This window comes from Triticum urartu, chromosome 5A (genome assembly GCF_056163025.1).
Source record: "Triticum urartu cultivar PI428250 chromosome 5A, HENAU_Tu73, whole genome shotgun sequence".
Lineage (NCBI taxonomy): Eukaryota > Viridiplantae > Streptophyta > Magnoliopsida > Poales > Poaceae > Triticum > Triticum urartu.
In genome coordinates this window covers 433,486,334-433,628,149 of record NC_141877.1, presented here as the reverse complement: position 1 = coordinate 433,628,149, position 141,816 = coordinate 433,486,334, and the positions used below count along the sequence as shown (strand labels likewise).

General features: G+C 45.1%; 9 protein-coding genes, 3 long non-coding RNA genes and 1 other non-coding gene across 16 annotated transcripts; 4 read left to right on the top strand and 9 right to left on the bottom strand.

Moving 5' to 3' along the window:
- Positions 1–540: 540 nt before the first annotated feature.
- On the top strand, positions 541–5,873 carry LOC125509480 (uncharacterized). Of its 2 annotated transcripts, XR_015604825.1 has the most exons (4): positions 541–802; positions 1,943–2,059; positions 5,324–5,433; positions 5,542–5,873. It is a non-coding gene; the product is annotated as an uncharacterized LOC125509480 (long non-coding RNA). The 2 variants fall into 2 exon arrangements; XR_007284116.2 differs by having other exon boundaries at positions 5,324–5,873.
- Positions 1,943–5,317, bottom strand: LOC147971774 (uncharacterized). The gene is made up of 2 exons (XR_015604826.1): positions 4,849–5,317; positions 1,943–4,740 (listed from the first exon to the last, which is right to left on the bottom strand). It is a non-coding gene; the product is annotated as an uncharacterized LOC147971774 (long non-coding RNA).
- Positions 5,874–21,564: 15,691 nt separating the features above from the next.
- LOC125509479 (putative cadmium/zinc-transporting ATPase HMA1, chloroplastic) lies at positions 21,565–34,370 on the bottom strand. The gene is made up of 13 exons (XM_048674465.2): positions 33,730–34,370; positions 30,406–30,556; positions 30,133–30,317; positions 29,444–29,590; positions 28,161–28,356; positions 27,844–27,956; positions 27,225–27,466; positions 25,263–25,374; positions 24,593–24,757; positions 23,151–23,364; positions 22,491–22,678; positions 22,317–22,403; positions 21,565–21,966 (listed from the first exon to the last, which is right to left on the bottom strand). The coding sequence occupies exons 1-13, from the start codon at positions 34,216–34,218 to the stop codon at positions 21,790–21,792; spliced, it is 2,466 nt and encodes an 821-aa protein (XP_048530422.2). The 5' UTR covers positions 34,219–34,370; the 3' UTR covers positions 21,565–21,789.
- Positions 34,371–37,454: 3,084 nt separating this feature from the next.
- LOC147971773 (uncharacterized) lies at positions 37,455–38,594 on the bottom strand. The gene is made up of 2 exons (XR_015604824.1): positions 38,296–38,594; positions 37,455–38,227 (listed from the first exon to the last, which is right to left on the bottom strand). It is a non-coding gene; the product is annotated as an uncharacterized LOC147971773 (long non-coding RNA).
- LOC125509477 (uncharacterized) lies at positions 38,076–40,076 on the top strand. The gene is made up of 7 exons (XM_048674463.2): positions 38,076–38,218; positions 38,355–38,594; positions 38,670–38,725; positions 38,815–38,893; positions 38,976–39,114; positions 39,197–39,310; positions 39,442–40,076. Exons 2-7 carry the CDS (start codon positions 38,404–38,406, stop codon positions 39,631–39,633), a joined length of 771 nt encoding a protein of 256 aa, XP_048530420.2. The 5' UTR covers positions 38,076–38,218; positions 38,355–38,403; the 3' UTR covers positions 39,634–40,076.
- LOC125507087 (pentatricopeptide repeat-containing protein At2g20540) lies at positions 39,518–42,341 on the bottom strand. 2 transcript variants are annotated; one of them, XM_087526324.1, is made up of 2 exons: positions 40,113–42,341; positions 39,518–39,650 (listed from the first exon to the last, which is right to left on the bottom strand). In XM_087526324.1, exon 1 carries the CDS (start codon positions 41,981–41,983, stop codon positions 40,385–40,387), a length of 1,599 nt encoding a protein of 532 aa, XP_087382450.1. In that variant the 5' UTR covers positions 41,984–42,341; the 3' UTR covers positions 39,518–39,650; positions 40,113–40,384. The 2 variants fall into 2 exon arrangements, with proteins under 2 accessions (XP_087382450.1, XP_048527738.2); XM_048671781.2 differs by having other exon boundaries at positions 39,530–39,667.
- A 4,482-nt stretch (positions 42,342–46,823) lies between these two features.
- LOC125509478 (putative leaf thionin) lies at positions 46,824–47,875 on the top strand. Of its 2 annotated transcripts, none has more exons than XM_048674464.2 (3): positions 46,824–47,132; positions 47,249–47,314; positions 47,429–47,875. In XM_048674464.2, exons 1-3 carry the CDS (start codon positions 46,880–46,882, stop codon positions 47,527–47,529), a joined length of 420 nt encoding a protein of 139 aa, XP_048530421.2. In that variant the 5' UTR covers positions 46,824–46,879; the 3' UTR covers positions 47,530–47,875. The 2 variants fall into 2 exon arrangements, with proteins under 2 accessions (XP_048530421.2, XP_087382451.1); XM_087526325.1 differs by having other exon boundaries at positions 47,246–47,314.
- A 176-nt stretch (positions 47,876–48,051) lies between these two features.
- Positions 48,052–54,322, bottom strand: LOC125509476 (sulfate transporter 1.2). The gene is made up of 14 exons (XM_048674462.2): positions 53,845–54,322; positions 51,322–51,680; positions 51,195–51,243; positions 50,893–51,100; positions 50,642–50,816; positions 50,197–50,262; positions 49,997–50,110; positions 49,788–49,904; positions 49,572–49,698; positions 49,194–49,480; positions 48,902–49,092; positions 48,704–48,789; positions 48,534–48,610; positions 48,052–48,436 (listed from the first exon to the last, which is right to left on the bottom strand). The coding sequence occupies exons 2-14, from the start codon at positions 51,649–51,651 to the stop codon at positions 48,293–48,295; spliced, it is 1,971 nt and encodes a 656-aa protein (XP_048530419.1). The 5' UTR covers positions 51,652–51,680; positions 53,845–54,322; the 3' UTR covers positions 48,052–48,292.
- A 3,727-nt stretch (positions 54,323–58,049) lies between these two features.
- Positions 58,050–60,769, top strand: LOC125509473 (uncharacterized). The gene has a single exon (XM_048674459.2). It carries the CDS (start codon positions 58,193–58,195, stop codon positions 60,053–60,055), a length of 1,863 nt encoding a protein of 620 aa, XP_048530416.2. The 5' UTR covers positions 58,050–58,192; the 3' UTR covers positions 60,056–60,769.
- A 104-nt stretch (positions 60,770–60,873) lies between these two features.
- On the bottom strand, positions 60,874–63,174 carry LSMT-L (Rubisco methyltransferase family protein). Its single transcript, XM_048674461.2, has 6 exons — positions 62,589–63,174; positions 62,454–62,482; positions 62,118–62,329; positions 61,757–61,879; positions 61,255–61,659; positions 60,874–61,162 (listed from the first exon to the last, which is right to left on the bottom strand). The coding sequence occupies exons 1-6, from the start codon at positions 63,095–63,097 to the stop codon at positions 60,950–60,952; spliced, it is 1,491 nt and encodes a 496-aa protein (XP_048530418.1). The 5' UTR covers positions 63,098–63,174; the 3' UTR covers positions 60,874–60,949.
- A 4,178-nt stretch (positions 63,175–67,352) lies between these two features.
- Positions 67,353–69,889, bottom strand: LOC125529720 (FKBP-like peptidyl-prolyl cis-trans isomerase family protein). The gene is made up of 4 exons (XM_048694145.2): positions 69,584–69,889; positions 69,235–69,344; positions 67,829–67,971; positions 67,353–67,601 (listed from the first exon to the last, which is right to left on the bottom strand). The coding sequence occupies exons 1-4, from the start codon at positions 69,732–69,734 to the stop codon at positions 67,559–67,561; spliced, it is 447 nt and encodes a 148-aa protein (XP_048550102.1). The 5' UTR covers positions 69,735–69,889; the 3' UTR covers positions 67,353–67,558.
- A 30,298-nt stretch (positions 69,890–100,187) lies between these two features.
- LOC147971772 (uncharacterized) lies at positions 100,188–117,570 on the bottom strand. The gene is made up of 9 exons (XM_087524110.1): positions 117,310–117,570; positions 116,457–116,604; positions 116,164–116,297; positions 116,055–116,078; positions 114,579–114,749; positions 114,466–114,501; positions 113,967–114,024; positions 101,152–101,297; positions 100,188–101,060 (listed from the first exon to the last, which is right to left on the bottom strand). The coding sequence occupies exons 1-9, from the start codon at positions 117,568–117,570 to the stop codon at positions 100,188–100,190; spliced, it is 1,851 nt and encodes a 616-aa protein (XP_087380236.1).
- A 3,572-nt stretch (positions 117,571–121,142) lies between these two features.
- Positions 121,143–121,216, bottom strand: TRNAI-AAU (transfer RNA isoleucine (anticodon AAU)). The gene has a single exon. It is a non-coding gene; the product is annotated as a tRNA-Ile (tRNA).
- Between the last annotated feature and the right edge of the window lie 20,600 nt (positions 121,217–141,816).

The following is a 141,816-nucleotide window of genomic DNA, read 5'->3' as shown; positions in this document are numbered from 1 at the left end:
ACCTCAGGCGTGGAGGTCATGTCAGAGGCTGCCTCTGCCGGTGTCGCTACAATTACCGATGGAAGGCGCTGCCGGCCATGATCCGTGCCCGATTGACAGGTCCAGGCCGGCCGGTGCGCAGGCGCGACGTGCTCTGGGGAGGGGACGAACACTGAGCGGCATGATGATACTGGAAGTCAATGGCTACTCCATTTCCATCCAATTTAGCTACTTTTCAGTCAGCTGATTTTTTCAGTTTGGCTCAGTCGAATTTCTGGCTGTTGGATTTGTGCTTTGAGATGTGTGCGTTGGTTTTTTCTGTTCTGTTTTGTGTGGTGTGCTGGGCCTAGTTCAAATCGACTGATACTTGTTTCTGGTCATTCGATTCTGCTATTGGGCTCGCTCAGCCTTGCGGGCGCCCGTTTTTTTTTTTCTTTTGTCCGCCCGTTAATAGGCTTCTAGCCTAGCTTAGCGCCCACCGGCCCCGCCCAGCCCGCTTCTAGAATCGCTAGCATCGGCCGCTCCCCTTATTATCTCTTCGTTGTCTGGAATCCTGTCAGTCACTTTCCCCTCGAGCTCTCCCGTTCCTATCTTCTCCTCTTCTCGTGTAGGGTTACTAATCCTGCTAGGGTTCGTCGGAGCTCTGCTGTTTTTTCTCCTCCCTCGGCTATGTTGCTCGTTTCTGCTCTCTGCTCTATTTTCTTGCAATTTGTGTTGTAGGTTTTGAAGGTATTGATGTTTTGAAGCTGTTTGTGTATGCAGGATCAGTAACTGCGGATTTTCTTGGATCAAGGATTTACTTTGGCGAATCTGCTCCTTTTTTGTAATTTCTCATTCTCTTTGAATCCCCTCTGTATCGTTTTAGGCTTTCTTGCTATGATGTTCTTTGTTGTTTGTTTTTGTAGTCATTTTAGATCTAATGTTGCCACTGATTAGGTGACTAGTGCATGGTCCTTGTTGTTTAGTGGTAGGGTTCTTTGTAATGTTTTAGGGTTTCTTGTTTCTGATTTGTTAGGTGTGTGTTTCTGTTACCTTTAGATCTGTTCGTTCAACTGATTAGGTGACCACTGTAGTGTTCTTGTTGTTTAGTAGTAGTTCTACTCTGTGCTTAGTCTTCTTTTTTGTGTATGATGCTTCAGATTTGGTCTTTATTTTGTGTGGTTAGGTGTTTTACTTTTAGATTTGTATTCTTGGTGGTAGTAGTAGTATTTGCTAGCGTTGTTTTGATTGGTTAGGGTAATTTCAGATTATTTTTTTGTGTATTACGTGCTTGTAGTAGTACAATGGTTAGTGTTTTTACTTTTTAGATTCGTCTTTTTGGTGGTAGTAGGAGTAGTATGGTATGGTTCTTCTGGTTGGTTAGTGTTAGTCCAGACTTTTTGTGTATTTGGTGGTAGTAGGAGTAGTATGGTTAGGAATCTTTTGACTGATTATGTTAAGTTTTACTGGTTAGGTTTTTATTTATTTATTAGTGGGTGAGATGAGTTTTGCAACATCTGTCCAAAGATGAAATCTTTTCTGTTTGTATACTTAATGTAATGCTCTCTTTTTAGCTTTTAGCTATTGATGCGGGTGTAATTTGAACCCCTGATACCAAATTATTTGTTTTGGTTTTTTAAGTGGTTAGGTTTGGTAGTCAGTTTGTATGTTTTAGCTTTGGTACTTTGTTATGTTTGAGCAAAGGTCAGGTCTGAACTAATGTTATATTTTTCCAGTGTGTGTATGGGTGTGTTGTATTTGTGCTAGTTGTGATTTTTTTTCGAACTCTTGGAATGTTCTTATTTTTTGCAGTTATCAGCTTTTATTTATGTATGGTTCCCAATTGATATCCGAAGAGTTTATGCAAGTTTAGTTGCTTAGAGATGCAATTTAGATTTAATCTTTTTTAGGGAACTTCTTCATTTTGAGATCTTTCATTGTAAGTTATCCATGTAGAATAACCATATGTTTATTTTTTGTACAGGTATGGTTTGCCCTGTTTGTCGCTGTCCTGGTGCTCCATGCTTTTCGTTTGTGCCAGCTGATTAAGTCCTTGAAGTTTTTGATGTTGTCCTTGATGATTTTTTGCTTTACGAGGATGGTGAGTTGTATTAATCATATCCATTTACATTCTTTGTTTTTTGGTATCCCCTTGTAAGAGGTTGCAAATTCTTTATTTTTAGAATTTTAATGATTTTATATTTGTCAATTCTTTGAGGTACTGTGTAGTTCGTGTAATTCCTTTTGTTGAATTCAATGTTTATACTTGCAGTAAACCTCAAACTAGGATATTCTTTTAGTATACATTTTTATTAATTCTTTCCTCTCTTGTAGTGTGTGCAACTCTAGTATCATGAGGATGCAAGTTTCATTTTGGAAATGTTGAGTTTTATGAATTAGGTTTGTTGTTGTAATTTTAGTTTTGAATTTAGTTAGTTACGTCCATGTTTATAACTACTGTAATCAAGTTCATTTTTGTTCAAATAAATTTATCTACAAGTAAACCCCAGTTTTTTTGCAGTTGTAAAATGTGTGCAAGTTCACTATGATCACTGTGCAATTTTTTGTGTGGATTCAATTCTAGTATAATGTGTGTGCGAGTTCAGTATGATGAAAATGTATAAAGTGTGTGCAAGTCTAGTATTTGTGAGGTGGATAAAAGTTTTATTTGTAAATTTTGAATTTTATGGATTAGTTCTGTTGTTGTACTTATAATTGCCAATTTGAGTTAGCAGCCCTGTTATCCATGTAGGTTAAATGCCTTTTGTATAAATCAATGTATCTACTTCCAGTAAATTTTAATTTACGATATCAACAAGGCTAATATTAGTCTTGCTATTGTAAAATGTGTGCAATTTTACTGTAATAAATGTGCAATGTAATAAATTGTGTGCAAACTTAAGGATTAGTTCTTTTCTTGTAGTTATTTTTGTGTATTTACTGAGGTACTATATAATTCACGTAGGTTAAATTCCTTTTGCTGAAATCAATGTAATTCATGCAGTAAACCTCAAAGTAGGATACCATTTCGTACATATTTAAATTCAGTGTTGGATTCTTCAGTGTTGGATTCTTTCCTAGAGAAGTTTCCATTGTTCATTTTATCATTTTGTTTCAAGTTTTTCATGAATTTTTTGGCGGTTGTAAAGTGTGTGTAATTATATTTTCAAATTTTTTAGTTTCATGGATTAGTTTTGTTGATGTAGTTTTTTTGTGAATGAATTTTGCCACCTCCAAGTAATCCATGGAGGTTAAATCCCTTTTTGTTAAAAACAATGTATATATAGTGCGTGCAAGTTTAGTATCCTGAGGATGCAAGTTTTTTTTTTGAAAATTTTGAGTTTTATGGCCATGTAGTTTAAATCCATTTTTGTTCAAATAAATGTATCTAACAGTAAACCCCATTATATTTTTTGCTGTTGTCAAATGTGTGCAAGTTCAGTATGATGAATTTGCATTTTTTTATGGATACAAGTCTAGTATAAAGTGTGGGCAAGTTTAGTTTAATTCATTATTTATATAGTAGTGTGCAAGTTTAGTATCATGACGATGCAAGTTTTATTTTGAATATTTTCACTTTTGTGGGTTAGGTTTTGTTGCTGTTGTCAAATGTGTGCAAGTTCAGTATGATGAATTTGCAATTTTTTTATGGATACAAGTCTAGTCTAAAGTGTGTGCAAGTTTAGTTTAATTCATTGTTTATATAGTAGTGTGCAAGTTTAGTATGATGATGATGCAAGTTTTATTTTGAATATTTTCACTTTTGTGGGCTAGGTTTTGTTGTTGTAGTTATTTTTATGAATTGAGTTAGCTACATCCATGTATCTAACTCCTGTAATCCGTGCAGCTTAAATCCTTTTTTGTTCATATTAATGTATCTACCAGTAAACCCCAGTATTTTTTTGCTGTTGTCAAATGTCTGCAAGTTCACTACGATGAATGTGCAATTTTTCTATGCATTCAAGTCTATTATAAAGTGTGTGCAAGTTCAGTATAAGATGATTTGTATATATAGTACTGTGCAAGTTTAGTATCATGTCGATACAAGTTTATTTTGAATATTTTTTAGTTTTATATGCTAGTTTTGTTGTTGTCGTTCTATTTGAGTATTGAGTTAGCTACGTCCATGTATCTAATTCCAGTAATCCATGTAGTTTAAATCCATTTGTGTTCAAACTAATGTATCTACCAGTAAACCCCAGTATTTTTTTGTTGTTGTCAGATGTGTGCAAGTTCAGTACAATGGATGTGCAATTTTTTTATGGATTCAACTCTACTATATAGTGTGTGCAAGTTAAGAATGAAGTGAAACTGCTTATATTATTGTCATGTTGTCATTTGTTGCATTAGTTCTGTGTAAGATTGTGTGGTTCCTTGTGGTAGTAGCAACTCATTAACCCTTTGGAATCTTTGCTTTCCTAATTGGACCTCATTTGACTCCTGCAACACATAAATCAAAGTTGTCCTTGCACAATTAATAACTGGGAGCTTTAATTATGTTTGTATGCAAAATTTTACAATCATAAATTTTATTATTTGATGCATCTTTTGTCATACTACACCTCTTGAATTGATTATTTGTGTTTAGCAACATAGTGTTGCTCTTGTCCTCCCGCAATGTTTTGTCCAAGCAATGCAACCTGTTAGAAAACATTATACAGCATGTTAGTTTGCTATGTCATCATAATTTGTAAATGAATACAAACTAACCTCACAATATCCATTGATTGACTTTTTAAGTGACTACATATGTTCGTTGCCTTCATACAAAATTTTCAGCACCTGCAGATTTTGTATGCAAATTGTTTAGAAAGAAAATATTCTTTTAAAACTTATGAGATTCAAAAATAAATCTCTTGCTAATGCTGCATTAAATCTTTTTTCCCTTACCGTGTTGTATTGCCTTTTACCTGCACTCTCATTGTATTCTTGCTGGAGAGCATTATGTGCAATTTTTGGTACCTGAAAATGCAAATATAGTGGTTGACACATTTTTATATGATTTATGGAACTCACTTCGGTCGACATACTTCACATACTTTTTATTTGATATCCACTTTTTGACTGAAGGTGCAAATTTAGTAATTCTGATGAAATTTTGTATCTTTGGACAAACTGTAGTCAAGTATACTCTAGAGAAACAATTGCAATTTTACTTTTCTGAACATCCATGTTGTAGTTTGTGTATTTAGGGTGGTTTTCTGATAGGACTGTAGTTGAACACACTTTTAACTACTATGCGTGAAGAACGTTGACACCATCAAGTTAACTTTCAATGCATTTTCATGATTTCCATCATGATTTGCTTCTGTATTTCACAATTTTCTACTCTGGTTATTTTTAGGCACTCTGGTTATTTTTGCAGGTGGTTTCAGAAGATGCAGCATCTAAAATAAAATTCAGACAAAATATACTGGAGATGGGGCAGCAAATAATGATATACCTTTGCCTGATCAGAAGCAATTTGATCTCCAGGTTTCTTTGTTCTTCGTTTTTTTTGTTCCTGATGACAGATCTGTGATCTGGGTATGAAATTGAGGGTCATCCATTTCTTAGTAGATCTGCGATCTGTGTATGAATCAGAGGAACTAAACTTTGGGAAATCGAAGGAGAAGTATATTGCCAGCAATAATCCTGTGGAGAAGTTACCCAGAAATATCAGAAGACAGGAGGAGATCTGAGCTTTGTTTCTGCTTCCATGGTGGCGGCTGTGTGGATGTCGAGGAAGAAAGCAGAGGGGGCAAGGAGGAAGACCTAGTGAGCTGTACGTTTATTGGATCTTTAGTTTAGCGGGTTTTCAGGCCCTTTTTCTTTCTGGGCTAGACAGATAGCAGAAGAAAGAAACAGAAAGTACTGAACCTTTTTGCATTATTGGGTTGTCGACTGATCCCAGTTTTGGGTCAGTCAGTTTTCTATTGGATTGGTTTGTTTGTACTTTTGCAACAATCGACTGACCCCTTTCTTGTGTCAGTCGATTGACCTCTAGCCAATCCCTTTCCATCCTTCGATTCCCTCTTGTTTTCCTTTTTTTTTTCTCATTTTCTTCTACGGCAGAAATGACGGGTCATGCTACAGCATTCCAACATCCCACAATTTTTACCGGGCCAGCACATTGAGGACAAACGCGTATATATATATATATACCTGTGGAAAAACACGTGAATGTCGTTTTTTTCCTTCAAAATGAGGATAAACCCTCAACCTTTGCATCAATTGATGCACTTAGTCATATATTAGTATTAGGGTCTGTATAGGACACATCTAGATGTGACATAATTATGTCAATTATGTTACATTTAAGCTAATGTTTACTCTGTTTATGGTTTATTTTTTTTGTCCTACTTTTTTTTATTTCTTGTTGCTGCATTATATGTTTGTGGAAGCTTATGACATTCTTAAAAAACATCTAGATGTGAATTAGACAAACTGTTAGTATTAACTATTGATATGCAAACAAATCAGCTTAAAGAAAGAAAGGACAAATCTCGTTGCAGTATCTTCAAATCCTATCACCATACGGACGGAGAATGTATCGGCAAATAAATTGTGCAACCCTCCAAGGCAACACCTTCTAGGACGAATCACCGCAGATGTTGGTTGGTCCATGGTTCAACTAGAAGCCACACCAGAGTCTACTACTTTCTAAGAAAATTTTCGAACCAACACCTTCAATAAAATAATCAGGCAATTCTCTTCTTCTTAATAAATATAGAAACCCTCTTCCCCTCTTGAGGTGTTCTTGAAAAATAAGATAACGACAGGCTGACATTTATGTTGTCAGATAACATCTTCAATTGATCGCTCTTTCGAATCTACTTCCTCCGTTTTAAATTACTTGTCATAGGTATGGATGTATTTAGATGTATTTTAGTTCTAGATACATCTATTTCTGCGATGAGTAATTTGAAACGGAGCGAGTATAAGTTGTTTCTTATTTTTGTGATAACCCATTTGCCACTCTGTTCGTATTTTTTAAGGGCTCGTGACCATCAGACATCCTTAAGTACCAACAAATAGTGACAAATACTGTATTCCTAGCCATATACCGTATAGTCCCGATGCTCGCGCTACAAGCCCAAATAGTCGCCGGTCTCGGGTTTGAACTCCCTTTCTCCCATTTTTATTCTACACTATTTCTTTCTCTGTTTCAATGAGAGGTCGGACCCACACATTACATAGGGAGCTGATGGGCATTTCGTAGGACCCACACATTACGTAGGGAGCTGACATGGACCAACACAAACGGCATCTGTCAGATTTGATGAAAATGTATGAATGTGCTGTTACAAAGTTGCCGTGGCGGATCAGCGCCGCAACATGAAGAAGCGGGCCAAGGATGCTGTCCACGTGTGCCGGAGCACGCGCCTGGCTAAGCTTGAGCCATATGGTTGTTTACACATGGACAAGATGTCCAAGGCCAAGGCAAAACGCCTGGACCTGCAGCAGGGTGCCCAGGACTTTGAGGATGCCGTTCGCGACGCCAAGCTGGACGCTGAGGACCTGGAGCCAGCCTCCCCCTTCGCCCTGGCGGCCTTGGCCCAGGCTTGTGGCTCTTCCATGAAGGAGGCCGAACTCGTCGCCTTTGCGATGTTTGCTGCCCGCAAGTGATCATGCCTGATCGTCTTCCCCGCAAGACTATCGTAGGATCTGTGTGGGGTCTATCTATCTGTATCGTCTTTTAGTATCATGTTGCTTCCTTAGATGAGTAATGCTACCTTATCAGTTTGTTCGTGGAACATTAGAGGTCTGGGTGATGTCGACAAATGTAAGGATGTACTTTCGGAACTTTCCTCTACTAAACCTTGTTAGTTAGGAAACTTGGGAGAGACAATAGAGTTTTTGTGCTGCGTACAGCTTGCAGCGTTTTCTTCCTTCCTCTTATTAACAGCAACAAACTGAAAGAACGAAAAGGGGTCATGCCCGAGCTATTCGGCCGCGCCATCCCACGACCAACTCGCCACGCCCTTGATGCCGCCATGCACGTTTTGGTTCGTGCCATCCCACGAAACGCGCACGGCCGCCTAAGCTACCTATCTGCTACTGAAGATTCGGTCAAGACATGAACAGGCTCATGTACTTGCCGTTTTATTTGCTAAGCCTGAAAAAACTGAAACTAAAACACTACTAGCGACAGGATTACAAAACCAACAATTCTCCCCTTAATCCTGGCGCCCCGAAGAGACCTCCATGACACCGAGCTTCAGTCTCATCTCCAAGAACTTGACACGGCCCAGTGACTTGGTTAAAACATCAGCAAGCTGGCTATCTGTGCTGATGTGCTCGATGTCCACCTTGCCCTCCTCAATGCATTCACGAATGAAGTGAAAACGAAGATCGATATGCTTACTCCGCTCGTGGTGCACTGGGTTCTTGGCCAGCTCGATTGCAGATCTGTTGTCCACAAGCAGTTTAATAGCCGCAGGTGGTTTTCCAAGTAATTCACCTAGCAATCTGCTTAGCCAGACTGCCTGACAGGCAGCGTTGCAGGCTGCGATGTACTCTGCCTCGCATGACGAGAGGGCAACCACAGCTTGCTTCTGTGAAGTCCAAGTGATGATGCTGGAGTCGAGGAAGAAGGCTACGCCCGTGGTGCTCTTCCTGTCGTCGACGTCCCCAGCTAGATCGCTGTCACTGAAACCTACCAGTTTGGGCTCGCCACCGGAGCTCCCCTTGTATCTGCAGCCATACCCAACTGAGCCCCTGATGTAGCGCAGAATCTGCCTTACCGCTGCCCAATGTGCCGCCGTGGGTGCCTGCATATACCTGCTCACCATCCTGACTGCATGAGTGATGTCAGGACGAGTGTTGCACAGGTAGCGCAAACTTCCGACGATGCTCCGATAGCCTGTGGCATCCACCACATCACCAGCTTCTCCCTTACGCAGCTTGAGCCTATTCTCCATTGGCGTGTGGCAGGGATTGCATTCATTCAGTCCTACCGCCTCCAAGATCTTACGGGCGTACACGCTCTGACAGATCGTGATCGCGCCCGCCTCCTGCTTGACCTCGACTCCCAGGTAGTAACTGAGAAGGCCGAGATCGCTCATAGCAAACAGGCTGTGCATCTGCTGCTTGAACGTGGCGATGTCGTTGGCGTTCGTGCCTGTGATGATCAAGTCGTCCACTTAGACGCCGACGAGCAGCGCCGTTTTGCCCGTGCTCCTCCTGAACACAGCATGCTCCAGAGGGCTTCGCTCGAAACCGAGGGATGTCAAGGACGTGTCCAGCTTGGCATACCACGCCCTTGGAGCTTGATGCAGTCCGTACAGGGCCTTGCGCAGCCGGAGCACCTTATGTTCCTCGCCAGAGACGATGTAGCTGGGTGGTTGGTGCACGTAGACCTCCTCCTTGAGATCGCCGTTGAGGAACGCCGATTTGACGTCCATGTGGTGCACTTGCCACCCACGATGAGCGGCGAGTGCGAGCAGCAACCGCACGGTCTCCATGCGCGCCACCGGCGCGAAGACCTCTTCGTAATCCACGCCTTGACGCTGTGCGTATCCCTTTGCCACGAGTCGCGCCTTGTGCTTGATCACCTGTCCAGCAGGGTCCTTTTTCACCTTGAAGACCCACTTTTCAGCCCAATGGCCTTGTGCCCGGCGGGGAGCGCGGCAAGCTCCCACGTTTCGTTGCTGCAGATGGAGGCGAGCTCCGCGTCCATCGCCTCCTTCCAGCTTGGCTCGTTTAGAGCTGCGTCTGGTGATGCAGGCTCCTCTGCGGCCACTAGACACAGCTCGTCGTCGACGAACTCCTCTGCATCGGCCGTCATCACGTAGTCGTTGTAGATGGGGTTCGGCTTGACGATGCCGCCGCGTGCACGTGTGATCATCGGGTGCTGTGGCTGCAGTGGTGGAGCAGCATCCTCCTCGTCCACGCCTACAGGGGTAGGGGAGAAGATCGGTGTAGAGCGTGGCGCCGTCCCTCCTGCATGTTGGAGTGTGCACCCCGCCGCATCTTGGGGCGTCTGCGTCGCTCCAGCAACACTTTCAGGCGCCAGGTGCTGTCCAGCAGGGTTCTCTGCCGCACGCGTCGTGGTGTGGACGAACACCTCGACGTGGAACAACCCCGCCTCCCTTTCTTCTCCGGCCTTGTCCCAGTCCCACCGCGCGCCTTCGTCGAACACAATGTCGCGGGAGACATGCACGCGGTTCCTGACGGGGTCGTAGACGCGGTACGCTGCTGAGCCCGGCTCGTACCCGAGCAGCACCATGGGAATGCTCCGGTCCTCAAGTTTGGCCAGGTTCGGCTTCGTCACCTTGACATGAGCTACACAGCCAAACACACGCAGATGACTCACATCGGGCTTGTACCCATGCCATACCTCAAAAGGAGTCTGCCCATCGACGCTCTTTGTGGGCGACCGATTTAGCAGGTACACCGCCGTGGTCAGCGCTTCTCCCCAGAACCTCGCAGGGACTCCCATCGACTTCATCAGGCTGCGCGCGGTGGAGACGATCATCTGGTTCCGGCGTTCCACAACGCCATTCTGCTGTGGCGAGTACAGCGGCGTCAGTTGACGCCCGATGCCCTCGTCGGCGCAGTACGTGGCGAAAGTGGACACGGTGAACTCTCCGCCGTGGTCCGTCCGGAGCAGGCGTAGTTTTCGCCCGCTCTCCACCTCGGCTCCTGCCTTGAACCTCTTGATCGCATCTGTGGCTTGGTCCTTCGACTGCAGCAGCGTGAGCCACATGTACCGGCTCTTGTCGTCCACCAGCAGCAGGAAGTAACGCTTCCCTGCAGGTGTCGCTGGCGATATGGGGCCGCAGAGGTCACCATGCACAAGATCAAGCAGGCCCTCTGCCCGCCGCTTTGCCTGCAGCGGGAAGGATGCACGGCACTGCTTACCGACCAAGCAGCCGTTGCAGAGTTGCTCGACGTGCTCGATGCAGGGGAGACCGCGCACCATGCCGAGACGCCCAAGCTTCCGCAGTGCATCGAAGTTCAGGTGACCGTACCGTGCGTGCCACCTCCAGGAGTCATCCGTGTGCACTGCTGCCAGGCACGCCGGCTTCGCGATGTCGAGGTCGACGACGTACAGCCGGTTGCGCGCCCGTGGCACCCTTGCAAGGAGACGTTGATGTCTGTCGAACAGCTTCAGGACGCCATGGCCGATGTCGATCCGGCAGTCGTTCTCGTCGAGCTGCCCCAGGCTGACAATGTTGCTGCAGAGACGGGGAATGTAGTACGCGTCGGTGAGCGCGCGGTGATCGTCGTTGTGGGAGGCGAACAAGATTGTCCCCCTCCCCTTGATTTCCACGACGGATCCATCCCCGAATTTCACCGTGCCTCCGATGCTGGTGTCCAGGTCGGCGAAGACGTCGCACCGCCCAGTCATATGGTTGCTGGCGCCCGTGTCCAGGAACCAGGTGTCGTCGTCGTGGTCGGAGGAGGTGAGGAAGACACGTTCTTCTACAAGATCAACGCGCGTCCTCGTCTGCGTGCCGACGCTGGCAGTGGTGGCCATCATGAGCGCTGGCCCGTCGTCGTCGCTGAGGGTGCACACGCGCGCCAGATGCAGCGCGGGCTGTTCTTCCTCTACCACGGCCAGGTGCATGTGCTGCTCCTTCTGCTTGCGTTCGCGACGAGGCTCGGGGCAGTCCCGGGATATGTGTCCTGCATATTTATTGCAGTTGTAACACTTGATCCCGGACATGTCACGTTTGCCGTTGCCGCCGTTGGAGCCGCGCCCGTGGTTGGCTCGGTTCTCCTGCTTGCCGCGGCCGCTTCCCTTGCCGCTGCCGCCGTTGGAGCCGGATCCTTGTCCCTGCTCCTTCTTCTTGGCCCGAGCCGGCCACTGCTCCTCCGTGAACAGCAACTGGGAGCCGGTCCCATCCATGGTCCCGATCGCGCACCTCTCCGCGGCCGACCGCAGCCGGCCGATCAGCTCTTCGACGGACATGCCGTTGAGGTCGAGGAGCGTCTCGATCGAACACGCAATTTGCGAGTACTGCGGCGGCACTTCACGTAGAAACTTCTGAACGATCTTTACCTCATCAATGACGTCCCCAAGCGACCACAGGGTGTTGGCGAGGTTGGTGATGCGCATGCCGAACGCGTTGAGTGTTTCGCCGTCCTTGAACGCGATCTGCTCAAACTCTTTTCGAAGCCGTTGTGCTGTCGCCTCGCGTGCACGACGCACGCCCATCCTCATCATCTTGATCGCCTCCCACGCTTCCGCGGACGTGTCCTTGACGGCTAGGACCGGCACCATCTCTGGTGGCACCAACGAAGGAGTGCCGAGAGCGCCGCCATGTCCTCGCGATCGCCCGGCTCGCCCATGCCGGAGACGGCCTCCCAGAGACCTTGCGCGCGTAGGTTGATCTTCATGACCAACGCCCACTCGATGTAGTTCGTGGACGTGAGCGTGGGGTAGACGATGTTGCCGCCGCCACGGCTCTCCTGGATGACGCGCTCGTGGACGACGATCTCGTTGCCACCCCTGGGCACTAGGTTTCGTCCGCGCTCCTGCGGAGGCGGGGGCGCTTGTGTTGGCGTGCGCGTCGGGGATCTCGACGTGGCTCCCCTCTGCGCCTTGTCGCTGTCCTCTCCAGTCCTCTCGCCGCCAGTCATGGCGGACTCGCCGGATCCTTACAACGAGGCTCTGATGCCACTGTTAGTCAGGAAACTTGGGAGAGACAATAGAGTTTTTGTGCTGCGTACAGCTTGCAGCGTTTTCCCTTCCTCTTATTAACAGCAACAAACTGAAAGAACGAAAAGGGGGTCATGCCCGAGCTATTCGGCCGCGCCATCCCACGACCAACTCGCCACGCCCTTGATGCCGCCATGCACGTTTTGGTTTGTGCCATCCCACGAAACGCGCACGGCCGCCTAAGCTACCTATCTGCTACTAAAGATTCGGTCAAGACATGAACAGGCTCATGTACTTGACGTTTTATTTGCTAAGCCTGAAAAAATTGAAACTAAAACACTACTAGCGACAGGATTACAAAACCAACAAACCTCATCTGTTGCTTCTGCAAGAAACGAAACTTGTTGCCCCGTCTATACTAAAAAATCGATCTTTTCTCCCCGTCACTCGACATGCATGTCACGCTACCAGCCTCAGGCACCTCTGGTGGGCTGCTCACAGCCACTAACTCCTCCTTCCTCACAATTCTATCACAGCGAACTATACTTACTGCTCGACGGTTAAAATCCAATCCTTAGCGAGTCCTTTAACGCTGACCATTACAAACGTGTATGCCTCCATGAACCGCGCCCTTAAGTCAGAATTCCTCTCTGAATTGGTTTCTATCGCACCGCCCGATCACTCCCCTTGGCTAATCGTCGAGGATTTTAACCTCATTCGCTTCCCACATGAGAAAAACAACGGCAACTTTCACTCCAACGAGGCCTCCGCTTTCAATGAGACTTTACACTCATTTGCCCTTCTAGAACTACCCCTCCTGGATCGTTGCTTCACGTGGTCTAACAACAGAGAATCTCCGGTGTTAGAACGCCTGGATCGGGCCTTTTTGAACCTAGCATGGAACAACGCCTTCCCCAACTCCAACCTTACATCGCTCACCCGCAGCACCTCCGAATCTCTCTCTCCACCTCAGTACCCTGCTCCCGCCATTTCAGATTTGAACGTTTCTGGGCCTCATGACTAGCTTGTAGGCAAATTGTGGCCCAAGCCTGCGGCCCGCCCCAGCTTCCTACCCTTTCTGCCTCGGCCCACCTAGCCCACACTCTTCAAACTTGCTGCTCCCGCCTAAAACGTTGGGCCAGAACTATCTCCCCCGCCCATGTCAGGGAAGCTAGATGCAAACGTGTAATCTATCTTATAGACCGAAAAGAGGAACACCGGTTCCTAAGCCCAGCTTCTCTGTAACGTGCTGAAACTTACTCTCCAAAGAGCGACACGTGACCGATCCATACTCCTTCGCCAGCGTGCCAAGATCAAAGGTGCCGTTCTCGGTGACGAAAATAACAAGTTCTTCCATGTCTCGGCTTCCCAACGCTTCCGAAAGAACAAAATTACGGCTCTAATCGACCAGGGAACAGAGTTTCACTCGCATGCGGAAAAAGCCCACATTCTAAAATCTTTTTACCATAAACTGCTTGGCGTCGCAGTGGACACTAGCTGGAACTTCAGCCTTGCAAACCTCTACCCAACCCAAATTCCACAACTACGACACCTAGATTCCAAATTCTCTGAGGATGAGATCAAACAGGCTTTCCTCCAGATGAACTCCAACGCCAGCCCCGGGCCTGATTGCTTCGGTCCCAGTTTCTACAAATCTTTTTGGAACAACATCAAAAAACCCCTCCTCACCTTCTTCAAAGACTTCGAGAACCAAACTGTGGAAACCAAACGGTTCAACCGATCCACTATGGTCCTTCTGCCCAAGGCTACTAACGCCCAATCTGCAGACGCATTTCGCCCTATCGCCCTACAGAACTGCCCTATCAAAGGCATGGCCAAAGTTCTTACCAACTGACTCAAAACTTACATCCCCCTGCTCGTCCATGGGGATCAGACTGGTTTCATGTCAGGACGTTGCATCGCCGAAAACTTCATGTATGCCGCAGACCTCATAAACACATGTCATAAGCGTAAGACTACTGCGATGGAGCTTTCGACTCTGTGTCATGGCACGCCCTTCTCCACATCCTGCAGCATCGGGGTTTCCCCACCCGTTTCTGCTCCTGGATAAACGACCTGCTTACCTCTGGGAAAAATGTTGTCATGCTAAATGGTGTTCAGGGTGATTGGATCAACTGCAAGAATGGACTGCGCCAAGGTGGTCCCGTGTCCCCCTACCTTTTCATAATAGTTGTCGATGTTCTACAGCAGCTTATACTAACCTCAGCCGCCTCTTGCCCAGACCTTTGCCACTCAATCTACCCTGATCTCCCCCCGACCATCTTGCAATACACTGACAACACGCTAATTATCAAGCACGCTTCATCTAACGCCGCCGTTCTTCTACGCTCTCTCCTAGAACAGTTTGCCTAGGCCACGAGACTGCGAATTAACTTTTCAAAAACTACGTTCGTCCCTATGAACCTCGATGATGCGAGCACCCTGGAAATCGCACAAACCTTGGACTGCCCTGTCTCTTGCTTTCCGCAAACATACCTGGGTCTGCCACTCTCCCTCATTAAGCTTACTACCGCGGCCTTTCAACCCATCATTACGAACTGCGTTAATTACCTTCCTGGTTGGTGTGCCAAGCTCCTCTCTCACCCCGGTCGTCTGGTCCTCATCTCTTCTGTGCTCGACTTGCTGGCTACCTACTTCATGTATGTGTTTAAACTGCCCAAAAAGACGATCTAAAAGCTTGATGACATTAGACACGCATTTTTCTGGGCTGCCAATGCGTTCTGTTCGGGTGCCCAATGCCTTATTGCTTGGTCTAACATATGTAAACCAAAAGAGTTTGGTGGTCTAGGCATCAAAGATTTATCTTTACAAAATGACAGCTTGCTTATGAAGCTCTTCGCCTGGCTACTCTTCCATGGGCGTCTGAACACCAAAGCAAACCTGTTCCATAAGCACATTGGAACGGATGCTATGTGTCCAAGGTGTTCGGTCACCTCTGAAGACAACAATTATGCCATCAATATTTATAAACCGGCAAGTTCTACATCTTCAAACCGGCTGAATATCAGATGAGTATTTCAAGACCAATATTCTTTAAGCCGACGCTTTGGAAGCCGACTCAAATGGATTATTCTTCAAAATATTTTTCTACAAGAGATCAATGTCAACAAATTGACTCTGAAGCTGTCCTATTGACCCGGACTTTTCAAAAGAAGTATCTAGATTTTTTGCATTGACGAAGTTGAAACATATCTGCTAAAGAAGATTTGCTATGAGATCATGGACATGTACATATCAACAAGGAAATGACAAGGACTTAACGATGATCAAATGCCGGCTCAGAAGAACCTTCGACCCGGCGTATAATCTATCAAAGTTGGTCTTGATTTGCAGGATCAGTTTAACATGGATAAATCCAAATTAAATTGGAGGTCAATGTCGGGGATATACCCTGCGGTATGACCCGGCCGGAAGTATAACCCGGATGGACTTGGCGGCTTACAGAGACCCGACGAATATTTGGTGACTTACTGATGACCCAACGGCGGGTCAGATGGATGTAACATCCTCGATGCGGCTATATCTCCCACGTGTCGAAGCACGACTTAGAGGCATAACCGCATTGGAAGCAATGTCGCAAGTGAGGTAATCTTCACACAACCCATGTAATAAAATAGGGGAAGAAGTTACATAGTTGGCTTACAATCGCCACTTCACACAATTACATGAATAAAGCATTACATCATCCAAATACAATCAAGGTCCGACTACGGACCCAAAATAAAAGAAGAACCCCAAATGCGACAAAGGTCCCCGATCGACCCCAACTGGGTTCCACTACTGATCAACTAGAGCGGAACAACACAAAGGACAAGGTCTTCAACGAGCTCCTCCTGAGCTTGGTTGCGTCATTTGCACGGACTCATCGGCACCTGCAAGCTGGTTTCTGGAAGTATCTGTGAGCCAAGGGGACTCGGCAATCTCGCACCCTCGCGATCAAGACTATTTAAGCTTATGGGTAAGGTAAAGGTAAGAGGTGGAGCTGCAGCAAGCGACTAGCATATATGGTGGCTAACATACACAAATGAGAGCGAGAAGAGAAGGCAAAGCACGGTCGATAAAAGTATGATCAATAAGTGATCCTATAACAACCTACGTCAAGCGTAACTCCAACAACCGTGTTCACTTCCCGGATCCCGCCGGAAAGAGACCATCACGGTTACACACGCGGTTGATTCATTTTAATTAAGTTAAGGTTCAAGTTATCTACAACCGGACATTAACAAATTCCCATCTGCCCATAACCGCGGGCACGGCTTTTGAAAGTTCAAATCCCTGCAGGGGTGTCCCAACTTAGCCCATCACAAGCTCTCACGGTCAACGAAGGAATAGACCTCCTCCCGAGACATTCCGATCAGACTCGGTATCCCGGTACAACAAGACATTTCGACAGGGTAAAACTAAACCAGCAACACTGCCCGAGTGTGCCGACAAATCCCGATAGGAGCTGCACATATCTCTTTCTCAGGGCACACTCAAATGAGCCAGACGTCAGGTAAGCCAGCCGAGAGTTGCCCCTGGTAGCCTCGGACATCGCTCAGTTGGACCAACACTCAGAGGAGCACTGGCCCGGGGGGGTAAAATAATGATGACCCTTGGGCTGGCCGACCCAAGGGAAAGAAAAAGGCTAGGTGGCGAATGGTAAAACCAATGTTGGGCATTGCTGGAAGAGCTTTACTTAAGGCGAACTGTCAAGGGGTTCCCATTATAGCCCAACCGCGTAAGGGACGCAAAATCCGGGAACATAACACCGATATGACGGAAACTAGGGCGGCAAGAGTGGAACAAAACACCAGGCATAAGGCCGAGCCTTCCATCCTTTACCAAGTATATAGATGCATTAATTAAATAAGATATATAGTGATATCCCAACAAGTAAACATGTTCCAACAAGGAACAAACTTCAATCTTCACTTGCAACTAACAACGCTATAAGAGGGGCTGAGCAAAGCGGTAACATAGCCAATCAACGGTTTGCTAGGACAAGGTGGGTTAGAGGCTTGGTTCAATAATATGGGTGGCATGATAAGCAAGTGGTAGGTATCGCAACATAGGCATAGCAAAAGAGCGAGCAACTAAGCAAGCAAAGATAGAAGTGATTTCGAGGGTATGGTCATCTTGTCTGAAATCCCGCATGGAAGAAGAATGAGTCCATGAAGAAGACAAACGGACATTGATGAACGGTTCCTCACAAACGCGACGTTACCGGAACCAACCCGAAGAAGCAAACACCGGAAAAGAAGCACACAACATAGTAAACAACCAACACATGAACATGGTATAATATGCGGGATGCGGTATGCGATGCATATACAAGATATGACAGGAGATGAAAGAACCTGGCCTCAACTTGGAAATCCAAGTGTGCCACTGGAAAGATGAGATGAAATCGCTTGAAAACGATATAAAGAACGCCGGAATCGGAGTTACGGTTTGGAAATGGCAAGCGATTCAAAAATGACACCGGTCTGCGATTTACAGCAAGTAGCCACCTAAATGCAATGAGATGAACATGCTACAGCACCCAAACATGACAACAAAATACATGGCAGGGATGCACACAAGATGCTTAACAAAAGTCTAGCACTGAGCTACGGCCAACTCATCCATTAACAGGTTCAAACAAGCATGGCAAAAATGCAAATGGCAAACAGATCTCAGACTTAGTGAAATTAACACTTGTCTGGAATTTCAGATCAGGTAGCCCTCTTCGGAGCAACAAAACTACATGCTACAGGACCTGAACATGGCAAAGTAAAGCATGGCATGGAGCTACTCAAAGAGATTAACAAAAGTCCCTTAGTGACCTTGAGCCAAAAGGGATCAGAAAATACAATTGCAAGCATGTGAACATAGCAAAAACATAATCAGCTTCAGACTTAGTGAAAAACTGACACATGCTGAAATATAACTCAAGTAGGCATGTTTACGAGCTCGATGCACTCACTACAGAGCAAGTCATGGCAATACAAGCATACATCCATCAAGAAGGCACAAAATTCAAGCTAGACATGGCAAGAACAATAGCATAGCATGCACGGATAAACTACAACATCACCGGCAAAATCGCAAACAAGTTGACAATCTACCCAGATTCACAAAGTACTAAAAGTAGAGCTCGATTGACTCAAGCTAGGGTGCTCCATAATTGCAAAAAAAGACATGGATAGATAGAGCACTACAAGATTAACAAAACTCCCTTACTGATCATCCTCAAAAGAGGCACGGATCACTAGGAAACAACAAGAACATATGGCATCATGAGATAAACAGCTCAAGGACTTAGTGGAAATGCTAAGTCCCTGAAAACAGAATTAGCAAGTGCACCACTTTGTAAGCTTGCACAAGTCACCACACACATCCTAAAAATACATGGGTTGCACCTCTGGAAAGATGACAAAACCCTTAACAAAACACATGTAGAACTCACGGGCATATCATGCACACAATAATCATGGCAAAAATGACAAAAGTGCTAAACGGAGTAGCAGATCTGACAATTAACTCAAGTAGCCCTCTTCTAACAGCATTTCGGGTATCAAAATGAACTCAAATGAAAATGATGCAATGGAATAAAATGATGTCCTCTCTGAGATGAACATTTTGATATGCTATATGCATGAATCGGAGTTACGGATGCAAAGTTACGGAGCCGCGAACATGAGCACTTGGATCTAGGATTCTTGGGACTGTGAAAATTATACCTCCGGAAAAAGTCAAACCGGGACGAGGTGGAGCGGGACGGAGCGGTACGGAACGGGGACGAGGTGTTTGGATCGGGGACCGGTGGATCTGGTCCCGATCCGGATCCGGCCGGGACGGGCTCCGGCGAGGCGCGGCGGAGCTTCCACGGGGCATGGCGGCGACCGGGGCCGGAGCAGGGCGGCGTGGCGACTCCGGTGACGAGGGGGCGGCGCGCGGTGCGGTCGCCGGCGATGGTCGGCGGCGGGGAGCGGCGAGAAGTGCGGCGGCCGGGGCGAAGGCGCGGGGCGGCGCATCGGCGGGGCGGCGGCGCAGGCGGCCGACGGGAGGCGCGCGAGGCCGGGCGGCGGGGTTGAGAGGCGGCGGCGCAGCGCTCCAGCGTGTGCGGCGCGGTGCTCTGGCGCGGTGAGGCGCGGGCCGGATGGGCGGACAGCGGCGGCGGCACGGGCTCGCGCGGGCCCGATCCGGGCTCCGCGGGCCGCGCGGTGGTGGGAGGCGGCGGTGCCAAGTGGCGCGTTGTGAGAGGAGGAGAGGGGCGGCGGAGCCGACGTGGCGGCTGCCGATTGGCCCGGGTGAGGTGGAGGGCGTGGCTGGACATGTCCGGGCGCGGTGGAAATTTTGTCCGGTGGCGCGAGGAGCGGGACTAGGTTTGATCTGCGCGAGATTTCGGAGGGAGACACATATATATAGGTAGAGGGAGCTAGGAGAGTCCAAATGAGGTGCAGTTTGCGGCCACGCGATCGTGATCGAACGCTCTAGGTGATGGAGCAGAGCATAGGTGGGTTTTGGGCCAAAATGGAGGGGTGTTGGGCTGCAACACACATGAGGCCTTTTCGGTCCCTCGGTGAACCGTTGGAGTATCAAACGAAGTCCAAATGATACGAAACTTGACAGGCGGTCTACCGGTAGTAAACTAAGGCCGCTTGGCAAGTCTCGGTCCAATCCGGAAATGTTTAATCCCCACACACCGACACACGAAAGAAAGCTAGAAATGACCATCGAAGGAGAACGAAGCGCCGGATTGCAAAACGGACAACGGGAAAAATGCTCGGATGTATGAGACGAACATGTATGCAAATGAAATGCACATGATGACATGATATGCAATGCATGACACGCAATCAATGACAAGGCAACAACAGCGAATAACTGCACGACACCTGGCACATCGGTCACGGGGCGTTACAATGGATGACAAGGCCCAAGGCCCAAAAGGGCGGTTCATGTGATGGTGGGCCGGCTTAAGAGGAAGACATAAGGAATATTCTCTTACAAAAGGAAGCAAGACTAGGACTCCACTTGTAATAGAGTAATCCTAATCCTACTAGGACTAGTCATGTAACCCGCCCATTCAACATATATAAGGAGGGGTAGGGCACCCCAAAGAGGACAAGCAACAAGAAACAATCTCTAAGGCTAGACACAAAGGGGAGCCGGCTTATGCGGCGGCTCTCTCATGAGCATAATGAGATCTAGCCACAAACAACATGTAGGGCTATTACCGGATGATGTTTCCCGGGGCCCGAAGCTGTCTAAATCCTTGTCTTGTGTTGCGTCTCTCGATTCCATTCAACCCCTCTCAAACTACTACAAAGATGCGTCGGCCTCACGACTAAGTCCTCACACTAGGACATCTGTCGTGACAATTCCACGACACTATGTGTCCAAGGTGTTCGGTCACCTCTGAAGACACAGCTCATCTCTTCATCTGATGCCCTAAAGCAAACCTGGTATGGCTGCAGCTCGGCCTTACCCCGACTGGCAGATTCCAGGATCTATGGCTTGCTGAGCTCCCCCCATGCCTCGACTTGAGGCCTCCTCTATATGGCCCGAGGTGCTCCTTGCAATTCTGTGGAAGATTTGGGACTCTCGGAATGCCGTTGTATTCAAGAATGAAGATCACACTGCTCTCATTACCATAACCAACATTTGTAATGATTTTGAACTCTAGGCCAACCGGTTCCATGTACCGGTAGATAAGGTGTCAGCCACGTCTTAGCTGACGTAGCTTTCCTCACGGCTTGCCGTAACCCTGTAAAACCTTCTCCTTGGCCTTGGCTGAGCTTTGAGTAATTTCAATTCAGGTGGGGATCCTCCCCCCCCCCCCCCCCCCTATTCCTCAAAAAGAAAGTTGTTGTATCATTTTTCCCTAAAAAAAGGTGTTGTATCATTTTTATGAGGTTTTCAAGAGTATGCATGATATTGTTACTGCACTGCAAGTTTATGTATCATGGGTGTAATTAACTCTTTATATTAGTTCAAGGCCTAAATTGAGACACGTAACAATAATTCAATGACCAAGCACAGTATTAACTCCAGGAGTAAATACCCCTAAAAACACCAGGAGTAAAATATTTACGAAGGATCGAACAAGCCTGATCAGATGTTTAGTTACAGGATGATCAGCATTGTTTATTTACTTACATGGTGGTGAGCTGAGTACAACCTACAAATATTAGGTCCATAACCCCTCCACCTAAATTCCAACGGTTCATGTAGATATTTGTCACTATACAAATCTACAACGGGGCAGTATTAGCTGCATAATTTGAGCAGTTGTTCAACTTTGCCGAGATATACTTCCTCAGGCCATCAACAAGTTGTCGGATCTCATCTGCCAGAGACCATGTAGGGGCATTGAGGGCTTGTATCGAGTTCAAGCAGACAAGAAGGGTTCCTCCTTCATGAACAAGCACCTGCATTTTTATTTTATTTTTTTGCTCAGGCACAGATCACATATCCGGTGGTAGCATTGGGTTATTTCAAATGGAACTACCAAAGTTTCCAACAACGACACAAATTAAACCTACGGCCCAGTCTAGCTTTACTGATTTTCTTCACAGCATAACAACATTATCGATGATCGTCCAAATTTATTTTTTTGTAGCGTTTGACTGTCTATAAATTTCTTCAACTTTTAGCTCTACAATTTTGATTCATCCTCTACAAGTGTTAGGATATGGTCACTAGATCAATCAGTCGTCAAAATTCATTGAACCACAGGTGTATTAGCCAGGCAGCATACTGCATGGAGGAACAAACTCACCGTCAACCAAAGAGGAAGAAATCCCAAGACAGAAGAAAGCGCAGCAAGAAGGATACAAGTTAGGGCAAGCCCTACACTTTGCTTGACCTGTAAGGATGAACCAAAAGTGTAAGAACCAGTAACATTATATCTCAAGTTAATGTGTTTTGCAGTGATGCCCATAAGTGAAAATACCAGTGAAGTTGTTTGACGAGCTTTAGCAATACAAAATGGCACCCCACAGATATTATCCTGCAATAACAGAACATCTGCAGCAGCTACTGCTGTTGCACTGGCACGTTGAGCTAGAACGACGCCAACAGTTGCAGCTGCAAGAGCTGGCGCATCATTTATACCATCGCCGACCATTATTAAACTCCCACCTGGAAACAAATACAGAAGAAATGTAACTTCCCTCTCAAACAAAGGAGCAAAGTGAATCCCACACACCGCTTACTAATCATATTGGCTGGCAGAAGAGAAGCTCTAAGGATGCATAGTTGAAGAAGTGCACAATGTTTCAAAGATACAACAGTTAAGTTATACACAACAATTGTTCTGTTAAGGGCAAAAGATGCTGAGGTCGTAGCTGGTAGGTTTTACCTAACATCACAATAGTAATCTGAAGTTGGAAGACAACAGTTAGAATTATTGGATTGAATCATGGAGAGCCAGCATGATGGCAAAAATATGTAGAAAGCAACAACTGTGATTAAATTATGGACAGATATATTGATAATTAAATAACATATGAGAAAACTAAAAGAATCCGATATAATCGCAGAACTGAAATCTGGTAGTAATGGGATACTGAGCTTCGGTTCACAATAAAATAGAAAAGAAGATATGAACTACCTCCCCTTGAAACTGCTTTTACTTTACTCAGTTTGTCCTCTGGCTTCAAACAGCAGTGCACTTCATCAATACAAACAGCTTTAGCAACTCTCAGAGCACTCGATTCATGATCTCCAGTGAGCATCATGATGCGAAGTTTTGCTTTCTCTCTTAAGGTGGATATAACTTCACGGGCACCAGGACGGGGTTCATCCTCGAAGTGGAAAAGGGTCATCTGGAAAAAAATCAATCAGCGAATAAATAATGCGTTGGAGGGCAGTTCTTACATAACCTACATTTTATATGGTAATGACACATTTGAATGTATGTTACCAGAAGAAACTGGCAGAAATATGGTACTATGTGGTCAAGTGGAGCTTCTTGCCATTGGTTTGGCCTTTGGCCAGACCAAATAAAGCAAGACTGCTGTTGAGACTGCAAGCATAGGTCCGGACTCTGTTTTCCAAGTCAGGCCAAATGCAGTCACATTAAGATTAAAAATTTATCAGGGCCAAAGACCTAAAGAAGGTACCCCCTCCGTTCACAAATATAAGATGTTCTAACTTTTATTTGAATCAGATGTATATAGACACAATTTAGTGTGTTTGTTCACTCATTTCAGTCTGTATGTGGTCTATATTGAAATATCCAAAACATCTTATAATTGTGAATGGAGGGGCACAAAACAGACAGGCTATCCATAGCAGATGGACCAAATATTTGGCCATCTGGGCAGCTTTTGTGGTTCAAATGTCCAACCTGAATTGTGCTATAAATAGATGGGACATGAGTGATTTAATTGCTGAGGCCACGAAAGGTCAACGAAACTAAATGGCCAGATAAGTAATCCCAATTTATCTTACATTAACTAAAAAAAATCCCATCTCCACACAGTATACAACGGAATTAGCTGATTTAATTTCAGCTACATTTTCCATGAAATGTACCTTGAAAGCATGCCTGTACATAGCACTGTATGTCTTAAGTTTCCTACTGCATGCACTAACAATATACTCAAACTTGTGTACACCACTACAGACTAGCAGTGCTTTTGTATATTTCAAACTTGATCTGATTAATGTTTTAGTTTTCACTTTGCTCTATTAGTTAATATAATATCAACTGAAGATGCAGCCTAAATGTCAGCAAACCAGCAAGCGACAAGCATAAGAGCATTCACACGTCACAAATTATTACTGAAGTAACAAAACTTATGAGCATGTGGAAGTCTGCAATATAATCCATTTTTAACTAGGACAACTTATCAGCATTTGAAAGCCTGGACTCCAATCCACCTTAGATTAACGATAAAGACAGAATTTATTTATGATTTCCCTAGTTATACATGAATGCTTCCATCAAACATGAACAGAAATATCTGCACAACAACATAAAAAAGATATCGAAATAAAGGGGGAGAAGCGTGCTGTCAAATGAGAAGGTTTTGCTCTAATTTACCTCACCTTTTTATCCATTAATAGAGCAGCTTGGACAAATTCAGGACCATATGCAGAACTTTTTATTGCCTCTTGTACCTGCTCACATTCACCATTTGATCTGTATAGCGAAGAAATATATTCCACAGAACCGATAGCAGCCGTAGAGAGTTTGTTTTCATTGTTTGATGCCTGTAACACAGGTATATGAGAGACCAAGCTAGGAATTAAAGGTACAACTCTTCCCAATACTCAAAACTGATCAAACAAAACAACTGCTAGTCTTCAATACACCATTCAATGAAAACAGTCAGCTTCAAAGAGCATGAAGATAGGTGTGCTATATCGGCTTCTTTCTTAATCTCTTAATATTGTCAAAATTAACTTTCGACCAAAGAAGACATATTATACAATTGTTTTCCTTCCGTTTCTCAAATAATTGAGATGGAATAAACACGTAAGGATATTTTAAAAAAAAAACCTCGCTGTTCATTGTATTTTTTTGTACTCCAGAACAGTAGGAGAGTTTCCTACTTCCATTTTATTAAAAAGTTATTTCTGTACAGAAATGAATTCCTGTTCATTGTTGAAATCAAATATACGAAATTCCATAGAACAACATAAAATCTTTGCTTGATATATCTAATGATTCAAGATGACTTTGCTGGTCGAAATATATTGCGGATGTACACATTACCTTTGTGATGCTTAAAGTAGCAAAAACTCCTCTACCAGGTAAGGACTCGAAGCTTTGTAGAACAACTTTTGGAAGGTCCTTGTCCTTCCCAACAGAGTGATGTAACACTGCCCTATGAATCATAAACTCAGTGTGTCAATTGCCTGCGATATATTATGTTAGATATGTATTATAGCTGCTTTTGGTATCCTTATACAACACATGTACATGCACTGTATATATTGGCCTTGAGCCCCTGGAACATACAAGTCAAGTTCCTCACATGGTATGAGAGCAATGTTTTAGGGTTTAAGTTGCTTTCTCTCCTCACAGTCAATTTGTTTTTCAGTCAACCTCGTTCTCGATTCATCATTCTTGTCAAGCTCCTCTCGATCCATCTTCAGCGTGCCGCAACTTGAACAATCCATCCACCTCACCCAGCTGGAGTCGTTCCCATCCGCATCTCGAGCAAACATTGCATTTTATTAACTCTATGAGTAAATTCCCCTTTGTAACCCTAAGTGTCTAAATTTGACAGAAAGTAACATATTTTTAAAACCTGACCATTTGCTACCCCCGTTTAGTGTTGCCTTTTCCACTTTGTACCCAATTTATCAAATTTTTCATCTGACAAATAGGCCCTCTGGTTAGCCTGAGCTGGATGATTATTAAATATTTAGATGCCACATCAGTAGGGTCTCATCTGTCAGATGCCGCACATTTTGATAAATCATGTACAAAGTGGAAAATGTAGCACTAAATACAAAGTGGTTAAATTTTGAAATGGGGTGCTCTGTGTCAATTTTGGACACTTAGGGGTACAAAGTAGAATTTACTCTAACTTCACAGATGTCTATTGCAAAGGCCCACATGTCTAGATGTATTATGTTTTTTTTCAGGCATTCATGAAGCAAAGATTTATGTCCATGCTTGACCCGTGAAGATGAACAAAATCATACCTTGAAAGCCTCAAAATTATGCTTAAAATTGTGGGAAGGAAAACTTGACCAGGACACACTAGTACCTGTTGCATTTTTAACTAGAAACATCCATAAGCACTCCCCACGAAAGCCAGGCCTCTAACCCAAGTCAGCTGAGCATGCACTCGCACCCCAAGCCAACTGAGCGACGCTCGGTTCTCTAAAATGATGGGGAAAGACAATTTAACATCAAATTTAAAATGGAAGACAAGTGTTATTTTTGCCTCCTTGGTGCACAAGCTCAGTGTCATGCAAGCCAACCAGGAATCATGCTGGTTCAGTGCAAGGCAGCCCTAGTGCATATGAGAAACACAGAAATAAGCATTGCATGAAACCAGAATGGGCCAGGAAGCCAGCTGATACAGAAACCCAAAAGAAAATCCTATTCTTGAGTGATCTAGCATCTTACAACGAGGAAAATCAAGCAAGAACCATGCCTAATTTTTCCAGAATAGGAATTTTCAGGCTTCAGGGATAAGCCAAGCCTAAGTTGATATCATCAGGAAGTTTTCTGTTTTACGCTGTCATATACTTAGTCAAGCTAACTAAATAGCACCACGACCAATCCTGACATGGTTTCACGTTTAATAGCATTGTGTGCTGTGCACAGCAGCTTCTTATGTTTTTTCAATCAAATCATGTGCTAGTGGTGGATGTACGTAACCATGAATTCATGATAGAAGAGTAGATTTTCAAAGTAATTGTAAATTATACTGTTTAACTTTGGTGTCATCATCTTGAAAAAACACGTTCTAAAAAAATCATCCCAAACAAAATAAAAGGCAATAAATATCCAACATCATTTTTTACAATGTCCTAATAGACAACAGCAGAACACTATACTAAACATGCGATGCTTGGCCCAGAGCATGCCATTATATTGGGTCGTAACAACTTAGATTCAAGTCATGCCTGGCATTCCCAAGTGTGGCAGAGTTCTACTTTATAAAAATGTATGCAAATGAAAAAAAAACATGTTTAAGAAAGTTATCCATTCTCTTACCTCCCAATAGGATGGGTTGTTCCTTTCTCCATGGCTGCGGCAACTGCTAGAGCTTCACTTTCACAGCTGGGAGTACAGCAAGAAGAAACGTTAAGACCATTTCTCACATTCAAATGTCCATGAATGGGCTCAATTGCTTTGCACATAAGCTTCCCGGTTGTCAATGTGCCTGTCTTGTCAAATGCAATAGACTGACAAGCCGAAAGAGCATCTAAGACATGCCCGCCTTTCAACAAAATTCCCTACAGAAGGAGCGGAAATGAGCTTGAATGAAACCAATATACCGGAAAATTCTGAAGAAAGAAGTTCATCTAAAAAAAAGGTCATAGTAAATTATCGAAAGACATTCAGGACAAACTACTAGTAGGCACTTCATAGGTGCAACACCAATCATTTCAACAGAAGATTCAGATTAATATCCTCTGATCTCCATCACCACTTGTGCATACGATACAAGTACATACCATTAAAGAAAAGTAGATCGAAACTAGCCTGACAAAAACAATCTGGATTAAGAACCAAATGTTCTCATGAAATTTAGAAGCTGAAATGGCAGTGTCTTACATTGAATGAAGAAAGTAACCAATTATAAAGAAAGACTTCAAGATTCAAACAATACCTTCCTTGTAAGAGAACTGATAGCAGTGGCATATGCTAAGGGAGCAGCCGCCAATGCACATGGAGATGCAGCCACCATAAGCCCCAATCCACGGTAAATTGAACCCCTACAAACTAAACAAAATTGGAACACAGAAAGTTCAATGCTAGAGCCAAGTGTACCAGTTCAGTATAAATTGCCAAACAATCAGTGCTACAGTTTTCCAAGACATAGCATTAACTATTGGAGAAGTACCAAGTCAAAATACAAAAGGAAAAAATACGCAGTCCAACACAAATTACTGAAGCATGTAATGTACTGTGACATTAGAGGAATACCTGAGTTACCGAAAAAAGGCCACTTAAAGAGTAATGGTCCCAGTAGTGCAACCATTAAAGACAGTACAACAACAGCTCTGCTATAGTGCTCTCCAAATTCGTCTAGCCATCTTTGCAGCTTTGGCTTGTTTATCATGCCCTCTTCAGTCAACTGGACAATTCTGTTGAGTGTGGAATCCTCCCATGACTTGGTCACCTGCAAAAGGGCGATTCAATGTCAAACAAAAGAATCAACATTCCCAAGTGAAGGATTGATTAACAAGTTGACAAAAAGGTTATGCATTTGGAAGAGTAAATTGTTGTCTTCAGGGGATAAACTGATCCTTAACAATTAGTGCTTGAGCAGCACTCCTATGTACACAATGGGGCTTAATCTGTTGAACGGCGGCATATATAAAGACATGGACTCGATCAGGATAATACAGGATAATAGTCTTCTGGCAAGGACCTGGTAGGTAAGTTCAGATATTGCAAGATAAATTGCAGTGATTGCAGATCTAATGAATATAATGTGTGAGGTGCTTACCAGAATAATAAACCTATGCCTAATCAACAAATAGATGTGGAAGATTGTCCAGAAGGATAACTCTACAACATGCCAATTGCTCCATAAGAAATACATGGCTGATGGGGATTTCTAAGTCAAAATACACAGGTGGCTCTCAGTTTTTGAACGGTTTATAGGTAGCAATGAGATGGCTTGAGGTTTTATTTCTTTGGGCATCCTATTGGTTTTCCATTGAAAAAAAGCCAGTCACCAAACCAAACGCACAGTCTTTTGATTTGGCTTTTTACGAAGCCACCGCAGAGCCTATGCATAGAGAGAAAGCGCCTCCCGGGGTGCTTCCCGCAGCTGTGATGATCCGGATTTTCTCAGGTTTCCTCGGTGGGATGCAATCCATAAGGTAGGCATAGTCTGTAATCCAGATGCAGAAATATGCTTCCCTAGTAAGCCAGCCATAGTCTGATGTGGGGACTGGCTATAATGTAGCACCAGCCCTCAAATCTATCTTAGTTCACACCTCATCCAAAAGTGCCTGAATAGGGAAATATTGATTTTATTGGTTTTGTCATACCAAGCAGCCATTGCTATTTCTCAGATAAAAAATAACGAATAAAATCTACTAAAGAGTTCCACCAGCTGTATTGTAATAGTGTTTGTGGAGTATTAACGTACTGAAATCATTAAATAAACCGGCTAAGAAAAATGAGCTATCCTGGGACTAGAGAACAAAACGTAAAAGAAAAAAAAGTCTCCTCAGTGAAGAGAGAAAGAAGGCAACCTGTACTATCATCATTCCTTCCAGGTTCCTAGCACCACCTGGTATAGCATCCCCCACCGTCCTTTCAAGAGGCTTCGTTTCACCAGTGAGGTGTTCGATTGTGACTGTCGATGAACCTTGGTAAACTTCTCCATCAACAGGCACAGCCTAAGGAATACAAGAATACTGCACCATAATGAGATAGAGATCCAAACAATATGGGCCAGAAGAATAATACCAACATGAGGATAGAAGATACTAGGGTACACTCCCTCTGTTCCAATTTAATGAGACCCTTGAGCTCTTGTCAAGAAAATTAAGAAATGAGTTTTAAGAAACTATATACCCTCATAAAAGTGCATGTCTTCATGGTAACTCAGCATGCATTAAACAGAGGACATAACAGAGAGTATCGCTAAATATTTGCCCCGAAATTGTAAAAAAAGAAAGAATCATGCCTAGAACGAAAAAGTAAGGCTAAAACATCATCTACTTTGAAAGGGAGGGAGTACCAGGATGCTACTAGAAACACTAAAAATCCAACAGAAAAGAGATAGAAACATTTTTTTTGAAGAACTTAATTTCTGTTTTTGAAGAACAAGAGATAGAAACATTGAGATAACTATCAACCATGAAGACATGATACAATGAAACAGAACTTGGAGATACAAGGACAAGGAGTGGACTTTGTAAATAGACAAACAACACACCTCACCAGCTCTGACCAAAATATGAGAACCCACTGTAAGGTCCTGCACAGGAACCTTGGTATGACTTAAATTAGAAAACCGTGTTGACTCGTCTCCACTCGTTTCTAATAACAGTGCAAATTCTGGATGGTTTTCCTTCAGTTCTCTCACATCAACCATTGACTTCCTCGTAAAGTATTCTTCGGCTGTAATCAGCAAATAAAACAAGTTTTCAGTGTGCACACAAACAGGAGCTACTATGGGCAGAGTTTCAGTATTTGTCAACATATGTACCGGTATGAGCCAAGCTGAACATGGCAAGAAGCGGGCCACCCTCCAATGAGTTCCCCATAAACACAGAAGCAAATGCTGCAAGAGCCATGAGGACGTGGATATCTATTCTTCCATCGGCAATGTCCACGAGAGCATCAAGCGCTGCAGAAACCTGCAAAGTAAGCAGGAAAAATGTGTCACCGGAGTAGTACATTGGCAAGCAATCCCAAATCGACGAACTCTTCAGTTTCTTCAGTGTGCGGGAGCAACGCAAGCATAGCAAAATTTCCTATTCAATGAAACGTGGCTGGCCATGGCATAGATTCCTTTGTAAAATGGGTGTGAGCGTAAGCAGCAGCAAAGGACAGACTAGGTCGACGGCGAGCTGCCGGAGCTCCGACTCCGAGAGGCCGAAGAGCGCGCGGTGGAAGCGCCCTACCCGGAGACCACGCGGAAGCGGCGGTGGAGGCGCGCTTAAGGGGCAAGGGGCTCAGTACCTTCTGCGCATCGTCTGGGGGCTTTTCATCCTGTCAGCGATCCGCGGCGGGGGGCGCCGCGGGCGGCCGGGGTCGGGCCGCATCTTCTGGTGGCGCAGCTAGTCCTTGACACCGGCGGAGGCCGCTTGGAGGGACGGGGAGAAGGAGGCGGGCCAGCGACGGCGACGGCGACGGAGAGGAGGACCAGGTGATGGGAAGCAGCTCCCCTGACGTACTGCACATGCCGTTGGGGGCACTGACATGTGGGCCTGATTCCCGGCGGGCCCACCTGTCAGTGGCCGAAGTCGGCCGATGTGGCAGCATTTTGACAGGATGGGGGACGCGTCAACCGGACCTGCTAAACTAAGGGCATCTTTGAATTGCACGATTTGAAAAACGCAAACCTACTAGGAGTAGCTGAATCTTCAAAATCAAAGAGGGGTGTGTTTGGTGCAGTGAATTTTAGAGAAATACCGAGTGCTTCTGTATGCTCTGACATATCCCACATGAGTTATTATATTGTGCCTTTTATTATTGTGCCCAATCTTATGGTGAGCATCTCTTTCGTTGATAAAGATTACTGTATGATAGCTTCCGCATGATCGCCTCCCTTGAGGACAAAAGGTGGAAAAATGATATGGATCTAGCGATGATGTGTGCCTTTTGTTGTGTCCCGAAGTCTAGGGCCCATATTTTCTTTACTTGTCCTGATATCTGTTTTCAATGAAGTTTTACCCATTAGGCTTTGGGACCTGAGTGGCAGGCCCTCTAGACCTGGGCGAGTTCATAAAATCTCAAGCCAATCGAATCGGTAGAAGGATATGTCTGTTTTGTTTAGTGTTCAGAATGATGACCTGGACCCTACTTAGTGCTCTAAACGATCTTATATTTCTTTACTAAAAAAGGATTCCCCCATTTTGTATTCCAAAGCAAACCATCATTGTACACAACGCAATGCTGGGACGAGAAGCACATCAAGCCTAAAAGGAAAAGAAGAAGAAACAAATGCCAACAACGGAAGCTCGACAAAGCGTGAAAGACCCACAACCGTTGTGTCCTCCGAAAACAAACCACCACAGCATGAAGCTCCGATCTACCGCGTACTAAGCAGCATCTCCAAAAAGGAATGCGATGCCGACGGTGCTACTGCCCGGACGATCCTAAGGTTTCCCCCAGTACGCGGAGGGAGGTGGGGGATGGTTACTACCGACACCCTCCAAGAAGGAATAGTGGCACCCGCCGGTGTCACCACATCGGAGCCGGACGAACTGGCAAGGATTTCTCCCCCACTCTAAACCCCATCACCCAACCAGAGCCGACCAGCCAAACCACCACCCAACACCATGTGCCATCACAGTTGCGCCGCCACCCACTCCGTCTCACGGCGAGCACCAACACGAAGCCAAAAAGACCAAAGAGAAGAGCCAAGCAACGGGAGCAGCAGCACCAAGGCCGAGTGGGAGGGAACCACCTCCATCGCCATCGTGCGAGAGGCCCGCGCCTCCGGCATTGTTGTGGTAGCCGTCCGGACACGACAGCAGGGCATACCAGGCAACCTTGGCCCGGCCAGGCCCAAAACGGGCCTGCTAAGCCCCGCTGGTCACGCTGCAGCAGGCTGGCGTCGGCGCCGGCAGCACCTTGCCGTTCATCGCTGTTCCCCCGCCTCCTGGAGTCACGCCGCAGACCCGTCCCGCCTAGGCCCAGATGGGCCCAGATTTGGGCAAAGCGCCGCAGCCAGGCCGCGCTGCTGCGCCACCCCATTGCCAACGACGGCACCGCTGCCCAACCGCCCGCCCACGCTGCGTCGGGGAACCCAGCCGCCAGCTAGACCGCGCCGCCTAGGAGCCCCCCCTCCCCCCCCCCCCCCGGCTGCAGCTCCGCCCCGCGCCGGAGAGCCACCAGGAGGGGAAGGTCAGGGGGCGCTGCCACCAGCATCCCTGAGGCCAGGCCGGAGGAAGGGGTAGAGGAGGAGGAGGTCGCCGCACGGCCGGTCGCCCGCGGGAGCGACGCGGTCGCAAGAGGAGAGGCGTAAATGGAAGGAGTAGAACTTTTCAGTCATCAAGCTGCCTCTTATATTTCTTTACAGAGGAGAGGAGGTATTTCTGTAGAAATCAAAACTAACAGGTATTCTCGAGAGAAAAACTGGAGTGACAAATTGAGACAAGAGAAGTGCATTTTTCAACCCTGAACTCTTGTCCTAATCTAATTTACAACCCCGAACTTTAATACCGTCTAAATTACAACCCCCAAGTCTCAAAACCGGCCAGGATTCAACCCTCCCCTCCCTATTGACCGGTTTTGACCTGGGGTGACCAGTTTTGACTAGTCAACGGGTTCAATCAGCATGCCACGTCAGAATTCTTTTCAAAATTTCAAGAAAAAGTAAATAAAAATCTGTAAGATTAGGAAAAAAATATAAAAAGCAAAATTCCAAAAAAATTGTTCACGAAAAAAGCTTAGGAAAATAAAAAAATGATTTTTTTTCTGGAAATATTTTTTTCTGGAATTTGAGTTTTTGGGTTTTTTCATGATTTTTTTTCTGGAAATTCGTTTTTTTATTTTCCGTGTTTTTCAGAAATTGGATTTCTTTCTTTTCCTGGATTTTCTTTGATTTTACAGGTTGTTTCCTAGGAAATTTTGCATTTTTTGCTGATGTGGGATGCTGACTGGACGTGTTGACTGGTCAAAACTGATCAACCAGATCAAAATCGGTCAACAAAGAGGGGAGGGTTGAATCCTAGCCGGTTTTGAGAATTGAGGGTGTAATTTAGACAGTATTAAAGTTCGGGGTTGTAAATTAGACTAGGACAAAAGTTCAGGATTGAAATGTGCACTTTTCTGTAACAAATTAGCTCGGAGAGTGCATTACCCCGACAAGAGGGAAGGCGACGGCGATGAGCGCGGCCTGCAGACGCCCGACGGAGTTGAGCGGCGCCACGTGTGGGCAGGCGGCGGCGATCAGGAGGAGACCGAGGGAGATGCAGCAGGCCTCCAGGTGACCCCGCAGCGCGTCGGCGACGTCAGCCCACCCGATCGCCCTCGCCAACCGCATGACCGTCGCGCCCCCGCCTCCCCCATGCAGGTTCGAGCCGTGGTGGCAATGGCAGTGCCCGTGCCCGTGCCCATGGTGCCCGTGCCCGTGGTGGTTGCTGTGAGCGCGGGGCGTGCAGGCCAGGGAGCGCCGTGCCCGTGGGAGCAGGACCGGAGACACGGATGCCAGGGGCGGCGGCTTGGATGGGAGGTGGGGAGCGCAGCGGCGGCGGAGGTGCGCGAAGGGATGGGGCCTCGAGAGGCGGGCGGAGGGCTGGGGGAGCCGCGGCGCGGCGCACGAGGGGGCTGAAGCCGCGAGGAACTGCATTGCGCGTGGCGTCGCGGAGCAGCCGGCCGGGTATGGCGTCGGCAAGGCGGGCTGTGGCGGTCGTGGTGGCGGGCTCGCTCAGGAAGAGCACTGGTCCATGGCGCTTTTGTGCCGGCTGCCGGGTCGTGTGGAGAGTGGGGAAGGGTGGGGAAGCTGCGGGCCAGATGATCACGGCCGGGGAGGGGATGGGGCTCATGGTGTCGTCACCGTGTTGAGGTGTGAATTGGACGGCTGTTTTCCAAGTTGATGTGGCAGCGAACAGTATGTTGTGCAATGCTCCAAATCGCTTTGGCTATGCTTGGTTATTTATCGTTTGTTGGGAGCGACTATTTTGTCACCTGGAATGTTTGGGTGGATGTTTCTGCTAGGCAAGTTGATAAAGTAATTGGTGTTGTTTTCTGTTTGTGCTTAGCTGAGTATACTTTGCATATTTTTGGCAAACATGAAGACATGATTCATCTCGTTGCTGTCATGGCATTTCCTGTGTACTGTACAAAAATCTTTTTTTAAAGAGTGTTTTGTACAGTGCGAGAAAAAATGTCATGCCGGTGACGTTTCTTGATTTTTGCCGCACAGTTAATATATTGAGTTGTATTTGGCCCCTCGGGCAGCACGCCTGAGCGGCGTTCTCACCGCACTGTTGGGTTTTCACGGTTTTCCGTGTGGGTCTCGCATGTCAGTCCAACGTGGCGGACGCATCCAGACGCGTCCGGGCCTTCCCATATCCGTCTCAGATATGAGCTGGATATAAGGGGTGTTGGTTAGTCCGGATGTTTAGTGCCGGTATGAGGGGTGCGGCTGGGTCAAGATTTTGTAACCGATCATTGACCGGGCCGTCCGCACAGACATATAGAGGGCGTTTGAGGAACCCGGTTGTAGATGCTCTAAAAGATTTTGTGTATGTGCATATGAAATGGAGTATTGAGGATATTTGTATGTGATGCAATGATTTATTAGACTGCAAACAGTGCGGCCTTTTGCTGCCAGGCATAATTTACATAACTAATAAGAAAGTAGGCTAGAGCCGGTTAGTAATAAAACTCCGGTTGGAGCCCTTCTGATATCGAGCACTAACGAACAAAGTCGTCACTGACTGGGAGACATTGACGGGCCACTCGCACATAAGAAATGACTATATTTGGTCCGTTAGTACTATTCAGATATGCAAAAGTGAGGAGGCAAAACAGAAAAAACTCTGGAAGAGAAACCCCCTTCCATCCTAATACAACATGTGTAAAGTATGCACTCTTTTAGAGCATGTCTAGCCCTTTTCCCCAACCCTTTAACTCCCTAAAAAAAATCTGTTTGAGAAGTTGAACCCTTTTAGCCCTTCCATAAAATCCTATAACTCTTATTTTTTTAGGAGAAACTCCTCAAACCATCAATCCTTACTCAATTTGACCAGGAATCTTAAATCTCCCTAAAAATTTTCTCTCCTCCCATGACGCGCATGTTCTATCTTTTACCGTCCGCTGCTGCCCACCTCCACATCGATGACTAGCCAACCCTCCACACTGTCCGTGATGACCCCTCTCCCCACCCCGCCCGCAACCTTACCGACTCCCCCACCCTCTCCTCGCCCATCGGCCGGCCCTGCCACCAGATCACCGCCTTTTGCCGCCACATCGAACACCACCTTGACGCCATGGTTCCATGGGAACACATCCGCCACAGGAGCAAAAGGCCTAGCTGACCTATGTGGGAGATACTGGCATCCATCTTGTTTCCACACCATAAATCCTCCAAAAGTTGGAGCCAAGTCACCACATGCTTCCTTGGCGGCATGTACATCACGACAAGGCTTGAATCAGTTCTTGAAGCGTCCATGCCTCCCTCATTATCATCTTCGTCTTTGGCAGCATCGACAACGCACCAACGTCTGTCACAGCCACTCAAAACTCTTTCTGTCCGCAAAGAGTTCGGCGAATTATCCCAAAGGTTAAACTTTCCCATTTTCTGTGTTTTTCTTCATTTATGCACTCAATTTGCTCATTGCATGTTGCATTTGTCTAGATGAAGAGGTTGTGGGAAATGTTTTTAACAAGTCTTTGTCTGAGGATGCTTCGATCCTTTGATTGTATGCTTTGGACATGCACGTGGCATTGCCAGAACATCGACTAAGAAGGATTCGGAGATTCCTCGCAACCCATCGCAGCATCGAGAACCAAGAAGCTCGTCACCAACTTCATGATGATCTTACTGAGCACTTTTTTTTTCAAAAAAAGATCTTATTGAGCATTTGTGGGCACTTCACAACAATTGAATGTTGTTCTATGATGTTTTATTTGGATTACTTTTTCATTCGGACCATATGTTGCATTTGAATTTAAATATTTAAATCTAAAAACATTGTTTTGAAATGTTGTTGAAATACGTGCATTAGAAATATCAAGTATTGAATTTAATGTATTGTACAAATGTGGTTGAGACGGAGTTTGTATACAAAAGGATGGAAGATATGGCGAAGGAAAAATTATAGGGAGCTAAGGTTTAGGCTAAATGCGCACACTTTTTAACTCCTCAAATTTAAGGAGTTATGTTTTGAGTGATCCTTGGAGAAGTTAAATATAAGGGAAAGGGCTAGAGATGCTCTTAGGTTGGTCGTAGTAGGAGTAACTTAGACCACCCTAAGAAAAGTTTGTTTACGTGGCACGTAGCTAATGAGGAAAGAGGTGCTTGTGGTAACATATACCATAACATAACGCGACCCGATGCAAAATGAGTCTACATCTAAATAAATGAAAACTTGCATGATATCAATATTACCCATTATGAAGATAATAACATAGCAAGTTTGATGACCAACAGCACAGTTGTCCCTGAGTCTGCACGCCTACTAATAAGTTTGGTAGTTGTGCTCCCTCCCTCTCTCTATATATAAGGTATACGGTTTTTTTAGGTTGCATTTGACCATTGACAAGATTAACAATACATGAGATGTATGCTATAAAAATTATACCATTAAAAAGTCCTTTCACATATGAATCTAACAGTATGCTTTGTGTAACACGCATGTCATATATTACTGCTCCGATTCATTTTTGTCTTATTTCATATGTAAAAAAAGAACCTAAGAAAATATATAATCGTTCTAAAAATATATGTTACGTAAAATTACAAACGTAAAAATAGTGTAAAACATAGATAAAATACATTTTTTTTCTAGTCTTATGACATATATTTTTATTTTTTATGCCAAATTTTACATAGAGAATCAATACAAATGTAACTAAATGTATTCCAATTGTAATTTATTTATGAAACGGTCATAAAATTATCTCGGGTAAAGAATAACTTATTGAATGATGAATAGTATTACTATATACTACTCCCTCTGTTCCGAAATATAAGTCTTTTTAGACATTTCAAATTACAACATACGGATGTATGTAAACATATTTTAGAGTGTAGATTCATTCATTTTACTCTGTACGTAGTCACCTATTGAAATCTCTAAAAAGACTTATATTTTGGAATGAAGGGAGTACTATATTGATGGAGAGAGTAGATGCATTTCCAATAATTACCGAGCCTCTTAGGAGACTCGCCAAAGTTTCGTTTTTAGTGGTACCTTTCACGCCTCCGCCAAGCAGAAACTGGTGCGGTCGCAAGACGTTCCGTAGTTCCACCAGCAAGTTTTCTACTTTGTTTGCGTCTTAATCGCTCGGTTGGCGCCATTCAGAATCCACGTAGTATTTTTCCTGCATGGAATTGTCTTCCGTGTAAGTTTTGACGATGCCGCGCCGTGGACAAGAGGATATTCGGACCGAGCGCCACGGCCGCGCTGCAGCAGAGGGAAGATCCGTTCGGAATCGGCATCCTCTGCTCCCCACATGACTTGGCGTCTCTCGCGGCGCGCCAGGATTTCCAACAACTTCGCACCCATACGCTATTTATTCTCCCTTGCCGTCGCCGGCCGGCCGGGCCATCCACCAACGCCCGCCGGAGAAGAGGCAGAAGGTCTGCCGCAATCTCGGGTAGCCAGCCGTGCATAGCTAAGGTGCGCTTCCTACAATCTTACTGCATTAGTTTCTTCCAACCGCAACCAAAGGAAGAAGAAAATTTGTTAGAGCTCACCAGATGAAGCGAAGAACTGACCGCGGCTATGTTCATCCATGTCCAACTCCATCCTGCAGGCCTCAGGAGTAATCGACCGTACGCTGCTAAAGGAGGGGCAAAGCAAAAATGTGTGTCCAGAGGGGTGGAAACCCCCCAGGCATCTTAGATGGGCTCTATGGCGTGCAGATTGTTCGTCGGCCGCCACAGGCACCGAGCAAAGGCGAAGCTGCCCAGACCAGCTTCACCGATTCGCCAACTTGTGAACACCAAAATGGCGGTGGAACAGTCACACAACAACATCAAAGACTGCTGATACGGTGAGCTTCCATTAATCAGGAGAAATGCACTCAACACCAGACTGAGCTGACACCCTGCGTTTGTAACAACTGCAGACGACTGTGGCAGCAAAGGCCCTCATGCTTGAAGCCCATCCACTGTAGCATCACATGTATGGCAGCTTCCGTTCCGCCTGCCCAGCAACCGGTACCACAATATTTGCCAACTGAAGCCTCTTGTCTGACGGTTTTGTTTGATCAGGTGACAAGCATGCCGGTGAAACTTTTGCAAATGTTGTCACCTCTCTGCCCTTCATCGCCCTTGGACTGCAGACACCGAGGCAAGACATCTTCTGAGACAAGATCATTCTTTGCTCTATTTGTTTCTGAGTTTGTATGTAATAAGAAAAGTCGGTGCCGCAGGAAGAACTTGAACGCTGCCATCTACGCCAACTCGCTGGTTGGAGTAGGAATAGCTTCCGGCCTGTATCATTCCTCCCGAGGAGAGATCAGAAAAATCCTGAGATGGGCCGACTATACTATGATTGCCACCACTACGCTGGTGAGTCATATTTTTGCACTAAAAGGCTGTTCAATTATCAGAATTTGCACGTCATAGCAAACATATATGCTTTTCTATGCAGTGTTTATCCAGGGCAGTTAGGAATGAGAACCCAGGACTACTGATGGCAGCATCAACATTGCTGCTGCCGTTTCAGCCTTTCATGGTTTCAGCTGTCCACACCGGAATGATGGAGGCAAGTAATCCAAATGACCTGGCAGATTCTTCTGTCTAAAACAAACCATTTCAATGATCAGCAAACTCGCTTGTTGAGCAAGTCTTTGTTGAAAGAAAACTGTTGGATAAATCAAACTGTTTACATGGCAGGTTTCCTTCGCAAAGAGAGCATCAGTTGAACCAGAGCTCAGAACGGTACATAACCTGCACAAGATGTCATCTCTTTTGGGAGGTGCGCTGTTTATTGCCGACGATTACTTCCCAGAGACACCCTATATCCATGCTGCATGGCATCTTGCTGCTGCTATTGGCATTGGCACATGCAATAAGCTTCTCAGGTGACACTGGAACCAACCCTGCTGCTATCAACGAATAGCTGATTTCAATTTATCCAGAAGGAGTTAGATTCAGCAACTATCAACTTGCCGATATAAAAAACGGTGTACAGAATAGGTTACATAGAAGAGAGAACAGGAGCATTGTTCAAATTGATACCAGAAGAATGCTTTCGTATCTCTCAGAAAGATTTAGCAAGGAAAATGAGACGAACTAGGTCAGCTTGTGCATGTGGTTCTGCTATGATTTTGCATTGGTGTTTAATTATTACTGCGAGAGCGGGGTGGGCTGTCATGACACTCTTTCCTACAAAAATGAATTAAGGTGGACAGAGAAGTTTACGCTTCAAAGACCTCATCATTACAACTATAATAATTGACGGATCTATACATATTTCTAGCATTGTTATTAACTTATTATCTGGCAAGTACCGCAAACAGAAGTTTAGAACCATTAATAGCAAGTCAAATGTATCATGTTCTAACCTTGAAGCAGCGAAGATGGAAACTGGTGCATAATTCCACAGTTGCACCAAAAGTCAAAAGAAAGTGTGTGGCAGACTGATCATTTCATCTTCTCTAGATCTGAACTTTTTTCTATTACTGTGTCAATATAAACGTCAATGCAAACACCTGATGGTTGCAACGCCCCAATGTGCTCCCACGAGTTCTGATAGTTACTGCATTTTAAGTGTGGAACACAAAGCCCCAATGTTTCATGTGAAATTTTGTGAGTGAAACTAGACAATTTGTTGAGATCATGCTATCAACATGCTGGTCTCGTTTTGATTCACCCAGCTCCCTCCAGCAGGCTTCCCGGCATGCAGTGCAGCCACTCTTTCCCTCGCAATCCGAGCCTGCTCCCACCGACCAACACCCGCATACATGTTTGACAGGAGGACAAGGTGCCCAGCTGCTCGATCAGGCTGTAGCTCAGTCAATCTATCAATTACTTTGGCTGCAAGCTCAAGATTATCTTCCCTCTTGCATCCACTCAATAGTGCACCCCACACGGCCTCATTAGACTGCAACGGCATTGTCTCTGCGAGCTCAAGTGCTTCGTGCAATCGTCTGCTGCGGCAGAGCATGTCGACCATGCATCCATAGTGCTGTATCTCTGGGGCGATCCCATAAACTCTTTCCATGCTCTCAAAGTATTGCCGTCCGTCGTCAACCTTCCGTGAATGGCTGCACGCAGACAGCACAGCGAGCAGCGTTGTGCCATCAGGACGTTCCTCCATCTGGTTAAACAATTCTAGAGCCTCCTCGGCACGACCATGGACCGCAAGCCCGGAAATCATTGTAGTCCATGAGATGGTACTCCGCCTCGGCATCTCGAGAAACATGCGGTGCGCATCCTCCACAGCCCCACACTTCACATACATATGGATGAGGGCATTGTCTAGCGACACCGTCCGCTGCAAATGGCCTTCCTGGTCCACTCGCGCATGTATCCATCGCCCGAGACGCAGGTCCCCCAACTCCGCGCACGCCGTCAACAAGGCGACCATCGTCACCGAGTCGTCCTTGACCCTTGCCTTCCTCATGCTCCAGAACAGATCAACCGCCTCCGCCGCCCTCCCAGCACTGGCACACCCAGCTATCACCGTCGTCCAGGCCACCGCGTCCCTCCCAGGCATCTCACCGAAGAAACGCAGAGCCGCGTCCACCTCACGGCACCGCACGTAAGCAGAGAGCATGCAGTTCCACGCCGCCGCCGCCGTCCTGCCGGGCATTTCGTCGAACACCTTCCTGGCATCCGCGAGCTGCCCGGCCGCGGCGTACATGTCAAGGAGGCTGGTCATGACGTGCGAGCTGGACAGAGCGAACCCGCCGGCGAGCGCGGTCGCGTGGAGGGCGGCTCCGTGGGGGGCCGCGGCCGCGCCCGCGCCGGAGAGCGCGGCGAAGAGCGTGGAGAAGGAGAAGGCGTTGGGGCGGAACCTGTGGCGGCCGACGAGGCGGGAGAAGAGGGAGAGGAGCTGGGGAGGCCCCGCGCGGGACGCCGCGGCGGCGCGGAGGAGGAGGTTGGCGAGGGTGGGGGGCTCGGGAGGGTGCTGCGGGGAGGAGGAGGAGGAGAGGAAGAGGGCCTCAGCGCGGGGGAGGTCGGCGGCGGCGGCGGCGAGGGAGATGAGCTTGGCGAGGAGGAAGCGCTTGCGGTGGAAGCCGTTGAGGAGGAGCTGCGCGTGGAGCTGGTCGAGCGCGCGGAGGGAGGCGGTGGCGCCCGGGCGGCGGCGGGCGTGCTGCGCGAGGAGGTAGAGGCGCTGCTGCAGCGCGCGGGAGTAGGGGGTGTGAGGGGGCAGGTTGGGTGGGAGAGGAGGAGGAGGAGGAGGACGACGACGAGGGGCTTGGCTAGACATGGTCGGCTGGCTTTGGCTCCGCCTCTGCGTCTGACTTGGCTTGGTGGTGTGTTTTCTGCGCGGGAATGGTTTTCTGCCGCACCGTCGATTTGCTTCCGATGGGGCGAAAATGGGTCGCGCCTCGCGCGGTTTGCAGATCGCAGCTCAACTGGTTTTGCAGCGAAAAACCCTCGCTCTCGTGTTGGAGCACATTGCTTCGTGTCCGGGGTGAGAAACCTTTGCAATGGCTTTTATTAGTCGGGCTCAACGGGGACCAACTTTCGTCTTATCTTGTTGAAAACATCGTTTATTGTTGTTGTGCTAACTTTTATTGGTTGAATTTCGGATGAAGATCCTTGTCCTTGTCATCTCTGTGTGTACATGGCGACGAGGGCGTGTATTTCTCTCTCTCTCTGAGGCGTTACGAAAGAAGTAGACTTTGTCATCGGTGTTAATTTCATATCTTATAATGGTTCTATCACAGTCGTCTCAATCTTGTACTCAGCTTGGTGAAGATTTTGACCTCATTTCCTAGCATCAATTTAAATTTAAAAAAATGATTGTGTGTGTCGTATTGATGCACAGACCGAGGGTTTCAACCTTCTTTTCAAAAATAAAATTAGTGTCACAGTTTAAGCTTAGTGGTTGTTTGGTTAGGAGAACTAGTGTAAGGTTTTCAGAAGATAAGTTTTAGGAGAATTTTTAGAAAAATTAGTTTTAGTTCATTTTTCTATTAACGGAAGTTCATAGTGTAATTCTTTGTTTGGATTAAAAGTTGCTTTCACAAAACAACGTTTGGTTACATCCATGAAGAACACGATATGATGGATTAGATGCTTGACCCTCAATGTCCGAGGAGCCATTTGAACCTTCGGCTCCTTCTTAGGACAACCACAAGCAAGAGTTGGAAGCCATGACCTTCTTATTCCCCAAGTCGTTATGCAAATAGCTCGTGCATCCTCTCAATCTCTAACCTTACTGTTTCAGCGAATCCGCCCTCTTGGCTTGAACGGCGTGAGGTCGCAGAAATAAGCAACGCCATCGCCGCGTGAGATGAGCAACACAGGCTTCTTGTGGGTATCGTGCGCCCCACCCATGGCGACCACTCGTTGGCCTTCTTCCATATGGGTGTAGCATGTTGAAATTGTAGGATGCTAATATTTGTGTTGTATTGATATGACCTCGTATGAGATATATATAGAGAGGTGCGATATGAGGGAGAGAGACTTGAAACAAGACAGATAATACATGCTTAAACATATTTTGTCTCTATCTCCTTATCTCTATATTTAAACCCAATTATACTTCTAACTATTGCGACTGAATTTAAAGTCTTGTGCTTTCGTCGTCTTTTCCGTTGCGCCATCATCAACTGTGTCCCTAATGGGTCGGCACCTAGGGCGGTGACTTGCGTCCCAGGTGCTTTCCCTGTCTCTCCTCTATTTCTCTTGCAGTCGTAGCGGGAGTGGCATGGACGTTAGTGACGACATGGACACTGTTGACTGGATTTGTTGCCGGTGAGTAGCTATAGACATAGCCCTGTATGTCGATGTTGAGGTAGCCGATCATGATGATGTAGTCGTGGTCAAGGTAGTCATGATTGATGGTGTAGTGGTTGTGAACGATGAAACCGCACAAAGCCGATGGCACACAAAAATGCACTATGACAGAGTTGCAGACATTGGCGATGCAGCTTGCGGATGTCAGAGGTTGTCATCGGTGATGAGTTCATCGGTTTTGCCAAGATCGAAGGAAACCCATCAAGTGCACATCAGTTTTATCAGGACCGTGTGGTCGTGTAGAGGTCGTCACTACGACGTGTCAATGCAGTCTTGCAATATTAACTCTAATCATTTGCATGTCCAATTCTCCTTTTTTTATTGTCTTGCTCAATTAGTTTGCATGATGGTATTGGCTTTAACTTCCCGCGGGACTAACTTTTTTTGTGAAACCGTCGGATTGTTTCAAGGTTAATTAGCAGAAAAACTAGAGAATACCGGTACATGAGCACACTCGAACATTGGTACAACATGGGAAAGTCCATTCATGTTGAAAACACGACAAAAACATGACAACCAAACAAACACAAACAACTTATTCTAAAAAACACACAAACAACTGCAAAACCTACTCCAATGTTCCCCACTAGTAGATAGAAAAAACTTGCGACTGCTTGAGGGTATTTCTGGATTATTATTGTCCTAAAGAAATGTTAACTATAACTATTCCATTGAGCTTATGCAATTTCCTTTTTTTGCGGGGGCTTTTGCAATTTCTTTAATAGACTAAAAAATTTTGTAGAGTATTTCTTAATATGCGCTACAACTAGCAAGCGTAATGTCAAGAAGGAACACAAGAGATCAAAGTGGAGAAGAAAATGATAAGCTCATGGCCAATCTTAGTGATTTTAGTCCTTCAAAACGACAGCGGATTTATTGTACACATTGCGTCGATTCTAGCTTTTATTCGCAGCCGAGGTTTCAGTTCCATGTTGGCACGATCATGCTCAGCCCATGCAATAAATGAATCACTGTATGTACAAAGGTATTTTATATCACATCCGATATATACTTCTCTAACTCTGTGGCTGGAGGGAGAAAGTTTGGGGTAGTAGTGTTGAAATGTTGCAACATCTTGATTTGGTGGTATGCTTCTTCAAGTTTGTGTTGTAGGATTTTCAAAGGGTAGAGGGAAAGGGGGATTTGAAGAGAAGAAGAATTGGATGCATGGCATGCTTTTGCATTATGCATCTCCATTAAGCTCCTCAGAGCATATTGCAAATAATGTGTCATAGTTTCTTCATGATTGTTTGTAGATCTTAAATTCTGATGCGATGTGGCACTTGAGTTATAAGCATGTAATACATATAAGCAAAAGTGCTTTTCTAGTCCCGAGCTCATGTGAGCTCGGATGAACAGTAAAATCAAAATAAAATGGAAAAAACAGAAAATTCTAAAAAAAATGTGTGTGAAACTTTGACAGATGTTTTGATAGCTTGCAAAATTTCATCACCAGATGACAACCCTGTAAAATGTAACGAAAAAATAAAACCAATGCTCCAAAATGTTATTTTCAGACACCTTTTACTAACTAAACACAATGTATTAAGGCTAGCTAAGTACCCTTCCCCTATTATCTTAGATTTCCCTTTGTGTAAACGATGCTACTCTGCTGATTGAATAAAGGAGGAGCCAGTTTTTCAAAAAAAAAATATTAATATGTACTTTAACATTTTCCTTGCACTACAAACATCAAGCATTTTCCATATTTCAACAATATGTACATTATTTACAATCGTTGACCACTAAACCTATCATGTTGTGATAGATTAACAATATTTAGAAATAGAAATAAATAGTTAAAGGTATTTCTAGCTCGCACATTGAGCGGGCCACTTTGCTAGTTTCAAAATAAAATAAAATAAAAATCACCAAAAAGATAATTGCTTCGGCTTCACAAAATGCATCCTAACTAGATCTACAAATACAGCAGAACTAAATCCATTTACCGAACAGATCTGCAAATAAATAAATAAATAATCAAATAAGGACAAGTACTCGCTCTGCTCGCCTAGCTGATGTCCAGCACACACTCATGAACCGTAAACGAAGGCACAGGAGGAACATATAAGGTAGGTTGTAATGGGGAGTATCATATACTAGTATCATGCATATGATACTTACTAGTCTATGATACTACATCCCTAATGCGTAGTATCATATGTTGGTATCATAGAGGACTACATTTATTGCCATGCATGATACGAAGTAGCACATCATTTAATATGATACAGTATCATGATATGATACTCAAGCCTCTCTTTCTTCATTTAATTCTATGCCACTTCATCAAAATTGCTTAGTTGGCATGCATGATACTACCTATGATACTTTCATTACGGGCAGCCTAAGAGAGAAGAAGTAGTAGAAGAAGAATTTTTCCTAGGTGCTAACTTGGGCCACAGAATTGCTGGTCTAGGGTTCCCCCACCTCCCGTCGGTACTGCCGTCGGTACGTGTCGTCTGCGATGGTTTTAGGGCCATGGTGGTGTGGTGGATCTCGGCCCTTGTCGGGGAAGGGCTTTGTTTTCAGTTGTTCCTTCGTATTTTGTTAGAGTTTGTGTCCTATTCAAGAAGACGAGACGATAGCAGCTCCCTGAAGATGGAATAAGGTTCTCCCAGCCTGCCCTCCCGATGGTGTGTCTAGCATCATCGATGGGCATGTGGAGGTGTGTCTCCGGCGGATCTGTCCTTGCTGGATATGCTCGGATCTGATCATAGTTCGTCCATGTTCATGCGTTTTCAGGTTGGATCCTTTCGATCTACTCTACTCTCTTCATCGGCGAGGGAGGGGCAATGACGGCGGCGCGTCTTTAGCTCGCTTCAGTGCTTGTAGTCGTCGCTAGATGATCTACGGATCTGGATGTAATTTTTATTATTTAAGATGTTTGTTGTAGTGCCATGATTGCAGATGAATATATCGGAAGTTTTCTTGAAAAATAAATAAGAGAAAAGAAAAAAGAAGAAGAACACGGAAGCTAATGAGGATGGAGAATAGGCATCTTCTGGGCGAGGTACCGTCGACGAGGACAACCGGTCGAGTGGCCACGTATCTGTCCATAACACAAGAGTAAAGTAAAATACACCTAAAAACATCCTAGTCGGCCATGGCACAAGAGCTGCACGTGAAAACTTAATGCACGAGGCAGGTAGGAGTTAGCGGGCACCGCATAATCGCCTAGGGCACGCAGCGCACACGTAGACGATCTCAACCGTGTACGTGGCTCTCAGCGGAGCACGGCTCATTCATGCATATCACTTCTCAACAATTACTGCCCATGCGGAGCATCGTCTCCTATAAATTGGGGCCATATATACGAGTCTTGTTCCTGTGCGTTTTCGCAGCAGGGAAGGCAGCCATGGAGAGCAAGCATTTCAAGAGCGTGATCATGTGTGCACTCATACTGATACTGGGACTGCTTGTCCAGGGACAAATCCAAGTAGCAGAGGGCAAGAGCTGCTGCAGAGACACCAGGTCAAGAAACTGTTACAACGTGTGCCTTCTTGTGCACCCCAGTACTCCCTGCTCAAAAATGTGTGGCTGTGTGCTCACAAGGGACAGCACAAGCCCCAGGGAATACCCTAAGCTCAACCTTCTCCCCAGTTCAGCTGGTACGTGAACCCAAGCCACCCTTCCTGTTTTCTCTACATCATTTTGCTCCCAGATGCATAGAAATTGCAATTAACGGCTGGTTGACTAATGCTTGCTCCTGCTGTTGCGGAAGAAGAACCAGACGCCATTGAGTACTGCAAATTAGGATGTAGGCTCTCAGTCTGTGACAACGTCAATTCAGGTAGTATCTGAATTAACTCATCATCTGTATATATAACTTTCAATTTATCATAAGAGGGAAAAGTTTTTTTTCGGTTTGGAATGAGCATTGCACATATCTTGATCTTGTCATCAGCTGAGCTTGGCGAAGACACGAAAGTCGGCGTGGGGCGCTGCGGCGATGCGTGCGGCCGGTTCTGCAACGATGCCACCAACATTGCATCCGTCGATGCTTGATCATGTATGAGCATGCGCTGAGGTCCCGATCGTCTTCCCGGTGGCTTACCTTCTTCGTTGTTGCCGGTGCCTCACAAGTTATCTAGTTCTTGCTTTAGCTATGATGTGTTAGGCTTTGCTTCCAACTACTGTATGATGTGTCTGAAGTGTTGTGTGGGTGCTCTGCTTTTATTTTGGGATCTTGCACGATCCTTTGAGGTGCTGGGCTGGGGTTCGTCGTAATCCCCGGTCATGTAAGATAGTATGTCGTGTGTGGGGTAACAAAAACCCTAGTAGTAGCTGTGAACCTTGGTTTCTCTTAGCAAAATCGGAGAGGGGGGCCTCTCTTTTGATCAAGAAAATAAAATGCACCGAGATCCCACGTCAATCTTTTATTTATATCTGTACATACTTGAGGAAGATCCGCCGCGAGTTCCATAATTTACTTCGTTCATACTCAGTAGAGGAGCACTTCTAAACCTTATCTTCTACTCCCTCCGTTCACTATTAAGATATTTTGGATATTTCAATATGGACTACATATGGACTGAAATGAGTGAATAAATACACTAAAAAAGTTAGAACATCCTATAATGGGGAACGGAGGGGGTAGTATTTAGTAAACCGAAGAGGCTCCGGTGATTGCCTGAACTTATTATATGTTTCTACATCGGCCACAAAGCCACATCATCTTGCGCTGCCCAGCTTAGATCACAGGGAGCACCAAAACTATTATCAACACTAGCACCATGGCAGCACCAGCCATTCCTCCGAAATACTTCGCTCACGGTTCCTGCATCGACTTCGTCGTACAGAATCGCACAGCGTCAGAGACTGCGAGGAATATATGACTGCTTCCAATGTGCTCGGTGAGCTTGGATGCTTGCAGTTTTTCTATGACGACGGAACCAGGATTCGACAGAATGAGCTGCCAAAATACACAACAATACAAACAACATTATCAGTGGCCCAGCAAAACAAGATTATAGTTTCTCTGAAAGTCTATGTAGCTTGAATGGGTGTACCTGCATATCTCTTTTCTGAAGATTCTTGTATAGATCTTCAAGAGCGTGTATGCCACTTGTATCGATGTCGATAACGGCTGCACCAGCATTTTCACCGGACTGCATGAGTACAATGATTGGAAAAAAAAAATAGCTTGAAATTTCTCAGACTAACATATAATTCTACTCACGCGACATTTCCACGATCAAGGAACTGATTTTAGGCAATCCCAGTGCTTTAGCTCTATCTTCTTCGTCTGTCAGCCACCTAAGAATTCTGCCATGGAGCACAAGATATCAGGCCTATGAGGCTGAAATTACTGAATTCATGTATATTTTACCATTCTTCAAATTCAAAACATATTGTGTGATAAATTTACCATCTTTACCTTTCTCGGACGTAATTAGAGTTGGAAAAATAAATAGCAGAATCAACCCTCACAATCACCACCCCGGGAGTAAGTTTTGCTTCTGGATACTGGCTGATGTTCCTGTATATTGTGGTGCCGGGAAGGTTTCCAAGTAGGGCTGTCCTTGGCCTTGTTACTTGAAGAAGTATTTTGGCAAATGAGATTGCTACCTGGTAATATCCAGAAAAAACAAGTAATTTCTAGTTATGTCTCCACAAAAAGACATGAACATATTATTACGCTTCATCAAAGATAATGCATTGGTCCTTACAGCAATCAAGAGGCCAATCTCAACGGATACAAAAACAACACCGAAAAATGCTCCCATGCAAGCAATGAAGTCCAATTTGTCAACTTTCCATATGAGAATTGCTGCTTCATAGTCCACAAGGCCGATCACCGCAGAAATGATGATCGACCCTAGGATTGCATTCGGTGTGTATTTGAATAGCGGTGTGATGACCAACAAGGTAAGAAGAACCACCACTGACATAACCACATTGGATACAGGAGTCTTGCAGCCAGCCATGAAGTTAACTGCCGAACGTGAGAAAGAACCTGAAAAAAGAAAATACAGGATATAGATTTTGGCGCTGTATTTTCCAGACAGTTTACTGTCAGCTCTGTTCGGCAAAAAGGGTGGAGCTACCTGTTGTGACATAGCAAGATGTCATTGATCCTACTATGTTCATGGTTCCAAGTGCTACCATCTCCTTGTTTCCATCTAGCTGGTAGTCCTTCATAGCAGCAAATGTCCTTCCAATAGCTACAGCTTCCTGATGAAGTAGACACACACAGATTGATGAGAAATCTGGAGATGCACATGACAGGAAAAACAAATATGTGTCCATATCAGCATACATACTGTCAAACCAACTATGCCGCAAACAACACCGATCTTGAAACCTTTTGCAACAAACGGACCGGTGAAATAAATCATGTGTACTGATGATGGGTTGATTCCCTGTTCAATGTGCTTTACCTGATGACCAAGTGACAACAAATTTTTCATCCATGAAAAACAGTGTATGGTCCACACAACTGAGCCTGAATTGTACTAACTTAGTCACTTACTATCTGAACACCTTGCTTGTCGGCACGAGTAATGTATACAAAAAATGTTGCTAGAATCACTGAAATTATAGGAGCAATAGCTGGCACCCAGAAAAGCTTCCTTTTCTTCTTTCCCTGTGTAAATGGAACATCCTTAGTGGATAAGTAATTTTTTAAATGTTAAATGTGTTGTAAACATACAAGGAAAAAGAAATTCTTACGATGTACTTCGCAAACAGAAGGAAAACCAGGAAAGATACGCCAATCACAATTGTCTGCCAGTTCCACTGCATATACAACCATCTCCTTGTCAGTTCTTTAGGTAACTCAGACAGAAAGTAGTACTATCTTTAGCCTATGCTAATCCCTTCCCGGCGCAGGAAGATCCAGAAAAAAGAGGGAAACAAATTCACCTCCCAGCTTCCAAATGAATATAACAAATGAGCTCCAAACATCCAAAAACAATTCAGCACTTGCAAAAATATTTTTTTCCCCACATAAGTTAACTCCATATCAACACGGCATGACATACTTTTACTAATAACGAAAATATTTTTAAGTTCTAGGAATTACAAAGATGCTTTTATAATCCCAGAAAATGCAGCGCATGATGTTCTGACCAAGATATAAAATCGATATGTTACTGTTAAGTACTGAAATACATACCCCGTGATGAACTGATCTCCAGACAGATTCCATAACAGAAACTATGTCGGTTTTCCTTGTAAAGTTTGCGATACCCAACACGTATTTCAGCTGCTGCAGGGCAATAGTAATGGCAGCTCCCCCCATGAATCCGACAATTGCAGCATGTGACAAGAACTCTATAAGGAACCCTAACCTGACAAAATAAATACCAACTCTTAGTCCAACACGTCGACACTACATGCAAGCTTTTAGTATATGTTTGCATATACCTTAGAAATCCTAAGGCTGCTTGAGTGATGCCAGCGAAGAAGGTTGCCGTGAAAGCGAGGCGCATGTATTCCTCCTTGTTTTTGACATGGTCAACCTCAGCTTGTAGAAGTGAACCTATCAAAAGAGAAACCACGGCAACCGGGCCAATCGCTATATCCCTTGAGCTACCCATTGCAGCATAGATCAATGGGGGAATGAAGCTGGAGTCTGAAACCAACTAACAAAAGTAAATTATGATAGCAAAACAAGCTTAAATGTTTCACATCAAATCTCCACAACAGAGTCAAGAGGAGGAACTTACAAAGCCCATACTGCGGATCCAAATTAGCAAGCTTCGAATAGCCAATGTCCTATTAGAGTCCAATATTCGGTGTCAGGCACAGTTTAAGTGGCCAAAGCCAAGGTGGACTAGTCATCCTTGATGATACCTGAGGAATGCAGAGGCTTGCGATGGTCAATCCGGCAATCAGATCGCCTTTGAACTTGTTGAGACTGTAATCCCTACCCCACCCAAATATTGGAAACAAGAACTCCAGCCCCATCATGAACCTCCTCGGTCCGGATTGGCCCTTGTACTGACGCAGCGGGTTGTCGTGGAAGAAAGTCTCTCTCAATGTTTCTGTAAATTCTGTGGCCAAGTTCTTGGGAGGGGGATAGCCCACTTTGTACACCAGCGGTGCTTGAGATGGGTCATTGGAGGGTGTCTGTGTGGTGATGCTAGGTTCATCTGCTGCCTCGTCAGATATATGATGAACCATCTCTGCTACTGGAACAACCTTTTGTTATCCTGGAGAAACAGTTGAATTAATTTTAGTAGACGGTTCTAAAAAAAATAGCTGGAGAGGGCATGAAGGGTAGACGTTTACAGTACTCCAACATTGCAAATATAACCATAAAAACACCACCTAAATGACGTCATGAAGCGATGGTCTACTTTGGAACAATGGACGATGCAACCGCTATATCACACAAAAGTTGGTCAATCAAACAGAAATGTTCCCAGAAAATGGAATAAAAATGGCATACTACGTTGCTGCCCTCGCCCCTCATATAGTTGTACAATATTAATTATGTATTCTCATCCCAGATTGGCCCTTGTGCTTCCCTTTTCATCGATATTTATAATGTTTAAGAGTTTTATCTTTTTTTCTGAACATAGGATGCTTTTTTTAAGCTGTTTTATAATTATTAATTTTTTTTGTAGCTGACATAGCTAGGTTGAATTTGAGCCTTAAATTTTATATATCGCTAGTAAACTGACAAGTATATAAATTTTGTCGTGACTAATTTTCGTAGTAGAAAGAGATTGAATCAGCAATGTTGGAGTACAGACTATCCTGAATTTTCGTTTTGGGAGAAATATAGGTGATGGTTATTAAAGATGAACATGTACCTTGAGCTCAGACCACTAGCAGGCAAAACAGTGAATCGATTTTATGATATCTTCAAAATAGAATAATCTATTTGATATTTGATGCTCGCTCTTATATAGAACAACCATCTGTTTCTCTCAACTGTCCCATTCTAACCGTAAAAGGATAAAAGAAAAGGTAGACTGTTCTTTCTTGTAAGCACAAGACTTTGCGGTGTTGGTCTGAAAGTCCAAGTGGGCTTATTCAAAAAGCAATAATTGGTGCAGGAAGTTCCAACTATTCTCTTTGAATCCTGACCCAATGGTAATAAATGAGCAACTAATAATATTAATAAAAGCCAAATGAGTCAAGTTTGTGCCTAGGCTGAGATAGACCAACTAAGATGACAGAAAATACTCCATACTGTACATCTGTAGAATTCTCCAAATCAAAGCTGAGACGAAGAGCAGACAGATAGACAGAGGCAGTTGTTTCCAAGTGAAGGGATTGATTTATTATTATCTAATATAACTAAAGAATACTACTACTACAAAATTCGGCAACCTTAATCTTCTTACTTACATGAGCAGTGACGGGTCCCAATTGCTAAGAAAGAAGCTCTAACCACATTTATTTTCAGAAAACCTAAGTAGTAATATTTTCTGTAGAATTTTCATTCTCGGCCAGTTTCATTAGGCTGCGGATGGAACCAAGCACGCTTGGTCGCAGCTTACTTGCATGATTCAAAGATAATAATGGTGGACTGTTGTTTCTTGTACTAAGCACAAGACTTTCCGGTGTTGGTCTGAAAGTCCAAGCAGGCTTGTTCAAAAAGCAATAATTGGTGCAGAAAGTTCCAACTATTCGCTTTGAATCCTGACCCAGTGGTAACAGATGAGCAACTAATACTATTAATAAAGCCAAATGAGTCAAGTTTGTGCCTAGGCTGAGATAGTCCAACTAAGATGTCAGAAGATACTCCATACATCTGTAGAATTCTCCAAATCAAAGCTGAGACGAAGAACAGACAGATGAACAAAGGCAGTTGTTTCCAAGTGAAGGGATTGATATATTATAATCCAAAGAACACTGCAAATTTGACAACCTTAATCTTCTTACTTATCATGAGCAGTGACTGATCATCATTCCACCTAAAACGGGTCCCAATTGCTAAGAAAGAAGCTCTTGCCACATTTATTTTCAGAAAACCTAACTAGTAGTAATATTTTCAGAACAAATTTTCATTTTCGGCCAGTTTCATTGGGCTGCGGATGGAACCAAGGAACACTTCGTCGCAGCTTACGGGATGCTAATGACGAGCCGACTGAAAATTCCGCGAGACATTCAATCAGTTAATTACGAAGCATTACTCGCTGACACACAAAAGGTATCGGTGAATTGCCGGTTTCTCATCCATAAAAAAAGAGATGGATACACTGCTGATTTCCGAGCAGAGGAACTGACGGCTAACAAAAATCGACAGCCGCGGCCGTAACAGACGAAATGCGACGAGTTGTACGGAAATGAAGAACCAAGAACGACTGAAGGGGAGGGGAGAAGATGTTCATGGATCAGAATCATCGGATGAAGGGATTTTACCGGGTATACAGTGGTTCCTGTGATCGGTGGGTGGAGCCGCCGCGCGCTCAGGGTTCACCGGCCCACGAATGGCGCATCCCTCTCGGCGTTGGCGCGGCGAGAGCGGATATATATGCCGTCTGGAGGCACCAGGAGGATCCGCCTGCCGGGGAAACAGACGCGCCCAACGGACAAAAGAGCGGCAATGGAAGGTAGCGCGATCTCTGCTGGCAGTTGTTTATACCACGGAGTCGGGAGACGAGGGAGGACGGCGATGTGGACGTGCCGAACCAAAATGCCTGCCTGAGAAGTCGCTGCCGAACCAAAATGGCTGGGAAGTCACGGCGGGCTCCACGGCCGTGGAACCGGAGCCGTCCTACGCGCGGGGGGGCAGGGCCGCGCCGGTCGGTCAACGGCACCGCGGTCAGGGTCTACGGGGACCGACGGCGGCGAGGGAAGGGTGATGGGTTTCAGTGTTTTGGACCGTGGAATAGTGGTCGGGACGACGAGAGGTGAAGTGAACCGCGTGTGGGGCGGGGTGTTGGAATGGTCCGTCCAAGGGTGTAGCTTTCGCCCGTACGTGTGGGGCGCGGCTGGGAGTTTGCCAGGACGGGAAGGGAATCCGTCTGTGTACATTTCAACCTGGTGGGCCGTCCGGGATGGGGAGAGGTGGACAAATGGTTGAGATGTTTCCTCCTCTCGCTTCTTTCGTTTTTTTTACGCATATACACACGCATATACTCGTCCTTATGAAGACACACACGCATATTCTATCTCCATGAGCATCTCCAAAAGACTGAGCTGACATATCATCTTTAGATTTACGAAGTCACCGTAAGCGCCTCGTCGTCGACGGGAACGTCTCCTCCCACTGAATGCGCATCACCGGAAATCCTGAAATAAATCCAGAAATAAATGCGAGCACCGGGATTTGAACCCTGGTGGGCTGGGGATACCACAGTCCCTCTAACCATCCAACCATAGGTTGGTTCGCCGTTTCAAAATAATTGAAGTTTCGTGTTTGTTTTAAGTCAAACTTCGCTAAGTTTGATCGGAGTTTATATATACAAAAATATATCAACATCTATAACCCTAGATTTGTCACATTAGATTCGTTATGAAATGTACTTATTATGACGTTGAATAACTTAGAGAAAAATATACTTTTCGTCCCTTAACTCTTGGCAGAGTCTAGATTTGGTTCCTCAACTCCGAAACCAAACAACTTGCACCCTGAACTATTAAAACCGGACAAGGTTCGTCCCTGGACACGGTTTTGACCGGTTTTGGTGCTGACTTTTGCCGGTTTTGACCGTGTTTTGACTCAAATTCACGTACTTTCTTCAAATCCGTTTATTTTATTCAGGTCTGCATACCATTTTCAAGTGCTTTTTTTCCAATTCTGTGTACTTTCTGTAAAAGTTCATGAATTTGAAAAAGTACACGAATTTGAAAGCAGTACACGAACATGAAAAAAGTACGCGGATTTAAGAAAAATACGCGAACTAGAAAAAGTATGCGGGTTTGGAAAATTATGTGAACTTGAAAAAGTACGTGGATTTGAAAATAGTGCGGATTTCAAAAAGGTATGTAAATTTGAAATTTTACGCAAACGTGAAAAGTACAGAGATTTGAAAAAGGTACATGAATTCAAAAGATTCACATATTTGAAAGATATACACGTATTTAAGTTAGCACCGGTCAAAATCGGGGTGAGCCATCACCAAAACCGCTCAAAATCGAGACCAGGGATGAATCTTGTCCGGTTTCAGTAGTTGGGGGTGCAAGTTGTCCGGTTTCAAAGATGAGGGACCAAATCTAGACTTGGACAAAAGTTAAGGGACGAAAAGTATACTTTTCTCAATAACTTATTTTGGGACGGAGGGAGTATATATTAGCTAAATATACCCGTGTGTTGCAACGAGGCAACTTTATTATAGTAGTTCAACGTAGGAGCATTTTAATTGGGTTGATGCTGAGATATGTGGTGGGGAGGGATTCCATGTATAGTTAAAGGTAATGAAAGATATGATGTGATTGAGATTGTGTATGTGCAACCATGTGAGTTAATTTTGTTGTTTGCTTGCAAGGATTTCTTGCTACTGACAATTTGTTTGATTTATGTTGATTGCTTTGCAAGCGATTTCTTTCCCCAAAACAAGGAGGTGGGGCGGCGGTTTGAAAAAGAATTAATAGGGGTTATCGTGTGGTTTGAAAAAAAAATCAATGAGAGGGGACACATATCGATGGAAGGGATGGAAGCGAAACCAACAAACTCTTCTTTAGTACTTCCTCCGTTCGAAATTAGTTACTTCCTCCGTTCGAAATTAGTTGAGCTCAAACAGATGTATCTACCAATTCCGGACGGAGGAAGTAGTATTTATATATTTGACATTATAGATCTTAGCACATTTTCCCATAAAATTTTGTCAAACTGTAATTAGTTTAACATAAGACAATCCTAAAACTTCAATTACTTCGACACAGAAGGAGTATTCTACATGAGTGTGTGAATGACAAACTCAGCTTCTTTCAAAATAGTTAGGATATATTTCTTATTATATATTCTACAAGAATGTATGAATAATATTCCTCTTTCGAGAAATAGTTTTCAAGATGGCACCATGGATAAATAGTTAAGATATATCCTCCTTTATGCTTTGACATAATGATGCATTTACCAATTCATATGTGCTAAATAATTATGAAGAAATTTCAGATTATGCAAAGTAATCAATAGAATTTATTGTCTTTTGTGCCTCTTGCGTGAAAGTACAACTATGTTTCCTCAAAAGTGAAGCACGATATTGTGCTTCTCGCATGAAAGCACAAACCATGCTTTCCAAAAATGAAACACAGATAGTACAGTTTTGAAACACAGGTTAGTATAGCTTTGAAGCATGACCAGTAGACTTTTGAAGGACGAATCTAGTTTTAAAGATCTTAACACAAGAAATGAAATGGCAGAAATGGTTGGTGATTTGGACGCACGGTTAGAGAGATAAATCATTTTGAAAAATCAAATATATGAAAGTTTTTACCTCTGTGCAAGTCGTCAAACACCTTGAAGTTGCACAACGAAAGGGGTGGCGCAGCCGAACGGCAGGGAGAAGGCGTGGGGTTGCAGCGAAGCATGGGGGGTGGGGGTGTGTGTGTGTGGGGGGGGGGGGTCTAAAAATGGCTCAACGGAGGCGACCGGATCTAAATTGAGGCAGTCTAGGTGATGAAGATGGCACCCAAAGGCGACAGTGTGGGAATGTGGATGGTGGCAAAAGGGGGCGCTCGCCCTAAAATGTCCATGACGTCAATATTTGGGCAGATGGAGAACACGTTATATCATGTCGCGCAACGTCCAAATATGAAGATTCACGGATTGGATTTAAAGCATACTAAAAGTACTATATAGCGATTGAGGACAGGATGACAACTATGTTAGACTTGTCTTTTCAGTCAAAATCATTGTATTAACAATTACAATTACATGATGATTGTGAAATAATATGTGGTTGAATGGTTAGGATGACAGTGGTATCGTCAGCCTACCACGATTCAAGTGCTAGACTTGACATTGGTGCTTACATTTCTCTTAATTTGTTTCAGGCCTTCCGACGTTTCGCGTTCAGTGAGAGAAGACTTTTCGGTCGTCTACAAAGGCGTATGTGACGGTTTTCTCAATCTCAAAATGATATGTTATCTCAATCTCGAGGGTGTTTATAGGGACAGGGTATGCGTATATGTGTTTATAGGGGTGAGTGTATGAGTGTTTGCGTGTTAAAACGATAATTCTGTTTCCTCTGCCTCCCGCAGCGCCGTCGTCGGTCTATCTCGTCCCCGGTTGCCTTAAGGCATGGCGGCGCGGTGGATCCCGGCCCTTGCCGGCGGGAGGGCTCTGTTTTCAAATGTTTATTCAAGTTTTGTTAGGGTTCGTGTCCTATTCAGAAAGACGAGACGACGGAAGCTCTTTGAAGATCCCGGTGGTGTGTCTAGCATTATTGGGAGGCGTGTGAAGATGTCCTTAATAGATTTGCTCGGATCTAATCGTACTTCATTTATGTTTGTGTGTTTTCATATTGGATCCTTCTGATCTACGCTACTCTTCATCAGCGCTAGTTGTCGTTCTACTACGCCGGTCCTATGAGGCCTCTTGCATGCTAGACTAACGGCATCGAGCCAGTTTTTTTTCTTTTAAAGAAAAAACCGGCATCGAGCTTTTTTTGAAAAACTGCATCGAGCTGAATCTGGCCTGAATCTGCTGAATGCTCCTTGCCCAACCGCATCAACGAGCTCGCCGAGAAAACCCAGGCAGTCAAATTCCCAGTCGAACAGGAGCAGAGCAGCACAGATTTGCCGCCTCGCCAATGCCAACCCCATGCCACTCTCGCCACCACTCCGCCTCATCCTCTCCTCCCGCCGCCGGCCCCTCGCCACGCGCCACCGCTGCCTGTCCTCCGCCGCCGCCGCCGTAGCCGCTGCCACCCCAGCCACCTCAAGGGACCGCGCCGCCCACCTCGCCGCCGCCGTCCACGGCTCGGCCGCGGCCAAGAACTTCGCGCACGCCATCCGTTTGACGAAATCCCTCGTCCAGGCCTCCTCCCCCGGCGCGCGCCGGGGCGCTGCCGCCTTCTCCGCGCTCGCCTCCAGCTCCACCTCCCCTGGCCCCGCGCTCGGGGTGCTCGTCATCGCTCTCTCCCAGATGGCGCTCCACGACGAGGCGCTGTCCGTCTTCCACCGCCTGCCGACGCTGCCGGCGCTGCCCGCCTGCAACGCGGTCCTCGACGTGCTGGTGAGAGCCCACAGGTTCGACCGCGTCTGGAAGCTGTTCGACGAAATGCTGAGCCGGGGGATGGCGCCGACCGTGGTGACGTACAACACGCTCATCAACGCGTGCCGGCATGAGGGCGCTGTGGCCAAGGCTCGGGAGGTCTGGAAGCAGATGGCGGCGAGACGGATTGGTCCAAATGTGGTCACTTACTCGACGATGATATCCGCACTCTGTGACGAGGGCTGCATCGCCGAGGCTGAGCGGCTGTTCCTTACCATGAAGCAAACAGGGATGCGACCCAACCATTACACATACAATGCACTGATGAGCAGCCACTGCAAGAGAGATGGTGTCAAGAGGGCACTCACGTTGTACCAGGAACTGCTGAAGAGTGGTCTCGTTCCCAATGCTGTGATCTTTACAACGCTGATTGACGGTTTCTTCCAGGTGAACAGAATAAGTGATGCGAAAAATATTTTTCTTGACATGCACAGGTATGGAGTTGCTCCCACCGTGCCCGTGTACAACAGCTTGATTGATGGAGCTTTCAGGTCTGGTGATTCACAAGAAGCATTAACAGTTTATGAGGACATGGCTCGCCTAGGTTTGTGCCCAGATGAGTTCACCTGCAGCATAATTGTAAGAGGCCTCTGTTCGGGAGGTCAAGTGCAGGTAGCGGCCAGGTTTCTTGAAGCAATGCAGCAATCTGGTGTTTATCTTAATGCTGCTGCATACAACGCGCTAATTGATGAGTACTGCAAGAATGGAGATCTAGCTGAAGCCCTGGCAACATGCACAATAATGAGTGAGGTTGGAATTGAGCCAAATGTGGTGACCTACTCCTCCTTGATAGATGGGCATTCAAAGAAAGGGAAGATGGAAATAGCAATGGCTATATACACGGAGATGATAGCCAAAGGGGTTGAACCTAATGTGTTGACATACACGGCTCTGATTCATGGCCATGCCAAGGATGGTGACATCAATGCTGCTTTTAGGTTACAGAAGGAGATGGCGGAGAAAGGCATTTCTCCAAATTCAGTCACAGTGTCGGTTCTTGTTGATGGTCTCTGCAGAGAGAATAGGATTCAAGATGCAGTCATGATCTTCATGAAGCACTCAGGGCAGAAGAAGCATGCTGACATTCGTACCTGTTTATCGAACTCCACAACTGAGGAAGACCATTCAATCCCAAACAGTGTGACATACATGACCTTGATATATGGTCTTTATTTAGATGGCCAATACCGTGAAGCTGGTAAGTTCTTCTCTTGCATGAGAGAATCTGGTATGGTGCCTGATAGCTTCACTTACTCACTACTGATCCGTGGACAGTGCATGCTTGGCTATGTCTTGAATGCCATGATGCTCTATGCTGATATGGTTAAAGTCGGTGTTAAACCCATGACAGTCTGTCCTGACATTTGGTCAAGGGATGCATCAAATGATCTCAAAACTGTTGAAACATAAGTGTTGGCTCATCTGACTAGAATCAAGGCTTGAGAGAACTTTCACAGAAGCCCAGTTCACAGATCGCGAACCCCGTGACTTGTCAGTCACACAATGAAGAACCATTCTGCTACATCTGGGACAGAACTGAGGGCTTGCCATCTCAATAGCCCTTCACATATGAGTTTCAACGAAGGTTTTTTTTTGGAGAAAATGAACCTGCTTCTCAAGGTAAATGAAGGTTCAGCCAATTTCACATTAATTTGGATCATTTTGGACCACCAGCTCTGTAAATGGAAACTAAGGGAAGTCCTGTACCTTATAGATGATATGTTGATTAATAGAAGCTGCACAAGATGATTATAAGCTTTCTCAAAGAAACACAGATGGCTATAATGAACAGAGCTTCAGAGTTGAAGCCCAGCTGTAGCAAATGACCGATTGACAGTAATGCGATCTAGCACGCTAAACCGCTTCTGTGCTGGTTGATATACAAATTGCTTGTGTTCTGAGCTAGCCGAGTTCGGAGTAGAGACGGAGATGCAAGTGTGCAGCACATGCTGCACTAGGACTATAATGGACGATATGATCCATATCACCTTAGTCAGATAATTTGTACAGCTTCGCTGCTGATAGTCAAATTTGCTGCCACATGCGAGATGTGAAAGATGGTCTCCTATATTTATGAGATTATTAATGAAGTTATGTAGTGCCTGATAGAATTATCATTGACAATCTTGTATTTGTTTGAAATTTGAATGTTGATAGTGATTTGATAAAAAAATCACTCTGTTTTATTGATTATGGCACAGAAATCAGTTTTTAATCGCACTTGTTAATAATGTGTGAACCCATCTTTTTCTTTTCTTTTCAAATTAGTCTGGTGTTGCAAAAATAGGATGGTACAATCTGTCCCTAGGACTCCCAGAAAATAATGTCACCATTGTCACCAATAAAACCAAGATCCTTGAGCCTCCTTTCCTGGTAGTACTCAAGGTCATCTAATTCTTGCTCCCTCTCCTTGAAAATATCATTGATTTGCTCCAGTACTTTCTTTTCACCCACTCTCACTTCAATGGCAATTTGCTGTCTTGATTGCAGATCTTCTCTCTCCAATAGCTCTTCATCCTGAATATTTTATGCATGTTTTATCAGACTAATCAGGAGGTAACCAACAAATAAGATGAAAGTGAATAGCATTCTTTTTTTAGCAGGCTCACCTCTTCTATGGTGGTGTGGTAAGCAGCAAGAGCAGATTTGCAGGCATTCTGGATGACTTGGCATATTGATTCCTCGTTGTCACGGCTCACAGGCAGTTCAAGGTGCTCCCAAACTTTATTTCTAAAGAGGGCTTCCAAGAGAAATGCGTCTGTTCCCCCAAGACAAAGTAATCGTAGGTACGTAATCATTTGAGGAGGAAGAGATTCACCGAGGACGACATCGAAGTATGCGGTCTCCCCCATTCCGTTTAGCTCTGCAATGTCAAGTTTGTCTTCATAGAAGGGATCAGATTCAGAGATCTCCAGCGTCAGAGTATACGAGTCCCTTGACGAGTTTTCTTCAGTGAACCCATAGTCAAGTGCCAATTCAGCATTACTCTTGTCCAGGTCATACTGAACATATATCTGTCAACGTATATCATTAAAACTGCTGGTTATGAAAGATCTTGGCAAATACAGTATTACATTACATATAACAAAAGTAATATAAGTTGATGCATGCCTGTTCTCCAGATTTAACCTCCATTGGCGTTCGCAAAGAGAACACAGTATCCCTGCCTAAAAAGCCCTTTCCTTTGATCTCCCAACAGGATTCTTTTGAGGTAATATCACCATTGTGATTTATCTGATTTGGCAAAGTACCAAAATGATTATAACTGAATAATATTCAGAATTGCATCATGTATTGAGGAAAAACGCATAGGCAAGTAATCTCTAACAAAAAATATATTCCAACAGGTAGCATGACAACTTAATCACTAAAATTACAAGGATGCCCATTGACACAAGGAGAATTGACTGGGAGCCTTTTGAATAATCAACGTCAGACCAATGTAGGCATGTTTTGAGTTCAGAGATCTTACCAGATCAGCAAATGGTATGAGGGCAAGCTTATCTCCACGGAGCTCAGGGAAAACCCTTGATCTTAGTACTCCGAATGCCCATAGAAAATCATCAAATGTTATAGTACCAGGGAAAAGGTCTTTATTCGCGTTTATGATCTCAGCTTCAACATTATCGAATTCGCTTTGCACGTACTCTTTCACACCCGTCGTTGTGCTCAGCAATTGTGTTCCTGAAAAGCAAAGGACAAAAGCATACAAAGTTAATTACAACTCCATCAGGTAACTACTAATCCACAAAAGATCGAAGATCGAGTTTCGACGGCGAAGGCATGGAATTTTGCACTGCACGCTCACCTTGTATCTCCAAGAGCTCTTCTTCTGACCTGCACTGGAGGCACGAAGCAACCACTCGAAAGCATCAGAACGCGCAATACGAGGCCGTGCAGAAGCAGCAAAGACATTTCATCAAACACATCAGCGTCACCTCACCAGAAGATGGTGGAGTCGGTCTGGCGCGGGAGGATGGCGAGGTAGGGCGCCCACAGCGAGTCCCCTCCGCGCGCAGCCTCCCTGAGGATGAGCAGCGAGACGGAGACCCACGGGCGGAGGTCCCCGGCGCTGCCGCAGACGCGGCCGAGGTCGGAGGCGGCGACGGCGTCCGCGTCCAACCAGAGCTTCTTGGGCACCTCGGCGACGACCTCGCCGCGGGGCAGGTCCCGCGCCGCCACGAGGCCGAGGCCCTCCGGCACGACCGCCGGAGCCACCGAGCCCGTGTCTGCACCCTGGGAAGAGAGCCAGCGACGGAAGTTCTGCAGCGCGGCGTCCGAGGGCGCGGACACCGCCGTCGCCGCTGCCGCCGATGCCCTTGTGGCTGCGGCGGCCGCGCGCGGGAGCAGGTGGAGGAGGGGCCTCGGCCTCCTGGAGAAGCGGAGGACGGGAGGGGGTCCGTGGCCGGAGAGGAGCCGAGGCGGGAGGACGAGGTGGTGGAGAGCTGCCATGGCGCGCGGGGAGGAGACGGGCACCGCGACGTGGGTTGCGGAGGTCGGAGGATGTGACTGTTTGGATTGGGAAACGACGACCGTTGGTTTTGTTGTGTAAATGGCGGGAGTGGATACGATTAGTGCTGGGCCCGAGCTGCAGTGTGATCAACTAATAACAGCATTTTGCACCTTTTTACCACTTCTATGTTAGCTACTCCTCCATTCCAAAATAAGTTTCTCAATTTTAATATAATTTTATATTAAAATTAGTACAAAGTTGAGATACTTAGCCCTGTTCGGCAAATTGCAGCGGAGCGGAGCCGGTGGAGCACCCCTTCCAACCACTCCTCAAATTAGAACTAGATCCTGCTCCACTCCGGCGTGGAGTTGAAGAGTGGAGAAAGTCCGAAGAGCCCCTTATTTTGGGACAAAGGGAGTATTTTTTTTGATGTGTATGTTAGCTAATTATTGGACCTGTATGTAAGTTGTCTTATTTTTTCTTCTTCCGTGCAAGTCACATTTCGTCGGAGCTTCTTCCTCTTGCTGTCATCAATCCTCGCCCTCCCGTCGCCCTTCGAAGTGGGTTGGGCAGTCTGTCAACGGCGATGTCGCGCGTGCCTCGCCTTCTCCAAGCTGCTAGCTCCACCGGTTTGCCACCGCCCTTGGCCATCACTCTAAGTGTGACCTTTTCTCCGGTGCCAGCAAGCCCCCTATACATGTCACCCATCAACCTCTGACTCCCCTCGTCGACGTTGTTACAGTTGTATCTATGTCGGCTCCAGGTCGCTCCAACTCTGCATCGCTAGGACGTTGCTGCCACTAGCGTCGCCCCCATCTCCGCCTCCGCCTGTGTCCTGTCATCTTCTCCTACAAGTGAAATCGACCGATGCAAGTTTCATTTTCAGACAAGCAAATGCCTTAATTATTTTTTTTGATTTTTTTAGATAATGTGCGCATTGTAGACCCATATGACTACCGACTACTCCCTCCGTCTAGGTGTACAAGTCACCTTATGAAAACCAAATAATCCCAAAACACTTAGGCGCGATGCATTAACTCTCACCTTGTTTTTTGTTTCTTGGCATATCAACCAATAAGATATGTGGGGCGTACATGCTTTCAATGACTCGAGACTATCAAACACGACATGCATTGTTTAGTTCATTGCATGCAATGCTATTAATTAGCAAATAAACATTAAATTCTCATAAATAGTCAGTCTCATGCCAATAAAAGCGTTGTCTCGACTGTAAGTAGAAAAATAAATTATTTTCAAGACACACATCGTTAAGCGTGTGTTCCTAACTACCAAACCAATGGTTGGCTCTAATTTGAAGGTTTTTCATCTCGAAACATCCACAAAGTTATGATTTCAGTTGACACTTTGCCTCCCTATATTCGAAGGAAAAATACATGGGGTAGTTACCTCATGTCCTATATACTACCGTGTGTTGTATATAAAATACTTTATACAAAATTTAATTTGGCTCCCAGGTGCACATGCTCTTGCTCGCAAAAATTATTTTTGAAATGTCAAAAAAATCAACAAAAATTCTATGTGGAACTTTGCATATGTTAATGACTCTTCTCCATACAGCAAACTAAATCTTTATATCATGTGCCAAAAGAAAATAATTCGTTCATCTCTACTCCTAATGGAGCAGTTGGTAGTCTCGTTTCCAGGTTTTTTTTCGTCCCACCACTTTCGTCCGGTTTTTTTCGTAGGTTAACCGTCGTAGATTTTTTTCGTCGCCTCCCCCACTTCATCGGTTTATTTTCACTTCACTCTCTCACACAACGAAAAAAATGAACGGATCAGAACTTTCCATACTGACGCAAATTATTTAGTAATGTCTTTATGTAAAAGAATCAATCACAATCAATCTCTAAAGATCAAATCTAAATTAATTAATCTTCATAACGTTTGTTTCCTTCCGAATCACGTCCATAACTTTTCTTCCTTGTTTGGGCAGAAACTGTTTGGTAGCAGAGATTAGGAAGCTTCCTATGAGTGTAGTAATAGGAAGTATTCTTTTTCTTGATGATTCGTTTCCATACTGACGCAAATTATTTAGTAATGTCTTTATGTAAAAGAATCAATCACAATCAATCTCTAAAGATCAAATCTAAATTAATTAATCTTCATAATGTTTGTTTCCTTCTGAATCACGTCCATAACTTTCCTTCCTTGTTTGGGCAGAAACTGTTTGGTAGCAGAGATTAGGAAGCTTCCTATGAGTGTAGTAATAGGAAGTATTCTTTTTCTTGATGATTCGTTGCCATGCATGATGATAGTAAATTAGGCCAACATTCACCACTATTTATCAACGTCATCAATCGTATCCATTCCTACCAGTTTTAAGGAAATCTGCTCGCTATGTCTTTTTTAAGGAGATCCGCTCGCTAAGTCGTCGTCGCACGTTATTTTCACAAGCAATTCCCCTAAAAAAAGGCGTGGGTATTGGTAGTTGAACGCCCGCTAGGTTTTCCGCCTGTCCCATCCTCGCGCTGTGCCGCCGCCACCCGCCGAATTTCCAGCCGCCCGAGCCCGTTAACTTCACCAGCCATCGGGTCGACTGCCCCCGCCCCAAACCCCCATCCCCGAGCACTAGCTATCGTCGCGTTGCCGCCCCAAGCTCCACGCCACCGGGAACGAATCAAGCGCCGTCCCGACACCGCCGTCGCCGGCCCAGCACCTCCAGCCTTGCATGGACAGCTTCAATGTGCAGTCTCCCTTGCTGCCTCACCTTCTGCCAGCGCATGCAGCGGCGGGGTTGGACGCGTGCGTGCTTGCTAGCTTGCTCTCCGTGCGTACGTACTTGCTCTGCGTGCGTCGCACCGGCCAATGCGCATGATGCGTGTGTGCCTGCTTTTCTGTATGTGTATGCCAGCGTGATGCGTGTGTGCGTTGCTGTGTGTGTATGATATAGATGGCCCGAGTGTGTGCATGATGTGCTCTGCTCTCTGCTGATCTATGTGTTGGTGCTCCTGCTATATGTTCATGCCATATAAATGAAATTTCTGTTAATCTTCTGACATGTTGAGTTGGTTCCCTCTGTCTTCTGAGGGGGTGAATGCAAAGCAGTCTATTAAGCCAGGCACTATTGCTGAGCTAAATTGACAAAAAAAATTGGTAGTCATAGTTGTAGTTTAAGTAGTAGCGAGTTGTCTGATATGTATAAAGAGCCCGTTGCAACTGAGCCCGTTGCTAAATTGACAAAAAAGGTTGCCAGTGTCACTTGATATGTATGAGAATATTAAACGTATTATTAACATGATTAATATTGAACTCTTAAAGTTAATGTGGCCCGTTGCAACGCACGGGCGTTCTTCTAGTTATTAGTAGTACATCACTAGACTTTTATTATTTAGTAGTAATAATGTACGTGCAATGCACGTTTATATTAGGTAGGATATTAGTTGCACGTTATATTAGGTAAGATATATCTGTTGCATGTTGGTATTTGGTAAGATATCAATTACTTTTTCTGGGAATAGTAGGATATTAATTACATGACAGATTTCAAAGGATAGCATTGAGTCAAAACATGTTTATAACCAATGATAGTGATGGGTAATTAAAGCGTTAAACATGTTTGGTGCTCAACCTTGAAGCGATTTGAACCGCTAGATAACATGATTTGACGGTCAATTAAAGCGTTAAACGTGTTTGGTGCTCAACCTTGAAGCGATTTGAACCGCTAGCTAACATGATTTGACGGTTGAGATGGTTTGGATCTGCCCATTTGAGTCTTTTTATATTGGTATAGATATAGATTTATTTTGACACTTTTCCTATTAACTACTAGGATGAACATGTTTTTTCTTGGTAAGGAATGCATTCATTGCACATGCACCAGTAGTTACGGCAAGGAGGCGAGAAGAATGTGGTTGGGCGGGATAAAACCAATGTGATCCGTTTATTCATTTTCATACAGAACTTGTTTTCGCTAGCTGTGCAAATGCAACTTAGTTTGACATTGTAATGTAGAGCGAACATGCTTCTCCTATACCAAGTGGCGTTGCAAGAATCGGAACCTTCATCAATTTTATAAGATAAGAAAACACTTCAAATTCCTAGCTTCCACAGGTTTTCAGTATGTAGCATCGTTTTATAAAGATACTTCCATTACCCTCCCACAAAGCGCAAAGGGACCCATTCAACAATGCTAAATAGAGATGAGCATCCGCTGAACTGATGGCCACCCAAAAGGAACGCATTCCTTTTTCTCTTTTCTTTACCGTAAAAGAGGAACACAAGCTAAATCTCAGCTTATCCCAAACACATACTGTATATCATATCAGGTTACTTGTAGCAAGCACATTTTCCGAGCCACTCTGGTTTGGGACAGCATAATAGTAGCTTGAGTACATGTCCAGGCACAACGGTTATTGAGTCAACAGACAAGTAATGGGGGGCATTTGCATCCCACATTATCCCAAGGTGCTTGCATTCCAAACCTGAAGCATACTTTCATATCAGTTCTTCCTGCCTTCGCAGAGGATGAAGTGGTACCCGTGCCTGAATAGGAGCAAACAGACATTGTGTAAGTATTTGGAAATAGCTAGATGATTAGTCAGAATTTAAAGGAGCAAACATCTTCAGGTAATAATCCAGGCTAGGATCTGAGCATTTCTATTTATCCATAAATAAGTAATATAGCATCCAAAGTATTAGTCCAAAGGAGATTTGCTACTTGCATGATCTATAAGCCAAATATGGAAGAGAAACGGTGACAGTTGACATACGTAGACTTGAATGGTGCACTAGTAGCTCCCACAGGTGTGTTAAACGCAACCTCCTGGAAAGGACCAGCCATTTTGCCACGCGGGAACCATCCAAGATCCCCACCTTTCTTTCCTGATGGGCATTCAGAGAATTCTTGGGCTACCTGAAGTATCAGAAAAACAGCTACGTAAGTCAAATGAAATATTATTCATGGTATTTAATAGCGTACGGAATACAGCATACAGTCTACAGGCAACAAGTTTAAGAATTGTACTGTGCACAGCAGAATATTAATTTGAAAATGAAGGTATATTTTCTAGGTAGACAGTTTTCCATTTGATGTCCTGTACATAACTGGACCAGGTAGCACAGGCATGCCCTTAGTAATTCACAAACCTCACAGAAGGTGCATTCACAACTATGACTAACACCTGCTCTCAGCAGACTTAATAAATTACCCCCTCCGTCCCATAATGTAAAACGCTTTTTGACACTAGACTAGTGTCAAAAAGCGTCTTACATTATGGGACGGAGGGAGTAGCACTTACCAATTGTAACAGATATTCACAGATCCAGCATTTACAGGCAACACAAGTAAGTATATTACTAGATATCTTAGCCTGCCAGTTTTCAAGTTTCAAAAAACCCAATTTGCTTACAAGACTATGCACCAGAGGGATTTATTCCAACTTCTGCACAATCGAGACAGTATTACAAAGTATTATCTGAGCAAAAAAAAGAGAATTTGTTGGTTATACCCGTTTCTTAATGAGAACAGCTCGATCCTGACTTAGTAAAAGTTCTCAAGGTCCTCTGGTATAGTCCTTTGATTAGCTACCCGGATGATCAGGCCTATTACTAGTCTGGAATTGGCATCAACACTAGGCAGTACTAATTATATATGCCAGTTCTAGAACCATGTTTGGCAAATTTTGACACCAGCACCTTTTGCCCCATCAAGGGGTCAACTATAACAAAAGAGCCCAATCTCAGGCTACAATATCAACATGTATAACAAGATAAATTAAGCAATTTTTTACTCGCTTCACATAAACACTAGTTGCGCTTCTCAATAGACAAAGAAATTACTAAATTAGCGCACAGGTTATATGAATTCAACACAGGTGACAAATAATCCAACTTTCAGGTACCATGACCAAAGAGGTTAGAAGCATACATGAAATAAAACATGTAACACATTTTTGGATCGTTTTATCTAAATGCAGGTAAATCATAGAGCCCTAAATGACATCTCATAAACAAAAGCAGGTGAAAAATGTGTGGGAAAAGCAAATTGCAGACAGTGAATTTCACTGATAATCTGAGGTTCAGTCAATTCCTGACTAATCTCAAGCATCTTCCTTTAAGCATACTATACATTAAAAGCTGAGATGGATTGACGAGGGCTTGTCAATCTGCCGCTCACCTTGGCAAACTCAGCAGGAGGGACCTTGTCCCCGTTGTCCAACCAGCCTTCCTGCAGCTTCTTGTACGCCTCATTGATCTTCCCCTGCTTCTCGCACAACACGTGCCTAGCTGCAAGCACAGGACAGCAACGCAACAGTTAGCACAAAAGAGGACACAATTTCAAAACAATATCCAAATCCAGTAAGCCTTCACTCAAGCATCTAATCTCGACCTCACAGCCCTGCCAATTTCTGAAACGAAGCATCATAGGCGAATCTAGCCACAGAGCATCCCGGCTCCCCCCGCCCTACGCGACCCTAAGATTCTCATCCTAATCTCGCGGGATCGACGGTTGGGATCCGTGATACCTTTGACGAAGGTGCAGGTGCCGAGGTCGTCGCCGCCCTTGCCGCCCTTGCCCTTGCCCTTGCCTCCCTTGGCGCCTCCGGCGTCGTCGGAGGAGCCGGCCGCCTGCTTGCCCTTCCCCTTGGCCTCCTTCCCCTTCCCGTCCTTCCCCATCCGCGCTGGTCGAGCGGGCGCGAGAGCTGAGAGAGGGGGTCTTGGTTTAGGGGCAAAAACCCTAGCTAGCTAGACTGATGATTGGGTCGAGATTGAGAGGAGAAGAAGGCGAGGCGAGGAAGACGAGACCAAACCTGGCCAGATGGGCCAGGCTTAGCCTGGGCTAAAGCGTGCCAGAGGCACGGCACGCCAGCTACAGCCATGACTTGTGGGCCAGACCTGGGTTACACGGTCGAGCTAAATGGAGTTGGCTACTTTGCCATGTCAGCACTGACTTGTGGGTCAGACATGTCATAATCGGGTTTTTAGCATCCAACTGGTAGGTTTTAAGACAAAATAAAAAAGTGGTAGTTTTTTGAGATACATACCTAGATAGTAGTGGTTTTTGGTTAATTACTCCGGGTAGCAGTGGGGGTTAGGTGTCAACCTGAAGGAAATATGCCCTAGAGGCAATAATAAATTTATTTTTTATTTCCTTATATCATGATAAATGTTTATTATTCATGCTAGAATTGTATTAACCGGAAACATAATACATGTGTGAATACATAGACAAACAGAGTGTCACTAGTATGCCTCTACTTGACTAGCTCGTTGATCAAAGATGGTTATGTTTCCTAACCATAGACATGAGTTGTCATTTGATTAACGGGATCACATCATTAGAAGAATGATGTGATTGACTTGACCCATTCTGTTAGCTTAGCACTTGATCGTTTAGTTTGTTGCTATTGCTTTCTTCATGACTTATACATGTTCCTATGACTATGAGATTATGCAACTCCCGTTTACCAGAGGAACACTTTGTGTGCTACCAAACGTCACAACGTAACTGGGTGATTATAAAGGTGCTCTACAGGTGTCTCCGAAGGTACTTGTTGGGTTGGCGTATTTCGAGATTAGGATTTGTCACTCCGATTGTCGGAGAGGTATCTTTGGGCCCTCTCGGTAATGCACATCACTTAAAGCCTTGCAAGCATTACAACTAATGAGTTAGTTGCGGAATGATGTATTACGGAACAAGTAAAGAGACTTGCCGGTAACGAGATTGAACTAGGTATTGAGATACCGACGATCGAATCTCGGGCAAGTAACATACCGATGACAAAGGGAACAACGTATGTTGTTATGCGGTTTGACCGATAAAGATCTTCGTAGAATATGCAGGAGCCAATATGAGCATCCAGGTTCCGCTATTGGTTATTGACCGGAGACGTGTCTCGGTCATGTCTACATAGTTCTCGAACGCGTAGGGTCCGCACGATTAAAGTTCGATGACGGTTATATTATGAGTTTATGTGTTTTGATGTACCGAACGTAATTCGGAGTCCCAGATGAGATCGGGGACATGACGAGGAGTCTCGAAATGGTCGAGACGTAAAGATCGATATATTGGACGACTATATTCGGATATCGGAAAGGTTCCGAGTGATTCGGGTATTTTTCGGAGTACCGGAGAGTTACGAGAATTCGCCGGGGAGTATATGGGCCTTATTGGGCTTTAGGGGAAAGAGAGAGGAGAGGCTGGGCGCCCCCAAGGCCTAGTCCGAATTGGACTAGGGGGGAGGGGCTGCGCCCCCTCCTTCCTTCTCTTCTCTCTCCCCTTTCCTTGACTCCTACTCCTACTACTTGGAAGGGGGGAATCCTACTCCCGGTGGAAGTAGGACTCCTCCTAGGGCGCGTCATAGAGAGGGCCGACCCTCCTCCTCCTCCACTCCTTAAGATACGGGGAGGGGCACCCCTTGGAGACACAACAATTGATCCCTTGGATCTTTTAGCCGTGTGCGGTGCCCCCCTCCACCATAATCCACCTCGGTCATATCGTAGCGGTGCTTAGGCGAAGCCCTGCGCGGTAGAACATCATCATCGTCACCACGCCGTTGTGCTGACGGAACTCTCCCTCAAAGCTCGGCTGGATTGGAGTTCGAGGGACGTCATCGAGTTGAACGTGTGCAGAACTTGGAGGTGCCGTGCGTTCGATACTTGATCGGTCGGATCGTGAAGACGTACGACTACATCAACCGCGTTGTGCTAACGCTTCCGCTTTCGGTCTACGAGGGTACGTGGACAACACTCTCCCCTCTCGTTGCTATACATCACCATGATCTTGCGTGTGCGTAGGAATTTTTTTGAAATTACTACGTTCCCCAACAGTGGCATCCGAGCCTGGTTTTATGCTTTGATGTAATATGCACGAGTAGAACACAAGTGAGTTGTGGGCGATATAAGTCATACTGCTTACCAGCATGTCACACTTTGGTTCGGCGGTATTGTTGGATGAAGCGGCCCGGACCGACATTACGCGTACGCTTACACGAGACTGGTTTTACCGCCGTGCTATGCACACATGTGACTAGCGGGTGTCAGTTTCTCCAACTTTAGTTGAACCGAGTGTGGCTACGCCCGGTCCTTGAGAAGGTTAAAACAACACTAACTTGACAAACTATCGTTGTGGTTTTGATGCGTAGGTAAGAACGGTTCTTGCTCAGCCCGTAGCAACCACGTAAAACTTGCAACAACAAAGTAGAGGACGTGTAACTTGTTTTTGTAGGGCATGTTGTGATGTGATATGGTCAAGACGTGATGAGATATAAGTTGTTGCATAAGATGATCATGTTTTGTTGAAGTTATCGGCAACTGGCAGAAGCCTTATGGTTGTCTCTTTATTGCATAAGATGCAAAGCGCCAAATAATTGCTTTACTTTATCGCTATGCGATAGCAATAGTTGCAAGAGTAATAGTTGGCGAGACGACCATGTGACGACACATTGATATAGATTAAGATGATGGAGATCATGGTGTCATGTCGGTAACGATAGAGATCATGACAGTACTTTGGAGATGGAGATCAAAGGCGCAAGATGATCATGGTCATATCATGTCACATATTTTGATTGCATGTGATGTTTATCCTTTATGCATCTTATTTTGCTTTGTTTGACGGTAGAATTATAAGATGATCTCTCACTAAAAAAATTCAAGGTACAAGTGTTCTCCCCGAGTATGCACCGTTGCCAAAGATCGTCGTGCCGAGACACCATGTGATGACCGGGTGTGATAAGCTCAACGTTTTTATACAACGAGTGCAAGCCAGTTTTGCACACGCAGAATACTCGGGTTAAACTTGACGAGCCTAGCATATGCAGATATGGCCTCGGAACACTGAGACCGAAAGGTCGAGCGTGAATCATATAGTAGATATGATCAATATAGTGATGTTCACCATTGAAAACTACTCCATCTCACGTGATGATCGGACATGGTTTAGTTGATTTGGATCATGTGATCATTTAGATGACTAGAGGGATGTCTATCTAAGTGGGAGTTCTTAAGTAATATGATTAATTGAACTTTAATTTATCATGAACTTAGTCATGGTAGTATTAGCATATCTATGTTGTAGATCAATAGCTCGCGTTTAGCTCCCCTGTTTTATTTTGACATGTTCCTAGAGAAAACTGAGTTGAAAGATGTTAGTAGCAATGATGCGGATTGGATCCATGATCTGAGGATTATCCTCATTGCTGCACAGAAGAATTATGTTCTTGATGCACCGCTAGGTGACAGACCTATTGCAGGAGCAGATGCAGACGTTATGAACATTTGGCTAGCTCAATATGATGACTACTTGATAGTTCAGTGCACCATGCTTAAACGGCTTAGAATCGGGACTTGAAAGACGTTTTGAACGTCATGGACCATATGAGATGTTCCAGGAGTTGAAGTTAATATTTCAAGCAAATACCCGAGTTGAGAGATATGAAGTCCCCAACAAGTTCTATAGCTAAAAGATGGAGGAGAATAGCTCAAGCAGTGAGCATGTGCTCAGATTTTCTAGGTACTACAATCGCTTGAATCAAGTGGGAGTTAATCTTCCAGATAAAATAGTGATTGACAGAATTTTCTAGTCACCATCACCAAGTTAGTAGAACTTCATGATGAACTATAATATGCAAGGGATAACGGAAACGATTCCCAAGCTCTTCGTGATGCTGAAATCGACAAAGGTAGAAATCAAGAAAAGCATCAAGTGTTGATGGTAAAAAAAACCACTAGTTTCAAGTAAAGGGACAAAGGGAAGAAAGGGGAACTTCAAGAAGAACGGCAAGTAAGTTGCTGCTCAAGTGAAAAAACCCAAGTCTGGACCTAAGCCTGAAACTGAGTACTTCTACTGCAAAGGGACTGGTCACTGGAAGCGGAACTACCCCAAGTAATTGGCGGATAAGAAGGATGGCAAAGTGAACATAGGTATATTTGATATACATGTTACTGATGTGTACTTTACTATTGTTTATAGCAACCCCTCAGTATTTGATATTAGTTCAGTTGCTAAGAATAGTAACTCGAAACGGGAGTTGCAGAATGAACAGAGACTAGTTAAGGGTGAAGTGACGATGTGTATTGGAAATGGTTCCAAGATTGATATGATCATCATCACACACTCCCTATACTTTCGGGATTAGTGTTAAACCTAAAATAAATGTTATTTAGTGTTTGCGTTGAGCATGAATATGACTGGGATCATGTTTATTGCAATACGGTTATTCATGTAAGTTAGAGAATAATTGTTGTTCTGTTTACATGAATAAAACCTTCTATGGTCATACACCCAATGAAAATGGTTTGTTGGATCTCGATCGTAGTGATACACATTTTCATAATATTGAAGCCAAAAGATGCAAAGTTAATAATGATAGTGCAACTTATTTGTGGCACTGCCGTTTAGGTCATATTGGTGTAAAGCGCATGAAGAAACTCCATGCTGATGGGCTTTTGGAATCACTTGGTTATGAATCATTTGATGCTTGTGAACCTTGCCTTTTGGGCAAGATGACTAAAACTCCGTTCTCCAGAACAATGGAACGAGCTACTGACTTGTTGGAAATAATACATACCGATGTATGCGGTCCAATGAGTGTTGATGCTCGTGACGGGTATTGTTATTTTCTGACCTTCACAGATGATTTGAGCAGATATGAGTATATCTACTTGATGAAGCACAAGTCTGAAACATTTGAAAAGTTCAAAAAATTTCAGAGTGAAGTGGAAAATCATCGTAACAAGAAAATAAAGTTTCTACGATCTGATCGTGGAGAAGATGTTGGGGAACGTAGCAGAATTTTAAAATTTTCTACGCATCACCAAGATCAATCTATGGAGTCATCTAGCAACGAGGGAGAGAGGAGTGCATATACATACCCTTGTAGATTGCGCGCGGAAGCATTCAAGAGAACGAGGTTGATGGAGTCGTACTCGTCGTGATCCAAATCACCGATGACCTAGCGCCGAACGGACGGCACCTCCGCGTTCAACACACGTACGGTTGGGAAGATGTCTCCTCCAACTTGATCCAGCAAGGGAGAAGGAGAGATTGATGGAGATCCAGCAGCACGACGGCGTGGTGGTGGAAACTACGGCGATCTCGGCAGGGCTTCGCCGAGCACTGCGAGAAGGAGAGGTGTCACGGGAGGGAGAGGGAGAGGCTAGGGGCTAGGGTGCGGCTTCCCTCCCTCCCTCCACTATATATAGGGTCCCTAGGGGGGGCGCCGGCCCTAGGAGATCCAATCTCCAAGGGGGGGCGGTGGCCAAGGGGGTGGCTTGCCCCCCAAGCCAAGTGGGGCGCCCCCCACCCCTAGGGTTTCCAACCCTAGGCGCAGGGGAGGTCCAAGGGGGGCGCACCAGCCCACTAGGGGTTGGTTCCCCTCCCACTTAAGCCCATGGGTCCCTCCGGGATAGGTGGCCCCACCCGGTGGACCCCCGGGACCCTTCTGATGGTCCCGGTACAATACCGATTACCCCCGAAACTTTCCCGATGGCCGAAACTTGACTTCCTATATATAAATCTTCACCTCCGGACCATTCCGGAACTTCTCGTGACGTCCGAGATCTCATCCGGCACTCCAAACAACTTTCAGGTTACCGTATACTAATATCTCAACAACCCTAGCGTCACCGAACCTTAAGTGTGTAGACCCTACGGGTTCGGGAGACACGCAGACATGACCGAGACGACTCTCCGGTCAATAACCAACAACGGGATCTGGATACCCATGTTGGCTCCCACATGCTCCTCGATGATCTCATCGGATGAACCACGATGTCGAGGATTCAATCAATCCGTATACAATTCCCTTTGTCAATCGGTACGTTACTTGCCCGAGACTCGATCGTCGGTATCCCAATACCTCGTTCAATCTCGTTACCGGCAAGTCACTTTACTCGTACCGTAATGCATGATCCCGTGATCAACCACTTGGTCACATTGAGCTCATTATGATGATGCATTACCGAGTGGGCCCAGAGATACCTCTTCGTCATACGGAGTGACGAGTCCTAGTCTCGATTCGTGCCAACCCAACAGACACTTTCGGAGATACCTGTAGTGTACCTTTATAGTCACCCAGTTATGTTGTGACGTTTGGCACACCCAAAGCACTCCTACGGTATCCGGGAGTTGCACAATCTCATGGTCTAAGGAAATGATACTTGACATTCGGAAAAGCTACAGCAAACGAACTACACGATCTTTGAGCTATGCTTAGGATTGGGTCTTGTCCATCACATCATTCTCCTAATGATGTGATCCCGTTATCGATGACATCCAATGTCCATAGTCAGGAAACCATGACTATCTTTTGATCAACGAGCTAGTCAACTAGAGGCTCACTAGGGACGTGTTGTGGTCTATGTATTCACACATGTATTACGATTTCCGGATAACACAATTATAGCATGAACAATAGACAATTATCATGAACAAAGAAATATAATAATAACCATTTTATTATTGCCTCTAGGGCATATTTCCAACAGTCTCCCACTTGCACTAGAGTCAATAGTCTAGTTACATTGTGATGAACCGAACACCCATGCAGTTCTGGTGTTGATCATGTTTTGCTCTAGGGAGAGGTTTAGCAAACGGATGTGCCACATTTAGGTCCGTATGTACTTTACAAATATCTATGTCTCCATTTTGAACACTTTCACGAATGGAGTTGAAGCGACGCTTGATATGCCTGGTCTTCCCGTGAAACCTCGGCTCCTTGGCAAGGGCAATAGCTCCAGTGTTGTCACAGAAGAGAGTCATCGGGCCCGACGCATTGGGTATGACTCCTAGGTCGGTAATGAACTCCTTCACCTAGATTGCCTCTTGTGCTGCCTTCGAGGCTGCCATGTACTCCGCTTCACATGTAGATCCTGCCACAACGCTTTGCTTGCAACTGCACCAGCTTACTGCCCCACCATTCAAAATATACAAATATCCGGTTTGTGACTTAGAGTCATCCAGATCTGTGTCGAAGCTAGCATCGACGTAACCCTTTACGACGAGCTCTTCGTCACCTCCCTAAACGAGAAACATATCCTTAGTCCTCTTTAGGTACTTCAGGATATTCTTGACCGCTGTCCAGTGTTCCATGCCGGGATTACTTTGGTACCTTCCTACCAAACTTACGGCAAGGTTTACATCGGGTCTGGTACACAACATAGCATACATGATAGACCCTATGGCCGAGGCATAGGGGACGACACTCATCTTTTCTCTATCTTCTGCCGTGGTCGGGCATTGAGCCGTGCTCAATCTTGTACCTTGCAATACAGGCAAGAACCCCTTCTTTGACTGATCCATTTTGAACTTCTTCAATATCTTGTCAAGGTACGTACTCTGTGAAAGACCAATGAGGTGTCTCGATCTATCTTTATAGATCTTGATGCCTAATATATAAGCTGCTTCTCCAAGATCCTTCATTGGAAAACACTTGTTCAAGTAGGCCTTTATGCTTTCCAAGAATTCTATATCATTTCCCATCAACAATATGTCATCCACATACAATATGAGAAATGCTACAGAGCTCCCACTCACTTTCTTGTAAATGCAGCCTTCTCCATAAGTCTGCGTAAACCCAAACGCTTTGATCATCTCATCAAAATGAATGTTCCAACTCCGAGATGCTTGCACCAACCCATAAATCGAGTGTTGGAGCTTGCACACCTTGTCAGCATTCTTAGGATCGACAAAACCTTCCGGCTGCATCATATACAATTCTTCCTTAAGAAAACCATTAAGGAATGCCGTTTTGACGTCCATTTGCCATATCTCATAATCATAGAATGCGGCAATTGCTAACATGATTCGGACGGACTTCAGCTTCACTACGGGTGAGAAAGTCTCATCGTAGTCAACCCCTTGAACTTGTCGATAACCCTTAGCGACAAGCCGAGCTTTATAGATGGTTACGTTACCATCTGCGTTTGTCTTCTTCTTAAAGATCCAGTTATTTTCTATGGCTCGCCGATCATCGGGCAAGTCAGTCAAAGTCCATACTTCGTTTTAATACATGGATCCTATCTCGGATTTCATGGCTTCCAGCCATTTGTCGGAATCTGGGCCCGCCATCGCTTCTTCATAGTTTGAAGGTTCACCGTTGTCTAACAACATGATTTCCAAGACAGGGTTGCCGTACCACTCTGGTGCGGACCGTGTTCTTGTGGACCTACGAAGTTCAGTAGCAACTTGATCTAAAGTTTCATGATCATCATCATTAACTTCCTCTCTAGTCGGTGCAGGCACCTCAGGAACAATTGCTTGAGCTGCGCCACTTACCGATTCAAGAGGTAATACTTCATCAAGTTCTACTTTCCTCCCACTTATTTCTTTCGAGAGAAACTCTTTCTCTAGAAAGGATCCATTCTTGGCAACAAAGATCTTGCCTTCGGATCTGAGGTAGAAGGTATACCCAATAGTTTCTTTAGGGTATCCTATGAAGACTCATTTTTCCGATTTGGGTTCGAGCTTTTCAGGTTGAAGTTTCTTGACATAAGCATCACATCCCCAAACTTTTAGAAACGACAACTTAGGTTTCTTCCCAAACCATAATTCATACGGTGTCGTCTCAACGGATTTCGACGGAGCCCTATTCAAAGTGAATGCGGCAGTCTCTAAAGCATAGCCCCAAAATGACAGCGGTAAATCGGTAAGAGACATCATAGATCGCACCATATCCAATAGAGTGCGATTACGATGTTCGGACACACCATTACGCTGAGGTGTTCAAGGCGGCGTGAGTTGTGAAACTATTCCACATTTCCTTAAGTGTGTGCCAAATTCGTGACTCAAGTATTCTCCCCCATGATCTGATCGCAAGAACTTGATTTTCTTGTACGTTGATTCTCAACCTCACTCTGAAATTCCTTGAACTTTTCAAAGGTCTCAGACTTGTGTTTCATTAAGTAGACATACTCATATCTACTCAAGTCATCAGTGAGGGTGAGAACATAACGATAGCCACCGCGAGCCTCAACACTCATTGGACCGCACACATCAGTATGTATGATTTCCAATAAGTTGGTTGCTCGCTCCATCGTTCCTGAGAACGGAGTCTTGGTGATTTTACCCATGAGGCATGGTTCGCACGTGTCAAATGATTCGTAATCAAGAGACTCCAAAAGTTCATCTGCATGGAGCTTCTTCATGCGTTTGACACCTATGTGACCAAGGCGGCAGTGCCACAAGTATGTGGGACTATCATTATCAACCTTACATCTTTTGGTATTCACACTATGAAAATGTGTAACATTACGCTCGAGATTCATTAAGAATAAACCATTCACCAGCGGAGCATGACCATAAAACATATCTCTCATATAAATAGAACAATCATTATTCTCAGATTTAAATGAGTAGCCATCTCGAATTAAACGAGATCCTGATACAATGTTCATGCTCAAAGCTGGCACTAGATAATAATTATTGAGGTTTAAAACTAATCCCGTAGGTAAATGTAGAGGCAGCGTGCCGACGGCGATCACATCGACCTTGGAACCATTCCCGACACGCATCGTCACCTCGTCCTTCGCCAGTCTCCGCTTATTCCGCAGCTCCTGCTTTGAGTTACAAATGTGAGCAACCGCACCGGTATCAAATACCCAGGAGCTACTACGAGTACTGGTAAGGTACACATCAATTACATGTATATCACATATACCTTTAGTGTTGCCGGCCTTCTTGTCCGCTAAGTATTTGGGGCAGTTCCGCTTCCAGTGACCACTTCCCTTGCAATAAAAACACTCAGTCTCAGGCTTGGGTCCATTCTTTGACTTCTTCTCGGCAGCTTGCTTACCGGGCGCGGCAACTCCCTTGCCGTCCTTCTTGAAGTTCTTCTTACCCTTGCCTTTCTTGAACTTAGTGGTTTTATTCACCATCAACACTTGATGTTCCTTTTTGATTTCCACCTCTGCTGATTTCAGCATTGAATATACCTCAGGAATGGTCTTTTCCATCCCCTGCATATTGAAGTTCATCACGAAGCTCTTGTAGCTCGGTGGAAGCGACTGAAGGATTCTGTCAATGACCGCATCATCCGGGAGATTAACTCTCAGCTGAGTCAAGCGGTTATGCAACCCAGACATTTTGAGTATGTGCTCACTGACAGAACTATTTTCCTCCATCTTACAACTGAAGAACTTGTCGGAGACTTCATATCTCTCGACCCGGGCATGAGCTTGGAAAACCATTTTTAGCTCTTCGAACATCTCATATGCTCCGTGTCTCTCAAAACGCTTTTGGAGCCCCAGTTCTAAGCTGTAAAGCATGCCGCACTGAACGAGGGAGTAATCATCAGCACATGACTGCCAAGCGTTCATAACGTCTTGGTTCTCTGGGATGGGTGCGTCACCTAGCGGTGCTTCTAGGACATAATCTTTCTTGGCAGCTATGAGGATGATCCTCAGGTTCCGGACCCAGTCCGTATAGTTGCTGCCATCATCTTTCAGCTTGGTTTTCTCTAGGAACGCGTTGAAGTTGAGGACAACGTGGGCCATTTGATCTACAAGACATATTGTAAAGATTTTAGACTAAGTTCATGATAATTAAGTTCATCTAATCAAATTATTCAATAAACTCCCACTCAGATAGACATCCCTCCAGTCATCTAAGTGAAACATGATCCGAGTTAACTAGGCCGTGTCCGATCATCACGTGAGATGGACTAGTCGACATCGGTGAACATCTTCATGTTGATCGTATCTTCTATACGACTCATGCTCGACCTTTCGGTCTTCCGTGTTCCGAGGCCATGTCTGTACATGCTAGGCTCGTCAAGTCAACCTAAGTGTATTGCGTGTGTAAATCTGGCTTGCACCCGTTGTATTCGAATGTTAGAATCTATCACACCCGATCATCACGTGGTGCTTCGAAAGAATGAACCTTCGCAATGGTGCACAGTTAGGGGGAACACTTTCTTGAAATTATTACGAGGGATCATCTTATTTAAGCTACCGTCGTTCTAAGCAAATAAGATGTAAAACATGATAAACATCACATGCAATCAAATAGTGACATGATATGGCCAATATCATTTGCTCCTTTTGATCTCCATCTTCGGGGCTTCATGATCATCGTTGTCACCGGCATGAAACCATGATCTCCATCATCGTGTCTTCTTGAAGTTGTCTCGTCATCTATTACTTCTACTACTATGGCTAACACTTTAGCAATAAAGTAAAGTAATTACATGACGTTTATGTTGACACGCATGTCATAAATAAATAAAGACAACTCCTATGGATCCTTCCGGTTGTCATACTCATCGACATGCAAGTCGTGATTCCTATTACAAGAACATGATCAATCTCATACATCACATATATCATTCATCACATCCTTTTGGCCATGTCACATCACACGACACATGCTGCAAAAACAAGTTAGACGTCCTCTAATTGTTGTTGCAAGTTTTTACGTGGCTGCTATAGGTTTCTAGCAAGAACGTTTCTTACCTACGCCAAAACCACAACGTGATATGCCAATTTCTATTTACCCTTCATAAGGACCCTTTTCATCGAATCCGATTCGACTAAAGTGGGAGAGACAGACACCCGCCAGCCACCTTATGCAACTAGTGCATGTCAATCGGTGGAACCAGTCTCACGTAAGCGTACGTGTAAGGTCGGTCCGGGCCGCTTCATCCCACGATGCCGCCGAATCAAGATAAGACTAGTAACGGCAAGCAAATTGACAATATCCACGCCCACAACTGCTTTGTGTTCTACTCGTGCATAGAAACTACGCATAGACCTAGCTCATGATGCCACTGTTGGGGAGCGTAGCAGAATTTTAAAATTTTCTACGCATCACCAAGATCAATCTATGGAGTCATCTAGCAACGAGGGAGAGAGGAGTGCATCTACATACCCTTGTAGATCGCGCGCGGAAGCGTTCAAGAGAACGTGGTTGATGGAGTCGTACTCATCGTGATCCAAATCACCGATGACCTAGCGCCGAACGGACGGCACCTCCGCGTTCAACACACGTACGGTTGGGAAGACGTCTCCTCCAACTTGATCCAGCAAGGGGGAAGGAGAGGTTGATGGAGATCCAGCAGCACGACGGCGTGGTGGTGGAAACTACGGCGATCTCGGCAGGGCTTCGCCGAGCACTACGAGAAGGAGAGGTGTCACGGGAGGGAGAGGGAGAGGCCAGGGGCTAGGGTGCGGCTTCCCTCCCTACCCCCACTATATATAGGGTCCCTAGGGGGGCGCCGGCCCTAGGAGATCCAATCTCCAAGGGGGCGGCGGCCAAGGGGGTGGCTTGCCCCCCAAGCCAAGTGGGCCCCCCCACCCCTAGGGTTTTCAACCCTAGGCGCAGGGGAGGCCCAAGGGGGGCACACCAGCCCACTAGGGGCTGGTTCCCCTCCCACTTGAGCCCATGGGACCCTCCGGGATAGGTGGCCCCACCTGGTGGACCCCCGGGACCCTTCCGGTGGTCCCGGTACAATACCGATTACACCCGAAACTTTCCCGATGGCCGAAACTTGACTTCCTATATATAAATCTTCACCTCCGGACCATTTCGGAACTCCTCGTGACGTCCGGGATCTCATCCGGGACTCCGAAAAACTTTCAGGTTACCGTATACTAATATCTCAACAACCCTAGCGTCACCGAAACTTAAGTGTGTAGACCCTACGGGTTCGGGAGACACGCAGACATGACCGAGACGACTCTCCGGTCAATAACCAACAGCGGGATCTGGATACCCATGTTGGCTCCCACATGCTCCTCGATGATCTCATCGGATGAACCACGATGTCGAGGATTCAATCAATCCGTATACAATTCCCTTTGTCAATCGGTACGTTACTTGCCCGAGACTCGATCGTCGGTATCCCAATACCTCGTTCAATCTCGTTACCGGCAAGTCACTTTACTCGTACCGTAATGCATGATCCCGTGATCAACCACTTGGTCACATTGAGCTCATTATGATGATGCATTACCGAGTGGGCCTAGAGATACCTCTCCGTCATACGGAGTGACAAATCCCAGTCTCGATTCGTGCCAACCCAACAGACACTTTCGGAGATACCTGTAGTGTACCTTTATAGTCACCCAGTTACGTTGTGACGTTTGGCACACCCAAAGCACTCCTACGGTATCCGGGAGTTGCACAATCTCATGGTCTAAGGAAATGATACTTGACATTCGGAAAAGCTACATCAAACGAACTACACGATCTTTGAGCTATGCTTAGGATTGGGTCTTGTCCATCACATCATTCTCCTAATGATGTGATCCTGTTATCAATGACATCCAATGTCCATAGTCAGGAAACCATGACTATCTTTTGATCAACGAGCTAGTCAACTAGAGGCTCACTAGGGACGTGTTGTGGTCTATGTATTCACACATGTATTACGATTTCCGGATAACACAATTATAGCATGAACAATAGACAATTATCATGAACAAAGAAATATAATGATAACCATTTTATTATTGCCTCTAGGGCATATTTCCAACAGAAGAATGTTTGAGTTATGAGTTTGGTATTCAATTGAAACAATGTGGAATAGTTTCGCAACTCACGTCACCTGGAACACCACAGCGTAATGGTGTGTGTGAATGTCGTAACCGTACTTTATTAGATATGGTGCGATCTATGATGTCTCTTACCGATTTACCACTATCATTTTGGGGTTATGCATTAGAGACAGCTACATTCACGTTAAATAGGGCACCATCTAAATCCGTTGAGACGACACCGTATGAACTATGGTTTGGCAAGAAACCTAAGCTGTCGTTTATTAAAGTTTGAGGTTGCAATGCTTATGTGAAAAAGTTTCAACCTGATAAGCTCAAACCCAAATCGAAGAAGTGCGTCTTCATAGGATACCCAAAAGAAAATGTTGGGTACACCTTCTATCACAGATCCGAAGGAAAGTTATTCATTGCTGAGAATGGATCTTTTCTAGAGAAGGAGTTTCTCTCGAAAGAAGTGAGTGGGAGAAAAGTAGAATTTGATGAGGTAACTATACCTGCTCCCTTATTGGAAAGTAGTTCATCACAGAAATCTGTTCCTGTGACTACTACACCAATTAGTGAGGAAGCTAATGATGATGATTATGTAACTTCAGATCGAGTTACTACCGAACCTCGTAGGTCAACCAGAGTGAGATCCGCACCAGAGTGGTACGGTAATCCTGTTCTGGAGGTCATGTTACTTGACCATGACGAACCTACGAACTATGAGGAAGCGGTGATGAAGCCTAGATTCCGTGAAATGGCTTGAGGCCATGAAATTTGAGATGAGATCCATGTATGAGAACAAAGTATGGACTTTGATTGACTTGCCCAATGATTAGCGAGCCATTGCGATTAAATGGATCTTCAAGAGGAAGACAGACGCTGATAGTAGTGTTACTATCTACAAAGCTAGAATTGTCGCAAAAGGTTTTCGACAAGTTCAAGGTATTGACTACGATGAGAGTTTCTCACTCGTATCTATGCTTAAGTCTGTCCGAATCATGTTAGCAATTGCCGCATTTTATGAAATCTGGCAAATGGATAAACAAAACTGCATTCCTTAATGAATTTATTAAAGAAGAGTTGTATATGATGCAACCAGAAGGTTTTATCAATCCTAAAGGTGCTAACAAAATATGCAAGCTCCAGCGATCCATCTATGGACTGGTGCAAGCGTCTCGGAGTTGGAATATACGATTTGATAAGTTGATCAAAGCATATAGTTTTATACAGACTTGCGGTGAAGCCTGTATTTACAAGAAAGTGAGTGGGAGCACTACAACATTTCTGATAAGTATATGTGAATGACATATTGTTGATCGGAGATAATGTAGAATTATTCTGCAAAGCATAAAGGAGTGTTTGAAAGGAGTTTTTCAAAGAAAGACCTCAGTGAAGCTGCTTACATGTTGAGCATCAAGATCTATAGAGATAGATCAAGATGCTTGATAAGTTTTTCAATGAGTATATACCTTGACAAGATTTTGAAGTAGTTCAAAATGGAACAGTCAAAGAAAGAGTTCTTGCCTGTGTTACAAGGTGTGAAATTGAGTAAGACTCAAAGCCCGACCACGGCAGAAGATAGAAAGAGAATGAAAGTCATTCCCTATGCCTTGGCCATAGGTTCTATAAAATATGCCATGCTGTGTAGCAGATCTATTGTATACCCTACACTGTTTTTGGCAAGGGAGTACAATAGTGATCTAGGAGTAGATCACTGGACAACGGTCAAAATTATCCTTAGTGGAATAAGGATATGTTTCTCGATTATGGAGGTGAGAAAAAGGTTCGTCGTAAAGGGTTACGTCGATGCAAAGTTTGACATTGATACAGATGACTCTAAATCTCAATCTGGATACATATTGAAAGTGGGAGGAATTAGCTAGAGTAGCTCCGTGCAGAGCATTGTTGACATAGAAATTCGCAAAATTCTTATGGATCTGAATGTGGCAGACCCGTTGACTAAACTTCTCTCACAAGCAGAACATGATCACACCTTAGTACTCTTTGGGTGTTAATCATATAGCGATGTGAACTAGATTATTGACTCTAGTAAACCCTTTGGGTGTTGGTCACATGTCGATGTGAACTATGGGTGTTAATCACATGGTGATGTGAACTATTGGTATTAAATCACATGGCGATGTGAACTAGATTATTGACTCTAGTGCAAGTGGGAGACTGAAGGAAATATGCCCTAGAGGCAATAATAAAGTTATTATTTATTTCCTTATATCATGATAAATGTTTATTATTCATGCTAGAATTGTATTAATCGGAAACATAATACATGTGTGAATACATAGACAAATAGAGTGTCACTAGTATGCCTCTACTTGACTAGCTCGTTGATCAAAGATGGTTATGTTTCCTAACCATAGACATGAGTTGTCATTTGATTAACGGGATCACATCATTAGGAGAATCATGTGATTGACTTGACCCATTCCGTTAGCTTAGCACTTGATCGTTTAGTTTGTTGCTATTGCTTTCTTCATGACTTATACATGTTCCTATGACTATGAGATTATGCAACTCCCGTTTACCGGAGGAACACTTTGTGTGCTACCAAACGTCACAACATAACTGGGTGATTATAAATGTGCTCTACAGGTGTCTCCGAAGGTACTTGTTGGGTTGGCATATTTCGAGATTAGGATTTGTCACTCCAATTGTCGGAGAGGCATTTCTGGATCCACTCGGTAATGCACATCACTTAAAGCCTTGCAAGCATTGCAACTAATGAGTTAGTTGCGGAATGATATATTACGGAACGAGTAAAGAGACTTGCCAGTAATGAGATTGAACTAGGTATTGAGATATCGACGATCGAATCTCGGGCAAGTAACATACCGATTGTCGTGGAATTGTCACGGCAGATGTCCTTAGTGTCAGGACTTAGTCGCGAGGCCAACGCATCTATGTGGTAGCTTGAGAGGGGTTGAGCGGGACGAGAGACGCGATGTTTTACCCAGGTTTGGCCCCTCACGGTGGAGGTAAAAGCCTACATCCTGCTTCATTGATATTGATGATGATGATCATGGTTACAAGAGTGCTCTAACTCGAGAGCTATTGTCTAAACCTAACTTGTCCAACTTGTGGAACTTGTCAATCTTGTCCGGTTTACATGTGGAGTCCTATTAGGATTAGGACTAGTCTATATCTAATACAAACCGGATACAAGTCCAGGTCTTAGCTCCTTGTAAGATAATGTTCCTCTTGCCTTTCCTCTTAAAACGGCCCACCGTTAAACGTGAACCGGCCTTCTGGGCTTTGGGCCTTGTTATTCGTCGATCCCGCACGCCGGATCACCAGTGAGTCATAATGACCAGGTGGGTTGCTTGTAAACCGCCAGGTCAGGGCGGGTCGCCAGTAACTCGCCAAGTGTCCGCGGGGTCTTCAGATAAACCGCCAAGTCCGGCCGGGTTAACTTCCGGCCGGTTTACACCGCGGGGTATATCCCCGACATTAGCCCCCAAGTTTAGCTTGGATTTATTCATGGTAAACTTATGCTGCAAAATAAACACAAGAACAAATTTGACAGGTTATGCTCCGGGTTAAGAATTTTTATAAACCGGTACCTGATCATCATTAAGTCCTTGTTATTTCCTCCTTCTGGGAAATCCGGGTCAACAAACCAGCTTCATAATCAATTTGCCGACATTGGCTTGTCACCGAGAAATATTGTGAAGAATAACTCCTTTGATTCAGCTCCGCCGGTTTAAGAAATATGGGTCTGAAAATACTTATCTGATATTCAGCCGGTTTGAAGATGTAAAACTTGTCGGTTTAATATCACCAAAGTGGCCGGTTTATAAATATTGATGGCACCGGGTCATAATTGTTGTCAACACCGGGTTATGTAATTGATCTTCCTGATTTGCTCAAAACTGATAAAATGAAGATATTCCTCCTTTATATGCATAATACCTGTAGCCCCCAAGTCTTAAGAGGAGAACATAGTGATAACTTAAGACTTGCTCCAATAAGTGTTTCAACCTTGAAGAAATCCGGTTTGTTCATCTCAAAACTGAATACTCCATATATGTAGCCCCCAAGTGCCGGGTTGTCATGCTTGCAGCAACCTGGGACTTGTAATTACTTGATGCTCATAAAAACTTCAACCAGTGTAGCCCCCAAGGGCCGGGTCATTATGCAATAATGAGCAGGGACTTTGTAAGTATAATCTTGTAAACTTTGAACAGCAACGTGTGGCCCCCAAGGGCCGGCTTAGTAAGATAATACTGAACCGGGACTTGATATATATACTTTAATGAAAATAACATATTATAATGTAGCTTCCATCATAGGGCTTGAACCCACGTCCACAAGGTTAAGAGCTTTGTGCTTTACCAACTGAGCAATGGATTCTTCAATATTATGGACGAAAACTTGTGTACCTTGAATTGTTGACAGGAGCAATTGGTAGCCCCCAAGGGCCGACTCATTATAATATGATGAGTCGGGTCTTCAATAAGACTAGTAAAAATGACTTTGCATTAGCCCCCAAGTGTCATGGTGCATGCTTGCAGCAACATGAGACTTGCATGTAATCTCAATTTGAATAATGTAGCCCCCAAGTGCCGGGTTGTAAGCCTGCAGCGACTCGTGACTATTCCTTCCATTGTAGAATAAATCATATCCTTTGATAAAAGAGTAGACATTGCGCTATAGCGACTTTTGAAAACCTTAATAATAAAAATCCAGCCATGTTGGCTATTCAAGATAATATAATCCGGTATGAAAACCTTATTCATTCAACATCATAATGAAATTTCAGCCAAGTTTGGCTATTTGAATAATATAACCCAATGATTTATAAGCGCATGATTCCAATGGCGCAATCCAAATATATACTGGCGACTTGTTGTCCAAAGCCAGGCCGGTTTAACAAACCTGTTTCTGCATACAACAAGTTTAAAGTGTCCTGGCGGTTTACCGCCGGACGGGTCATAATACCCAACATATAACCCGGGTTTATAACCAAGGCTGTACTTAAGAATAATCAAATATGAAATATATCATACCTGTGACATTGAATCACATCGTTGGTTTTACCAACTTTTTGTAGTAAGGGTGATAACCCAAATCTTGAGTACTGATAACTCCTTCCATATTGTGCCGGTTTATGATAAAACCATGTCGGGTTGTGATAAACACCGGTTTAGTCCATAAGAGGATGTTAAACCGGGCAAATAGTCTCCAGATTGACGTGAATTGTGTTCCGTCAATTGATTGGTTAAAAAACTTAGTTGGTTTTAAAAAACACAATAAAAAGCAAAAAAACCCTTCAAAGAAAAGTGTAAATCAAATGCAATGACAAAACCGTTGCAAAAAAAGGTTTATTTGAGCTGATCAGATGGTGTTACCATGGCCGAACACGACCAAGCTCCCGTTAGGTGTAACTATGGTTCTAGTCAGCCAGGTCCCCAAATGAAACCATGGCATTTATGCCGATCAAGTGGCATGGTCATGGTTCGGGTTCGACCAAGCCCCCAAGTGATTCTGTGGCCTTAGGCCGACCAAGAGGCATGACTGGTTCAGACGTGACCAAGTCCCCAAGTGATCTGGTGGCTCTCTCCTATCAAGAGGTATGGTATTGGTTCGGACACGACCAATCCTCCAAGTGATATGATGCTTTTGTAAAGTTAACTCAAGGGGTAAACCGGAGGCCGCTTTAGAACAACTCCGTGTAACCACACATGATGTAAAAGAATAGAGGCCTCGCTTTATGAAGCAGAGGCCCCCATGTGATCAATAATATGTCAGGCCAGTAAGGCGGGATACCCATGTTTGAACCGCGCATCATGGCAGCAGGTCCTCTTTGGCAATTTTTAACTTTTTGCAAGAGATAAATTCTTCTTGAACCGGGATCTTGAACCGGATATGGAGACCTTCAAAGCTTTGTGGGAGACATCTTTCCCTTGAACCGGATTTTAAACCGGAATCTTCATTTTTAGCCGGAAATTTTTTGACGGCCTTTAAACTCGAACTTGCGAGAAGTTAATTCCTTTTTGAACCGGAAATTCTTAAACCGGATTTGAGCGCTTCAGAGCTTTGTGGGAGAATAAATTTCTCTTGAACCGGATTGTAAACCGGAATCCTTTTTTGATGACCCGAAACTTCTTCATTGAGCCGGGATTTTGTAACTGTCATATACTTTCTAATCCGGAAATCTTCTGACAGCACGATGTGAATCCGGAACCGGGTTATCTTTCCCTCCAATGTATTGGGGTTCTTGACTTCACTGAAAACCGGCAACGTTTGCTAAGTCATATCATTGTAGCCCCCAAGTCTCAAGGTGACTCGAGGAATTGGCTTGAGATTCTCCATATTTGACCGTGATATTGGTGTTGATAGCATGATGTGAATCCATAGAAGGTTGAGGTGACTGCGGCGGGTTGTAAATGATCCCATATGAGCCGTGTCAGCAACTCAGCCAATGGTTCCTTCCAACTGGCGACTTGAAGTTAACCAAATTGTAGTGGCGGCGACTTGTGCGCCTACCCATTGAACCATCCAGTGCAGACGGCGGCTGATAATATATGATAATTTACCTCCAATTTGATGGAAGAAAACCGGGCTTCCCAAGTAGTGACTTGCTCATAGTCAATAAACAGTTCATCCAGACAAGTGCGGCCCGGTATGTTGATGTAGACCAGGCCGCGAGAGACGGACGACAAAGACGACCGCAACATCAGAGGCGGCTCAGACAGATAAGTCGGCCGCGGCATTGTACGCCGGTGCGGACGGGAGAATCGGCCGCAGCGTTTGTAAACCGGCGCGCATGCGTAAACCGGCCGCGAGAGCGGACAGGCGAGTCAATCACAGGCGCAGTCCCGGCTAATTGATGTAGACCGGGCTGTACGGGCGGCAGCTTGTACGCGTCCATTCACCGTGTAATGTGGCACGGACGACCACTGGGCAGGACGTTGCCAGTGCGTACTCCGTACCCATGGTATAAACCATGTTTTATAATGAATAATTGTCCTGCATATCATAATATCCGGTCCAAAGTAATTGTTCCCTTGATAAAAACAATATATACCAAGAAAGTAGATTTAGATGGACATCACCTGATGTTTTTTGTTCGGACAACAGATGATCTGTTTGTCGCGACAGAGGCGGTTTAGGCTGGTCGGCGACTCAATATGGTCCCGGCGGTTCAAGCAGAAACCCTCCGGGTTATTCTCCAGGTCTTTAAACGCCCGGCACGGGCGGTGCAGATGTATACGTTGCCTCCGACGCCGGTGCACGAGGACCGGATCATACCTTGGCCATGAGTCCGTTGACCTGTGTATAGCATAGCATACCGTGGAAAAAACTTTGGATGATACTTAATTATACCATTAGAAGTTTAGAAAAATAGCACCTGATTTGTTCATATGGCAGATGATCCATATGTAATATCTATCAATAAATTTGGGAGTGAAGCGTAGCAGAAGAGGCAGGCAAGCCGGCAAGCGTAGCGGTGAAACACCGTGGTGAGGTCAGCGGAAACGCGGCCAGCCCGTGACTTCGGCGACTTGGAGCAGAGGACGGCTTCAGGTCGTAGCTACTCCTCCCTTTTTTTATCTTTTTTTCGCAAAGGCTGTCGCATGTCTTCATTAGTTCTGACATTTATCTGGAGGTACGTGGCTGACGATTCTTTGATATCACATCCTTGTGAGACTTTAGGCCCTGTGCTAATTCATTTGATGAATAGTACTAGTACTAGACCTCCCGTACTAATAATAGTCCTTTCCTTATTCTCCTTTTCTCTTGGCCTTTTGACTCCCGCAGATTTCTCCTGCATGTGCGTGCCCCGTCAAACAAGGCTAGCGGGCACATGCCCCGAGTACCTCTTTGTCCGCGGCCTTGGGCGTCTGCTATTGTATACTAGCTAAGTGTCCGTGCGTTGCCACGGACTAACAAATATATATATACAAAGAGAAAATTCATGTGACATGAGAGTCAAAGGCCATTTTTATGGGATGATATCTCATGGTCATGATCTAGTAGGTACATATATCTCGTCATTGTCTTTCTTCCACACTCCATGTCCTACCATGCGACACTCGACTTCCTTCTCCCACCATGCATGCTTTTATCTTCTATTTCTCCTACCTCTACCTTGCACGACAGTACCAAGTTTCTTGTCCAACTATCATAATCTTCTCCGATAGGGCACCCCCTTAGATTATTACTGACTTGTACATGTTGCAAATAAGATCAACGAAAATGGATACTAAATTTCTGATGAGAAATGAGAATTCAGGGCAATATCTTCCCAAGAAAATAATAATTCCAAGACAATCTTTTTATACCTTCTGTCAACATTGGGACACACATTCCACACAATAAGCATGCAATGATGTTGATACTTGATTAATTGTCAATATATGTCTACAGTAAAGATAACTTTACTCAAAACATGTTTTTCTAAGAAGGAAGGATAATTCATATTAGAAAAAAAATAAAGGTTTGGGTTCATCCCACCAATGTTTCTCTTGTGCAACTCATCTCCGCACCTGCTCACGAGATTGGCCTGTCTCAAGCACACCACTCCCACACACCCTCACAAGAGCGGCACAACCAATCTCTGAGTGCCACTGACACACATGCATGGAGCGCTCACTCCAAGCCTGACTATACACATTCTCACTGTAGCCGAATTCAAAGAGAATCAACGGGGCATCATCCACTGCTTTCTCAGGGTCCTATTCATCATGAAATCATAGACCAAGATATTCCTCCCATCCATTTTTTAGGGAAAGGATTTTTCTCGATGTTCCTCTCATCTTCATGGTAGTAATAACCTAAAAACGCCACCAGTCAACTCCGAAGAACATGCAACATTGTGAGAGTCAAAGTCATGGTCAGTCAACTCCGTCAAGAATTTCAAATTATGTGCTATCCAATACGTACTTGTTGCTGATGGAACGACCACATGGATAGCTCCTACAATCTTCATGCAGGTTGCACAAAATTACGCCATAGGAGGTTTCAAACCTTCAATGGGCCACCCTTGGCCATCCAGCCGGTGGTTTTCCATCCTTCCTTACGCCTGACGTCTTGTGGAACCAGGCGCATCCTAGATCCACCGCCTTCCATTCAGGTCGCCACACAGAGGGGAAACATAGAGTAGGCGGTGTCGCGGAGGAGGAGGCGGTGGTTTTCTATGTCACTGGTGTTTGTGTGGTTGTGCGTTGGAACTTCACAACGTGGGGAGGACGAGGAAATGGGAGAGCAGATTGTCGATGGTGGCATGGGAAAAAGAACGCGGTCTGGGGAGGGGGTCGGTGGCTAGAACTTTGAAAAGGAAGGAAACCTGATTGTGTTTCCCTTTATTTTGTATATGGAAGTTATCGTATGGTTCATGTATGGCAACAAGTCCTATAAAAGAGAACCAAGGATTGATTGATGATTGTGTTTTATTTCATATGGAAACCGATCTGTCGGGGCTACATGTAAGTGCATTGTGACTAAGGAAGGATCAATAGATTGAATTAGATTAGAAAAAAAACCAGCAGGAGGGTGGAGTTATTAATTAAGAAAAAAGTCAGTAGTGGGAGGTGGAATGAAATAAAACCGGACGAAAATAAAACCGGAGTACCAGGCTACCAACTGCTTCATTAGGAGTAGAGATATCAAGGAGGATAGGATCGAGAGAGGAGTTGGCGGCATACTGTTTTTTTTTTCTTTTTCGAGAGAGGAATCAAATGACCCATTCTCATATAATAGTAATGATTTATGATTGATCAAAGATTGATCGTGATTTATTCATTTCGATATAAAAGTTACCAAATACTACCCAATTTTTTTATGCTTGATTAAAGATTGATCATGAATTATTCCTTTCCATATAAAAGTTACCGAAAATTGATCTTATTGGCATATAAATTTGGTTTAAATAGATCGTGGGTAAAATTCCGTTATTTGTTTCCTTAAAATTCGTTATTTTATTTCCTAAAGTAAATTGCATTGATGGGAGGAATCAGTTGATTTAGGTAAGTTAGGAAAGTTAGACCTGTGATCTTTTGTATCTTAGGAAAGTGTTGGTTTACAAGGAAAGAATGGAGACGAAAATAAACCCGTAGAAAAGGGGTGGGGAGGGGGTGGGGGTAATTTGATGGAAAAAACCGGTTGAAAATAAACCGGTTGAAAGTGGGGGGGACTATTCAACCAAGTCGTCCATTAGGAGTAGAGATATTTCTTTTGTCGCAGGTGACAGCCATAACAGTAGATCCTGTCGCTGCCCCTTTACTTTGTTGATCCTATCCACACGCAACCGCTAATCACCATCCATATGATTGCTATCAGTATTAAAACCCAAGCCCTCCTGACCGCTGCTCCATCAATCGGTTTAGCCGACCGGTCCCAGTAAACCGCCCGCTTTTTCATCAATCCGGTAGGCATCGTCCAATTTGAGTACGCAACACGGGCATGGGCCCGAGTCCAACTCTAGTACAACTCGGTGTTATTGCTTCTGCTTTATGCTTCCGAGTCGCCGAATCCGTATTGTCCTCCGGTGCAGCAGCAAAGTCCCTGATGTTCATTGAAGAAAATCTGACCAGCTAAAATCTCAATCACGCGCACAACGCTCCACGGGAACAGCTGCTCTCGGGAAAGCCAACCCTAATTTTTCTTAAACTTAAATCTCATAGATTGTAAATCTGAACCGATGAACTTGAAGTTGATGAAGATCTTTCAAAACCGACTCTTCTTATCTGGAAAATCACGCTTCTCGATCCCTCGGAAAAATCCCTCCAAGAACTCAACACCACCGTACCCAGGCCCCACGGTGGGCGCCAACTGTCATGGAATTGTCACGGCAGATGTCCTTAGTGTCAGGACTTAGTCGCGAGGCCAACGCATCTATGTGGTAGCTTGAGAGGGGTTGAGCGGGACGAGAGACGCGATGTTTTACCCAGGTTCGGCCCCTCACGGTGGAGGTAAAAGCCTACATCCTGCTTCATTGATATTGATGATGATGATCATGGTTACAAGAGTGCTCTAACTCGAGAGCTATTGTCTAAACCTAACTTGTCCAACTTGCGGAACTTGTCAATCTTGTCCCTTTGGGGAGCCCTGCCCCTCCTTATATATGTTGAAGGGGCGGTTTACATGTGGAGTCCTATTAGGATTAGGACTAGTCTATCTCTAATACAAACCGGATACAAGTCCAGGTCTTAGCTCCTTGTAAGATAATGTTCCTCTTGCCTTTCCTCTTAAACCGGCCCACCGTTAAACGTGAACCGGCCTTCTGGGCTTTGGGCCTTGTTATCCGTCGATCCCACACGCCGGATCACCAGTGAGTCATAATGACCAGGTGGGTTGCTTGTAAACCGCCAGGTCAGGGCGGGTCGCCAGTAACTCGCCAAGTGTCCGCGGGGTCTTCAGATAAACCGCCAAGTCCGGCCGGGTTAACTTCCGGCCGGTTTACACCGCGGGGTATATCCCCGACACCGATGACAAAGGGAACAACGTATGTTGTTATGCGGTTTGACCGATAAAGATCTTCGTAGAATATGTAGGAGCCAATATGAGCATCCAGGTTCCGCTATTGGTTATTGACCGGAGACGTGTCTCGGTCATGTCTACATAGTTCTCGAACCCGTAGGGTCCGCACGCTTAAAGTTCGATGACGGTTATATTATGAGTTTATGTGTTTTGATGTACCGAAGGTAATTCGGAGTCCCGGATGAGACCGGGGACATGACGGGGAGTCTCGAAATGGTCGAGACGTAAAGATCGATATATTGGACGACTATATTCGGACATCGGAAAGGTTCCGAGTGATTCGGGTATTTTTCGGAGTACCGGAGAGTTACGAGAATTCGCCGGGGAGTATATGTGCCTTATTGGGCTTTAGGGGAAAGAGAGAGGAGAGGCTGGGCGCCCCCCCCAAGGCCTAGTCCGAATTGGACCAGGGGGAGGGGCTGCGCCCCCTCCTTCCTTCTCTTCTCTCTCCCCTTTCCTTGACTCCTACTCCTACTACTTGGAAGGGGGGAATCCTACTCCCGGTGGGAGTAGGACTCCTCCTAGGGCGCGCCATAGAGAGGGCCGGCCCTCCCCCTCCTCCACTCCTTTAGATACGGGGAGGGGGGCACCCCTTGGAGACACAATAATTGATCCCTTGGATCTCTTAGCCGTGTGCGGTGCCCCCTCCACCATAATCCACCTCGGTCATATCGTAGCGGTGCTTAGGCGAAGCCCTGCGTCGGTAGAACATCATCATCGTCATCATGCTGTCGTGATGACGAAACCCTCCCTCAAAGCTCGGCTGGATCAGAGTTCGAGGGACGTCATCGAGTTGAACGTGTGCAGAACTCGGAGGTGCCGTGCATTCGGTACTTGATCGGTCGAATCGTGAAGACGTACGACTACATCAATCGCGTTGTGCTAACGCTTCCGCTTTCAGTCTATGAGGGTACGTGGACAACACTCTCCCCTCTCGTTGCTATACATCACCATGATCTTGCATGTGCGTAGGATTTTTTTTGAAATTACTACGTTCCCCAACACAACCCACAGAAGAAGGGACTAATTTTTTTCTAAAAAGAGGATGAATTGTTGTGTGAGACATAGTTGGTCACTAGTATCGGCTGTTTCAGGGCACATAGCGAAAAGGTGTGGCACTTTGGCAAAGCATGCATATTTTGTTTGACGAGCAAAAAATGCTACGATCCCTACCGCAAGGAAGTTGTCCGTCAACGTAATTCAAAGTCGCTCAGCCATTGATGGTACAACATTGAAGAGGGCGACAAAAAGTTTTACGGCTTTTACAAACAAGTGCATAACCGGTGGCCAAGTGGCGTGTTAATCCTAGATCTCGTAAGTTTTGTGCTTTATTGCTCTATGTGTTGGTCATTTCATTGATTTGATCAATGTTGCAACTTGTTGACCATCCATTGTTTTCCTTTACTTGTATGCACGTGTGTGCATGTTATATCTCAAGATAGAGTAGAAACACTTCATCGATGTGCATATGGTTGAAGTTGAATGGGCGAAGCAAGTGGACCGTATTGATTGCCAATTTCATCAAGACCACCATGGTCAATGAGGATGAAGGTGGTTTCCAACCGTTCCAACACAAGACGGACTTGCTCCGACAAAGAAGGTGATTAGAAACCGGGGGAGGGGGGGGGAGGAGAAGGAGAAGCGAGAATTAGAAGCGGCCAAGATGACAGAGAAGTTCAAGAACATCAATAAGAAGAAGGAGGAGGCAAGTGTCACATGCAATGAGCTGAAGGAGGGAAGAAGACACATGTGTTTGGCATCTTCATGGAGATGCAAGACGAGCTCAAGCTCCAAAGAAGAAACTTGAGATCAAGGCCTTTTTATAGGACTCCAAAATGTTGTAAATATGTTGGACTTGGATCCTAATGCAACGAAGATTGTCCAAGTCTACCATGCAAGCATATTAAAGCGCTACACGCAAACGGAGGAGGTCGAACCACCTGAAGAGTGTGGTCTTTGCTACGGACAACCGGACTAGGATCCAAAGAAGAAAGGTCATTGGCACAGATTAAGAACTTTTAGGATTGATTGGATGTAAAAATATTGAACACCCGTTTGTTTTTGGTTGTGATAGCATATGAGAAAGTTCTAGTTGTGCCCCCATACCAGTGTACCCTCTATCCTCACCGTCTATTTTTCATCAAAGATCGTGCAAGCAAATTTCTCTTTTTTGTTTCTCCCAAATAAAAGAATACTTCAACTTGAAAACTTTGCAAATCAACATCACACAAGTACTAATATGTGTAGAAAAGTTTTTGAACTTTTTGGGGGCAACATAATGTTTTTAAATGATACTACAACTCATTTAAATTTTGAAATTTGTCAAAATTTGACAAATTTATGCTTCATCAAAAAATTCAAAAACATTTTATACAATGAGTGGCACTTATGTATAGTTGACCTACAAAGTTTCACGGTCAAATGATCTCTTATTTGGCGGAAACAAAAAAGAGAAATTTTTATATAAGAATAACACGTATCTTGATGCAAACTGGAGGATGAGATAGAGGGTAGATTGGTATTGAGTACAACAAATCCACACTTTTGCATATGTTTGTAACATATGCTTAAATTAGTATTGATCTAGATATGTATGCCAAATAGAGGAGGCCGGATCAGGGACAAACATATTTGGTGACTGTGGTCAGGGCATGTCCGCGGACATTTGATGATGTCCGTTTTGATGACCTGTCTTTTTTTAACACAATACAGACACATACGTTCATACATAGCACATACACTCACCCCTATGAATGCACACAGACACATCCTATTTTTATGAGCATTTTCGAAAGACTAGCCAACACATCATCTTGAAATTGATGAAGTGACTACACACGACTTTGTAGTTGACGAAAACATCTCGTTCCACTGAAGGCACATCGCCGGAAGGTTGGAAGGTCTGAAATAAATTCAGAAAAATGCGAGCGCCAATGTCAATTGTAGGACTCGAACCATGATGGGTTGTCCTCCTATAACGATCCAATCACAGATTAGTTCATTTGTTTGATGACCCCTCAGACTTGCCCTAAACCTCCCCAAACCGCTTTTACCAAACAAGGCCTATGAGGAAAGGGGGTGTTGGTTTGTAATCCGGGACGGTGCAGGTGATGCCGTGTGGAGCAGCAGCTGGCCGAATTGATCGAGCCAGGGGCCATGCAAATTGAGACAGTTGTCTGGACACAGTTTTTTCTTTTACACTAGAAGAAATCTTCAACGATCAAACATTACCAGCTTCACATTTCAAATTTTGCCGTAGACATTGTAAGAGCATTTCCAGCCGTTCGGCCCCCAGGGCGCCCAAAAAAAGCGGCCTGGGGGCAAGCCGGCGCTAGATCGCCCCCTGGGGCTAGGTTTGCTCCCAGTCACGCGTCTGCCGTCGCCGCGGGTTCGGCGAAGTTAATTTCAATTTTTTTGCAAACTCGGCGAAGTTTGATCAATTTTCGATGAAATTTATACAAAAACTTAAAAACATGCATGAACTAATTTAAAAACGAACTAATAAAAGCCTAAGCCGCTGCCGCCACCGCCGCCGTCGCTGCCGCCGCCGTCTACATGCCGAGAAACCTGTAGAAGCTGGTGTAGTCGCCGCCGTCGTCGTCGTCGTTGTCGGGGGCCACCATGCCGGCGTGCTCCGGCTTCACGGGGAGCATGTCCGGCTCGGGCTTCGGCCGGACCAGGCGGAGGGAGCGCCTCATCGGTGCAGTCGCAGGCGAGGGCTCGTTGATGACGAGGGCGCCGCTACGAGCACGACGCCCGAGCGGAGTCTCCTCCGGCTCGGGCTTGACGGGGCGGAGGGCCGGCGAGCCGGAGCCCGACGACAAGGACGACCCCGGCTCCATTCGCCGCGGCATCCAGGAACTGTCGCGCCGTCGAGAGAAGGAGGGCCGCGTCGGGTACTCCAGCCGCGACACATTGCCGGTCTTGATGTGGTCGAGGACGGCGTCGAGTGTGCGGCCGGGGACGCCCCACCACTCGCTCCGTTCTTCGGAGTTGTGACGGCCGCGGGGGACGATGCCGTTGACGGAGGCGATCTGCTCCTCGCAGCGGCGCTGGAAGTACATCGTCCACAACGTTTCGCTGTCGGGCGCGTACCTCGGCTCGTTCCGCTGCTCCTCCGTCAACGAAGAACGGATGCGGGCGATCTCCGCCCGCCGTGCCGCCCCTTCGGGCACCGGCGACATCGGGACGCCGCCGGCGCTCAGCCTCCACGAGTCAGGCACGCGCATGTCAGGGGGCGCCGGATACTCGGCCTCGTACAGGGGGCGCCGGATACTCGGCCTCGTACAGAAGGCGCACCTCCGGCTCCTGGAGGTGTCGGCGGCCGAAGCCGTTCGCCGCTGTGCCGTCGCCTGGGTATCTCTCCGCCATGGTTTCGCTCGTCGACGGGCAGGGGAGTGGTGGGAGAGCTCACCGGCGGGGAAAAGGCTTTCACTGGAGGTAGAGGGGGAGGCTGTGGCGCTCACCGGCAGGGAGGGGCGCCTTTTTATAGCCGAAGCGGGGTGGCCAAGGGGCGGCATGCGGGCGGACGCGTGGCGCATGCAGGCAGGACGCTTGTCGACAACGTCTCCACTGCACCGCCCGTGAGGCATCAATGGAGGGCGACCGGCGCGGCAGCGCGGCAGCCTTCGCATTGATTCTTGCGGGAACCTAGGCGAGGAGGTCGACGAAGCGCCTGTCTCGCTGGCCCGCGGCTCTTTCACGCCAAAACCGCTCGCCCCGACGCCCCTGGATGCCCCAGCGCGTCAGGTTCGGCCTGGATCCGCCAGCGCTGATTTCAGCCCAGACCGGCGAAAATCGGGCTCCTGAGAGCGCGACTGGGCCCTTTTTTCGACGCCGGCGCCAAAAAATCGCCTGGAAAAGTCTTTCTGAGGGCGCGGCTGGAGATGCTCTAATACCACAGCTGGTGAACGAGCAGCTTTTGGTGTACAGCCGTAGCAGGAGGCCCGTGCTGTTTGGCAGGGTGAAGCTCCAGCCTTCGTGCATTACGATGCAGCAAGCGGTCTGCCCGTGGTTGTTGGTTGATGCTTAATGGAAAGTCTGAGTAATGGAGCAGGGGCTGTGGCCCTTTTCCTCTAAAAAAAATGCTTAATGGGAAGCTCTTTTCCAGTTCAAAAGAAAAACTGTTTAGGGGATTTGCCTGAGATGCTCTTACAGTACATTGCACCGACAAATACACAAACACATCGGCATCTCATTTGGGTCCGGCGGTGCAGTGATTTTCACACCTGCACTTTCTTCAGTCTGCACGGCTTGGGTCTCATTTGGGTCCTGCGATGCAATCATGTGCGGGTTAGCGCCATCAGTCCGAGGCTGCATCACATCGGCCAAGCTTTCCGCTGCTTTCACTCCCTTCGCACCAGATTCTTCAATGCCATTCTTTTTCTCAGTTTCACCCATGATTTGTGCTGCGCTTGTTTGCTTTGCATCAGTATCTCCAGCCTGCTCATCACAGGTAACATCTGGTTCCGTCTCAGGGAAATCCAATTCTTCGCTCTTGTTGCCTCTCAGGGGAAATACCTGTCCGTTCTGCCTGCTTTCACCCGCAATCTCTGCAGCCTTCATCCCATTTCCACTAGTTTCTAGAGTAGGCTGTGAAGTCGTTTCGTTGCTAGCATCAGCAGTCTGAGGCGGCTCAAAAATTTCCAAGTTTTCCGCTGCTTTCACTCCCTTTGCACCAGATTCTTCGATGCCATTCTTTTCCTCAGCTTCACCCATGCTTTGTGCTGCACTCGTTTGCTTTGCATCAGTATCAACACCGATAATAGCTTCTTTTCCAACTTTGGAGCCAGCAGATGAATCAGTCGAACCGAGTTTTCTCAAAAAACGAGAATTCCATAGTTTGATCGTCTTTGGCCTCACCGACAGCAAGAAGTTTATATCCGCCAGAATCTCAAGCCTTTTTTCATAGAAGAGAGCAATAACATCTTTGTAGAGTGACAAGACATCGATCTCAGACATAATCGTTTCTCTGTATTGACGCCTCATGGACTTCATGCTCATATATTCGGAAGCTGACAAAATCTGAAAGAAGCACAAGTCAGTTCAGTGTTAAGATGACGAATGCCTGTATATTTTGGATAATTAAAATGCATGTAGAATATATTACAATCACCTCACTAGGTTTCCAAACTTCATACGATTGTCTAGGATAAACAAGAAACTTCAGAGCTGTTGCAAATTTGAGTAAACTCCAATCCTTGGTGAGAGATGGTAGGTCAACCGATTTCTGTACTTTACTGCACAATGAATCCAAGTACACTAGTAGAAAACAGGGCTTTGGTTCAGGCCGGGTCAGCCTATTAGTCCCGGTTCAATCTAGAACCGGGACCAATGTGGGCATTGGTCCCGGTTCGTGAGCCCAGGGGGCCGGCCGGGCCACGTGGGCCATTGGTCCCGGTTCATCTGGACCTTTTGGTCCCGGTTGGTGGGATGAACCGGGACCAATGGGCCTCGCTCCTGGCCCACCACCATTGGTCCCGGTTGGTGGCTTGAACCGGGACCAAAGGCTCCCCTTTAGTCCCGGCTCATGTCACCAACCGGGACCAATGAGGTGCCTATATATACCCCCTCGCGCAAGAGCAGAGCACAGTGCTCTGTTTTTTCTGGCCGAGGGGGAGAGGACTTTGTGGTGCTCTAGCTCACCTCCTATGCACATGAGGTGTTCGATGGAATGCCCGAGCCACACTACTTAAGCTTTCTCCTCTCGAAGCTCGACCTCCAAGCTCCATTTTCCTCGAGATTTGTCTAGATTTAGCGGTCCGTCACGCCCCGTCCCCGTCTTCACCGCCGTCGATCACCCGCGCCGATCTCATCACCGACACCACCGTGGTGAGCCTCTTGTTCTTATCTTCTTTCTGAAAGGAAAAATATTCTTACTTGTATGTTTAGATAGATACTTGTATCATTTTCTTACATTTATTATTGCATCTTATATAGTGCGATGGTTTTGGTATCCGCCCCCGTCGGCCCTCGTCCTGTCTATGATTCGGATGTGGTATGTATATTATCTTTATAACTATTGGTTCATTTATTGTTTATGAAAATTATGCCGACCAACGTGACATAGATTTTATTTATCTAGGATGTATGTGAATCGGAAATGCCAACCGACCCTATTGTCGAGAGGTTAAATTTAGTTGAAGAAGAAAATAATTTGTTGAAGGAAAAAATAAAAAAAATTGAGGAGGAGAAGATGATATTGGAGTTGCATGTTGTGGATGTCGTCGATGATCACAAGATCAAGATGGATGCAATGCGCTTGAAGATTAGAAAGATTAGAAAATATGCCATTCATACCGAGGCTTGGTATCATTATGCCGTTGGATCAATTGTTACCTTGGTTGCGATTATGATCGCATTTGTTTTCGCATTGAAATGTTTTACATAGTTTCAATGTATGGTTTAATTAATTAGATGCTCTGGAGAGCTATATGTTGTTAGATGAGAACTATGTATGCACTTTGGTTTTAATGTGATGATGAACTTTTATTAATTTGGACACTTAATTATATATAATGCACGCAGATGAACCGGCAATGGATGTACGGTGACAGACACACCCGCGAGTACATTAAGGGCGTGCATGAGTTTCTCGATGCGGCTGAGGCAAACAAGCAGAATGGTTTTATGTGTTGTCCATGCACTGAATGTGGGAATACGAGGTCTTACTCTAACCGGAAAATCCTTCACTCCCACCTGCTTTACAAGGGTTTCATGCCACACTATAATGTTTGGACGAGGCACGGAGAAATAAGGGTTATGATGGAAGACGGCGAAGAAGAAGACTACGATGACAACTATGTGCCCCCTGAATACGGTGATGCTGCAACGGGGGGAGCTGGTGAAGATCAAGAGGAACCAGACGATGTGCCCAATGATGCTGCAACGGGTGAAGCTGCTGAAGATCAAGAGGAACCAGACGATGTGCCCGATGATGATGATCTCCGCCGGGTCATTGTCGATGCAAGGACGCAATGCATTAGTCAAAAGGAGAAGCTGAAGTTCGATCGCATGTTAGAGGATCACAAAAAAGGGTTATACCCCAATTGCGAAGATGGCAACATAAAGCTCGGTACCGTACTGGAATTGCTGCAGTGGAAGGCAGAGAATGCTGTGGCTGACAAAGGATTTGAGAAGCTACTGAAAATATTGAAGAAGAAGCTTCCAAAGGATAAGGAATTGTCCGACAGTACATACGCAGCAAAGAAGGTCGTATGCCCTCTAGGATTGGAGGTGGAGAAGATACATGCATGCCCTAATGACTGCATCCTCTACCGCGGTGCATACAAGGATCTGAACGCATGCCCGGTATGCGGTGCATTGCGGTATAAGATCAGACGAGATGACCCTGGTGATGTTGACGGCGAGCCCCCCAGGAAGAGGGTTCCTGCGAAGGTGATGTGGTATGCTCCTATAATACCACGGTTGAAATGTCTGTTCAAAAACGAAGAGCATGCCAAGTTGATGCGATGGCACAATGAGAACCGAAAGAAAGATGGTAAGTTGAGAGCACCCGCTGACAGGTCGCAGTGGAGAAAAATCGAGAGAAAGTACTGGGATGAGTTTTCAAAGGACCCAAAGAATGTATGGTTTGCTTTAAGCGCGGATGGCATTAATCCTTTCGGGGAGCAGAGCAGCAATCACAGCACCTGGCCCGTGACTCTATGTATGTATAACCTTCCTCCTTGGATGTGCATGAAGCGGAAGTTCATTATGATGTCAGTTCTCATCCAAGGCCCTAAGCAACCCGACAACGAAATTGATGTGTACCTAAGGCCATTAGTTGAAGAACTTTTACAGCTGTGGAATGAAAATGGTGTACGTACGTGGGATGAGCACAGATAGGAGGAATTTAACCTTAAGGCGTTGCTGTTCGTGACCATCAACGATTGGCCCGCTCTCAGCAACCTTTCAGGACAGACAAACAAAGGATACCACGCATGCACGCACTGTTTAGATGACACTAAAAGTATATACCTGGACAAATGCAGGAAGAATGTGTACCTGGGCCATCGTCGATTTCTTCCGACCAACCATCAATGTCGAAAGAAAGGCAAGCATTTCAAAGGCGAGGCAGATCACCGGAAGAAGCCCGCCATGCGCACCGGTGATCACGTGCTTGCTATGGTCAATGATTTACACTACGTAATCTTTGGAAAGGGTCCCGGTGGACTAGCTGTTCCGAATGACGCTGAGGGACACCCACCCATGTGGAAGAAGAAATCTATATTTTGGGACCTACCCTACTGGAAAGACCTAGAGGTCCGCTCCTCAATCGACGTGATGCACGTGACGAAGAACCTTTGCGTGAACCTGCTAGGATTCTTGGGTGTGTATGGGAAGACAAAAGATACACCTGAGACACGGGAGGACCTGCAACGTTTGCACGAAAAAGACGGCATGCCTCCGAAGCAGTATAAAGGTCCTGCCAGCTACGCTCTTACGAAAGAAGAGAAAGAAATCTTCTTTGAATGCCTGCTCAGTATGAAGGTCACGACTGGCTTCTCGTCGAATATAAAGGGAATAATAAATATGCCAGAGAAAAAGTTTCAGAACCTAAAGTCTCATGACTGCCACGTGATTATGACGCAACTGCTTCCGGTTGCATTGAGGGGGCTTCTACCGGAAAACGTCCGATTAGCCATTGTGACGCTATGTGCATTCCTCAATGCAATCTCTCAGAAGGTGATCGATCCAGAAATCGTATCAAGGCTAAGGAGTGATGTGGCGCAATGTCTTGTCAGTTTCGAGCTGGTGTTCTCACCATCCTTCTTCAATATCATGACACACGTCCTAGTTCATCTAGTCGACGAGATTGTCATCCCGGTGTCCGTATTGCTACACAATATGTTTCCCTTTGAGAGGTTCATGGGAGTCCTAAAGAAATATGTCCGTAATCGCGCTAGGCCAGAAGGAAGCATCTTCATGGGCCATCAAACAGAGGATGTTATCAGGTTTTGTGTTGACTTCATTCCTGGCCTTAACAAGATAGGTCTCCCTAAATCGCGGTATGAGGGGAGACTGACTGGAAAAGGCACTCTTGGAAGAGACTCAATAATATGCAGGGACGAATATTCTTGGTCTCAAGCACACTACACAGTTCTACAGAACTCTACCTTGGTGACCCCGTATGTCGATGAACACAAGAACATTCTGCGCTCCAAACACCCGGAGCAGTGCGACGACTGGATTACATGTGAACACATCAGGACTTTCAGCAGTTGGTTGGAAACACGTCTCAGAGGTGACAACACTGTTTGTGATGAGTTGTACTTGTTGTCCAGGGGACCATCTTTGACTGTATTGACTTACAAAGGATATGAGATAAATGGGAATACATTTTACACGATCGCCCAAGATCAAAAGAGCACCAACCAAAACAGTGGTGTCCGCTTTGATGCAGCAACCGAGAGCGGAAAGGATACATATTATGGTTACATAGTGGACATATGGGAACTTGACTACGGACCTGATTTTAAGATCCCTTTGTTTAAGTGCAAATGGGTCAGTCTGTTAGGCGGCGGGGTACAGGTAGACCCACAGTACGGAATGACAACAGTGGATCTGAAAAATCTTGGGTACATTGACGAACCGTTCGTCCTAGCCAATGATGTGGCACAGGTTATCTATGTGAAGGACATGTCTACCAAACCGAGAAAGAGAAAAGATAAGGAAGCGAATACATCATACGATGAGCCAAAGCACCACATAGTTCTTTCAGGAAAAAGGGACATCCTGGGAGTGGACAGCAAGACAGACATGTCTGAAGATTATGAAAAGTTTCATGAAATTCCTCCCTTCAATGTCAAGGCTGACCCAAGCATCCTGATAAACAATGAAGATTATCCATGGTTACGGCGCAATAAGCAAATGACACAAGCGAAGAAAAAGTGAAGACTTTCTCCCGCAACTTTGTAACACACGAACATGCTACCATTGTCCGTTTTGTACATGCACATGCTATGTGGGTGAAATTATGATACCATCCCAACTTTTAACTTTTTTAGAGTTCATTTGAAATGCTTTCATGTCTTATGGTTCGGCCCTCATAATACCATGACCATTAGTTCCTGGCCCATGCCAACTTTCAACTTTCTAAAACTAATGGCACTAACAGAAACTTTCAACTTTCATCTATTCTCATTTTTTTAGTAAGTTAATCACAAACTTGTGATTCAAACAATTTTCAAAGAATTCAAATTTTAACTATTCAAATTTAAAAACTAATGGCACTAACAGAAAGTTTATAATTTTTCTAAAACTAATGGCACTAACAGAAAGTTTATAACTTTGCTAACCTAAAAGCAAACAGAATTAAAAATTAAAGCAAAAAACAAAAGAAAATAAATAATGCAAAAAACAAATCAAAAAAACAGGAAAAAACTATTTTTATAGTAAAGTTAATCACAAAATAAAATAAATAAAGAAACAAAGAAAACAAAAAAACTAAAAAAGTGTTTTCAAATTTGAAAACTAATGGCACTAACAGAAAGTTTATAATTTTTGTAAAACTAATGGCACTAACAGAAAGTTTATAATTTTGCTAACCTAAAAGCAAACAAAATTAAAAATTAAAGCAAAAAACAAAATAAAATAAATAATGCAAAAAACAAATCAAAAAAACAGGAAAAAACTATTTTATAGTAAAGTTAATCACAAAATAAAATAAATAAAGCAACAAAGAAAACAAAAAAACAAAAAAATTATTTTCAAATTTGAAAACTAATGGCATTAACAAAAAGTTTATAATTTTTCTAAAACTAAAACCATAAAGAATTAAAAAATAAAGCAAAAAACAAAAGAAAATAAATAAAGCAACAAAAAAACAAAAAAATGCCACCTACTGGGCCACCACGGCCTGAATACGACTAGAAACCCTACCATGGGCCAGGATTCAGGCCCGCAGCGGGCCCAGTAGGCCCACAAGCATTGCAGTGACAGATTAGGCCTGAAAGCCTGCAGTTGAGAGGAGCTCGGGAGGGTGGGCGCAGCAGCGCTTATAAACCACTCCCGAGCCCTCTCAACTAGCGAGGTGGGACTAAACTTTTGGGCGCGGGGCAGCACAAGGCCATTGGTCCCGGTTGGTGGCACCAACCGCGACTAAAGGGGGCATTGGTCCCGGTTCGTGGCACGAACCGTGACCAATGCCCCCCTTTAGTCCCGGTTGGTGCCACCAACCGGGACCAAAGGCTGCCGCTTCTCGCCCTTTGGGCTGCTGAAAATTGGCATTTGGTCCCGGTTGGTGCCACCAACCGGGACCAAAGGGGGGCATTGGTCACGGTTCGTGCCATGAACCGGGACCATTGCTCTGGGTATATAAGGTAGCACTTGTGAAAATTTCACCAACCGCTCCCATTCGCCCCCGACGCCCCCAGGCCGTTCGTCGTCGTCGTCGCCGCCCCGAGCCCGTCGTCGCCCGCTCCCCGTCGTCGTCGCCCCGCGCCGCCGCAGGCCTTGTCCCCGTCGCTGTGTGCGCCATCTCCGGCCCCCTCCCCGTCGCCCCGCCCCACGTCGCCGGCCTCCCCCGCGCCGTCGCCGGCCTCCTCCCCGTCCCCGGCCTCCTCCCCGTCGCGCCCCTAGTGAGCTCCCCCCTTCCCATCGATCCCTGTCGCTCTGACCATCGCCGTCGAGAGGCTCATATGTATGGCTATGTATGTATGTATGGCTATGTATGTATGTATATGCTCATATGTATGTATGTATATGCTCTCTGTATATGGATTTGGCTATGTATATGCTCTCTGTATATGCTCATATGTATGTATGTTCATATAGCATTTTCTCTATATATGAATTACTATTTTGTTCATGGATATATGCTAAAGAAAATGAGGGGGGGTGATAGATGATGATGAGGGGTCGAGAGTGGGACGAGAGGTCGAGAGGTGGCGAGGGGAGAAAAAAAATATTATCAGGGACGAGGGTCGCCGAGGGGTCGAGAGAGGGACGAGGGGTCGAGAGAACTAAATAAGAAGAAGAAGAGGAGAGGAAGAAGAGGAGAAATAAATAAGAAGAAGAAAAAAGAAGAAAAAGAAGAGGAGAAGAAGAAAGGAATAGTCGACGACCCTAGAACCCTCTTTTTTTTCTTCGATCTTCTCCTCTAGCTATTCCTTTCTTCTTCTCCTCTTTCTTCTTCTTCTTCTTCTTCTTCTTCTTCTTCTTCTTCTTCTTCTTCTTCTTCTTCTTCTTCTTCTTCTTCTTCTTCTTCTTCTTAATTTTTATCGGGAACGAGGGTGTCGAGGATCGCCGAGGGGTCGAGGGTCGGGAACTAGGGTAGAGGGTCGAGGGTCGTTAAGGGGTCAAGGGTTGAGGGTTTCAGGGTCGAGGGTTCGAGGGTTCTATAGGGTCGAGGGTCGAGGGTTCCAGGGTCGTCTAGGGGTCGAGGGTTCCAAGGTCGTCGAGGGTTCGAGGGGTCGAGGATCGCCGAGGGGTCGAGAGAGGTTTCCTAGTGTCAAAGTATTGAAGAAATCCATGGCTTCATCATTAGCCGGAAGTAACCAGGGCATGACGAAGTCCTCCAAAATTATTTTGGAATGGTGTCCCGGATAGGATAATTTGCCTTTTTGTATGAATTTCAGCAAATGCCTTCCAAATAACGATATTTGGAAGGTTCTTGCTGAACTTTGTACCAAAAAGCGAATTATCCTATCTAGGACTCCGTTCCAAAATAATTTTGGAGAGCTTCGTACCATCATGCACATGTTACTTTTGCCTAATGATGAAGACATGGTTTTGTTGAATCCTTTGACACTACGCAACCTCCCGACCCATCGGCGATCCTCTCGAACATGAGAGAAAGAAGAGGATCGCCGAGGGGTCGAGGGTTCTAGGGTCGTCGAGGGTTCGAGGGGTCGAGGATCGCCGAGGGGTCGAGAGAGGTTTCCTAGTGTCAAAGTATTGAAGAAATCCATGGCTTCATCATTAGCCAGAAGTAACCAGGGCATGACGAAGTCCTCCAAAATTATTTTGGTATGGTGTCCCGGATAGGATAATTTGCCTTCTTGTATGAATTTCAGCAAAGGCCTTCCAAATAACGATATTTGGAAGGTTCTTGCTGAACTTTGTACCAAAAAGCGAATTATCCTATCTAGGACTCCGTTCCAAAATAACTTTGGAGAGCTTCGTACCATCATGCACATGTTACTTTCGCCTAATGATGAAGACATGGTTTTGTTGAATCCTTTGACACTAGGCAACCTCCCGACCCCTCGGCGATGCTCTCGAACATGAGAGGAAGAAGAGGATAAAAAAAGAAGAGGAAGAAGAAAAAAAAGAGGAGAAGAAAGAATAGAGGAGTTCTCTTTTTTTTATCGGGAACGAGGGTCGTCGAGGGACATAGATGTAGTGTCGTCGTTGTCGATATATACCCCCTCCCGATAGCTTACTATGATTAGGTAGCTAGTTCTACGTTTGGCACTAATATATCCATCTGTCATGTTTGAATAATAATTGCCATGTTGTAAATATTTGTAGAAACTATGGACACCTCCCTAGACGAAGCAAAAGAAGCGTTGTTGAGGGACATAATCGCAGAAGGAAGTGATGCCGTCTCGTTGTTTCTCAACGAAACCGATGGTCTGGAAGGAGAGGGTGAACAAGCTGGCTACGGTGACCTAATGCCGGTGCAAGAAGAAGAACATGAGGACGGCTCCGGTGACCCAATGCCGGTGCAAGAAGGAGACCGTGATGACGGCTCCGGTGAATGAACCGAGTCCGGCCAGGTATATACATTAGTTAAGCCTGTGCTGACTAGCTGATTGATGCATTCATTGTTTTGGTATGTACACATATTAATTAAGTCTTTGTTCTTTTTTCTAGCCCTCCGGATCGAGCACAACTTCGGTAAAGAGACGAGGCTCAAAGAAAAAGTTGAACTCGGATGAAAAGTTTGAGATCATAGCAATCGCGCCCGACGGCCAACCGATTGAACCCCTCCGAACAAAGAGCGCATTTGTTGCTCAGTGCGGGGTTCTGGTTAAGGACAAGATCCCGATAAGCATCCAGCAATGGTTTAAGCCGGCTACAGAAGACCCTGAGGTGTCTTATGTCAATGCTATGCAGAAAAATGATCTTTGGACTGAGCTGAAGTCAAATTTCACCCTACCGCCAGAGGATAATCCAGAGAACCCAGTTAAAGAGAAATTAATCAAGTCTTTTGCTCTTAAGAGGATGGCAGAACTATTCAGGAGGTGGAAGAAAGAGCTGAATAAGTTTGTCGAAAATAATGAGACACCAGAATTCAAGGGCAGATATGAGAAGATCAGAGATCACTGGCCCGCATTTGTGGCCCACAAGACATCGGAAAATAGTAAGAAGATGTCGGCGACAAACAAGCAAAATGCTGCGAAGAAGATGCTTCACCATCGCACGGGGTTAGGTGGCTACCTCGTAGCCCGGCCTAAGTGGGCCAAGACTGAGAATGATCTGGTTGATAAAGGGATCGAACCAGAGACAATTAGCTGGCCAGACCGTTGCCGGACTTGGTTCTTCGGGGTTAGCGGAACCTTGGACCCTGTAACAGGGAAGTGCATTTGGATGAATGATCAAATGGACATACCAGTCAGGAAGCTTAAGCAGTATATCGAAGCAGCGCAGCAAGGGAAGTTCTTTCCAGACAGAGAGAACGACGAGCTCACAATGGCCCTCGGGAATCCTGAGCACCCTGGACAGACACGAGGCACGCCAGGCTCCATTCCGTGGAAGGTTGGGTTTCTGGACGCAGGCGGTTACAAATCCCATGAGAGGAGGAAAAAAGTGCAGCAGACCCAAATGCAGGCGCTGCAAGAAAGGGTAGACGCGATAGAGGAACGAGAAGCAAATCGCAGCAAACGTACTGCCGAAGCCTCCCCCGAAGCTACCCCGCCATCTCAGCGCAGAAGCAGCGTGGCTTCCACTGAGCTGCTTCAGCCGGAGCATGCCTTGATGGCTCCTGCCAGCTATCCGTGGATGCTATCACGGAGTCTCAAAATTGCCACCTTATGACGCAATGGATGAATTTGAAGGTCAAGGCGGCTGTTGGCTCTGTTTATCCTACTGAACCCGGCGCAACTTTTCACTGCCGGCCAATTCCAGAAGGATATGCTAGGGTGATGGTGGATGAAATAACGGAGGGATTTGAGGACCTCCAGCTTGACCACCCTACCGGTGAAGGGGAGACTCAGCTGGGGTCTGCTCTGAAGACTCCATGCCTATGGCGGAAGGAGCTCATCAACCTTCCGAACTGGACGCCTCCGCCTCCTCCGCCTCCTCCGGCGAGTCAGGGCACTCCGCCTCCTCCACCGCCTCCTCCTCCGGCGAGTAACAATCAGGGTCCTCGGCCGGCTCCTTCTCCGGCGCGTGGCGGCACTCCGTCTCCTTCTTCGCCTGCGCCGACGCACCCGAGCAGCCAGCCTCCTCCTTCTCCGCCTCGTCAGCAAGGGCGGAAGAGACTGCCGCCGCTCCAGCTGCTCCGGCGCGTCATAGTCCTTCTCCTCCGCCTCGTAAGCAAGTAAAGAAGACAACCGCTCCGTCTGCTCGATCGGCGTCTAGCAGTACAACCAGAGGCGGGAGGACATACAGATTCGGTCCTTCTTTGAAGACTCCAGAGAAGTTACCATATGAGAGGACCCCGGAGGAGAACGTTGAGATCGCGCGAACCGAAGTGGATGACTGGTTTCAAGGGTTGAGAGCAAAGAGACATCCACCTCCAGAGGAGAAGGTAGATCCGGTGAAAGTGAAGCGCACTCTGGCTGCCTTGGCAAAACCACCCAAGTCTCCGCCGAAAGGCAACTATGAGCGCATTATTGCAAAGACATGGGCCGAAGCGGAGCGGTCGGGAAGTAAAGTCAGTGATCAAAGGCTGAAAGAACGACGAGCAGCTGGGAAACAAATTGCCCAGCTCGGCGAACAAGCGAAGCAATCGTGCCCCCCCCTCAAGGTGCCTAGCGACATCGTCGATCCGAGGATGGTGCCCGGTTATGGCAATGTTGACGATTACCTGCCCGACGATGTACATTATGATACCATGGAGGTGCAGATACACAGATACGAGTACGGGAAGCCTCTCGTCAAAGATGAAAAATCTTTAACAACGATGATGCGAAGATTACATGATTGGTACTTGAAAATCTGCAGAGAGTCTGGGGGGAGGAGTACTTTGTATGCGAGAGTTAAACCGGAGCATGACCTCGTTGGAATTGAACTGTTGCCTATTCCATTTGAGGAGTTCTATCAGTTTTTCAATCAATTGGCCCTCGATAAAACAACGATCACCTGCTACTGTCTGTAAGTACTACTACTTCTGTCATTAAGTCTCTCTATATAGCTCATCTCTTTCATTGCATGTATTTATAATTATCCTCACTATATTATGCAGAATGAAGATCGCCGAATTGAAGAAAAGACAAATCGGTGATATTGGGTTCGTTAACACATATCTCATAGATGCAACTAAGGTTCAACATCGTCCCGGAGATACCGAGGCCAACTTGCTACGATCATTCAAAAAAAATGAAAACAAAGATGTAATACTCTTTCCTTACAACTTCAAGTGAGTGTTACTGTCTTGTGCATATTCGGTTTCCCTTATATATTAGTCCAGGTTATAGTAATGTAATTGATCAGTTATGCATGCGTGTGCAGTTTCCACTATATTCTCCTAGAGATTAGGCTTGAGCAGGGAGTAGTAACCGTCTTGGACTCTAAACGAAAAGATCCTCAAGAGTATGCGGACATGACTGAAATCCTCAAGAAGTAAGTTAAATCGATCATTATCCACCATATCAGCAACTTTGTTCATTTCCTGATATCAAGTAATTGTTTTCTTTGTCCGGCAAGGTTTGGAGAAAATTCACCAGAACAGTTCCGGGACTGCCGAAGGAGCTGGAATTTAGACACCCGAAAGTAAGTACTATAGTAGCATGTTCCGCGCATCTCCTAGTGATTCAAGCGCTAGTTTCATCAATACCATTTATCATTCTTGCTTATCAGTTTGATTGACCTCTATTTCTTGTAAAGTGGTTGTGGCAGGAAAAAGGGAATGATTTCTGTGGATACTACGTCTGCGAGTCCATCCGCCACACGACCTGTGAGCGTGGCGGGTACTCTGACGAACAATATGAAGTACGTAAATAACAACATTCACAATTTTATTTTATTACCATCATTTGTATTGAGTTTCATTCATTCATATATATATGTATTGACCCCCTTCTTCAAATTAGATGTTTCGGAAGCGGGATGAACTCCTAGCACCAGCTCGCATGCGAGCAATTCAAGAGGAATTGGCGGCATTCTTTCTTGACCAAGTGATCGCTGAAGACGGAGAATACTATGTGGACCATGAGTCTGTATGATTATATTTGTAAGAGATAATTATTGTATATATGTAGCCAGTAGTGTCGGATAGATATACGAGAACTTGTTGTTCGACCAATCTCTCGGAGAAGGAGAGGTGGTCGATATCACTTCTCTCTGTATGCATATATGTTCATGACGATCTTCTGTTTCCTTCGTTTGCTTACTAGCTAACTAGCGTGTCTAGTCCTCTCTATACATATGTATAGTACGTAGCGTCGACCAAGCACGGACGTAAGAGAGGACACTTCTCTCTATTAATTATAGCTAGCTAACACAATATATGAAACACCTAAATTAACCCCCCAAAACCCCCAAACCCTCCCCCCCTTTCAAAAAAAAAAACCCAGCCACAGAAATGCTGACGCGTGGATGCCTATTGGTCCCGGTTGGTGCCACCAACCGGGAGCAAAGGGTCTCCTGTCTGGGCTCTGCGCACTGCCCACGTGAAGGCCCATCAGTCCCGATTCTGGATTGAATCGGGACTAAAGGTACAGGGCATTAGTACCGACACTTTAGTCCCGGTTCAGGAACCGGGACTAAAGGCCCTTACGAACCGGGACTATAGGCCCTTTTTCTACCAGTGGTACTGACGTTCATCTAACTCGAAATGATACATGCGACGAGCCGTCTCAATAATGCTTTCAGTAACCTGGATCAAAATGAGCATTTGTTTCATCACTGAAAGAAACAGGAAAAAGGTAAAAAAAAGTTCTACAAAATCTTACGTTAAATTTCAGTTTACAATACGAACAGTATGTCTATGAATGACTTTGTTTGTTGGCAATAAAGCATTATAAGCACACAATCAATCGAAAAGGGCTAACACTCCATAGCCAGAGAAGACTTATTCGAGATTACTATAGAAAGAAAGAAAGAAAGAAAGGGCTAAAATTGCATCACAATGGAGCAATAAAGCAGACAACATTTACCTGTCAAAGATAAGGACATGAGGACAAGCGGTTAGCTCACCCAGTCGTTTTTGACAAGAAAGCCATATTAATCCTTTGCCATTGGAGCGGCGGTACTCCTTCGGCTCTAATGTTTCTTCAGGCAATAAAGTATGCATGATATTCTCTAGACCCCAAATCACCTCCTCCACAATATTATCATACTGACAGGTTATTGCCTGAAAAACAAATTAAATGTGAGCCATTCTGTTCACACGAACAGAAGCAACAAGGAAGTTTATACAGTTACACTAACCAGCTTCCTTTCAATTATACTTTTATATTCAGCACGTCCAACAAGTAGTTTCTGCTCAGGGCCACAAAACTCGGTGAGCATCTCAGACAGTTCATTATAAATAATTTCCTTAGCAATGTCAATGGCGGTAGACTTCTCTTCAAACTTTTTGAATCTCACCAACCTGACGTTCTAAGAAAGAAAAACACAAGGGATTTTTAAAAAGCTTGTTAAATACCATGCAATGTGTTGAAATCATGACAGTTATACAGTGAAGTTTGACCTAGGACAAACCTAGCACTAATTCATTTTTGAAGGGCCTATTAGCAGATGTCTACCCATTGAAGATGACGCACGATGACACCGAAACCTAATCGGAGATGATGATCGATTCTAACAAAGAAAAATAGGTTCCACTAGCTTGATTCGATCTCTGATCAGTTCAGTGACAAGTAACGACCTTTGCTCTGGTTGCCTATATGTTTCACTGACCTGAAAATTGGGTTTCAACATATCTCTGAAAACCAAGTGTTTAGTTATTGCAATGTTGCAATTTGTATTCATATTTAAGCATTTTGTTGGTTGGTTGCAGGAGTATATGTAAAACCAATTCCTATTTTCTAAGGTTTAGTGCTTCATTAATGCGTGCACATGGTGGGCTGAGGAAACTTACTGTGATATAAGTCTCCCTCAGTTCCAAAATATTTGAAGTTCTAGGTTGTCCTAAGTCAAACATTTTTTTAGTTTGACCAAGTCTATAGAAAAATATACAAACATTTACAAGACCAAATTAGTTTTATTAAATTGATCATAAAGTATATTTTCATACTATACATATTTGATGTTGTGGATATTGGTAATTATTTTTTATAAGCTTGGTCAAAGTTAAGGAAGTTTGACTTAGGACAAACCTAGAACTCCAAATATTTTGGAACGGAGGAAGTAGATTTGTGTGAGATCTCACATTAGGTGAGATAAATGTGATCGAACTTTTCGAAAAAAATACATGTTCAAATATTCTCAATTTTTTTGTAGACACGTATCGATGTTTGATGTACAACTTCAAAAAGCTTCAGCTCCTAACTCGACTTACATTAATAGAAACAAAAAACACAAAATCGGATGTGAATAGTGTCAAAGTACTATTGACCCAAAACTGCCACTATTCATATTCGAATTCGTCTTTTTTGAATCTCTAAATGTACATCGAGTTTTGAGCTGATTTTTTTTTAAGTTGCAGATTTTTTCAATAATTTCAGATTTTTTCGAAATATCTAAATATGATTTTTTAGTGTTGATCTCACGATCTCACCTAATGTGAGATATCATACATGTGTCCCCCGTAATAGAGAGGGTGCGAGCAATGAAATAAAATTTATACTCCACCCGACAACTATGAAGAACGGTGAAAGATTGCAGTGAATTTTACATGCATCACAGTACTAGAGTTGGCAGCAAGCTTGAAATAGGAAGGAAAATGTTAGTGTTACTAAGAACCTGTGGTGGGTATGCCCAGATGTCCTGCAAGAAGAAAGGCAGAGAAGAAAAGTGGTGAGATGACTTTGAATTCTTTATCGAAGCGAAGGAGCAACGGAAAAACAAGTACCTTCACTGGAATTTTGGGGTCAACCTCGTCACAAGAGATAATTGCGAACCCAAAGGGCGTCTCGCATAACAGCGTGGTTGAAGTTGAACAATCATTAATCTTCTTTTCGGGTGATGATGGATCAGAACTCATACCTGACGAGAAACCGAGCAGACGTAAGTGAATGGGATTACATACACAGACCCCCACCTACAAGCCTGAACTATCACGGGTGTAGCCACCTGAGCAGCTGGTTTATCTAACTCTGGTTTTGAAAGGTAAGGCAAACACTAACAAAACGTGATGAGACTAACCTATCCCTTTTTCCTTGCTCTTGCCGCTCAGCCTGGCTGCCGCCGGCGTCCGACCGTCCGCGCAAGGGTCGTCCCTGCAGATTTCTAATCTTTGATTGGAAGGTGGATCAAAAGAAAATCTGAGATTGGAACCTGCGGGAGAACTACCCTAGACCACAGCAACAGGTATCGAAGGAAAGAATTATACAGAGACGATCTGACTGCTTTTTTTTTACAACTAGACGATCCTTTTTTTAGGGGTAAAGCTAAATTTTATTATTCAAAATCCACATGAAGTGGAATACAAAGTGGATCATGGGGTTGGAACCACATATGGCGTCCCTCGTCCAAAGAATTCGAGAATTTAGCTAGACTATCTGCATATTTATTCGTTGCTCGGCCTTCAAACAAGAAAATGCAGTTAAAATTTACCGCTCGTTGCTTGATCTCATTGGTCATACATGCATAGCTGCTGCACGTGCCCTGTTTTCTACTAATGTGATTCGAGTCGGAGGCAACCACAAAATTCTGGAGCAGCAGATCTTCAAAGAGTGATAAGGTCTCCGGACATGGAGTAAATAGCATAAAACTATTACTTTACAGGCTAGGGTTCCAAAAAACTACCGGTTTTTAATTTTTCCCAAATAACTACCAAATGGATGGTCGGCTGTTTCAAAAAACCCAAAATCTTCGTTGTTAAAAAACTAAACAGGTTTATGACAGGTCAAGCCTGCACCTAAACGATCCGTCTATTTGACCGTTTGTTTGACCGTTAAGTGACATGTGGGTCCCACATGTCAGTGTCTGCAAACTTTTCAAAAATGCCATCGGGTCCCTGCAAACTTTTCAAAAACGCAATCGAGTCCCTGCAAACTTTTGGAAAAAGCAATCGGATCCCTCCGGTGGCGCACTCCCATGGCCGTGCGCCAGCAGCCGCCGTGAGGGTCGCCGGCCAGCAGCCCTCCGCCATCGCCGGCGAGGTCACCACCGACCGCCGCACTCCACCCGCCGCGCGAAGGAGATCTCGCCGGAGCACGTCCTGCAGTTCCAGGACCACGTCGGAGGCCGCGGCGGCGTCGAGGAGCGGGAGGAGGCGCGGCCGCGCGGCGACCCGGGCCAGAGCCCCGAGGCGCATGGCAGAGTCTCCAGGCGCCGCAAAGCGGGGACCCCGTCGCGGTCCAGGCCGGCCTCTGTTATGCCTCCTCGGCGGCACATCCAACACCAGGAGCTCTGGCGAGCTCCTACTACAGCCATGGAGAGGTTAGGGAGGGGAGGGGAGGGTCGTTGCGGCTTGGGAGGGAGGAGAGTATGGCCAGCTCGGAGGGGAGAGGGTTGCTGACTGCTGGTTCGAAAGAGGTCAGAGGAGACAGGAGGAGAGGAGAGGGGAGGAAGAAGAAAGAGGAGAGGAAGAGGAAGCTGACATACGGGACCCACATGTAAGTTAACAATCAAAGTGACGGTCAAACAAACGGTTATCTTACGTGTGGGCCCTAATTGTCATAATTGTGATCAACTGGTAAGAACTCGATGATTTGGGTTTTTTGAAACAGCCAACCCCCAATTTCATAGTTATCAGAGAAAAAATGGATTTGGTAGTTTTTTGGAACCCTAGCCCGTAAAGTAGTAGCTTTATGCTATTTACTCCCCGACATGCAATCGCCTCCAAAGTTGCAACATCAGTGACTTCTCAAAATAGGCTTTCGCTCCACTTTATAGATAAAGCAAAGATGCATACAAACTAACATCCAGATAAGCCACCTAGTGGCTGTCGACGGGCGAAGCTAAGATGACGAAAACTGATGTGTCGAATCCACGAGCGCATCCAGCATGGTGTCTAGACGATCGCGGTCGTGCTGCCTAGTAAGCGGGTGCCATTGCTGCAGAAAAGCAAGAAATTTGAACAAAGAGTCAGAAGCCTGCCTCAGGAACACCTTCTCAATCAGCATTTTATTTCTTGTCGTTCAAAGAGTCCATGACATGGCCGCAAAGATCAGCTAGAATATACGGCGGTGTCGTCCTGGCATGGTAGCCCGGGCCTGGAGGAAGTCCACGAGATCCAGGGCCTCTGAGTCAGACCCTAGTGCCTCACAGACGAACTGCCAAAGGACCCGAGCCGCCGTGCATGAGAATATGGTATGGGCCACAGTCTCAGGGACCCTGCATAAAGGGCAGAGTCCATCAACTGGACCTTGTCGCTTGAGCACCTCGGTCCCCGAAGGTAGGCAATTTCTAAGAAGCAGCGAAACGAAGATCTTTATCTTCAGGGGCATGGGGGCCTTCCACAAGTTAGCTAGCCAAGGGATAACGGGGAGGTGGCCTAGATCCTTGTATGCGGATTTGACGGAAAACTCACCCGAAGGTGAGAGCCGCCACAATACAGTGTCTAGATAGTCCGGCAACACTGGCGGCAGAGTTGGCAACAGTTTAGTCCATTCGGCATGCTCTGTCTGCCCAAACATCTGGCGGAATCGAATATCCCGCCATAGTCTAGTCCATCAGTGACTCCAAAGATGACCAGAGCCGAGCTGCCCAGAAACATACCATTGGCGTCTCGGCATACTGCCACAGCCGAGCCCTCCTATGCCAGCTCTAGGCACGCTAACATCAACATGGATCTTTGCAAAACCCGGCAGTGGAGGTTTCGACCTTTGAGCAGTGTTCCTTGCTGCAACCTGGTTCGTTGCTCCTCTCTTTAGAAATAGTTCTAGCTTCGATATGAATCTGTTAATAAACTAGTGAGTGGCGGGAAGTGTCTGGTAGATTTCCTCATGGACCACCTCTCTACTCGCCCATCAAATTGCCCACAACGTCATAGCCAACTTCACAAACGAATTGTATGAGAGCGAGTCAATCATAGAGAACAACCATTGCTTGGCACTAGGCTTCGTTGTTTCGCACAAATGCTTTGCTAGATCACCATCAACAAGTGCCCAAACACACCTTGACATAGTACATTCAAGGAGAGAATGCCTCCAAGAATCCGCAGCTCCACATAAAGCACAAGTGCATGTAGTGGACATCTTTCGGTGTGCTCTCACATCCTCGGTCGGTAGAGAGTTTTTGCTAGCCACCAGAGAAACATACATATCTTGCCTGAAACTGGCGTTTTCCATAGTAACTTCCATGATGTCGTATAGTTCTGGAGAACTAGACGATTTGACTGTGTTGGTTTGTCTTCTAGAGAGATGGGCTATTGGGTTTGAGAGTTTACTTGGGCTTCTAAATGTTGATGACGCGGTCTCGTGGAATGAGGAGTACGGTGCAGTGGGAGCAATTTGTCGCAACCAAGACGGGGTGTCCATCGGTGCTTCAACTTTGTTTTCCCCTCGTGTCATTGATCCTTTCACACTCGAGGCACTAGCAACACTGGAGGCGATGGCTCTTGCAGAAGACACTTATTCTCAAAGGATCTTGATGGCCTCTTATTGCAAAGTAGTGGTTGATACTATTAGGAGTGGTAGTGCGCTCTCTTTGGCGCGGTGATTAATGAGATTAGGGAGCGAATGTCTAGCTTTAATTCTTGTATCATTAGTCACGCGTTTTGAATCTTAAATGTCGAGGCTCACAATCTCGCTAAGTACTTTAGGGGTTGGTGGCCGTGTGTGGTTAGACCAACCCGTAAACACTTTTCTTCATCCCTGTAAATGTGGTGACGGTATAATAAAGCTTGCAAGTTTGGCTAAAGAAAAGGTGTTGTTGTCACACCTTCGCAGAAGGTGCCGTTGTAAAAAAAGGTCCCTTTAAAGAGATGGCACTCGCCTGCCCCCTCCGTGATAGGGAGGAGGGAGGGGAGGGTCAATCGCAGACAGTAATACGAGAGCGGTCATCCATATATTTCAAAGGGAGTTTGAATAAACCTGGCGATTTTCATGCAAACACAACAAAGTTCACATGAATTTGGACATAATTTATATAAAATGGATGATATTTTGTACCTAAAACCATTTTGCTGTTGTGCAAATTGTCATGCAGGCAATCTCGACTGTAACCTTTGGGTGTATGATACTATGATGTAGTGAAATATGTGAAGGCGATATCTGTGCGCAAATTTGGTATTCTAGTATCTTGACTCGATGGCGTGATCCAGCTGCATTAATTTGTTGATTCAGTTGCATAAATCCTGGAGATAAACTATCTGGCAATATGGAAACGACAAAGTAAATCAATTAACGCGCCTGTCGTATTGTTTGTGAAATAAACAATAAGTGAATCAACAATTCAGTTTTTGTGAAACAAGTTGTGTTCAGTTCAGCTTTTGTGAAAAGATCATATTCCAGTGGGTAAACAGTAAGTGAATCAAAATTTACATCATACAAGCATACTTATCTGACAACAGACACCAGATTCCCTCCGAAAACAAGACATACACAAGACAAGTATATCAAAACGGCACATCCATGTTAGCCTTACAGCTCACGGTACAAAGCCAAAAACTGAAAAGTAATGCATTTACTCTACAGAGAAGTGTAGAAAACATTGAGTTCTCCATTTGGTCGTCTCCCGCCAGTTCTTGCACCCCTCTTTTTATTTTCTTCATTGACATAGTAGTTGAGGCATTTGTCTTGCTCATATGACCATGCACATCATCAGTACCTCATACTTCTAGGTGATGCTTTGTAGCTGAACAAAAATGCACAAATTCTTCACACTGAATTTAGAAAGACACGCCAGATTCAGAAGCTACATATACATATAAAAAAATTAAAGTGGCCCATGCAGGTCTCGAACCTGCGACCTTCGCGTTATTAGCACGACGCTCTAACCAGCTGAGCTAATAGGCCTTCATGCTTTTCGTATTCGAACAACTCTACTAGTCAGCAGCGTTCACAATGATAAACTGACAGCGGATTGAAGAAAAGAACATGTGTGTGCGGTGAAAGCTTTTCAGAGCAGGAAGGAAGGAGTTGCTGCTGTGAAAGTGTGAAGAGAATGGTAACTAATACCTTGGCTTACCTGTTTTGCTACTGCTTTCTGCTCACACACTTTGTGTGAAACCCCCAACCCAACACGTACGATATGACATCTTCGCTCCAGCATGAGGAAACGAGGCAAACACGTAGCCAGAAATGACTTGCCAGCGCGACGAACCACTCCGACGACCGAGCTCAACGAAACGAAACGCTGGCAATTCATCCTTGGCTACATGTACAGCTAGCGCAGCAGCTAACCTCCTCCCCACATGCAAGAGCTAAAAGATGATACCACTCCACATGCGAGCGGCAAAGTGAAGCCACATGCGAGAGCTAAAAGATGATACAACTCCGGCCGACCTCGTGGTTGGAGAAGACAGCGAGCTAGCGTATGTATCGATCGACCGTGGAAGCGGAGCACCGCCTGCGGGGTTCTTATAGGGGCATGCAGGGGCAGCCGGGTGGGGCTCGGCTGCCTTGGCGTTTGAAGCTCGCTAGCGGGCAGCGGCAGGCCGGCCGGTACGTGGTAATACTCGTACGTACGTAGAGTTGATCGTGTGATGGCATGGTCTGCGATTGGACATGCATGGGGGGCGCAGCTCGTACGTCGGTACGTGGGAGCACGCCGCTCCATCACCGGCGTGCTACGGCCCCTAGGCGTACGCTTCCTTTTTGCTCGTCGCACAACAGTCTCTCCGTCCTACTTGTCTGCGCGTGTGCGCTCCATCTTGGCTGCTGCGAGCTAAATTTAAATTTACGCGGGGACGGGTACGAACGGAGGTAGAGGCAGAGGTTACTGTTGTCAGCAATGGCGCGGTACGCTACGTACGCCCTGCATGCTGTTCGGCGGTAAGCTGCTGGAAAGTGGCGACTAATCAAAGTGGACATGAGAGTGGGATCACGCGAGGGCCGAGGCACGACGCACGTACGTACGTACGTACGTACCCGGAGTCGAGAGAGAGTGGGACTGAGAGACAAGGTTCAATGTGGATCTCGAGATAAAAGCCGAGGAATGGGGGGCATTGTCCACTGCCCAGTCAAAGGTCTGGCTCTGGCTCAGGACCAGGACACGCGCGCACAGCCCGTTTCTGTGGCCGCGCCGCCCGCGCACTGAGTGCCAGCACGGCGGTTCGGCAGCTGGTTGTTGTTTCATGGATTGGACACAGTATAGATGCAACCGGGAGAGGAGACAGTTCAAGGCGAGCCAACTCTGAATCTGTGATGCGTTGGACGATCTTATATGGGACGGAGTAGTTAGGCTAATTTGGAGAGGAATATCATTTCTCCGTAATATGGATGAATTGTTAGTAAAAGAAAAAGATGATGTGGAAACAAAGATCGATAATCCAGGGCTTAAAGATGAAGATGGATTATTACTAGAAAAAAGACTTTCGCCACGCTTTATATATAATAATGACCATCAATCAAACAAACAGATACAAACACGTGCAATCACCACACACAGCACATACCCAAGGCTAGATACAAAGGTGTCGGACACCGACACATCATCTCACACCAACCACCAAGCAAACTACGGACGGACCGAGAAAAACCGTTTGGAATCGATGGAGACCTCCACCATGAACGCCACCGGGGGGAAGTGAGCCGGACCACGACGGAGCAAAGACTCTAAGACAATGCCTTCAAGAAGGGCACGACAAGTGAGTGCTGCCACCGTCCGATCCCGAAGATCAAGTTTTCACCCGGAGCATCACGAATGTAGTGAGAACAACCGTGGTGGGGCCTTCAAGAAGGAAACGATGTCTGCGGCGGCCGCCGCCGGCCAGGTAAATTACCGGGTAAGTAATGCACCCAGCGCTCACACCCCTCCGCCGCACTCAAGCAACGCCGACCACCAACAAGCACGCTCCACCCACGAACACCGTGACTCCCACCGCCAGGGCCACTACGCTACATCCAGACACGACCGAGACCAACCAAAGGCATCGACTTTGGTCCGAAAGGTAACCCCCAACCGACGGAGCAGCAGCAGACACCCTACCTCGAACATCACCGGAACTGCATCAACACGCACTCGGACGGATAAAGGGGGAGGAGGGGAGCGGGAGCATCCACGGTCGGCTCACCCATGACCCATGTGCTGGCGACGGGTGGCCCGACCACGTCGGCGCCTCCCATCCCTCTAGCCAACCTCCCCACTGGACACCCATGTGTTGCCCCACCACGACAACCGACGCATATCCACGCAAGGCCACCAACGATCGCCCGTCTACCGGCAAGGAAGACCAAATTGACCACCTCCATCAGCAAAGAGTGTTCACCAAGGAATCATCCCTTGCCGCCCGCCGCCACCCAGCCATCGGAACCGACTAGAGTTGACCAGCACGCCCGCCATATCCACTACTGTTGTGCCACCTGAGGGAGTCCTAGATTACGGGGTCCTTGGGCGTCCGGGCTATGCAACTTGGGCCGGACTAATGGGCCGTGAAGCTACAAGATAGAAGGCTTTCCCCCGTGTCCGGATGGGACTCTCCTTTGCGTGGAAGACAAGCTTGGCGTGCGGATATGAATATTCTTTTCTCTGTAAACCGACTCTGTATAACCCTAGCCCCCTCTGGTGTCTATATAAACCGGAGGGTTTAGTCCGTAGAGACAATCATAATCATACAAGCTAGACAATTAGGGTTTAGCCATGACGATCTCGTGGTAGATCAACTCTTGTAACCCCTATATTCATCAAAGCCAATAAAGCAGGACGTAGGGTATTACCTCCATCAAGAGGGCCCTAACCTGTGTAAACATTGTGCCCCTGTCTCCTGTTACCATCAATCCTTAGAGGCACAGTTCGGGACCCCCTACCCGAGATCTGCCAGTTTTGACACCGACATTGGTGCTTTCATTGAGAGTTCCTCTGTAGCGTCAACTGAAGGACCGATGGCTCACCTTGTCATCAATGACAGTATCACTTCCGAAGGAGCCCTAATTCCAGGGCAAACCCTCCGGCTCGGCGACTTCACTGTGGGTGCCCGTACGACCATTAAGCCAAAGGCAACCCCCCAAGTCACCGAAAATACCCTTCACATCAGCCCCGAATATTCCGACCAGATGGACCCGACAGACCTTCGTCTTTGAACAAACTGCTAGATCGCATTGCCGCCCTGGGAGTTGATACGTCTCCAACGTATCTATAATTTTTGATTGTTCCATGCTATTATATTATCTGTTTTGGATGTTAATGGGCTTATTTATACACTTTTATATTATTTTTGGGACTAACCTACTAACCCAAGGCCCAGTGCAAATTGCTGTTTTTTTTGCCTATTTCAGTGTTTCGCAGAAAAGGAATATCAAACGGAATCCAAATGGAATGAAACCTTCGGGAGAGTTATTTTTTGAACAAACGTGATCCAGGGGACTTGGAGTAGACGTCAAGAAATCACCGAGGAGGCCACGAGGCAGGGAGGCACGCCCTCACCCTCGTGGGCCCCTCGTAGCTCCACCGACCTACTTCTTCCTCCTATATATCCATATACCCTGAAAACATCCAGGAGCACCACGAAACCCTATTTCCACCGCTGCAACCTTCTGTACCCAAGAGATCCCATCTTGGGGCCTTTTTCGGAGCTCCGCCGGAGGGGGAATGGATCACGGAGGGATTCTACATCAACACCATAGCCTCTCCGAGGATGTGTGAGTAGTTTACCTCAGACCTTCGGGTCCATAGTTATTAGCTAGATGGCTTCTTCTCTCTCTTTGGATGTTAATACACAGTTCTCCTCGATCTTCTTGGAGATCTATTCGATGTAACTCTGTTTGCGGTGTGTTTGTCGAGATCCGATGAATTGTGGGTTTATGTTCAAGATTATTCATTAAAAATATTTGATTCTTCTCTGAATTCTTATATGTATGATTTAATTATCTTTGCAAGTCTCTTCGAATTATCAGTTTGGTTTGGCCTACTAGATTGATCTTTCTTGCAATGGGAGAAGTGCTTAGCTTTGGGTTCAATCTTGCGGTGTCCTTTCCCAGTGACAGCAGGGGCAGCAAGGAACGTATTGTATTGTTGCCATCAAGGATAAAAGGATGGGGTTTATATCATATTGGTTGAGTTTATCCCTCTACATCATGTCATCTTGCTTAATGCGTTACTCTGTTCTTATGAACTTAATACTCTAGATGCATACTGGATAGCGGTCGATGTGTGGAATAATAGTAGTAGATGCAGAATCGTTTCAGTCTACTTGTCGCGGACGTGATGCCTATATACATGATCATGCCTAGATATTCTCATAATTATGCACTTTTCTATCAATTGCTCGACAGTAATTTGTTCACCCACCGTAATACTTATGCTATCTTGAGAGAAGCCACTAGTGAAACATATGGCCCCCGGGTCTATCTTTTATCATATAAGTTTCCAATCTATTTTATTTCGCAATCTTTACTTTCAATCTATATCATAAAAATACCAAAAATATTTATCTTATTATTATTATCTCTATCAGATCTCACTCTCGTAAGTGACCGTGAAGGGATTGAAAACCCCTTTATCACGTTGGTTGCGAGGTTCTTATTTGTTTGTGTAGGTACGAGGGACTTGCGTGTAGTCTCCTATTGGATTGATACCTTGGTTCACAAAAACTGAGGGAAATACTTATGCTACTTTACTGCATCACCATTTCCTCTTCAAGGGAAAACCAACGCAGTGCTCAAGAGGAAGCAAGAAGGATTTCTGGCGCCGTTGCCGGGGAGATCTACCACAAGTCAAGACATACCAAGTACCCATCACAAACTCTTATCCCTCGCATTACATTATTTGGCATTTGCCTCTCGCTTTCCTCTCCCCCACTTCACCCTTGCCATTTTATTCGCCCTCTCTTTCCGTTCGTCTTTTTTCGCTTGTTCCTTGTATTCCGTGTGACGTCATGGCCAGTCCTTTATCTGCTCCTTTGTCTCTCGAGAATGAAGTTCTTAATTTTAAACAAAGGGAGGGAGAAAATCTAAAAGATGCTTGGTACAGAATTTGCAATGCTCAAAATAGATCTACTAGGAAGCAATCTACTTTCGTCTTCTTCACAATTTTTATGTAGGCATCACCCCTTGGAATAGATATATTCTTGACACCATTACCGGAGGGAATTTCTTGGGTAGCCATACTTTTGATTCCTATAATGCTATGTTAGATTTGTTTGGCCCACCACCTCTTTTGGTTAATGGAACTATTTTAACTTTGGAACATGTTATGCAAAGGCTGGAAATTATTGAAAATAAAGTTGCCACTATAGAATGGATTGAAAATTTGGATAAAAAGATCCACAACCAAATTATCCAATACAGATCTAAGGTAGGAGTTGCTCTTAAATTTTTTAAAGAAAAGGAACCCATAGTTAACGAAAAGATAGATCAAGATTCCACAGGAATTGATAAAATTGAGGATATTATTACCAACTTAGGGTCTGCCTTTTCTTTCATGAAAAATACTCCAAAACCTTCTAATGCTAAATTTTCCAAATTGATGTACGTTCCTAAAAGTAAGGGTGAAACTTCTAGTAAGGGAAATGTGGATCTCAAATCCATAAGTGTTCACCCCAACTTTCTCGCTATCATTAAGGAACCTCTTGCTACAAATGATTTTCTTGATTTCTTGCCTAGGAGTTTGATAGTTAATATAAATAAGGAAACTCCTAAGGGTTATAAGTATTCTATTGAAGAATTGCATACCAAAGATGATAATACCTAGATCTATTCTTGCTTTTATGCCTAGCTAGGGGCGTTAAACGATAGCGCTTGTTGGGAGGCAACCCAATTTTATTTATTGTTTCTTGATTTTTGGTTCTGTTTAGTAATAAATAATTCATCTAGCCTCTGTTTTTATGTGGTTTTATGCTTTTAATTAGTGTTTGTGCCAAGCAGAACCTTTGGGAAGACTTGGGGAAAGTCTTTGCGATCTTGCTGTAAAAAACAGAAACTTTAGCGCTCACGAGATTTGCTGCCATTTTTTACTGGAGAGTGAGATTAGGTTGATTCTTTTTGACGATGATTAATAGATAAATTCCTCACGTCCAGCAATTTATTTTAGAATTTTTGGGTTACAGAAGTATTCGAAACCTACATATTACTACAGGCTGTTTTGTTTTTGACAGATTCTGTTTTTCACGTGTTGTTTGCTTATTTTGATGAATCTATGGCTAGTATCGGAGGTTATGAACCATAGAGAAGTTGGAATACAGTAGGTTTAACACCAAAATAAATAAAGAATTAGTTCATTACAGTACCTTAAGTGGTGGTTTGTTTTTTTATACTAACAGAGCTCATGAGATTTTCTGTTTAAGTTTTGTGTTGTGAAGTTTTCAAGTTTTGGGTAAAGATTTGATGGATTATGGAATAAGGAGTGGCAAGAGCCTAAGCTTGGGGATGCCCAAGGCACCCCAAGGTAAAATTAAAGGACAACCAAAAGCCTAAGCTTGGGGATGCCCCGGAAGGCATCTCCTCTTTCGTCTTCTTCCATCGGTAACTTTACTTGAGGCTATATTTTTATTCACCACATGATATGTGTTTTGCTTGGAGCATCTTGTATGATTTGAGTCTTTGCCTTTTAGTTTACCACAATAATCCTTGCTGTACACACCTTTTGGGAGACACACACATGAATTGGAATTTATTAGAATACTCTATGTGATTCACTTATATCTTTTGAGCTAGATAATTTTGCTCTAGTGCTTCACTTATATCTTTTAGAGCGCGGTGGTGGTTTTATTTTATAGAAATTATTGATCTATCATGCTTCACTTATATTATTTTGAGAGTCCTTTAGAACAGCATGGTAATTTCATTTGGTTATAAATTTGGTCCTAATATGATAGGCATCCAAGATGGGTATAATAAAAACTATCATAAAATGCGTTGAATACTATGAGAACTTGGATGCTTGATAATTGTTTTGAGATATGAGGATGGTGATATTAAAGTTGTGCTAGTTGAGTAGTTGTGAATTTGAGAAATACTTGTGTTGAAGTTTGCAAGTCCCGTAGCATGCACGTATGGTAACCGTTGTCTAACAAATTTGAAACATGAGGTGTTATTTGATTGTCTTCCTTATGAGTGGCGGTCGGGGACGAGCGATGGTCTTTTCCTACCAATCTATCCCCCTAGGAGCATGCGCGTAGTGCTTAGTTTTTGATGACTTGTAGATTTTTGCAATAAGTATATGAGTTCTTTATGACTAATGTTGAGTCCATGGATTATACGCACTCTCACCCTTCCATCATTGCTAGCCTCTTCGGTGCCGTGCATTGCCCTTTCTCACCTTGAGAGTTGGTGCAAACTTCGTCGGTGCATCCAAACCCCGTGATATGATATGCTCTGTCACACATAAACGTCCTTATATCTTCCTCAAAACAGCCACCATACCTACCTATTATGGCATTTCTATATCCATTTCGAGATATATTGCCATGCAACTTTTCACCGTTTCATTTATGACACGCTTCATCATTGTCATATTGCTTTGCATGATCATGTAGTTGACATCGTATTTGTGGCAAAGCCACCATGCATAATTTATCATACATGTCACTCTTGATTCATTGCCTTTCCCGGTACACCGCCAGAGGCATTCATATAGAGTCATATTTTGTTCTAGTATCGAGTTGTAATCATTGAGTTGTAAATAAATAGAAGTGTGATGATCATCATTAATAGAGCATTGTCCCAAATAAAAAAAGAAAGGCCCCAAAAAAGGGACAATGCTACTATCCTCTTTTTCCACACTTGTGCTTCAAAGTAGCACCATGATCTTTAGGGTAGAGAGTCTCTTGTTTTGTCACTTTCATATACTAGTGGGAATTTTTCATTATAGAACTTGGCTTGTATATTCCAACAATGGGCTTCCTCAAATGCCCTAGGTCTTTGTGAGCAAGAAAGTTGGATGCACACCACTTAGTTTCTTTTGTTGAGCTTTCATACATTTATAGCTCTAGTGCATCCGTTGCATGGCAATCCCTACTCCTTGCATTGACATCAATTGATGGGCATCTCCCTAGCCCGTTGATTAGCCGCGTCAATGTGAGACTTTCTCCTTTTTGTCTTCTCCACATAACCCCCATCATATTATTCTATTCCACCCATAGTGCTATATCCATGGCTCACGCTCATGTATTGCGTGAAAGTTGAAAAAAGTTTGAGATTACTAAAGTATGAAACAATTGCTTGGCTTGTCATCGGGGTTGTGCAAGATGAGAGCATTATTGTGTGACGAAAATGGAGCATGACCAAACTATATGATTTTGTAGAGATGAACTTTCTTGTGCCATGTTATTTTGAGAAGACATGATTGCTTAGTTAGTATGCTTGAAGTATTATTGTTTTTATGTCAATATTAAACTTTTGTCTTGAATCTTTCGGATCTGAATATTCATGCCACAATAAAGGAAAATACATTGAGAATTATGCTAGGTAGCATTCCACATCAAAAATTATGTTTTTATCATTTACCTACTCGAGGACGAGCAGGAATTAAGCTTGGGGATGCTTGATACGTCTCCAACGTATCTATAATTTTTGATTGTTCCATGCTATTATATTATTTGTTTTGGATGTTAATGGTTTTATTTATACACTGTTATATTATTTTTGGAATTGTTGTTTTTTTGCCTATTTCTGTGTTTCGCAGAAAAGGAATATCAAACGGAATCCAAACAGAATGAAACCTTCGGGAGAGTTATTTTTGGAACTAACGTGATCCAGGGGACTTGGAGTAGACGTCAAGAAATCAATGAGGAGGCCACGAGGCAGGGAGGCGCGCCCCCACCCTCGTGGGCCCCTCGTAGCTCCACCGACCTACTTCTTCCTCCTATATATATATATATATCCATATACCCCGAAAGCATCTAGGAGCAGCACGAAACCCTATTACCGCCGCAACCTTCTGTAACCAAGAGATCCCATCTTGGGGCCTTTTCCGGAGCTCCGCCGGAGGGGGAATGGATCATGGAGGGCTTCTACATCAACACCATAGCCTCTCCGATGATGTGTGAGTAGTTTACCTCAGACCTTCGGGTCCATAGTTACTAGCTAGATGGATTCTTCTCTCTCTTTTGATCTCAATACAAAGTTCTCCTCGATCTTCTTGGAGATCTATTCGATGTAACTCTTTTTTGCGGTGTGTTTGTCGAGATCCGATGAATTGTGGGTTTATGATCAAGATTATCTATGAACTATTTTGGTTCTTCTCTGAATTCTTATATGTATGATTTAAATATCTTTGCAAATCTCTTCGAATTATCAGTTTGGTTTGGCCTACTAGATTGATCTTTCTTGCAATGGGAGAAGTGCTTAGCTTTGGGTTCAATCTTGTGGTGTCCTTTCCCAGTGACAGTAGGGGCAGCAAGGCACGTATTGTATTGTTGCCATCGAGGATAAAAAGATGGGGTTTATATCCTATTACTTGAGTTTATCCTTCTACATCATGTCATCTTGCTTAATGCATTACTCTGTTCTTATGAACTTAATACTCTAGATGCATGCTGGATAGCGGTCGATGTGTGGAGTAATAGTAGTAGATGCAGAATCGTTTTGGTCTACTTGTCGCAGACGTGATGCCTATATACATGATCATGCCTAGATATTTTCATAATTATGCACTTTTCTATCAATTGCTCGACAGTAATTTATTCACCCACTGTAATACTTATGCTATCTTGAGAGAAGCCACTAGTGAAACCTATGGCCCCTGGGTCTATCTTTTATCATATAAGTTTCCAATCTATTTTATTTCGCAATCTTTACTTTCAATCTATATCATAAAAATACCAAAAATATTTATCTTATTATTATTATTATCTCTACCAGATCTCACTCTCGTAAGTGACCGTGAAGGGATTGACAACCCCTTTATCACGTTGGTTGCGAGGTTCTTATTTGTTTGTGTAGGTACGAGGGACTTGCGTGTAGTTTCCTACTGGATTGATACCTTGGTTCTCAAAAATGAGGGAAATACTTACGCTACTTTACTGCATCACCCTTTCCTCTTCAAGGGAAAACTAACGCAGTGCTCAAGAGGTAGTAGGAGTCTCAACTAACTATGATCGGATCGGGCTTAAACCCGATCAGAGAGAAATTAAATCTCCGCCTGTCACCCATCAGGTAGTGGTTGTGGAGGAACAGGCTGACAATAACTCCTCTCCTACGTTGAGAATGAACTATGTTCGGATTTCCGAACCCGGAGAACTGGATACCCACCCCGAGAGGACACTCCCTGTCCTCCGAACATAAAATCGGGCGTCAAGCCTGAGAATTCCCCGGACACTTCGGATCCTGGGCTAGTATCCTCGGAAATTCTTCAACTCCGGACTCCACGGTGGGTCAAGGTGCGAATTCGAACCCGCCCACCCACCACTAGCAATATTCTCCAAGCAACTCTAGCTCTCCAGACATATGCGACCTAATGCATGTGCGGCAGCAGCCTCGGGAAACAGTCCACCACTTTTGGGCTAGATCCCTCCTTGTTAAAAACAAGATACAGGACTACCGCGACGACGACACAATTTCAGTATTTCGCAACAACTGTATGGACGAGGAATTCTTAATGCCCTCAATCGCCGTCGTGTCCTCCACTTCGTAGATTTGGCACGCATAGTACAGAAGTACTGCGCAATGGAAAGCGCCTGGAAAACTCAGACAGCCCGCTGGGAGCCGCAGGCCTTTAAGCCATCCCCCGGACGGGAAAAAAGGGTGCGCCCTCACGGGGCACCTAATCATCATCCCGTGGACAAGAAATTCAAGCCCTTACAGGACACAGAACTGTCTTCGAGGAATGGCTCGACAGGCCCTGTCAAATACATACGACGCCGAATACCGAACCAACTCACTACCTACGGGCATGTTGGATACTCCGGCAGGTGGCCAAGAGCGGTGAGGGTATCCTCACCAATACTACACCAGAAAAGTACTCTTCGGAACACGATCCCGAAGTACTCACAGTCTTTGAGACCTTCTCGTCAAATAATCAGCGCAAACGGGCGCTTCGCGACCTTGCCGAAGTCTGCCATGTAGCAGGAATAAACCCTTGGAATGATACGGCAATTACTTTTAATGTCAATGACGAACCAAGATCCCGCTCAGTCTGGGCACCAGCCGTTCTGGTCCTCAACCCCATTGTGGACGGATTTCGGCTTACTAAAGTGCTAATGGACGGTGGCAGCGGACTGAACCTCATCTAAGAGGACACGCTCAATAAAATGAAAATGGACCGGAGCCACATTAAGCAGAGCAATACATCCTTTAGGGGAATCATTCCCAGCAGGGAAGCAAGAAGCTCGGGGCAAATTAAGCTGGATGTGGTATTCGGCACACCAGAAAACTATAGGTCCGAAGAGATAATCTTCCAGGTGGCTCCTTTTAACAGCGGATATCATGCCTTGTTAGGGCGAGATGCATTCACACGCTTTCAAGCTACACCCCATTACGGATATATGAAGCTCAAAATGACCGGGCCCAATGGTGTTATCACTATCTCTAGTGATCCGGACATAGCACTCCACGCCGAAAACAAAACCGCATCCCTGGCCCTTAAGGCATTGTCTGAAGCCCTAGCGGCTGAGGAACTCACCGCACTGCGTTCCACAGCCGATGGGGACGACGTAATACTTGAAAAAAAGGCTCAAATCCACCTCTTTGAAGCCAGCTGACGAGATAGTCAAATTTCAAGTCCACCCAATGGATCCCAAGAAAATAGATTCCATCGAGGCGCAGCTGGACCCGACGGTCAACGCCGCATTACGCGCATTCTTGCATGAGAATTGGGACATCTTCGCCTATCACCCCTCAGACATGCCAGGAATCCCACGCGCCTTGGCCGAACATAGTCTCAACATACTAAAGGGATACAAGCCGGTCAAGCAAACGCTCTGGCGATTTTCCGAACCCAAACGACAGGCTATGGGGGAGGAGCTGGCCAAACTACTCAAGGTCGGGTTTATCAAAGAGATCAAACACCCGGACTGGCTAGCAAACCTGGTCATGGTACCAAAGAAGGGTAAATCCTGGCGCTTGTGTGTCGATTTCAAAGACCTTAACAAGGCCTGCCCCAAGGACCCCTTCCCACTACCTCGCATCGACCAGATCATCGATGCAACTACGGGACATGATTCACTATATTTCCTCGGTGCATACTCCGGATACCATCAAATTAAGATGAAGGAATCCGACCAAGCTGCAACGGCATTCATCACCCCGTATGGGCCTTTCTGCTTTAACACTATGCCTTTCGGGCTAAAAACGCCGGCGCCACCTACCAACTCATGATTCAAACATGCCTGGAGAAACAAATCGGCAATACGGTCGAAGCATATGTGGATGACGTTGTCATCAAAACTAAGCACGTTGAGTCTCTAGTAGACGACCTGCATCTCACATTCGACAACCTCCGTACATATGACATCAAGTTCAATCCGGAAAAGTGTGTTTTCGGCGTCCCCACCGGAAAACTGCTAGGCTTCATCGTTTCCAATAGAGGAATTGAGGCAAACCCAGCCAAAATCCGAGCATTGTCATAATTGGCTACACCAACAGACCTCAAATAGGTCCAAAAACTAGCCGGGTGCGTGGCAGCTTTAAGCCGCTTTATCTCCAAATTAGGAGAAAAAGCATTGCCACTATATCGCCTGCTCCGACGCACAGACCACTTCGAGTGGACGGACGCGGCAACAGCCGAACTAGAAGAAATAAAAGCTCTTTAAGCGAGGAACTCAATCCTAGCCACGTCGAACGTCGGCGTCGGCGAACCCATGTTATTATACATCTCTGCAACACACCAGGTGGTGAGTGCGGTGCTCGTCGTCGAACGAGAGGAGGACGGACATAAATTCCCACTTCAGAAACCGGTATATTATGTATCCACTGTCCTCACACCATGCAAATCCCGGTACCCTCATTACCGAAAGATAGCATATGCGGTCTTCATGGCATCCCACAAGCTACGACACTACTTCCAAGAGTGCTCGATCACGGTGGCTTCCGAAGTACCACTCAATGACATAATAAACAACCGCGAAGCTACAGGCCGGATTGTCAAGTGGGCCATTGAGCTCTTGCCATTTGATATAACATACAAACCACACCGAGCCATTAAATCCCAAGTATTGGCTGACTTCATCGCCAAATGGACAGAGGTCGAACTCCCTAAAGAGTACGGTACATATTCCCATTGGGTCATGCACTTTGATGGCTCTAAAATGCTGGCCAGTTTAGGAGCGGGTGTTGTCTTAACGTCCCCCACAGGAGACACAGTCCAGTACGCACTCCAAATGTTATACACAGACTCCAATCAAGCAGCCGAATACGAGGCCTTATTGCACGGTCTTTGGATGGCTATCTCCATGGGCATACAACGCCTAGAGGTGCGCGGGGATTCAAACCTCACAATATCCCAAATAAACAGAGACTTCGACGCCAAACATCCAAAGATGGGGCCTATCATAATGCCGTACTCAAAATATCAGCTCGGTTCGAGGGACTCGCGTTTCATCATGTGGCTCGAGAAAGTAATCAAGCGGCAGATGTCCTTGCTCGCATGGGCGCCAAGCATGACCCCTTCCCGCCTAACATCTTTCTAGAAAGGCTCTTCAAGCCATCCGTGGTGTGGCAGGATGAGAGCGGCAACACTAGTCCAGATCCGATTATACCCCCAGATTTCGAACACAATACCGATATCATCGGGGGCTCATCCACCGAAATAACACCATCGGCCCATCTAATAATGGCAGTAATTTCCCCATGGACCGAACCCTTCCTGGCCTACCTTAATAGGCGAGAGCTTCCTGAGGATCAGAATGAGGCTCTATGCATCGTTCGGTGTTCGAAAGCCTACAAGGTTCATGAAGGAGAGCTCTACAAGAAGAGCGCTACCGGAATACTTCAAAGATGTATCTCCGAAGAAGAAGGACGACAACTCCTGGCCGAAATCCATGCTGGCCTTGGTGGTCACCACGCCGCGGCTCGGGCTCTTGTAAGCAAGGCCTTCCGTACCGTTTTCTTCTGGCCAACGGCCCGAGCAGATGCACAGGACCTTGTCCAATATTGTGTGGGATGCCAGCTTTTCGCCAACCAAAGCCATATGCCGCCTACCGCCTTGCAAAGAATCCCCATTACTTGGCCTTTCGTGGTGTGGGGGCTTGATATGGTCGGACCCCTTAAAGGGGGGAGCCATAAGAAAAAATATCTGCTGGTCATGGTAGATAAATATATCCGGTGTCGTACACCATTATGGTGTCCCACATAGCATCATCACCGATAACGGCTCCAACTTCACAACCGACGAAGTGAAAATATGGTGTGCTAACCTGGGCATCATTCTCGATTATGCCTTCGTCTATCACCCCCAAACAAACGGTCAACTCGAATGAGCTAATGATCTTATCATGAGCAGCATTAAGCCCAAGCTAGTACGGTCTTTAAGAGAGTCAGACAAACACTGGGTCGAGGAGCTCGACTCCGTACTCTAGGGGCTGCGGACCATGCCCAATCGCAGTACTGGTTACACACCATTCTTCATGGTGTACGGCGTGGAGGCTGTTTTGCCCTGCGACATCATTCATGACTCACCTCGAGTGCACTTGTACGAAGAGAGAGAAGCCGAGCTTGATCGGCAGGACAGTCTAGATGCCCTGGAGGAGGAGCGCGATGTTGCAAAAGCCTGTTCCGCATTCTATCAACAACAAACTCGCAGATACCAAAGCAGAGAAGTGTGGGCCAAGACTTACAATGTTGGTGAACTTGTTCTACGCTTGCCAGAAAAGAAAAAGGACAAACTCAAGCCCAAGTGGGTGATACGTCTCCAACGTATCTATAATTTTTGATTGTTCCATGCTATTATATTATCTGTTTTGGATGTTAATGGGATTATTTCTACACATTTATATTATTTTTGGGACTAACCTACTAACCCAAGGCCCAGTGCAAATTGTTGTTTTTTTTGCCTATTTCAGTGTTTCGCAGAAAAGGAATATCAAATGGAATCCAAACGGAATGAAACCTTCGGGAGAGTTATTTTTGGAACAAACGTGATCCAGGGGACTTGGAGTAGACGTCAAGAAATCAACAAGGAGGCCATGAGGCAGGGAAGCGCGCCCCCACCCTCGTGGGCCCCTCGTAGATCCACCGACCTACTTCTTCCTCCTATATATATATCCATATACCCCGAAAACATCCAGGAGCACCACGAAACCCTATTTCCACCGCCACAACCTTTTGTACCCAAGAGATCCCATGTTGGGGCCTTTTCCGGAGCTCCGCCGGAGGGGGAATCGATCACGAAGGGCTTCTACATCAACACCATAGCCTCTTTGATGATGTGTGAGTAGTTTACCTCAGACCTTCGGGTCCATAGTTATTAGCTAGATGGATTCTTCTCTCTCTTTGGATCTCAATACAAAGTTCTCCTCAATCTTCTTGGAGATCTATTCGATGTAACTCTTTTTGCGATGTGTTTGTCGAGATCCGATGAATTGTGGGTTTATGATCAAGATTATCTATGAACAATATTTGGTTCTTCTCTGAATTCTTATATGTATGATTTAATTATCTTTGCAAGTCTCTTTGAATTATCAGTTTGGTTTGGCTACTAGATTGATCTTTCTTGCAATGGGAGAAGTGCTTAGCTTTGAGTTCAATCTTGCAGTGTCCTTTCCCAGTGACAGCAGGGGCAGCAAGGCACGTATTGTATTGTTGCCATCGAGGATAAAAAGATGGGGTTTATATCATATTGCTTGATTTTATCCCTCTACATCATGTCATCTTGCTTAATGAGTTACTCTGTTCTTATGAACTTAATACTCTAGATGCATGCTGGATAGTGATCGATGTGTGTAGTAGTAGTAGTAGATGCAGAATCGTTTCGGTCTACTTGTCGTGGACGTGATGCCTATATACATGATCATGCCTAGATATTCTCATAATTATGCACTTTTCTATCAATTGCTCGACAGTAATTTGTTCACCCACCGTGATACTTATGCTATCTTGAGAGAAGCCACTAGTGAAACCTATGGCCCCCAGGTCTATCTTTTATCATACAAGTTTCCAATCTATTTTATTTCACAATCTTTACTTTTAATCTATATCATAAAAATACCAAAAATATGTTATTATTATTATCTCTATCAGATCTCACTCTCGTGAGTGACCATGAAGGGATTGACAACCCCTTTACCGCGTTGGTTGCGAGGTTCTTATTTGTTTGTGTCGGTACGAGGGACTTGCGTGTAGTCTCCTACTGGATTGATACCTTGGTTCTCAAAAACTGAGGGAAATACGTATGCTACTTTACTGCATCACCCTTTACTCTTCAAGGGAAAACCAACGCAGTTCTCAAGAGGTAGCAAGAAGGATTTCTGGTGCCATTGCCGAGGAGATTTACCACAAGTCAAGACATACCAAGTACCCATCACAAACTCTTATCCCTCGCATTATATTATTTGCCATTTGCCTCTCGTTTTCCTCTCCCCCACTTCACCCTTGCCGTTTTATTCGCCCTCTTTTTCCGTTCTCCTTCTCTTTTCTAGTTCATCTCTTTTCACTTGCTTCTTGTGTGCTTGTGTGTTGGATTGTTTGTCATGATGGCTCAAGATAATACTAAATCGTGTGAATTTTCTAGTACCAGCAATAATGATTTTATTAGCACTCCAATTGCTCCTCTTACCGATGCTGAATCTTGTGAAATTAATACTGCTTTGTTGAATCTTGTCATGAAAGATCCATTTTCTGGCCTTCCTTGTGAAGATGCCGCTACCCATCTAAACAACTTTGTTGATTTGTGTGATATGCAAAAGAAGAAAGATGTGGATAATGATATTGTTAAATTGAAGCTATCCCCGTTTTCGCTTAGAGATCGTGCTAAAACTCCGTTTTCGTCTTTGCCTAAAAATAGTATCGATTCATGGAATAAGTGCAAAGATGCTTTTATCTCTAAGTATTTTCCTCCTGCTAAGATCATCTCTCTTAGAAATGATATTATGAATTTTAAGCAACTTGATCATGAACATGTTGCACAAGCTTGGGAGAGGATGAAATTAATGATACGTAATTGCCCTACACATGGTTTGAATCTTTGGATGATTATACAAAAAATTTATGCCGGATTGAATTTTGCTCCTAGAAATCTTTTAGATTCGGCGGTGGGAGGCACTTTCATGGAAATCACTTTAGGAGAAGCTACTAAACTCCTAGATAATATTATGGTCAATTATTCTCAATGGCATACTGAAAGATCTACTAGTAAAAAGGTGCATGGAATAGAAGAAATTAATGTTTTGAGTGGAAAGATGGATGAACTTATGAAATTGTTTGCTAATAAGAGTGTTTCTTCTGATCCTAATGATATGCCTTTGTCTACTTTGATTGATAATAATAATGAATCTATGGATGTGAATTTTGTTGGTAGGAACAATTTTGGTAATAACGCGTATAGAGGTAATTTTAATCCTAGGTCGTTTCCTAGTAATTCCTCTAATAATTATGGTAATTCCTATAACAATTCTAATGGAAATTATAATAATATGCCCTCTGATTTTGAATCTAATATTAAAAAATTTATTAGTTCGCAAAAGAGTTTCAATGCTTTGATTGAAAAAAAACGGTCAAAGATTGATGAGTTGGCTAGGAACGTGGATAGAATTTCTCTTGATGTTGATTCTTTGAAACTTAGATCTATCCACCTAAGCATGATATCAATGATTCTCTCAAAGCTATGAGAATTTCCATTAATGAGTGCAAAGAAAGAACCGCTAGGATGCGTGCAAAAAAAGATTGCTTTGTGAAAGCGTGTTCTTCTAGTTTTCATGATAATAAGGATGAAGATATAAAAGTGATTGATGTGTCCCCTATTAAATATTTTTTTTGCAATATGAATCTTGATAATGATGGGACTGGAGATGAGTCAACTTTAGTTAAAAGTCGTCCCAATGATTCGGAGTTTTTAGATCTTAATGCTAAAATTGGTAAAAGTGGGATTGGGGAGGTCAAAACTTTACATAGCAATAAACCCACTATTTTGGATTTCAAGGAATTTAATTATGATAATTGTTCTTTAATAGATTGTATTTCCTTGTTGCAATCCGTGCTAAATTCTCCGCATGCTTATAATCAAAATAAAGCTTTTACTAAACATATCGTTGATGCTTTAATGCAATCTTATAAAGAAAAGCTTGAATTGGAAGTTTCTATCCCTAGAAAACTTTATGATGAGTGGGAAGCCACTATTAAAATTAAAATTAAAGATCATGAATGCTTTGCTTTATGTGATTTGGGTGCTAGCGTTTCCACGATTCCAAAAACTTTGTGTGATGTGTTAGGTTTCCGTGAATTTGATGATTGTTCTTTAAATTTGCACCTCGCGGATTCCACTATTAAGAAACCTATGGGAAGAATTAATGATGTTCTTATTATTTCAAATAGGAATTATGTGCCCGTAGATTTCATTTTTCTTGATATAGATTGCGATCCTACATGTCCCATTATTCTTGGTAGGGCTTTCCTTAGAACGATTGGTGCAATTATTGATATGAAAGAAGCAAATATTAGATTCCAATTTCCATTAAGGAAAGGCATTGAACACTTTCCTAGAAATAAAATTAAATTACCTTATGAATCTATTATGAGAGCAACTTATGGATTGCATACTGAAGATGATAATACCTAGATCTATCCTTGCTTTTATGCCTAGCTAGGGGCGTTAAACGATAGCGCTTGTTGGGAGGCAACCCAATTTTATTTTTGTTTCTTGCTTTTTGTTTCTGTTTAGTACTAAATAATTCATATAGCCTCTGTTTAGATGTGGTTTTATGCTTTTAGTTAGTGTTTGTGCCAAGTAGAACCTTTGGGAAGACCTGGGGAAAGTCTTTGCGATCTTGCTGTAAAAACAGAAACTTTAGCGCTCATGATATTTGCTGCCATTTTTTTTACTGGAGAGTGAGATTAGGTTGATTATTTTTTGTAACGACCCGACCCAAAATCGGTCAAGTCTCTGTGTAGCTGTACCATCCCAAGATCATGCTGGCACACACAGAACATTGATGAAAAGATTCAAAGTTCAATCACACCTGAATTTATTACACGATTCTCATATCGAGTCTTTATTACATAATAATAAATTCGGCCGAAGGCCAACTCATGAGAAATAAAATAAATAAGCTGCGGAAGCGTAGACGAGTAGTGAGTCCATCCGACTCCATAGGGCAATCGCCAAGCGTGGATCGTAGCCTCACTCCTGGTCGGAAAACTCCTCTGCAACATAAGACGTTGCAGCCGTGTAGGTCAGCATTTTGAATATGCTGGCAAGTCATAGAGAGAACAACAATAATAATGCTAACACTATATGCAATTTGGCTGTGGGGCTCTAAGTTTTATGTTTTTGCGAAAAAGCCAATTTTTTCCTATGACAAAAGGACTTTCTTGCAATTACTACAAAATGTTGGTTGTTATTGAGATGGTTCCGCCAACCAATGTCTCATTCCCAAATTATTAAATAACCCCTCAATTAATTATTAAGTTCGGTGTTGAGATTTCCGAAATACTCCAGTTTCCAAAGGCTCATTTGTCCGTAACCGGGGACACGGCTAATCGATTAGGTTGTTACTCTGCAGAGTCTTGTGCACTTTACCCGCAAGAATCGTTCCCTCCTTTATGTCCTCGCGCTGCCTGGTGTTTGAAGATGGGATGAACGAAACAGGGTCTTCCGTAGAGTTTCTCTGAGCATTGCCGGTACCCATCCATGTCCTACCGTTCTTCTACATCTGCTGGCACTGTCCATCCAGAGTCACGCCTAGGGTTAACCCAGCCAGAGCCCATAATGGCTTGCGGCTGCACAGGTAAGCTTCCGGTCAAGGGGTATCCATCCGTCTCTTCGTGGCTGGGTGAAGCTTTCCGCAAGCGGCCATCCGCTGGTTTCTCCAGGGTGCCCGTCAACCATCCTCCACCCGGTAGTGAATTTGAAGTCCATCTTGAGCTTGAAGTCATGGGGTTGTCATCATCTTGACTCTCACATATCCCTTATGAATCACTCAACCAACCCCGTCTACGAGCATAGAAAAATAAACTACATCATCCCGGGCAATGGTAACAAGGGGAATTGGGTTCATCCTACCTCATGATACTACTCAAGAACATAACTTAAAATTCTCCTACTGCATGCATGGTGGGGAGGAATAATTCTAATGCAACAAAATCATAGGTATTGTAAAACATGATCAAATGACTTGCCTGGCTGACGCTCTTCTAACTCTAGTGACTCGAGATAGCAAGCTTCGCACTCCGGAAATTCTATCGAGTCAAACAATAGCACAAATAAGTATTTCACTAATGACATATCAGCAAACTGAAGGAAAACACACAAGCACTCAAACCAAAATCAAAGAAAACTCGAGGAAAACAAAATCAAGGTTTCCATCACATCAAGCAACAACAAAGAAATAGTTTTAACCTACTAACACTTTTCTTTACAGATCCAAAACAAT

Excerpts from the sequence above, each read along its gene's own strand:
- LOC125529720 (XM_048694145.2), bottom strand. The coding sequence starts at position 69,734 with ATGGGGAAGGACGGGAAGGGGAAGGAGGCCAAGGGGAAGGGCAAGCAG. Across the intron at positions 69,345-69,583 it reads CACCTGCACCTTCGTCAAAG|CTAGGCACGTGTTGTGCGAG; the intron begins GTATCACGGATC and ends CTGTGCTTGCAG. Across the intron at positions 67,972-69,234 it reads CTCCTGCTGAGTTTGCCAAG|GTAGCCCAAGAATTCTCTGA; the intron begins GTGAGCGGCAGA and ends CTGATACTTCAG.
- LSMT-L (XM_048674461.2), bottom strand. The coding sequence starts at position 63,097 with ATGGCAGCTCTCCACCACCTCGTCCTCCCGCCTCGGCTCCTCTCCGGC. Across the intron at positions 62,483-62,588 it reads ACCGACTCCACCATCTTCTG|GTCAGAAGAAGAGCTCTTGG; the intron begins GTGAGGTGACGC and ends CCTCCAGTGCAG. Across the intron at positions 61,163-61,254 it reads ACCACACCACCATAGAAGAG|GATGAAGAGCTATTGGAGAG; the intron begins GTGAGCCTGCTA and ends TAAAATATTCAG.
- LOC125507087 (XM_087526324.1), bottom strand. The coding sequence starts at position 41,983 with ATGTCTAGCCAAGCCCCTCGTCGTCGTCCTCCTCCTCCTCCTCCTCTC.
- LOC125509478 (XM_087526325.1), top strand. The coding sequence starts at position 46,880 with ATGGAGAGCAAGCATTTCAAGAGCGTGATCATGTGTGCACTCATACTG. Across the intron at positions 47,133-47,245 it reads CCTTCTCCCCAGTTCAGCTG|AAGAACCAGACGCCATTGAG; the intron begins GTACGTGAACCC and ends CTGTTGCGGAAG. Across the intron at positions 47,315-47,428 it reads CTGTGACAACGTCAATTCAG|CTGAGCTTGGCGAAGACACG; the intron begins GTAGTATCTGAA and ends TCTTGTCATCAG.
- LOC147971772 (XM_087524110.1), bottom strand. The coding sequence starts at position 117,570 with ATGCGCCTCGGGGCTCTGGCCCGGGTCGCCGCGCGGCCGCGCCTCCTC. Across the intron at positions 116,605-117,309 it reads TCCGATTGCTTTTTCCAAAA|GGTAGTTCTCCCGCAGGTTC; the intron begins GTTTGCAGGGAC and ends GCTGTGGTCTAG. Across the intron at positions 101,061-101,151 it reads AAGTTTGGAAACCTAGTGAG|ATTTTGTCAGCTTCCGAATA; the intron begins GTGATTGTAATA and ends TGCTTCTTTCAG.
- LOC125509479 (XM_048674465.2), bottom strand. The coding sequence starts at position 34,218 with ATGCAGTTCCTCGCGGCTTCAGCCCCCTCGTGCGCCGCGCCGCGGCTC. Across the intron at positions 30,557-33,729 it reads TCGCCTTCCCTCTTGTCGGG|GTTTCTGCAGCGCTTGATGC; the intron begins GTAATGCACTCT and ends CTTACTTTGCAG. Across the intron at positions 22,679-23,150 it reads AAAAGCAGTTTCAAGGGGAG|GTGGGAGTTTAATAATGGTC; the intron begins GTAGTTCATATC and ends ATTTGTTTCCAG.
- LOC125509476 (XM_048674462.2), bottom strand. The coding sequence starts at position 51,651 with ATGGTTCATCATATATCTGACGAGGCAGCAGATGAACCTAGCATCACC. Across the intron at positions 50,263-50,641 it reads GGAGATCAGTTCATCACGGG|TGGAACTGGCAGACAATTGT; the intron begins GTATGTATTTCA and ends TTGTATATGCAG. Across the intron at positions 48,611-48,703 it reads CTTGATCGTGGAAATGTCGC|CCGTTATCGACATCGATACA; the intron begins GTGAGTAGAATT and ends ATGCTGGTGCAG.
- LOC125509477 (XM_048674463.2), top strand. The coding sequence starts at position 38,404 with ATGTGTGTCCAGAGGGGTGGAAACCCCCCAGGCATCTTAGATGGGCTC. Across the intron at positions 38,595-38,669 it reads CATCAAAGACTGCTGATACG|ACGACTGTGGCAGCAAAGGC; the intron begins GTGAGCTTCCAT and ends TAACAACTGCAG. Across the intron at positions 38,894-38,975 it reads CTTGGACTGCAGACACCGAG|GAAGAACTTGAACGCTGCCA; the intron begins GCAAGACATCTT and ends TCGGTGCCGCAG.
- LOC125509473 (XM_048674459.2), top strand. The coding sequence starts at position 58,193 with ATGCCACTCTCGCCACCACTCCGCCTCATCCTCTCCTCCCGCCGCCGG.